This window comes from Ixodes scapularis, unplaced genomic scaffold (assembly GCF_016920785.2).
Source record: "Ixodes scapularis isolate PalLabHiFi unplaced genomic scaffold, ASM1692078v2 PGA_scaffold3__209_contigs__length_174095766, whole genome shotgun sequence".
NCBI classification, from domain to species: Eukaryota; Metazoa; Arthropoda; class Arachnida; order Ixodida; family Ixodidae; genus Ixodes; species Ixodes scapularis.
This window is the reverse complement of record NW_024609868.1, coordinates 40,673,163-40,785,140: the sequence shown is the minus strand read 5'-3', so window position 1 is coordinate 40,785,140 and position 111,978 is coordinate 40,673,163. Positions and strand designations below refer to the sequence as shown.

The window sequence follows — 111,978 nt, the reverse complement described above, 5'->3', positions numbered from 1 at the left end:
GGTTATTGGTATGCCATTTTTATTCTGACAGACTGCACGTCACTGTCGAGCTATAACAGTTCGTGGGAGGTATACGTACAACCCCGGTCCAACCTTTCTTTGCCGAGTGTCGCGTCAGTATCGAGTTGCAATCGTAAAAGAACGGTCCCGAAGCGCTTACAAAGAGCGCGAATACAGCACTTCCATCAAGCGCGCGCGTCCGCGCCGAGTGTAAACAGGTATTTACGTGGCTCTTGCTGACACTCGTAGTTCAAACGTATCTTTTTTAACGTCGGCTCGCTCCTGCATCTCCGAGGCCGCGAAAAACGCCATCTACGTCGCTTTGCAAGCGACTGACACGGGCCGGCCCTTCTGCCAACAATGGCAGGGTGGTTGACTTCTGGAGTCTTCACCGGAAGATTCGCTGCACTTCCCAACAGGCATACCGGCGTATGGGACTAGTCCCATGCTGTCGTTGTAGCGCAACATATCTCATTGAATTTCGCTCAGCTGCGATGCGGCGATGAGAGGATGAGAGGCACCGATTCAGGAAATACGTCGGTGACATCAGCGCAGTAAAACCTACCGGCGCACCCCAACTCGTTGCCGCTAACACTCTTATTCTCCTACTGCCGAGAGAACTTCCGGTTCCGGAAACGGCCTACGTCACGGCTTGTTTTGCGGTCAGTTAAAGAGAATGAAAAAGTCGATATTTCAATAATTTTTTGTGTAGAAGTTAATAAACCGAGACGAAAACGGATGCCTGTTCGGCATTCAGTGAACATTGACGGTTTAATGTAAAAGTTATCTGGAAAAAGTAAAAAGGTCATTTCGTGGTCCCTTTAAGGTACATGCGCTTGTAACAAATGAAAAAGACGATGCCTAGCGCAGTTGCTCTCCAAGGTGAGCAACTGCGCCATCCTCTCGCTCTCATCCGTGTCAGATGGAAAAGCAAGAGCACGCAGGACTTCGCGCGCGGCCTATTCGGATATTTGCAAGTTCCGATGCCCGTTTATAGAACCGAAAGTTACTGGAAGAAGAAAAGCGGTGGAGAAAAATATCCGTAGGCACAAAGCAAAACTTCGATCCAATGGTGGGTTGCGGAAAAGGGCGTAAACACTGTTTTTTTTTTTTCTTCATATAGGTTATTTTTAAACAAAAATACAGCTTGCAGCTTTTTATTGAAACCTTACCACCCTAATATTTCAATTGAAATTAAGCATGTTCATTACCCTCAATTATTCAAAAGGAAAAGTGATGCAGTGTTTTACTGGCTACTGCGACTTATACGCGAAAAAACTGTTTAGTCACACTCGTTTCATCGTCATTTATCCTTAAGGGATAAAGCTAGGACATTACACAATAAGGGGGCTGTAAACAATGTTAAATAAAAATAAATAACAAAAGCACGAAAACCAATAACACTCGCACTACCGGGAGCACGCTGCCCGCGAGTAAACCTAAATAAAAAAAAAAACTACATTGCAATGCAATAAATAAATAAATAAACACGACAATTGGTAACAGATAAATAAAACAGTGCACCAAGTTTAGTCGCATTACACAAAGTAAACCATAGTTGATATCGAATGTGCATCTTAATGCATTATATAGCTTCCCTCGAGCAGCCGCCACATGCAAGGCCTTGGAGGAGGTAGTACCACTAGACGAAATCTGTCGGCAGCAGCCGACTGGTCCTCACACGCGACATTCAATTGTTTTTTTATCGATGCCAGCAGACAGATACCTGGGGCCAGTTCGTAGCTCTTTTCATAAAAAAGCGGCTTCCAAATCTAATGTTCTTTGATTACATATTGGTTTATCTGCATGCAAAATTTCAGTACAGGCACAACATATGCAGAACTATTGTGTTATTCATTATCCAGAAGCTAAATATGCTAAAGATTAAAAATCGTATGTGGTCTGGTAAGTACAGTACGTAGCATACCCGGTGTTTGGAGGAGAAAACAACCGTGTTTTATCACCGTAAAAGTAAACCACGCGTAGGCAAATGCTCAGTCTCCTTCAAATTTTATTGCTAGCGGCTAAGACCACATGCCAATTAGCTTGAAAACCGATTTTATGCCATTTTCAACGGTAGGAAGGCTGTGTGCACCGCAAACAGGCCTCGTTTATTCTTTCAAATTTTCTTTAAGAGGTTCAGTGTTTTGACGTGTGGACTATCTATGCTATGTTCAGGTGCCTCTTGAGGATTCTGCCAAAAGACGCGACGCGCGGAAAGATACGCTTGCTCTGGACATGACCCAGCCCCTTTTTCAAAACAGTCGGAGTGCCGGCGGCCAGCTCGCGAAGGGTTGCATTCGATAACGTACAGACACCTCGATCACGTACACTGCCGAAAGCGTAGCCCTCAAGAGCAGCGCATATTGTTGAATCTTTTAAAAATCTAATTTGAGAAAGGACACTGGTCGATAACAAAACTTCCCGGCTTTGACAACGCTCCCCCAAAGGTACGGGCAAAGACACGAGCGAAACCATTCAAATCGAGTTCAGAAATCAGTGCAATCGGCGAACCCCCCCCCCCCCCCCCCAACCAAAAAAAAAAAAAAAGTATAATAAAAAAATTGCGATAGTTCAAGTTGGTGAGGCCAAATGGCTGCGCACTGCGGGGCCAAATGGCTGCGGAGAGGGCAAATAGTACGTGTGGTTGCCGTGCGGTGGAGCCACCTAGGAGGAGTACAAACCTGCCATGCAGCGAAGCCAACCACCTCTTCCGTAGGATGCTCAATGATGTCGCCCTAGTATGGTGCCTGGATCGCGTCTTCGACTGGTGTGTTTAGCGTCCTATCCCGCCCATACTTCAAAAGTGGTCCCAATGTGGCAACAAATGACGCGAGTGTCATGCTGTTGCCTGTCGCGATCCTGGCGGTTGGCCGTAGAAATGCTGGCGAAAAGCACGAGCGAACGCGAGTGTCGCTTTCGTCACGGCGTCCCTTTAGGCGTCCCAACTTCCGGCTGCTAGCTTCCGTGAACTGTCAGAGTGGAAAGCGACCTGCAGCAGAACAGGCGTCTGCCACTTACACCACAACCGTTGGGGCGCCGCCAGGGTCGCAACAGGCGACAGCATGACACTTCTATGACGTCATCAGGCGGAAATCGAGGGACCACTTTTTTGAACCCGGTAAACACACCAGTCGGAGACGCGTTCCAGGCACCATAGCCCTAGCAGCACCGACAGCAAGAAATCTAAATGTTTTTGACTGATAGCTCGGGACCAGCTCGCCGTTTTCAACGGAATATTACTTCTTATTTCTCTACCTTTTCACCCGCACACGACCCGGCGCCAGCTATTTCTATGCGCGCTATTCAAGGTGACTCCCGAAGCCCCAAACAGCCGCCAAAGCAGACGGTCAAGCGGCCAAGCGTTCTCCGCGTCCGCGCTGCAGAAGCGAAACCTGGCCGTGCTTGTTTCGTAGTTTCGTATTTTGTCTCAGCGAAACTCATTTGAATCAGGGTGGTCACATCCAGAACAGTGTTCGCCATGTTGTTAAAAAAACATATATATGATATATCTTCAATAATAAGGTAAATACAACATGCTAGAAAAATATACAAAACGAACGTTCGCCAGGCGGCGCTACCTAGCTGTACGTGCGTGTTGTGAGGTGAAGCATCGGGCCTGGACACGTCTTGGAGAGAAGCTTACAGGCATAGTGTAACTTATATAGGAGGCACAGATCTAACACAAGGCCGCGCGCCGCGCAGGCGCAGAGGTCGCGAGGAGGCGCAGCTGGCGGAGGCAGGAGCTAGCAGAGCGAGCTGTCGGCGAAACATCGCAACATCTGTCGATGAAACGAGCGGATGCTCATTTCCACGAAACGATCTGTCGATGAAACATCGCAGTATCGACGAAATGATTTGTCCATGAAACGTCGTTCGACGAACTGATTGCCACCGGAACTGAGCCCTTTCTATTCTCAATCCCTTCCGGGGTCGCGAAAATGCGGAATGATTCCAACATTCTAATTGAACGATACCGCTGAAGTTCCAGAGAAAGACCCCGAGCACTTACCCGCACAACACACTGCTTTTCACCGCAGAGCTCTTACACATCCATTTCTTCGCTTTCTTGGTCAACAAGAAGTTGACCAAGGCGCACTTTCTAAAATGGAAATAGCGAAGAAACACAGCATCACGAAGAGCACTCGAAGCGCTGGACACCACAGCGCGCTACTTCTCTTGCCAGGAGAATGCGGATGCCGCGTTAGAACTGGTCCCCAAGCTCCAAGCGATCTTTGTTGATTCACGACTCAGGAACCGCGCACAGGCACGCATCACGAATGTTTCCTTTGTGATCGGTGAAAATAAATGTCCTGGAACTCGTCGCTCATGCACTAGCTCAGTGCACAAGCGCCGCCCAACGCAGCGCTGCACCTAAGTACTCCATTCAATGAGCTTTCGTTAATTCGAACTTCGTTTAATTCGAACAAAGTTTCGGCCCCCCTCGAGTTCGAATTAACGAGATTCGACTATTACCCAAGCATCAAGGAGAATGCAGGGACTGGCGTTCCAGGCGCCGCACGTGCTGGCCTCAGCAGTAGTAAATTTTCTAAAGCAAAAACCTAAAACAAATAGTATCTTGCACGCACGTTCGTCAACACTTTGGTTTGGTTATTTACTTCGAATCTTTTATACGGGGAAGGCGTGCGCGTGTGGCGCGTGGAACACCAATCCCTGCATCCTCCTTGGTGCTTGGGTAATAAAGCAAATGGTCTATACGCGACAATAATGGGGTCGTTGGAGCGCTGGATCATGCTCGAGCCACGTTCGAATTCTAGTGTCTTTCATCATGTGTTCGTGTGCTTAAAATAAAACAAAATAAAGCCAACAAAATAAATGTACAGCTTGTGGCCTAAAGGTACGTTTATACTCCAACGTAACGTCGACGGGCACGGCGTAGCGCAGCGTGCACAGATACTGATTGGTCGCAGATATCGAGTTCCAGGTTGCCGGCCAATGAAAGGCATGCGATCTGCGCTACGCTTTGTTCACTGCACTCAACGTCGGAGTATAAACAGCCCTTAAACGTCCTATCAAAACGCCAATAAAGCATTCATTTCACCTGTTTTTTCTGCGTTTTCTTGGATAGTGCCGTTTAGTTACATGAGGAAACGTAAAAAGCGCATTCGAAACGTTACTCGAAACTTGAGAACTGCAGGCTTGTATCGTAGCAACTGAGACTAAAAAGAGTTGCTACTCTTCAAAAGCTCTGAAAACAAACCTCTAACACTGCCAGACATGAGCTTCGAGAACCACATAACATTGCTTGAAGTGAGCATGATAGCATATGGATTTGCGATCTCGATGATGTTCTTTGCGTACGCCGTTGCGTTGTTTTTTCAAATCTTAAAACAGACAAGTTGAGAGGAAGGCGTAATGGCTCCTCCCACCCATTTCCACTTTAGTGGAGAGGGCAATGGAGAAGAGGTCGCCTTGTGGAAAGAAGTGGGAGGAGTTTCCCCTGAACTTTTAACCTGTCGCCAACTGTAGTTCTTTCGAAGTTTGTAACGTGGCGGGGACTTCGGCGATTCGTTTTAGAACGAAGCCACAGCTGACTCTGAACCACGTTCAGATATGTCTTGCACCGATCGCCCAAGCTCGTCCGAATTGACGGGCGGTTTTATCCTGTGTTATGATCACTATATTTCTTGTATAGTGTATGTCATGTACGTCATGGCTCCCTACGGGAGCCATGACGTACATACTAGCATGTCATCTGCATATCCTTTCACTATTGCCATACCGGGGGATAACCCCTGTAGATTATTGTGCACTGCACAATCCCAAGAGTTTAAGTAAACCGGTTAAAATGGGTACGACTGATGATCCTATACAAATACCTTCTATTTGTATATACTTCCTTCCTTCGTGCTCCCCTACCGTTGACTTCAGATTTCTATCGATATACCTGAGCCCGATTGTAACTCAACGATATTCAGCTCTAATGCCCCCCCCCCCCCCTCTCTCTGCATTAACCGAGTCTTTTCAAGGGTATAGTACAATTCCTTAATGTCCATCGATAACACCGAAAAACGCCTCCCATGATGAGCCTCCAAAATGTCAGTCAACTCATTTGAATTTCTAAGTGAGCCTGGTGATGAAAGAAGACGACAACGATCAGAACTGGTGGGGAGAAAAAAGAAGTAAGATAAAATAAATGGGTCTCATAAGCTTCCCAGTGTGGCAATAATTTGTAGACCACTACAAATTTGGCGCGGCCGACAGGATCAGCAAAATGTGGGTAACCTTCAACATAGATCCAAGTTCCACTAAAGTAATTGTATTTTTGACTTACAATGTTCAAGATGATGCCACGACAGATCTTCCTCGACACACTGCTTCGGCCCCTGCTTCTCGTAGACGGGTGTCCTGGGGGGCTATGTTGCGCTTTTTGCACTCCCAGGAGACTAGGGAGAGGGAAGTGACGTCAACGACACAGCAAACGCAGAATGGGTGTTGATTTCGTTTTCTTCTGTCAACATCCAATCTGCGTTTGCTGTGTCGTTGACGTCACTTCCCTCTTCCAAGTCTCCTGGGAGTGCAAAAAGCGCAACATAGCACCCGTGGCTTGGCCCGACCAGGATGATTCAGTCAGTCGCCTCTTCTACCCCCTTCTTCCTTCTTTCACTTTTCCTCCCACCTCTTTCTCTTTCCTTCTACACTCTCTTCCTTCCTTTTTCACCTCCTTCGGCGGCAAGGGCCAGCCTTGGGTGGAAACAGGTCCTGTCCCTGCAACAAAACTAGGGTATAGTGCCCGGGCAGCACTGGTAGGGTAATTGTGTCAGCCAAGCCCATCTTTCTATGGCAATTACCTACACCCTTGTTGGGCTCCGTGGTGGGCGGTGCACTCGGGCACTGAATCTTTCTCCCATTTATATGGGTTCTCAAGCAAAAAAAAACTTTTGATCGGGCTCCAAAAAGGGTCCGCACCGAAGCAGAAAAACCAACGTACACATTTTCAAAGTTCCCCAAGTTTCTTGTCATGCACTCGGAAGAGGAAAACCGCTTGGCAAGTTAATGTCCCCTTTCCTCATCTCAAAAGTTCTCGAAGGAGTAATTGGGAAGAACTACAGTGCAAAAAAGATGGCATCTGGTGATCTCCTGGTGGAGATACACAGTAAGCTACAAAGTGATTCACTATTAGCACTAAACTGCGTGACTGATTAAAAAGTCACCGTCACGCCTCATAGAACACTTAATGCAATTCAAGGGGTGATCTCAGAAGACGACCGGCTCGAGAGTACAGAAACCGAAGTAGTTGAGGGCCTTTCTACACAGGGAGTAATTGCTGCTCGGCGTATGGTAGCGATGGTCTTGAACGCAAGACCAAACATATCATCCTAACATTTAGTCAACCACACTTCCTGAAGATGTGAAGGCAGAATATCTCCAGTGCCGCGTCCGCCCCTATATGCCAAACCCTCAGCGAGCAAGGAGCACGTCGCTGATGTGTGCGAGAATGAGTCCCACTGTGCTAACTGTAGTGGTAAGCACCCAGCGTACGCCCGATATTGCCCATTATGGAAACAAGAAAAAGAAATCCTCACCTTGAGGATTACCGAAAACATTTCACACGCTGACGCAAAGAAGCGCTTCGCCTTTGTTTCTAAAGGCTCTTACGCCGAGGCCGTACGCAGGGGACCGGCACGGCCAATGGTTTCGACTGGAACGCAGACGTCTACGGACGATCTGCGCCTCCCGTCGAGGTCTTCTTCGTCCTCGGGAGCGTTGCCAGTGGCACCGCTTTCGAATCGCAAGGTCGATGCTGCGTCCTCAGCATCCACCTTAGGGCAGGAGCTGACCCCCCCTGCTCCCAGGCACGTAACCAGGGAAAAGGCCCATGAAGCCCGGACCCCCCCCCCCGATATCTTTCATTTTACTAATGTGGCGATGCAGGCGAGTTGGTTATGCATGTTGAAAGTAGTGAAAGCGCACAATAAAGACGAATACGAAGACGGAGAGGCTCCGTCTTCGTATTCGTCTTTATTGTGCGCTTTCACTATCTTTCATTTTGCTGGGACCTCTTCTCTCCCCTCCCCCTCATACAGCATTTTGTCATGGCGGGCTCCCTCCCCCCCCCCCCCCCCCCCCCCCCCCCAAACAAAATCCTGGCTACTTGCATGCCTGCTCCCCCTGCCACTTCGACCCCTAAGGGCCGAGGCCTACCCCCTCGCACCTCTGCTCCCCAGAGGAAGCCCGGGGAGCCGCCGAAGCAGTCGACCTCCAAGGGTCAACTGCCGGCGGCAACCGACGAGCCCATGAACGAAAGTGGGCCCAGGTCCGAGGAGGATGCTCCCCTCTCGGGATCAGAGTCCTCTCTTTCTGTCACCAGTGAGCCCACTTGGAGGCAGAAAGACCCTCCTCACGTGTTAAGATAGATTTTAAACCTTAAAATCTCTCTTTTAAATCGCTTTTCGTATATACACATTTTTCTTCTCTAAATGGCAAAGTATAGTATCATGCAGCGGAATTGTCGCGGCCTTTTTTTCTAATATTGATGACATAAATTTTTTTCTTGATGAGCTTTGACCTGTGGCCATATGCCTGCAAGAGACTCATCTTAGGGACACGCATGCAAAGGTCTTACGCCGCCATCCAGTTTTCAGAAAGGTCCGCGCATCATCTAGCAACTCGTCTGTTGGAGTGGCTGTTGTTGTCCAGAGCGGTCTAGCCTGTGCTCCAGTTCCTCTCACGACCTCGCTGGAGGTAGTGGCAGTCCGTGTTCTTCTTGACCGCCTTATTACACTGGTTTCAACCTACCTATACCATTAAATATTCCACTGCATCTACAGGACCTTCGAGGACTCGTTAACCAGCTTCCACCTTTTTTTTAATATTAGGAGATTTTAATGCGCACCACCCCATGTAGGGCAGTGCCCGCCAGGATTCCCGTGGTGGGGTCATTGGACGATTTTTGTCACCTTTTAAATGGAAGTGATCCAACTTTTTTTAGTGTATCTCATAATACTTTCACCTCCATAGATTTGTCTCTTTCATCACCATCCTTACTTCCATGCTTTTCATGGAAGGTTTAAGACAACCCCTTTGGAAGTGACCGTTTTCCTGTGATTTTAGAAAGTATGGCATCACTCCCTTCTCTTCGAACCAGCATCCCCAGGTGGAAGTTGGATGAGGCGGACTGGGCTCTTTTTGCGTTGGAAGCGGTACTTTACCGAATTTTTATCCATGTCGCCTGAGAATGCAACCTTGTACATTACTGACCGAATCATAAATGCAGCATCTATTTCTATTCCACAAACATCGGGGAATCTTCCGAAGCGGTGCAAGCCTTGGTGGACCAAGGAGTGTACTGCCACACGTAGGTCTCAGAACAAGGCCTGGGGCACTTTTTGTCGCTACCCAAGTACCAGGAACAAGAACGAATTTAAAAAAGAGTAAAGCAAAGGCTCGTTGGACAAGGAGGCAAGCCAAGAGGAGTTCGTGGATGAAGTTTGTTTCCAAAGTGAACAGTTTTGTTACTTCAAAAGAGGTGTGGGACCGGGTGAGAAAAATTTGGAACAATTATCTTTCTATTAGGATATCTCCTTTACCCTCAGCTGTGCCAAGATTAAAGGGCCAGGCAAATTGTCTTGCAAATTATTTTCAGGAAGTTTTTAGTTCATCCAGTTACACTGCCAAATTTCAGAAATTCGGGGCTATAGCGGAAAAGCAGCCAATTGCTATGTCTGGATCAGATGCTCTAGAATATATCCAGCCTTTCACATTGTGTGAACGTGTGGTGGCCCTTACAACAAAAAGGGAATCTGCACCTGGACCTGACAGAATTAAATATGAAATGTTGCGGCACTTGTCCCGTGAATCCCTAGGACGTCTGTTGACTTTTTTTAACCATTTGTGGGGAGCTTTTGTTTTTCCTCAGTACTGGAAACGTGCGCATATAATTCCCTTGCTGAAACCCGGTAATGTTTCTTGATTGCCTATGACTTATCGTCCCATTGCGCTGACCAGTTGTCTCGGGAAAACGTGCGAGAGGCTGATAAATAGGCAACTAGTGCACTTTTTGGAGGCTACAAAATTTTTAGATACGAATGAATGTGGATTTAGAATAGGTCGTTCAACCTTAGATCATCTTGTTCGCCTGGAAACTTCCGTACGTAAAGCTTTTGTACATCGACAGCACTGTGTCGGTATTCTTCGACCTAGAGAAGGCTTACGACACTACTTGGCGTTATGGGATTCTCAAGGACTTGCACATGTATGGCATCCTTGGCCGAATGCTGCGTTGCATACAAGATTTTCTTACTAACCGAACTTTTCAGGTTAGGTTTGGTTCCACGCTCTCTGGTGTTTTTCTTCAAGAAAATGGGGCCCCCCAAGGGCTGTATTGAGCGTTACTCTGCAGTGAAGATAAACAGCCTGACTGCAGCGATACCACCATCTGTCTCCTATTCGTTATATGTAGACGATTTCCTTTTCTTCCTGCAACCTCTCGAGTTGCGAGCGCCAACTGTAAGTCTCTATAAATAAAATGAGTAAATGGGCCGATGAAAATGGGTTTAGATTTTCTCCTGAAAAGACAGTATGCGTGCCCTTTTCACTGCGGCGTGGCCTCTCACTTGAGCCCAGTTTACAACTCAATAGTATATCTGTACCTGTAAAGCAAGAGCACAAATTTTTAGGAGTTGTTATTGACAAGGAACTTACGTTTTTGGCCCATATCAAGGAACTGAAGAAGTGCCTGCAAGCGTCTAATAACCTCGAAGTACTCTCCCACATGTCTTGGGGGTCTGCCAGGCGATGTCTCATCCGATTATACAATGCCCTGGTTCGTTCCCGCCTGGACTACGGTGCAATTGTGTATGGATCAGCACGGAAATCTGTTTTAGAAATGCTAGATCCTGTCCATCATCTTGGCCTTCGACTTGCTACAGGAGCTTTCCGGACTTCGCCTATAATGAACTTGTATGCAGATGCTTATCAAATTTCTTTAGGAAAAAGGAGACAATATCTTACCCTTTGTTATGGATACAAGTTAAAACTGACCCTGCACATCCCGCCTTTAGCTGTGTACAGACTTCTCTCTTACGACTTTTTGAAAGCAAGCCAAGCATATTGTGCGACCATTAAGCTTTCGGCTTCAAAGTATTTCAACCTCCCTGCAGCTTACAATCCCTGAGAATAGCATGATTACAAGGGTCGAGAGAATTCCTCCCTGGAGTGGAGCAAAAGGTTCATGCGACTGGTCACTGGCCAAATTTGATAAGAAATCAGTCGAACCTCTTGTAATTCGGCAGTTTGTAGGGGACGAGGAAGAAGAGAGGCATAGGGCGAGGCGCGAGGGACCAGAAGAAAAAGGAAAAAGGAAGAGGTGGGACGGGACAGCACGGGCGGCGCAGTCGAATCCGGCGGAGCTCGAGGACAGAAGCTTTTCCATCGCGGGGTCGCGGACCCAGACCTTCACGTCATACCGGGGCCTGCACCATCGAGGCAGACTTGCAAGGCAGCGGCGGTCACCATAACCGGGGAGGCCAAGCCACCGGCACAGCAGAGAATTGTATTCATAAAACCTCTTCTTTTGTCGGCTGGTGTCGTCTGGTTTCTCGGTGAGCGAGCGGAGCGCGGTCCGAGCGGGCAGGGGCAATAGGACACCCACAAGTTTTAGCATTGCTGGAGAAATATCAAGTTTACCTACAATTTTATACCGATGTTGCCAAAAACCTCATCCTACGTAGGTTCTGCAGTGTTTTCATCACAGTACAAGAAAGCAAGACGTATCGATAGCATTGCAAGTAATTTTACTGCTGAGCTTTATGGTATAATGATATGCCCTTGAACATATCTTAGAGAATCATGTGATGAGAGCTATTTTGTTTGTTGACACTCAAAGTGCCCTGGGGGGCTATGTTGCGCTTTTTGCACTCCCAGGAGACTAGGGAGAGGGAAGTGACGTCAACGACACAGCAAACTCAGATTGGGTGTTGATTTCGTTTTCTTCTGTCAACATCCAATCTGCATTTGCTGTGTCGTTGACGTCACTTCCCTCTTCCAAGTCTCCTGGGAGTGCAAAAAGCGCAACATAGCACCCCTGGATAGCTAGGTTCGACATTGTACATGTACCTTTTTTTAGTACACGGAAGTGACGTCATCACGTCTGATTGGTTGGAAACAAAAGTGACGTAATTTCCCTAGAAAAATGTGGGCGGAGTCGGCAAAACTGGGCGGAGTTGGCTACCGGACGTGACAACAAAATGACGTTTCATTTTGTAGCGAGTACGTTTCAAAAGGTACTTGCTCGGAACTATGTGTCATTGGCAGCATGTGTTCGGCGGCGAGGCGTCGCCGTCTCGTCAATTCGTCTTTTTCTTTAATGGAGCTTTTTTTTTCGCCAGAAAGGCTGTATCGGGAACACCGCGATGCATTCGAGCTCCCGGAGGAGATCTTTTGGAAGCAATACCGCCTGCCCAAGATCGTGGTGCGGTGGTTGTGCAACGAACTTCGCGAGGAACCGGAGGTGGGAAAGTGCGTACCTCGTGGACGGTCATAACTGTGGAGCTTGAAGTGTTGTGTGCACTGCGCTTCTACGGCACGGGAAGCTTCCAAGGCATGGTGGCGAGCGACGAACACGTAGCGCGGGACCAAAAGACAGTCAGCGTTGCGGTCCGCGCCGTGTCCGTCGCTATCGTGCGTCGTCTTGGGGTCCAGCGTGGCTGGATCCACTTTCCGAGACGCCGAGCGAGAGGTTCGACGCGGAGAAGGGCTTCAGGCTGTTCGGCAGGATACCCGGCGTCATCAGTTGCGTGGACGGGACCATGGTCTCCATCGTCGGCCCGTCCAAGAACGACCCCACCGTCACGAAGGCGGCGTACTGGTACCGCAAGTACTTCTACGCCCTCAACGTGATGGTGGTAACTTGTAAGTACACTCATGTTACGTTGTCAAAACGCACCCCAAATCTCTAGAAAAAAAAAAAAAAGAAACATATTGCCGATACGGTTTAAGTACGCCGTTTTATGACTGCGGGCTGTGGGGTCTCACGACTGCGCGAGCGTGTGCTCTACGTAGCATGTGAGCCGTGAGACGCTTCTCCCAAAAATAATACTTGTCTGTTAAAACGTGCAAGCTTCCGTAAAAAAAACAAAAAAAAAAAAACATTATTTTTGTTTCAAGGTAGTTAGTTGTACCTTGCATCCAGGAGGGTGTGTTGACATGCATGTGTCAGACAAAATAACTTAAAAGGTTCTGAAATTGCGACTGCTTTGTGAACCATAAAAACAATCTACTACTTGTGGATTCAGGTAATTACATGTCAATATCTCTCTCACTTTCAGGTGTGTGACGCCGACTGCCGGATAATGTGCATCGACCCACGGTATCGCGGGTCGGTGCACGACTCCTTCGTGTGGCAATTTTCCTGGCTCCGAAACCAACTCGAGCAAGGGCAGGTGCCACGCGACGGCCGGTTCCTGCTTGGTGAGCATACTAAATTCATTCCTTACGCACACGGTGGCTCCCACTGCTTGAAAGCCACAGTACCACACGTACTGTGCTTGTTGTGAGGCACACAGACACAGTTGCTGGAACTCCTTGAAGTGAGACAACACCCAAAGTTTGGCCATTAATCTCTGTTTATGTCCACATAACTCTCACACTCTGCAGGCTACGAAAGCCACACTACACCAATCTCACGACAGTGATAGACTATGCAAGGCATGCGACCGCAGTGCGAGTCGCTGTCCGGTTCGGCTCACTCACTGTTACTGTCTGCCTGTACCCTCTTGCTGGTTGGTTTTTGCATGAAGTTGGAGCTCCTTCACTGATACCTGGGGGCTCGCCTGGTCGCTTTGACGGTCGTCAGTTTGTACGGAATGGGATCAATTCCTCCTTGGCCACTTGAGGCTCGCCAAATCTGTCCTCGGGTCGTCTCTGTCCCACACACTGGATTCTTTTCCCTGACCCTTCTTCTTCGGTCTGCCTATATAGCTCCTCCTATTAGACCCTCCGTGTCCCAACAGGACCTGACTCCTTTCCAGTCTAACCACCCCCTCTCTTTTCCCCATCTCCAACTCCACCGAGGATTAGGAAAGAGGTTCGTCGAACTGGCGTCTTATCCCCTTGCTTGCCCAAGACAAGGCCAGCGTGTTCTGCTCTGCCCGTGCCTAAGGTCACGGCCACACTCCCAAAAGCAACATAGCTTTTATCTGTCGAATGCAAGGGCCTAATAATGCACTTGCATACAACACAGCACCCCTAAGGAATCGTGCACACATCCCATACAACCCACCAGGAAAACACATAGTTACATGAAATAACGGAGTTTGCAGGCAAGCTGGTGCTAATTAATCATAATGTAAACTGATACTGTAGTGCAGAAATATTAACACACTTTTAAGTCACACTTAAGTTACATTACATTTGACATAGTTGCACACAACTGTTTTCTTGCCTTTTATTTTAAAAAGTAAAGAATGTAATATGTTCCATCCTCTACATGTGCAGGTGACAGCGGCTACCCCTTGGAGCCTTGGCTCATCACCCCTGTCCCCGGGAACCACGCGACCTCCACCGCTTGCGGCCGGTTTAATAAGGCGCATTCCTCGATCAGGTCTGTTGTGGAGCGCTGCATCGGGCTGTTGAAAAACAGATTCCGGTGTCTGCAAAGGCACCGGGCTCTGTATTACCACCCTTCAACAGCCACCGCCATTATTTCGGCATGCGCAGTGCTCCACAACATCTGCCTTGCATCGAGCGAGCCAGAACCGGAGTCAGACTCCGACCCTGAAGAGTCAGAGTTGGAGTCTGAGCCGAGCTCGGACGGTTCTGAGCCGAGCTCGGAGAGGTCAGCGTCGGCTCCCGAGAGGCTGGCTCCTGCCAGCCCTCCGGTCGGCCTTCCGGTCGGCCTCTCGGACAGGGGGAAGGCTCTGAGGCAGCGCCTTGTCACCCGGTTCGGGACCCGCCGCAGACGTGCCCGTGCGGAGCGCCACACGCAAGGGGTCCGCCGCCACGACGGTAGTCCCGACCACCAGGGACACCGTCGGGAAGCCCCTCAGCGCCCTCGCTGCGGTGGTGCCCAGCACGGACGCCGCCAGCGACAGGGAACCTCTCGCCACCACGACTGAGGTCCTGACCACCAAGGACCCCGTCACATCCTTGCCCTCAGTGAAGCCCTCCCCGTGGAAGCCTTAAAGTGCACACTTCGTTTCCTGCTCCACAGTCATGGCCGTCCACAAGCTACATACTCTCTTCAGCTCCTACACCTTGTGAAGTTCGTCGCACAGCCAGCGTGCTGCCTCCGGATATGTGTCGAGTGCATCGCGGTGAAATCAATACAGCCTTTTTTTTTTATTTTTATGAGCAGAAGGCACGAGACGCAGTCGACAGTGACAGAAAAGGTTCCGAGGTTTAGTTGCCAGACCAACAGGTCATCTGGATTGCCCCTGCAAAGAACTCAGAAATAATTTAGGCTACCTGTAGAAAGAAATGCTTGCTTTTGCAGAGATTGCTTTCTTAGTTGCTGATTGAACCAGGGATATTGTTGTCATGGACATTGTTTCATTTTACAAATGCTTCAAAGCGTCTTGCCTTCTGCTCTATTTTATTATCTCTTTTATGGTACTTCATCAAAGTTAGGTGATTGTGTTATCTCAAGACAGTGCACATGTAGTTTGTTTTAAAAGTTGCTTTATTTCTTAAAGAAAAACCTGTGACTTCATGAATAAAAGTGTGATAACATGGAATGTAATATTTCATTCTTGGAAGTAAAACTGAGCATCGACTGGAACCATGTAAGCAATTGGGCAATCTTAAGTATATATCACAGATATCTTGTTGAACACTCTGGTCTTATTTGAGCACAATAGTTAAATTTCGAAAGGAAAAAAAAAATATATATATTCTCTGATTAGCATACCACCATATAAACACTGGACCACTTTGAAAGAATTATCACAGATGTTGCGCCAAACATTCTTATTTGAGCACAGCAATAGCAAGTTCTCGAAAGATAAAAAAATTGTTTCTGACTAAAGCAGCCGTCACTCGCGCGCTCCCCGTTGGTTCCGCCGACCCCTCCGCTGCCCCCGGCACACCATAGAGTTATTATAATGTACGCTAAAGGTTCAACTGGCGCTAGTGTCTATGCGACTTCCGTGACGCAAATTGAAGCAGACAGCAACCAGTCTAGTTTTCCAGTCTTCCTGTGTATTCCTATGGGAAAGCGCGCGTGCATTTTGTCTCTTCGCCGGAAAATAACACGGAACACTTTGGTTATTTGGGTCGTACCGAATAGTATGTACCTTCATTAACACTGTAAAAGTGTAATTTCTTTAGTTATCGCATTTTTCTTCATCAGTGACCGATGTTTAACTTCGCTACATTTCAGTCCCAAACATGTGTTCCGCAGCAGGTGTGTAGAAACAAGCGACGATTCGAAGCAAAATTACAATCGAAAGGAATGTAGAGTGTGTTCAAGGCTCGCCAGCAATCCGGTGACGCTTATATATTGATAATATGCCAGTCCTGTCACTATATAAAAATGACCCCGTCGTGCATGAGCGGATAAAAACATTCAAAACGTAGAGAATAAAGTCCGTGGGCTATAAAAGTTGTCTCTTCGTATTGTTTTCCCTGCCGGGCAGCTTTTATCGGGCGCTTGTTCTCAAAGATTTCGAGCGTGCGAGTGATATTTTGAACGTAGAAAAAGCAGCTTCGCTCAGAGCAGAAAGAATAAAACGGTACTTACTTATTTAAAATAGGAATTGATTACGTGGCCTTCAATTAATTTTGATCGCATATGCACGTGTAGTTACTGATCCGGTGTTACTGCGTAGTTCTTGCCGTCTTTCTTAATTTCCAGATGTTCTTCGTTCGTTTGGCACGTATATCCCCCACGCTGAAAAGCGCCGACGTCGTGTTCGCGCTAACACTGTCCGACAGTGCACATAAATAGACGTACGAAGCTGTTTTAGCACCGTTTTTAATGCGATGAATTTGAAAGAAAAACACCGTAACTGACCAATTATTTCGTCGGTCTGACTGAGAAATGTTCCAAGCTACCTAGTACGTATGAATTATTCGGGATATTTGCTCTTATGATCGAGCGCAGAGAGAAAATGCACTCACTTTTTCCCATAGAAATGCATTACCGGAAGTCAATTTTCGACTGGTTGCTGTCTGCTTCAATTTGCGTCAGCACACTAGCGCCACTTGAACCTCTAGCGTACATTATAATAACTCTATGCGGTACACCCGGCTCCTCGTGGTTCGACATTTTGGTTTGAAGAAGGCGCGTAGCGCACATCCCGCATAATATTGGAACAACTTTCTCTCCAATTAATTCTTAAATGTATTGCAAAAGGGTACAAAAAAGCGGTTTGTTTTAACGACGCCCGAAAGGTTTTGATTTTTTTTCAATACTTTTACCTGTACTAGAACAGATGCGACGGCCAGCGACGCACATGATTGGTTGTTGTTCCTTCGCTAAACGCAGGAACTGCTCCCCGCGTCGTAGTAAATCCTACCCCGTATCCCGCGCGTAGGGACGCCTCAGGGAATGCGTAGCTACTTCCGCTCGTCGGTGGTTGGCTCCGGACGTCGCTGAAACGGGTGACGGGTGTCAAGTTTGCGATGACGTAGCGGCGTCAAAGTGGGCAGAGCCGCCACGTGAGTGTTGCTAGGATACGCTCCTCCTTTGCATTACGTCACTTCCATGTACCTTTTCTCAAATGTCCAACCTAGCGATCCTGCTCTCGGTTTGCTCTCTTACCGACACAAAAAAACTGGCTTACACAACAAGTGCGTGTAAAGATGCACCGTGCTTTCCTACTTGGACTCGATATTTAACTCTGCTGGGTACCGAGACATGTAAGACTTGTCGGTAATGAAGGGGCAGATAAGCTAGCCGCCTCTATCAAGGATAACATAAAAATATCGCTTAAACTGCCATATGAAGATTTTAAGCCAGCTTTCAGAAGAGCCATTAATAAGGTATGGTAGCAAGAATGGGATATGGAAATTGACAATAAACTACACGTTATCAAACCTTGTTTGGAGGTATGGGAGAGTTCCCATCACAAGGATCGTTTCCATGAAGTTTTGATGTCCCAATTTTTTTTTCTTTATTTGTTTTGCGGAGTTGTTTCCGCAGAGGGGGCAGAGATAAAGGCACAATGCCTGACATAGCCTCTGCCTCCCCCCCCCCCCTCCCCGCCATCGTACAGTTCAACATGGAGCAACAAACATTACAGTCAAACAAAAAAAAAAAAAAAAAAAATAACCGCTGTAACGAGACAAAACAACGCTTTGCACAGATAACATAATGGATGATATCATTAATAAACACGAAATGAAGCGTTCACAAAAACAGGTCAAACAATTCTTTAAAGATAAAAACAAAAACATCAGCACACTCTGTTGATGGGCAAATAACACAATATTCAAAAGGGGTCAAACAGATACTGCAATGCAAATTTGAACTGCAGAAAAAAAAAGTGCACAACGTTACACCCAGAAAAACAAATTATACCAAAGAAAATGCTACGTCACTTGCCACTAGAATTTTTCTGCAAAAATGTTTGAAACTACCAAACGGTTGGTCAAAGTTTATGTTGATATCTGTTCTATTAAGCATTTTAGTGATCTGAAAATGTGATGCTTGTCGACCATAGTTTGTTCTCACGTATGGTGTTTTTCAAATTGGGTTTCGTAATAAGTATGGATTAGAACTGGTAATGGGCGTCGAGTGGAGTTTATTTCTATGTACCAATTGCAACAGTTTGAAATAATAAATTTGATTTGCCTTAAGAATATTATACTTGATAAAGAGTGGCCACTCGCGCTGGACACATCTGCATTTGCTTTGTGGTGAAGATGCTCCACAGAGTGAGCACTGCGGCAAAGTAGTGACTGTATTACACATCTTGTGGAATTACAGGCACCTACATGAACAGCGACGGGCATGTTTCCCAGGACTTTTTAAATATCATCTCCCGTTTCACCCTGCCTTCCTTTTCGTTAATCAACCTCTAGTCCCTTTTCGGCGCGTTTTAGAATTTCTTAAAGTAACTGGCTAGATACACCGGTTGTAGCTTTTATTCATAAAATATATCACTCCCATTGTAGATATTTTAAAATGTTGTAGATTATGGTCAGTGAGTAATCTTAAAATTCATAGACATCGTAATTTTTTATACCCAGAACTCATGTTTATGTGATACACGACTCATGTCCATGGTCTTATTAGATCATCAGCTACTATACACCAACTCATGTTTACAAACAAACCGGAGCGCCCCTAGCGGACGCCACCGGCGCCGCGCATGCGCGGTGGATGGTGGGCAAGGAGCCCGCCGTCGCCCATAAACAAACCATTCAATCGCGTTGTTGTCGGCGTCGGTGGGAGTCCCCGTGCTCTTTTCCGGGTTGGAATTGTTGATTCTACGTCCTCCTAACAATGTCTGACTACTTGAGCGGCTTCAGCAAAAACTAACGAGGCGAAACTTTGCGGAAATAATGTGACGTGCGGCGATTCATTTCACGTGGACGCCACAGAATGGGCGCTAAAGCCTGACTCCCACGATGAGATTCTGCTCGCTATTTTCAGTCGCGATGTCGCTCGGACTGCAAAAGCGTGGACCGTAGCTGAGATGGCGGACATCGATACTGAAAACTGGAAGTAGAATCGGGCATTACAAGTCGGTGATGGCCACTGGTAACAATGATCAACAACTTCTTGTATCTGTTTACACTTAGCCGACTTACCCCAACCAACCTTCAAATGTGTTTTGAGGCCTGCACTTAGTTCTTATCGCAATTACCGGGTCAACGTTTGGTTTACGGGCCGCTGTCGTTTGAACGAGCTGACGACAAAAAGCAGCCAAGTTTGAAAGAGCAGACGACAGTTCGAACGCACGCGCAATGGAGTACGGGCAAGAAGCACCGCGTCCCGCGTCAACAAACCATTCGAATGTCACGTTGTAGGCGTCTGTGTAAGTCTGCATACTCTTTTTCGCGTTGGCGTTGTCAATTCTACGTCCTCATCGCAATGTCTTACCACTTGAATCGCCTGAGCGAAATTATCAAGGCTCGTTACGCCGCTAAACTTTCCGTAAATAATTTGACGTGCGGCGATTCATTCGCATGAACGCTGTAGAAATGGACGCCAAAACCATGAAGAGATTCTTGTAGCTATTTTCGGTCGCGACGTCGCTCGTGCTGCAAAAGTGTAAAAGGTAGCGGCGGTGATCGACGTCGATACTGAAAATCGGAAGCGGGAACAGACCAAGCGTAACAAGTAGGTGATGGCCACCGGTACCAATAATTAACATCTTGTATCTACTGTTTACACCGAGCCTACTTAAGCCTTTTGAGGCCTGCAATTACTTCTTATTGCAATCACCGGGTCAAAGTTTGGTCTACGGGCCGCTTTTGTTTGAACGAGCAGACGACAAAAAGCAGACAACTTTGAAAGAGCAGACGAAAGTTCGAACGATCAGGCGGCCGTGTGAATTTGAGGACGCACTGAACCCGAGGGTGGTCCGGACAACTTGGGGGTTTTCTCTCGTTCATGTTAGAACAAAGCAAATACATCTGGCGACCACAAATTGTGGCCCGCACACGCAATCGTAGTTCGACAGCGTCTGGTTTGCCCTTTTCACGGCTACTCTCCACGTTCTCGGACGAACGGAGGGTGCAAAAACACATGAAAACTGATCTTCAAACCTTTCCAGACTGTCTTGGTAAAGCCCCCATCGCAGCATTTTGACGAGAAGGCAGGTTTTTTGTCTCGTTTCTTCCAAAGGAACACAGGAATGCATGTCTGGCACGGCGACTTCTGCCCACCGCCCCAGACCGGAAGTGCGTCCGGCGCGCCACCACCGCGGCGTGACGTAGGAGAGTTGAGTTGGTGTATAGCTCTGTTTCTTCAACCCTTGTTTCTGCAATTGTTTATGCACTTGGCGCATTTCGGCCCCGGTAGCTCTCGCGCCATAAAACTGAAACCAATCAATCAATCTTCCTCGACATATCAGTACACCAGAATTGGTTGAGCTGGTCACACAGAGGACAAAGAAGTCAACCACGGAACTTCTCAGCTCCAGATCCGTCAAGGTAAACCTGCAAGTGTCAGTTTTCGAAGAAATGGTACTACAGCCATGTCGGAGATTATCGGAAAAGACTTCGGTATCTACCTCGATCACGGCAATGATGCTACAAGCCCTGCAGCTACAGCAACAGCAAATAACCCAGCAAAATGAGCTGACGCAGGGCATCGTATCCTCTATGAAACAAAAGGAGAAACCTAGATTTGAAAGAGTGAAGCCAGACATGTTTGACGGATATTTATCGATTCCGGAAGGATGGATGGACTTTTATGAGTATGCTTTAGAAAAGAACTTCTTCAACTCAGAGCAGGACCGCATCAAGAACATACGCCTTTTATTGACGGGCGTCGCAAAGAAGTGGTTTGACCTTCGCCTAGTGGACTACCTGGAAGCAAACTGGAATGATTGGAAGACAAGTTTGCTCACCAGTTTCAAGAGGAATCCCGTATAGATGGGATCAAGCTATCTTCTACAAGTATAAGACAGGTCTGATCCTCGAATATTTTTTTGAGAAGAGACAGCTCTTTCAACTTGCCGAATCTCACCTGCCAGAGTCGGCAATAATATCATTGACACTTCATGGACTTCCACGTGAAATTCAAAAACAAGTACAAGCTCGAAATTTCAAATCCGTCGAAGACTTGCTTCAGAGCTTGCAAGACATCAACATCTCCAGCAACCCCATCGACAGAGGTTTTCCACCTCGAGCTGTCGCGCCCATGACACCAAACTCCAGCCATGCCTTAGATAGAAATCTTCTACATAACGCTGTAATGCAGCGTACAACACCAAATGATGTGCGTCAGCAAAGGCGTCCGTGGGAACAGTCAAGTTACAACTCTAACCAAAACCAGGTGGTCCGCTTCACGGATGCCGAGGAGCAGTCGGGAGGTTCAGGACAAGAAACAAAAAAAACGGATAAATAAGGGTAGTCAGTCTCACCCAAAGATGCCAAATGAGATATACGCTTCTCACGCGCTCAAAGTCTTTCTGAAAATTACTGATTTAGTGGTTTTCGATGACGCTGAGCAAGTTTCTAATTAGAACCATATGTCTATTTTCATTAATTAAAAAGTTAATTAACGAATTTTAGTTAATTAGTCGACTGATCGTTATGATCAGCCCCGCATAATATGTCCTCCTGGCCGTATAACTCACCTCCACAAGCGGCATAAGTGTAACTTTCACGGCTTTTTTTAAACAAATCTGTTAAGCTTAAAAAAACATTCTGTATATATATATATATATATATATATCTTTTTTTTTTGTGTGCGTGTGTGTGCTTCTGCGCGTTATAATGCGTAACCATGCCCTCCGCAACCTTAGGCCTTGTGGATACAGTCACATTTTAAAGGGGCGGTGCAACGACTTTATGATTAAAAGCATTTGCATCTCGTAATTTTTACATTGTTTATCGTGTCCCAAAGGATAGAGAAAACACCTCCTTCGTTAAAAAATGTCGCAATTCCGCTGCATAATCGCAAAGCAAAAGTCAAGCTTTTTCCCCCACCTGCAGCCCCCAGTGGCAGCCGAAGGAACTACGGCGAAAAGATTACGTGACCTCGCTCGGCTCTAAGCTGCGGCATAACGCCCGCTAATGTCAGTGGAGAGAGAGAGGGAGCGTCCTCCGAGATAGCACAGGGGAACCTACACGGCACTCCGAATGACGTCACTAGGAGGGGGACCAGGTGTGACCCTGAAGGCTGGGAGTGAGTTGAGGGGTGCCCGAAATGCCAATATCTTTTTTTTACTCAACTAGAACACGAAGGCGAAATCCGTTTTCTGTTCTTTACTTCAGAAGTGTCAGAGGGCAACTTCCAGAAATCTTTAAACGAAGTCCGGAAATCGTTGCACCCCCCTTTCATGGAATCCTGACATGGCGGTATACAACATTTGTTCGACACTGTACAAAAGAACGCGCACAAAGGAACAAACACACGAAGTGAAGGAAAGGACGATCCTTGGAAACATGCCGCCAGAGCTTGCTTAGGAGAGGGAGAAAACTGTTGAGTCAAAGCGCAAATCAAAACAAAGAGAAAACGAGGTAGAGACAGTAATCAGAAAGAAAAAGAGCAGGAGGAGGGGAACAAGGCATGCCCCCTTTTCTCTTCTATTCTTTCGGGCATGGTTTGTCAAACTAGACCGATGAGCTTTGATAAGCTCAGGTGGGGAAAAGGGCAAAGACATTTAATTCAGAAGCCATTTATTGTTTCCCTGCTTTCATACACTCAATGATGGCAGGACGCCCTGATTTTCGTAAGAAAAGCCTGTTGCTAAGTTTTCTTGACTGCTCTCTTCCGCTGTTGGCCCAACAATGAAGTAGCTGGAAAAAAGAGTCAACTTCTAGATAAGTGCCCTACTAATAAAGAGTCAATCATGTCGTATTACACCTGAGACTGCGGTGGAAGAAATCGGAAAATGCTTGAGACGTTCTCTGTGTCTGTTCCTTCTACTGAAAGTTCTTCCAATTTCTTCCACCGCAGTCTCAGGTGTAATACGACATGATTAGCTACCACCAGCTCGCCTGCACTCTCACCGTCTTTTCACTAATAAAGAGTGCCTCAGTGTTTAGGCACTAGCAAACTTATTTCAGAGGAGTAAGAGACACCATGCATTATGTGATAGGCACATATGAGAACTGTCAGTACAAATCGTTCAGGAAAAGAGTAGAGGGTCTTGGAAACAACAAAACTCAAAACAAAAAATACTATTAAAAAAAAAAAAAATTATTGTTTTTAAAATTTGTTATAGGTTTTTTTTTTTTAAGAAACTAGCTTCTACAAGATTCAAGGGGGACCCGGGTACCTAGGCCAAGCGTCAACAAATGAACTTAGAAGCAAAGATGCTTAGCTCTTTCCCGACCGATTTGAAGAGGAGAAATTCCGGTATGCAAAACACAAAAAGAATAGCGGCTAAGCATAGACACTTCTCTAACATCCACCTTTTCAGATGAGTAGGAGTTAGGGAAGATACTGGGAAGCTGCGAAGTCTAATACGCGTCTCTACCACACCAACTACAGGACCAGGGCTGGGAACTACATCTGTCCAAGGAGTGCCTCATTAACACTGTTCTGTAGCCCCCTCCACTGGAACGGAAACCTCGCTTTAACACGAGTGTAGAGGCTGAAACCATCTGATAGCACACACAGCTGCCTAAAACTTCCTGCCAGGTCAGCTGCTATTGTCACATCTAGCTATACATGTACCTAAAACAATATCAAGAAGAGTTTCTTTATTTTATTGCTAGGGTTTACAGCAGCACGCTCTGAGAGCAGATGGTAATGTGACATTGATTTTTGACAGCAAGTTTTTCCAGCTCTCATTACATGCACAAAATATACAAAAACCTGCAGGAAGGAGAAACAGAGAACGTACTGCACATTACAAACGTCCATGAGTAATTTCTCAACCTTATCTTTATCTTATTAAGCCATAAACACTGTAGTTTTTCTCTTTCATTCCACTACATTCATACTGCATGAGTGGCATAGGCCTACTGAATAATATAGGATAGTGTACAGTACTGCTATATACCAGTACTTATATTTGATTTTATTTGTACTACGACTTATGCACCATGAAAAATTAATTTTCTTCATTTTCCTTTCAATATGTCATCATCATCATTTGGTCATAGCAGGCACTAACAAGCCTCTCACGGCACACTTACTCAAAGTGGTACAGATATGAATATTTCAATACCACAAAAACCTGTGGTCTTTAATTCTTTGGTATTGTCACGAACGAGCCCCCTAAAGATGCAAGTTTTCTAAAAAATAAAGCATGCTACTTTACATTGTATAAGCTTCTATATGTTTTTGGCATTTTTGCAGCAAAGAAGTTGCAGTCAAAGTCACACACATATTGTTTGGTGGCATCACTATTGTCACTAGTGAGGATTAGTGAAAGTAGCATTAGCAAGTATCTGCTTCCTGCCACCAACTTCAGCAGAGAACAGTTGCATGTTGATATTACATTGTCCGGCAACAAAGTTTCCAGAAGCCACAATTCCACCACAAAAGTCCCAGTGCTGCAACAACCAGTAACATTTTTGGCGGCTTAAGGTCCGTTCACACACTTGCGACCTCTTAGATCCTGGTGCCTTGGAACCTCTTAATATCTCTTACAACGAGAGGACACACTGGTGCCATCTATTGGGTAGTATGGCGCACCGTGCATTCGCGAGGGTGCCCATCAAACCACTGTGCCATCTTGGCCGCGAGGCAGCTATGCAGCTGCCTCGCCTCAGACACGATCACATGGTCGTGTCGCCGTGGGGTCGATCGGGATTGCAAATTCGGCTCCCGACATGCCGGTTTCTCTCCTAGCCACTGGATGGCGCTGCAGACGCCCCGTGGCGGGCGAGGAGAAACCTCCTTGCCCATCGATTGATATATACTCAGTACAGGGGGCGAAGAGCCTCTTAGAACTTCGGACGCTACCGAGCCCAGGCAAGTGTAGGGCAACCTGATCTAGGGTAGTTGCGGGACACGAGGCCTGGGGGCCCTCTTTGTGTTTAGCTTTGGGCTTAGCGTGTGTTTGTAAATATTTGTGTAATGTCGCGTGTATTTGTAGTTTAGATTGAGTGTTTTGTAGCATTGTTTTATTGTACCAATGAACGGGGAGCGGAGTCCCGCTCCCGTGAAAGAACCAGGCTAGACTCAAGTTGTTGACGGACCATGTGGGATCTGGCGTATTGGCGGCGGTACATGAATTTCTACAGTAGCAGTGTAAACTTGGCGGTCCGGCATATTTTCTATTTCTCTTGCGCCTTATTCTTTCCTTCTTGGCTCGAAACACTTTTGTCAACGTTATGAAAGAGCTTTTCTCACAGGTATTACGCACATTTGACCTTGGAAATCCCACAAAACCTTCGCTCTTGTGAAATGCAGTTCCAGGGTCACCGCATAGATGGCGCCAGAGTGCCAGTGTGTTCTCTCGTCCTAAGAAATTTTAAGAGGTTTCAACAGCCCTCGTTTCTCTCGGTCGTACTCGGTTGCAAGAGTGTAAACATGCCTTTACAAGCTGGTGGCTGCCAAGAAACAGACAGCATGCTCTGCTGCCAAAAGGACAGGTTGTTTTCTTGTGTCAAGCTTGCATTTGAAGTAGGTGTGTGCAAATACTGTCTCAAATCGAATGGCACAACGTCATCCCTAGCTTCCACGCTACAAAGAGAACCGGTATGTCATGGGTTTTTGTAGCACTGTGAAGGATATGAATGACATAGTGCTATTCTATTTGAACCACCTTTCACACACCCCAAGTTTTATGGGCTTTAAGGCCAATCAGGCATGTGCAAAGTAAAAAGAGATGATGAGCCTGATTCACTGAGCCAAATTACCTTATCAGGCAGCAGCAACAACAAAGAGCATTGGAATCATTACATCATACCTCCTAATTTGTCTTAATAATGAATTGGACAAGTTCCATACTCTTTCATCGTTTTTATCCACAGATTGGATGAATTTCAGATTTTCGAACCAGCCAAGCTAAAGAACTTAAATGATACAAAGAAAATAAATATTATTCGACTGCTCGGTGCAACATTCTCACCAATTAATCAGCCTAACTGTGCCTGTTGTAAAAATGACTAGCTTCTCTGTATTTAACATACAGCAGATAAAATAATGCCCTGAATGCAGACAGTTGTTTCGGCAGCTTCCCTCGTTCGGCAAGCCCGCCTTGCAGGAGCCTTTTTGAGGACCCAAGTGTAGTTTGGTTGCCCGAGTTCCTTGAGATGTGTCAGCTATCTCCTATGCATGCCTGTGAACATTATATCCTCTTGGCGATTTGATCCACCATAAAAAAAGCCTCAATAGCCTCTTGACTGTTTCAGGTCTTAAATAAATTAATGCTGCACCCCGCCAATAGCAGACGTGCCAGTATCTTGTTGCACATCTCACTGAAGAGTTTGATCCCATTCCCTCCAAATGGAGAGCACATGATGCCACATCCTCCTCTCTTTGCCCCTTATTTCTCTCCCATGCTACTCTAGCAGGTTGAAGGAGAGGAGGAAACTAATAGGACTGTTTGCCTTGCCGAAAGTTCAGGTTCTATACCGATGTTCAACAAAGAAGCGAAGTAGCCTAATAGGCACCAAAAAGAGGTAATGTAGGCTGTATTCTATGACTTGAACAGAAACTGCCTGGCTAACAATCTTTCCAAGTACCGAGGAGTCGCATGATCCCTAATAGTTTCCAGGAAAAGGTACACAGCGCGAGTATGGACAAACTTTTGCCCCGAGGGGCACGATTTACCTGTGGTCCTCCGGGTGTGTGACCCAAAGAGGGCATCGTGCTTGAATGCCTTCGCTTTGTCTGGCACAGGAGCCCGTCTGCTCAGCTCTACTGCTTGTAACTGGATGCGACTGCAAAGCCACACAAACAAGTTGGCAAAAAAAAAGGTCCAGTCAGCACCGGCATCACTGGCTAACCAACACATCTTATACAACAATCACAATCACAGGCATCAATACTGACACTATGGCACCTCTGTTGGGTTTTCTGACACAAACCTCGACTGGTTAGTAGATTCATTAACTTAGGCACCGTGCATTAATTAAAAGATAAAACCTGTTTGCTCTACTGACGTCCAACCCCTGGTTAGCTCAGTTAGTAGAGCGCTCCACTGGAAATGGAGAGGTCCCGGGTTCGATACCCGGACCAGGCAGATTTTTTTGGTCGCGCACCAGTCACCTAGCCATGTTCGGACATTTGTGTTTGTCCTTTGTCCCTCTTGCTCCCCTTCTCCAGGGATTATTTTCGTCATTCTTGCCCAGCTCGATTGAACTTTGCATTTAATTGCATTAAAAATAAAAAAATAAAAATACTAGTAGCATGGAAAGTAATGGAGACATCTAAATCACGAAACCAAAACAAAATTAAACTATAGTACCAAGCCAACAAAGGGCACTTGGCAAACCTCAGCAAAAAGACCGAGGTCTAATTTAGTCCACCTGGGGATCTTTTGACGTGCAGCTACAATTAGATGCCATCAGATCGCAAGTGTTTTTGCCAGGATTCGAACCTGCCACCTGGGGATTCATAGACCAGTACTTCGACACAAAACCACCAAGGTGGAAAGCCAGAGAAACATGGCAGCAAAACATTTCCACTGCAGTTACCTCGGGTGATCATTGGAACATTTTGCCTGCTACTCAGATGACTCCAATATTACAGGGTACAAAGTCAAAGCCGTCAAAACACTTGAAATTCCACCAATTTCAAGTCGGAGAGACTTGGTGCAATCTTTCATAGCAATATGGTATTCTACAGCATCGCTGTCTCCTACTCCTTCCACAGAGAAACCTTTCAGAGAGGTGCTTACCCACGGAGGACACTTCCTCGCTGTTTCCCAGTTGAACTCTGTGCGGCGGGAGCTTTGCTAATGGGTTGTTTTTTCTGTCGGCCGGAGTGTATGTCTAAGGATGGTTCTGGGAGTGTTGCGATTTGACTAACAATGTCGTCAGGAAGCTTGCCGGTATCAGCCAGCATGTCCCCCTTCGATTCCTGAGCAGGGCTCTGGCTTTGTTCCGGCTTGGGACTGTCTCGTACCTTGAGACTGTCTCGTATCTTGGGACTGTCTCGTACCTTGGGACTGTCTCGTACCTTGCGACTGTCTCGTACCTTGGGACTGTCTCGTACCATGGGACTCTGCCGTACCTTGGGACTGTCTCGTACCATGGGACTCTGCCGTACCTTGGGACTGTCTCGTACCTTGGGACTGTCTCGTACCTTGGGACTGTCTCGTACCATGGGACTCTGCCGTACCTTGGGACTGTCTCGCACCTTACGGATTTTTGTGGCACTCAAGGGTTTCTCAGGGCTTTGACGTTTGATGGGTGGATCGGTTGGACTCACCCTCCCAGACTTCCGCTGAGATCTTGTTGCAACCTGTGACCGCCATTGTAAAGCAGTTCAGTGTCACAAGCATTTGAATCTTGGTGGACAAGCACACGAAAGATGACATCCACCATTGTCTTAACTGACTTACTGATCACTCAATTTTTACTAGACTTACTGACTATTAGTGCAATATTTGTAATGTTTGCATAAGATTCTTTGATTACGAGTCTGACGTTTGCAATGCTCCAAAATCAAGTTACACTAGCTGAAGTTACGCAAACGTCCCGATAACCTTTCACAAATCGACCGTTTTGAGGAATTACAAGGAACTACACATAGCAAAGTAAAGCAGATTGCTATGGAAGCTGGAACAATAAGATTCGGCTAGTAATGTCAGACGCTCCTCTGGTCACCGGGAACTGGAAGACGTTTGAATCTTACAAAACTGAAATCTGTTCTGGCACTGTGGTTTGGGGGTCCATATCACAAGAGCGAATGACATTTTAGCGAACGGCGACATTTGAGCGAATGGTCGTTTTAGCGAATAACGGGGGCGCGCGTTAACCCATCCGTCGCGCTGCGCTTTACGCCGCTTCGCGGCGACAGTCTACGGCAACTCATTACAAAAATATGAACTCACTTGGCCCACCCGAAAACGCCGCTTCGCGGCGTCCGACTATTCGCTAAAGTGTCGTTCGATGAAACGTGGGCGTTCGCTAAAACGTCATTCGATCAAGTGAGTGCCTCCCGTGGTTTGGATTCCTTGCGGTTGTGCGTCTCGGTTTGCACGCCGGTTCGGTCAACACCACCGCGTTGAAAATGGCAAACGAAACACCGGATGACCAAATAACTTCACGATTTTTGCTAAATCTATCCCATCCCGTTATGCGCAGACATGCACACATAATACACACGCGATTTCCATTATCCGTACCATGCTTTGTTGCGGTTAACACGCGAGGAATAACTCAAACCACCGCCGGCGTGGCGGGAAGAATGCTTGTCTTGGCTACTGATTGGCTTGATGTGACTAAAATTAATATTTCTAAAAGATAATAAATAGTTATTTGTTTAAAATTATATTTAAAGTCTATTCAATATTCTTCACATTCTATTTTATTTTTTAACTCAAGAACATTGCAGAAAAAAATAACTTTAGATCGTTTAGATTAAAAGATAGCCAACACAATCCATTAGCGCAGTCACAGCCGATGGCCACAGCGTATCCACAGCTGAAAGCGAAAATTAGCGAAAACATGGTGTGCGCCTGGGTGTGACGGCTCGGCGGCGGCAACAGCCAAAAGAAGAACCACGAAACCATCGTGAAAGCAAAGTGGTAACGGTTATAACTCCAAGATTATAACATATCATATCATTAACGCGTGGCGCGATGTTATGCGTTCGTTGACCGGTGGTGTTAGAAGCTGTCGTTTCCTACCATGGACGAGCCTGCGGACGAGTCTTTACCAACTCCTAAGCAAACCTGGCGAAAGGTGCTGTACGAGGACCAGAATGTGCCAGACAATTACGTCGATCAATCGTTCTTGTGTCAGCTTCGCAAAAACGGTAAGTGTTTTGTCAGGGAACAAAACTTTGTGCAGCAAATCGTCTCGCATCTTTACAGTTAGCTGATGAACCGAACCGCTGTCATTTGGAAAAACGAAGGACGCGCTACAATGATTATCCGTCTTTCTTTTAATTTTGATATCTTAAATAGACGCCCAATTTGCCCTTGATGATTATTCTGTTTATATGCTGGATTTGAATATTTATTTACAGTAAACCCAGTGCAGTTCACCGTGCCCCAAGCGCTCTATGCTGCCACAGGAGTGACTCAACAAATCTGCAGGTACGAACGGCGCGCGCATTTCACTGGACGAAGTCTTACTGCGCCTCTGACCTAATTGAGCACAAGGGTTGACAACACAGTGAGGTTGAGAAAAATAAGCATCAATTTGATGAGAATACATATATATTAGACTGTCCTCAACATATTTTCATGTGTCACTGGTGGTTTATCTGTCATAAGCATTATCTTCATTTTATAAATTTTACACCATAATGATAATGATTCTTGCGTGTTTGGACAGCCAGAAGTTAGTCAGCCTTAGTGGACGTCTGGTGTCTTGGCCGTAGACGAGAAATTTATCAAGCTAGCCTGGGGTCTTTAGTGTGCATCACGCAAAACATTGACAAGACCACACACCGGTACGATGCTCATTCAGGTCGAAATGGGCAGGGGTAAGGATCGAACCCAGGATACCTCGGCTTTGCAGAGCAATCTTTTGCTTCACACGCTTTGAGCTGCGGTGTGCCAACACGCTCAGCTGTTAACCCCCAATTTTGTACCATGCAAGTCATATTGCGAAGCGGGCAACAAGTAGCAATTTTGTACCAGCGCCGTAGAAGGACGTTACGTGCGAGCCGTGTATACTAATAGGGCCTGAACCAAGTGTAGCCCTCAAACATGGCCACTTATATGCAAGTGCTTACTGCAGAACGACGTTTCAAGCAGTCTACATGCAGGGCGGTTCTGTTCGTGGTGCTGTACGCATGGCTCAAGGAGGGCAGTCTCTCTCCCATTACCCTGCTGGCCAGCATAGTACTGCTGTGCTGCCCGGCGTACCTGCTCTATGTGGTTGTGGAACAGAGACATCTAGGCAAGAGTAAGTGTTCCATGCTTCGTGTGCTCCCTTCGGTTCCCTGCAGATTTTTTGAGAAGACTGCTTTCATTAGACTCTTTTTCCGAGCCTAGAAAACTTTTCTCCAAACCCACGCCTAACAATGAAGAATGTTCCTTCATAAGGAGTTAGCTTCTGAGAGCATTTTCCATGGGGAAGCAGAATAGCGTGGTGCTGGAGCTGCACTTGCGAAATAATGTAACGCAGCATTGGTTACACGAATCCACACCAGTACAACCCTTGTTCGTCTTTAATTCAGAACTCTCAACGTGTTTCAGAGCTGCAGTGCATTAGGTCGCTCAGCTGCCCACCGAATTCCTCGGGGTCATGCCCTACAACCCGTTTTTGTGTTGGGTCAGTGCTTGCGGACTTGCGGAGAGCTGCTATCTTCGTTGCCTTTGGGTTTTCCCTGGCCCCGATCTTGAAGACGCTGACAGAAACCATCAGCACGGACACCGTGTATGCCATGGCGGCCGGCATGCTTCTGCTTCACCTGGTCACCCACGACTACTCTGAAGATGCCAAGTACGCCATGCCTTCTTATGACCACAATTGAGGAATGTGTAGCAATGGATGTTTTCAGTGTTTTATCATTTTCTCAAATCGTGGCATCGAAATGTAGTTCTATTTATTTCTCTCTAAAAAATGGCCACAAGGGCTTGATTGCAGCTCGTTGGGAAGTTTTCTAGAAGAAAATGTAAGCAGCAAAGGCCATTCGTCCCCAACACATCTGCAGGCGTCGCTGGACTAACTACTTTTTGATGAAAACTTTCCCAAAGTCGCTCCATACTTTTCACAGTCTAAAACATTCATACCCTAATCTAAACCTAAATGCTCCAACTCCGTGCAATTTAAAGTTTATGCATAGCGAAAAACGTGGTTCACTTTTCTCGCCAACATCCCGTGGCTCGTTTTTATGTTTGGATTAATTCCTCTTCTCATTTTCTAAAGGGAGGGTTTAATTGACTCTATTTATTGTCCCTGCACCCCACAACACAATCGATGCATTCTACTAGTGTCTCTGGCTCTCCAGCAGGTCATCAGATACTTGTATGTTTTGCTAATTACAGCCCTCTCTCATGGCCCACAGGTCAGAGCAGAATAACACTGAGGATCTCTCGCCTGACGAGTGAGTAATCGACCGGTTGGTCAAGCAGCAAGGAGTGCCACTAAACGGATATGTCCATCTCGACCAATACAGTGGCAGCAATGCCTGGAGCACAGTGTCCCTCAATGGTGCCCTCTTTGCTGCTGTGTGCCTGGCATCGCGCCTGCCTGGGATTGGCCCGGTGTTTGCACTGTCCACACTGGCTGTGGCGCTGTTCCTTCTGGCCCCGCTGCTCTGCTCGTGGATCCAGGTGGGACGTCCGCCACGTTTCTTGCTTCTAAAATCGCATACAGCAAAAACCTTTTTTATGCCGGAGGCCTCTGCAAGTTAGAGGAGGTGTGAGACCAGTTGAGACGTGCGTGTTGACTTGTTCCATTTTAAATGAAATGCCAGCAACCGTGATCAGTTACTGTGGATATTGTGCATTGCATGGTAATCAAGCGAGAAGCAGGTAGTTTGGTAACGTCGCTTGAGACAAACTAATTGCAGGTCGAGAAGAGGATATGTGCATGTCTTCTCGACTCACAACTGCTTTTTGCAATCAGCACTTGTCCCCGTGTATGTTAATGTGCATTATATGGTGCATAGTCGACTCGAAGTCTCTGGTGTTGCCATTGCAATGAATGTACACCCCCCCCCCCCCCCCCCCCATACAGCCCCAGAACATTACTGCTAGGCTAACCTAGGGGACATTAAACAATTACCAGTTACTACTACTGTCGAGACTGGTTATAACGAAGTTAATGGGAATTGGAAATCACTTCGCTATATCCGCTTTTTTCGTTATATCTAGACTCGTAAAAGTAACATGCAAAAAAAAATAAAAAAAGATAACACGGGCCGTCACAAGCACATGTTTATCGTGCCTGCAGAAAGCGGTATAGGCTTGCCTGCACGCGCTCTCTGCTAGATCAGAGTCGCTTCTCGCCAACTGCGAGAAGCTCCGATTGAGAAAAGATCCTGTGAGCTACGTACAAACCGTGTCGTCAGCTGCGACTGCTGCGCGGAGGACACCAGCGGTGGATGGCGTTCTTCCCGTTTATGCGCACTTCGTTGAGGATGGCATGCTTTTGGTTCAAGGAGATGACTTCGTCTTCCCCGTTGTGGGAGCCACTGGTTTCCCTCCCCCGAGAAGGCGTAAGCCGAGGCCGTTCCGGGCGAAGTTGTCCGACTTTGAGCCCGGTCGCTCCGTATCGTGTCGGAGAGACTACGTCACCATGCTGACCTACTCTCTCGCACTCCTCCGCATGTCTCCCCGATTTCGGGGGAACAGCGACTTTGCGCGAGGAAGAGTCGGGCCTGCCCTCCAAGTGGACGGCCGTGTGGTCGAGGAGTCCTGGATTGGACTCCGGGCAACGGGTTGAGTCGCGGCGCGAGCTTGTCCGACCGGCAATGACTCCAGACTAGTGATTCCCCGGGCTCTGACAGTCGGCGTCCCCACAACCTGTGGACGTCCGTCTGCCGAGGGCCCTGGCCCCGAACTCCTGCGACGACGGGTAGCGGCGTGAGCTCGCCCGACCGGCGATGACTCCCCTTTGGCTCTCAGGTCGACGGGCGCTGCGGGCATACCGTGTCCGCGGCTCGCTTGACTGCAGTGTCTTGTTGGGGACCCCTGGTGCTCAATAAACGCTGCTGGATACCGGGATCATTGTTGTTGGCATGGCGTTGGCCGAACCCGGCGCGGCGACCGCCCTCGCTGGTAGCCGTCGGCCGCGCGGTGGGACTGGCATCGGATTACCCCTTTTAGCACCGGACCGGTCCCCGGACGTAAAGGTGCGTGATCGGCCCTCCTTTTATTCCCACAAAATGGTGCCCAACACGGGGCCACGGCACCTATCGTTGTCATGGCACTGCTCCGCCACGCCATGCCGAGATGGCGGAGCCTCCCTTGGGGAGGCCGGCTCCCTTTGTGAGCCGTCATGATGCGAATCCCATCGTGGCCCAGATTTGGGAGCCACATCCAAGAGCCAGCCCGGAATCCTGAGTGAGTCACGATTTCTTCATTCTCTTTTTGTGTCTTCCCGCAGGAGACGCTTTATCATACCTGTCCCCTCTGGTGATGGGCGTCGCTAGCAACAGACCCCACTGCCTGACAGTTGCTGACTCCGCTGCCAACCCCCACCTAGTTAGAGGGTCGTCGCCTCTGGCGGCGTCCTCGGAGCCTTGTCATGGAAATCGCGTTGCATTGACCCCCGTGGGCCTAGCGACGAATGTTGTTTGCAGCAAAGAGCTTACAAGTCAGCGGGACAATCTGGGTTCGTAAATATGCGCGTTTCTTTGACACTGAGTTGTCGGACTTTCTGGGAGAGTCGGTTGGTGCGTCCGCAATTAACGTCGCCAAGTAGCTCTTAATGCTACCGACGGGCTCCGGGAGCCGTAGGCCACACATCCGCCGGCGTCCGGAAGCAGTTTTCATACTGTGGGCGGCGGGCGCGCACTGTACGCTACTTTTATTGTGGTTGGCGTGAGGGTTTTCTTCGGGATAGATTGGTTTTGCCGACACCTTTTAAGCTTCTGCTGATTTCCGCGAGTAACGGCTTTGCGTTATAATGGCACAACATACTATAGACGGGGCGGCGTTTTAGCTACCTCGTTTTGTGCGCTTCGCTAGGGATGCGTGCATCTCTAAGACTCTACGGAGTTAGTTGTTTTAGCAGTCCCCGGCCCAGCCCCTGGTGCAGCCACCGCTGGCAGCGGAGAGTCGCCGGCTCAGTGCCCGGCGACTTCGGTTTGCGTACGCGGGGTGCCCTCTAATTCTGTTAGTAGCCTCGCGTGGCCTGCCTTTCAACTTGAGCCTCCCACCCTGCGGTAGGCCAGTTAATGTACGCAGGCAGCCGAGTCCAGATACAATGAGGACCCGGCCAAAACCTGTTTTTGGAGACCATTGCCTCCCCTCGGTGGCAGTGTGTCGACCGAGAACAATGATCTCTCCCTTGGACCTTGCCATACTGCAGGTCTGGAGAGGGCGAAGAGATGTTTCTGGGGTGCTGGCGTGGGCTCTCCTTTCCGTCATTCAGGAAGATGCTCGCGCCCCCTTTTTCCCTGCCATCCCCCACAACGTGCGACGGCGAGGAACACGCCGAGCGGCTGGGCGGGACCTGCTGGATGTGCGTCATCGCTGACGCTGCCGGGAGTTTACGCAGCCGACGGCGGCCAGGAGCAGCAGACGGGAGGCCGACTTCCGGCCGGTGCAAGATGGCCGCTGTCGTCTTTCTGTCGTCGGACCCCACCGGGGCGCCCAGCTGAACAAGGCTTCCTGATGCGGGCATGGTTGCGGACGTCACCTGATGCCGGCTCCGAGGAGTATCTTCAACTTCAGTGGCCGGCGTTTCCCTCGCCACCGGTCCCCTGCGCCCATGTCTGGAGTGGCCTTGGCGGGCTCTGTGCGCGTCACGGTGTCCGTTTCAACGGAGGTCGGCCCACAACGACTCGACGACAAGCAGCGTGAGCCGAGCAACGTCCCCAGTGAGTGGCACTCTGGGTTGCGGAAGGACTTCCTGTCCGACCCTTCGTTCGTCCGACATCGAGGAGCTCTTCTTGGCTTTATTCGACGGCACCGGAGTGCATCGCCCCACCAGTGCGGCGTGAACTCAGGTGCGTTGAACATTTACTGGCCGCAAACGGAGTACCCGCCTCGAAGAGCACAAAAGAGACGTGGAGATGGCAACATATGCCACAACATCAAAAACTGAACTGGTGGACCATTGTTGGACGACTGGTCACACTTTTGACCTTGCAAATGCTGTGACCCTGGCACGCGAACAACGGTGGGGCCCTAGAAGATTTCTGGAATCATGGTGTATTCGCAGTGACCCATCTGCCGACTGCAAATATAACCGCGGCCCCCTCCCTGACGTGTACACCGACATCATGAAAAAACCTTTAATTTAACTTCCCATCCAGGACGGACGTAAAAAGAAGTTGAAGCGAGTGCAGACGATGATAATGTCTCCCGTATGCCATCGACGAAGAAGTCGGCAGAACCAGCGCTACGGATGAAGAGAAGGAAAAGAAGCGTTGGATTTCTGGTAGCTAGTCGGATGCTCCCAGGCCGCACTGATGATGTCTCCCGTATAGGAGACGAAACGTCTGATAACTGCTGGTATTGTTATGCAAGTCTGAGGGATTTGTTCTTTTAATCATGAATCCCGGCTTTTGGAACATTTTTGCATTTACGGTGGCGGTTCTGGGGGCTGCCGGGGCCCCCGAATCAAGATCTTGTATTTGTAAGCGCGACTGGCACCCGTGTTGTCAGCGTGCAGGTTTTGTATTTTGGGGGTTTGAGAGCCGGCGCCCCTTTCTTTGAAAGGGGTGCCAAATGTTTTAAGGAGGGGGGGATTGTGGGAGCCACTGGTTTCCCTCCCCCGAGAAGGCGTAAGCTGAGGCCGTTCCAGGCGAAGCCGTCTGACTTCGAGCCCGGTCGCTCCGTATCGTGTCGGAGAGACTGCCTCACCATACTGACCTACTCGCAATCCTCCGCGCGTCTCCCCGATTTCGGGGAAACAGTGACATCGCGCGAGGGAGAGTTGGGCCTGCCCTCCGAGTAAACGGCCGTGTGGTCGAGGAGTCCTGGATAGGACTCCGGGCAACGGGTCGAGTCACGGCGCGAGCTCGTCTGACCGGCGATGACTCCACGCTAGCGATTCCCCTGGTTCTGACGGTCGGCATCCCCACAACCTGTGGACGTCCGTCTGCCGAGAGCCCTGGCCCTGAACTCTTGCGACGACGGGTAGCGGCGTGAGCTCGCCCGACCGGCAATGACTCCGCTCGCAATCACCCCTTTGGCTCTCAGGTCGACGGGCAATGCGGGCACACTGTGCCCGCGGCGGCTCACTTGACCGCAGTGTCTTGTTGGGGACCCCTGGTACTCAATAAACGCTGTTGGATACCTGGATCATCGTTGTTGGCATGGCGTTGGCCGAACCCGGCGTGGCGACCGCCCTCGCTGGTAGCCGTCGGCCGCACGGTGGGACGGGCATCAGATTTCCCCTTTGAGCACTGGACCAGTCCCCAGACATAAAGGTGCGTAATCCTCCCTATTTTAATTCCCACACCGTCGAGATGCCGGCGGTGCGGGGACTCTCCATCGTTGAGTGGTGATGATTCGCCGATTCGGTGCTTGAGCGAAGTTAGACTTTCGCGCAAGTGTGACCAGACCAGCCAGCGGTGCCAACATGGAACACAAAGCAAACAAAGCACGCACAGCACGGAGACCAAGTTTGCTCACAAGCTCGTCTTTCTTCAGTATAGAGAGCCTAGATTTAAGAGAAGGGGCAATTGCTCTACAGTGGTAGTGGATTGTGGGCCGCGTTTGCAAAACGAGCTGAAGCATGTAAGGAGTCAAAACTCTAAAGCGTTCACCTTCTGCAAACATGTCCACCTCTCCACCCAGTTTCCTTGCCACACCGGCCACGCAACAACCAAATTCGTGCATACTTGCATCAATCTGCCCAGGAGGCGTCTGCTATTAAATTGCAAATGCTCTAGATGGTTTGAGTTGCTCCCTCTCTTAAACCTAGGCTCTCTCCATTATCTTTGCCGGTACGTTGTCGCTAGCGCTCTGAACGCCCCTATTGGCATGCCACAACGGCTTCTTCGCTGCGATGCAGAAAGGTTGCGTCCCAGATAAGGAGCGAGGAGCAGACAACGATGCAGAGGCTGCCGCCGGTGGCCTTAGCAGCATCGCCTGTGACCCGTTCTGAATGGTTGCTCGGCCGTGGCAGCATAAGTGCGGCGGTCTGAGACTTGGTGAACTTTTTATTATTTTTTAAATTATCACAAAACTTTTCTTTGCTATATCCACGGGAGCCTATCAATTTCCGTTGCTAAAAACAGACACAAATGCATTGAAAAAGTGCAAACGGGAATGGGAAACCATGATCGCTTCGCTGTAGCCACTATTTTGTTAAAACCGACTTCGTTATAACCGGTGTCGACTGTACTAACCCTAAAATTTGTAACAGCCCCTCCCCTCCCTCCCTCCCCTCCCCTCCCCTCCCCTCCTCCCCTCCTCCTCCTCCTCCTCCTCCTCCTCCTCCTCCTCCTCCTCCTCCTCCTCCTCCTCCTCCTCCTCCTCCTCCTCCCCCCCCCCCCCCCCCCCGCCCGCCAAGAGTGAGAGCCCCGGATGAACCTCCGGATACGAGTAGCCCTGCAATACAGGTGTCTAAGTCTGCCATCAGTCGAGAATACCGTAAAATACTGGGCAAATGCCCACCGCACTTCCACTGAAAACTGGGTTAACCTAGGCAAAGGCGCTTGTCTGGTCAAATTGAGCGCTTAACGTATAGTTTGCTAAATTTTCAGGCTTGGGAAATGTCAATAGTGGGCGCTTCTGCGGTATTTTACGGTAAGCTGGAAGAAGTGGAACCCTCTTTCCGACATATCAAAGACTGCACAATTTTTCTCTCTGCGTGGCAACAGGGCCGCTGGCACAGGGTGCAGGTCGCGCTGACTGTCGGTCACGTGGGTGTGGCTCTAGCAGGGTGTGGACATCCTGTCCTGCTGGTCGTCTTGGCTTGCGTGGGGCTGCTGCTACCCTGCCACTTTGTGCACTGCCACCGGCTGAGGCAGTGTGTATTCCCTCTTTTCTCTTCCGATTTCTCTCTACGGCTCTCTGGTACTTGGTCGCCGTCGGTCTTTACCCTATTCTTGCATTACCTACGGTAAATCGTGACATACTTTGTCACACGGTACATGTACCTGCGGCTTCTTACCTTTTTCCGTGTGATAAGAGTTGCTGTTCGCAAGAAGTAACGTTGCAAATAGAAATCTCAAGAGTTAAGGCTGGTTCACACATTTGCAACTACTCATGATTGAGTGTGTTAAAACCTCTTAAAAGCTCATGCGACAAGAGGACACGGTGGCGCCACCTCAGGGGCAGCCGTGGAACACCAGGGATTTCCATACATTTTTTTTCGTGCATCATCCTTTTTTTTGGCTTGAACAATTTTTGACGATGTTATACACCAACTCATGTTTACAAACAAACCAGAGCTCCCCTAGCGGATGCCACCGGCGCCGCGCATGTGCAATGGGGGTGTGGGCAGGAAGCTCGCCGTCGCCCATAAACAAACCATTGAAATGCGATGTTGTCGGCGTCGGTGTGAGTCCGCCTGCTCTTTTTCGCGTTCGAATTGTCGATTCTACGTCCTCTTAACGATGTCTGACTACTTGAGCGGCGTCAGCGAAATTAACGAGGCCTCGATACACCGCAAAACTTCGCGTGAATAATCTGACTTGCGGCGATTCATTCTGCGTGGAAGCCGCAGTATGTACGCTAATGCTTGATTCGCTTGATGAGATTTCGCTCGCAAGTTTCAGTTGCAACGCTGCTCGGGCTGCAAAAGCGTGAACCGGAGCTGAGATGGTCGACGTCGATACTGAAAATCGCAAGCAGAATCGGACCAAGTGAATTGGGCATAACAAGTCGGTGATGGTCACTGTTAACAATGATCAACATCTTCATATATCTACTGTTTACATCGAACCTGCTTACCAACCTTCAAATTGAAGTCTTTTGAGGCCTGCACTTACTTCTTATTGCAAGTACCGGGACATCATTTGGTCTGCGGGCCGGCGTCGTCTAAGAGAGCAGACGACAAGCAGAAATGTTTGAAAGAGCAGACGACAGTTCGAACGATCAGGCAGCCGTTTGAACTTAAAGACACACTGAACGTAGTCCGCAGGTGGACCACACAACTTGACGGTTTTCTCGCGTTCATGTTGGAACAAAACAAATAAATGTGAGGACCACAGGTATCCCTGAAGTATCGTAAGGGAGTATTCACTGGCGGCCATAGCTGTGTGCACGACTGCTGAGCACGTGCCAACGGTGAGCCTCCACAGTCTTTATGCCACATACACTCGGCATCAAATCTGACTAGAGCGCGGGAGCGGTGCACTCCGGACTGCGCATACAACATCTGGTGGCGGACGCTGGGCCTGAGATAACGTGCATGCTCAGAGGCGCTAGGCAGATGCCAACGTTTGTGCTGACCTTTCTGCAAACTCCGCCATTTGCCAGAGCACCGCTCGGCACCTGCAGGTTGCAAAATCAAGGCGCTCGGTGTGGCGGCCCACGCGCCGCCGACTCCACATTATCGCGCATTCTTCAAAGAGGAATTAAGGTGCTGAACTCGAGTGCTTGCTTTCATACTCACGTGAAAAACTGCTGATGGTGTGCGCACAAAGCTGCACATTTTCTTGCTTGTGTGTAATGCTTCCTCACTGCTACCAATTCAAGTGCTTGTTATCTCCGCTCTTTCGATAAATTGCTTTTACAATGAGAACACAACGCGGCTTGTGATTCAACGGTAATGAACGTGGTTCTGGCACTAAAATTATTTCGTTCCTTAAAGCTTCCTGCCGCAAGTGCAAGCAACACCGACGCTACCAATTGAAATATTTTATGTCTGAATGAATCTTCTAATATAGAGCATGTCGCAAGACACTTGGGTTTTCATGAAAATATTTTAATTCATGGCTTTGGTTTAGAGCAAGAATTAAAAAAAAAAAAAAACGAGATGAACGAAAAAAAAAAAAGGTCTTGTGAGAAAATTATTTTAAGTGCTCATGCTGAAGCATGTGATGTGCCACATAGATTCAGTAGCGGATAGGACCACATTGAGCCACTTTCAGGCTCACTTTGTTTTTATCCGACAAAAGCAAGCTCGCAGGTTCAGCGGCTTAATCCCTCTCGTAAGAAGGCGCTATAATGCGGCAGCGCTTGGGCCGCCACACCGAGCGACTTGATTTTGCAGCCTGGAGGCACCAAGCGCTCCTCTGGTGGCCTGGAGAGTGTGGAGATGGGTTAGCACAAACGTTGGTATCTGCCCGGCGCCGCACAATGGCGGTGCATGCTCAGAGGCACGGTATCTTAGGCCCAGCGTCCGCCGGCAGATGTCGCACGCAGAGTCCGAAGCGCACCGCTCCCGCACTCTCTAGATAGGTTCTACGCCGAGTGTACATTCCAAACCATCAAGATTGCCGGCTTTAGCAGCCTATTAATGTGAGCTTGTTTCGAGTACCCGCTAAAAATAGCGTACTCAAATATGGTGTCGGACCGTTTCAATAAAGAGCTTCAAGCAAGTGGCCCCCTTCAGAGTTTGTGTATGGCACGTGTTTTCCTCGCTTTCCAAAGAGACAAGCATGTGCGTGCTGGGCTGTGAAGATCACACGCTGGGCTGTGGATCTGTATACATCGAACAGGTGTATACAATCCAAAGTTTTATGCAGAAATTGTGCCACGTCTCGCTCTGGAGGAGAGCTTTCCCCTTAGCATGGCGTGCACTGCGGCGAAGCAAGACACGCAAAATCGCGATGCCTACTTCGCGGTTGCCGTTTCTGCAGTACACCAGTGCACGATGAGAATCGCACTCAACGAAACTATAACCAACCAGAAAAGACCACGAACATGAAAATTATTGCAAAACTTTTAAGTACTGTCAGTCTTTGCTACGAAAACCATATCAAATAGTAGGTTATTTGAGGCGATAACCAAAAGTTCTGAAATGTCGCATGAGCCTATCGTAATAATCCAAACAGGTAGCGGGGCCTGAGCTATTATATTTTTGGTATCATTTAAAGTGAAATTAAGCTTTGGTGCAATGTTGGTGCAAATTCCTCACATTATGGCAGGATGGATAGGGATAAGTACTTTAGTGGAGTTTGGTGCAGATGGCACAGCAATCACATCACTGCCTTAAATATTGAAAAACCTTTGCCCTAGTGAAATTCAGTTCCAAGGTCACCTGATAGATGGTGCCAGTGTGTTATTTCATCGTAAGAGATCACAAGAACTCCTTTGTAAGCCAATGCAAGTGCGTGAATGGGTCTTCAAGTTCTTTATCCGTCTGTTTAGTGAGCCGGAGCAAGCTTTCTCTGGAGCTACCTATTTAGTTCTATGTAAGTGAGCTGTCTGCCAAGAGTGGAAGGTGGCAGAATCTTGAAGACCCTGTGACAGCTGAAGTACCGCAGCACAGCGATGGACCTTGTTCCTTTTTTTGCTCAGGAACATTCATGGACCCTGGGATGAGGCGGTCATTGAAGACCGGTGACGGAGACACAAGAAGGACCGCCGAGGTTCGACCGGAATCGCGGGCCATGTCCTCGTACCTGCAGTTGTGAAACAACTAAGAGCTCCTGTCATCTCGTAATGCAACAATTGTGTGACAAGCTGTGGACGGAGGAATGTTTGCAATGCTCGGGGGGCTGATTCTGGCAAGTGGTTGCAGTCATGTGTGGACTTGAGCTAGTCAGTAACGCATTAAAAAAGAAAATGTCGATAAAAGAAGGCACCAAAGAAAAGACGTGAGAGCCATGGGATTACATTTGTCTGTCTTTGACTGAAAAATGTCTTTCATCTACCTTCTGTGTTTTGCTGATAAAGGTTCCAGAATTCTTTTAAAATAAATAAATTGATGCCTAACTGTTGTTCCAACCTCCATGACTGCCTCAAGCTCTTTTTCCCACAAAGAGCCATGATTAATACCAAACCTCAAAATTTCCAATTTGAAACTTTACCAGGCACTCGCTTCATCACACATCCTGACGACATTTGGACTAAACCGTTTAAGTCCAGTAGCTGGGGTGCATGCCTGCAGCATGGTTCCATTTAGAGAGGGACCATCAAACTCGGCAAACGGGACCTCCTGGTATAGACATTTGCAACCATGGCGCCCTATTTCGCAAGCTTGAAATTGCACGGGCTTTCCCGCACAAGCAGAGACATGACGGCAGCCAGTTGCCTTGCTTGCAATCTATAGGGTGTGGCAATGTATGGTCGTGTGTTACTTCTTATTATGTTAACTCATTTGTTCATGTTAGCGTATATTAAATATCATGACCTCCTTTTCTGAAACCCTGCCTCCGAGTTCCTTTGGAAAGCAATTCTACCACAACCTCTGCCTCGGGGCAACATACACATTAGCTTCTTTCCATTTGACAGGGCATCATATTGTTCATAAAGTTTGACACCACCTGTACTCCCCGCACCGATGGAACAAAGTGTAGCGTGGTGTACTTCCGGTCGTATCTCTATGCACATACCGGAAGTACTGCCCTACACTTTTCTACACCAGTGCAGAAGGTGTGGGTAAATTGATTGCAGCTATTGTCTCATACTCAACCAGCATGGATGATAAGCATGCCTATTCTCCTGTCCTTGGACGTTTAGAGGTTGACCTCCAAGAGGAGGGATTTCTGCCTGGCAGAAGTTCCCTCATTTCCTTCTGCTTCTTCCTCTCCTTTCTACTTCGTTCCCACACAAGCACTAAGCAAGGGGCAGGCGGAAAATGGCTTGATGTGGGCTGAGATAAATACCTATTCTTATATGTATGCTGAGCAAACAGCTCTTATTTACAGTGCAAGAAACTTTGTGTATGTTATAGACAGGATTCTGTGTTTTCGGAGTTTATTTCTCGTGAACTTTGGAGGTTGGTGTTTTGTTTAGTTTACTTTTTGCTGAAATTTTGGAATTTATTGAAGTTTATTTTTGTAAGGTACACAATTTTCTAAAATTTAGCTTATTTTTCTGTGTTCTCTATGCTTAAAAATTCATAAACAAAAATCAAGTATGGGTATCGTGACCCATTGTCCTGAAGGAACCTTGACAAGCTAAAAGGCAAAAACGTTTCGTCAATGGTTTGAGATTTTGAAAGAAACTGAAGTGGCATCTCCTCAGGACCTCTGACCCTGTGCTCTTATAAAGTTTAAGTGTAAGACGCTGTCTTTTTGCTTTTTAGTTTGCCATTGTAGCCTCGAAATTTAGTTTTTTGGATAAATCTGAATTGACAGAACCCTAATTATAGACCAGTCTCCAAACCCAAGCTTCTGGCCACTGCCATTTTCAGGATTTTTTTTGTTGGGCAAGAAACTTTGTGTACACTCCAGAAATGGGCTTCTGGCCACTGCCATTTTCAGCATTTGTGCGCATGGCAAATGCTCTGCTTCCTTTTTAAATTGACGAGTACACGGGTGCTGGGCTGTGATTCTCTAAACATTAGAATGGTGGATGGTTGGATGGATAGATGCTAATGGCTGTACCCTGAATATTGGGCAGTAGCTTCTGCCACCTAGCCTAGAAACCAAAAGTATAATTTTCAGTGATGTGATTGGCCCGAGTAATTTTGAAGCAACCCTTGGAGCAGTCAAAAGAAAGTTTTGGAGCAAACGCGCACACTTCATCTTCATTCATTTCACTGTAAATATTATATTAAGATTCATGTGGTGGCTTGCCCAACTAAAAGGCACTGTCTACTTTGCCATCTCAGTTATGTGTAACCTTTTGTTAGCATCGATTGCACAGCAGGAATGCCCCCCCCCCCCCCCCCCTTTTCCAAAAAAAAACAACAGAATTATTGTTTAGTTGTGTGTAGTACCAGCAGACGAGGCAGCAAGATGATGACTGATAAAGAACAGCGCAAACTGCCGTAAATGTTAATTTTAGGTATGAAGTCCCACTGAAATAATCTTAGAATACAATAACGCAAAAAAAAGAAATTTATGTTTTCTTCAAATTTTAGAGGTTGTTATAACACAGCGATTCTTAATCAGATAGAAACAAATCATAAAGAATACACCTACAGAAGAGTCCCTGTAAATCTACTTGTAATACCGAGTTATCCTTGCGAAATCTCGAATTGAAAAAAAAGATGCCGCCAGGATATCGCAGTCTCTCGTGAAATATTCACTGGCAGCCATATTGGTGATGTGCATAATCAAAAGCGTCGCTATATTCGACTTTTCCCTATTGGCCAAAAACTAACATAATGTCAACAAATTTTTTTTTTTTGACAGAAATAAGAGTAACGTAAGAATTAGTACTAGTAGTACTGAATGGCCAGAAATCCGATTACGTTGATGTAACATCAGGAGTTCCACTGAGCTCTGTCCTGGGTCCACTTTTGTTTTTAATTTATATTAATAATATTTCTGTTGGAATTTCCTCTTGTATTCCACTGTTTGCTGATGATTGTGTAGTGTATAGAAAGATTAAGAGTTCAGATGATGTCGCCCAGTTGCAAGTAGACCTTGATCGTATTCACAGTTGGTGCTCTACGTGGAAAATGAATTTAAATCACAAAAAGTGTGTTAACCTTTGTTTTAAAAAGAAAAGGAAACAAATTGAATCTCAGTGTTTTATAAATCATAACCCTATAACCAAGGAACTTACGTACAAATACTTAGGTGTCATATTGTCATCTGACTGTTCATGCAATGCCCACATAGAAGAAGTAGTCTTAAAAGCTGGCAGGGCAATGAATTTTATCCAAAGTAACTTAAAATGCTCACAACCTAACTTAAAGACAACTGCTTATTTAACATGTGTTAGACCCATTTTAGAGTATGCATGTGCTGTCTGGGACCCAGCCCAAAAAACATTGATTGATAAGCTGGAGAAAATACAAAACAGGGCGGCTAGGTTTGTTCTTGGACGATACGGGAGGAAAGAAAGCTGTACAGAAATGAAAAAAATGTTACACTGGGAACCACTTTCCGTACGTCGGGAAAAACTGCGACTAAAATTTCTTTTTTGTACGAACAATTGCACAGTGGAATCGGCTGTCTGACGAGCAAGTGTGCTGTTTCAATGAAGACGCATTCTTTTCATCCTTGTAAACCCGCCTGCTGTAACGCCCTCGGGCACTGCGGGGTAATCAGTGAATAAAGAATTTTAATTTTGACGGTGTTGGCAGTGTTGTTTCAGATTGGAATGACTTCAAACTTCCACGGTGCCCATTTCCAAACACCCTCAAACTTCTTGTTCACCGGGTAATGACGTCACGAGAGGGAACAGTAGGAAGGCACCACCAAAACATCTCGCCGCTAATAGCTGTGTGCCCGACTGCTGAGCACGTACGCGAAGTGGGCATCCACAATTCTTTTACCCATGCACTGCAAACCATCACGATTGCCTGTCTCAGCAGCCTATTAATGTGAGCTCGTTCCGAGTATCCGCTAAAAATAGCAGACTCAAATATGTCGTCCAGCGTTTCAACAATACTGCAGTTTCAACTAAAAAGCTTCAGACAAGCGCCCTCTTCAGAGTTTGTGTGTATGGCGCGTGTCTTCCTCGCTTTCGGAAGACACGAGCCCCTACGTGCTGGGCTGTGACAATCTCACGCTGGGCTGTGGATTTGTATACATCGAAAAAGTCAAGCTGAAGTTTTATTCAGAAATTATGTCGCATCTCGCTTTGCACGAGTGTTTTCCCCTTAGTACGCGGGTGCGCTGCAGCGAAGCAAGACATGCAAAACCGCGATGCCTACTTTACGGTTGCCGCTTCTGTGCAGCACACCACTGCGCGGCGAGAAGCGCACTTCCTAACTGACCCACCAGAATAGACCACGAACACGAGACTTATTGCGAAACTTCCGAGTACTCTCAGTCTGATATGAAATGCAATTGAATAGTGCATTGTTTGAGGCGATAATCAAAAAGCCCTGAAAACTCGAATAAGCCTATTGTAATGCTCCAGCCGTGTAGCGAGGACTGAGCTATTATATTATTGGTATTAACTAAAGTGAAATGAAGTTTTGGAGCAATGTTGGTGCAAATTTCTCACATTATGGTAAAATGTAGCAGGACGTAGCAGGGTAAAGACTTAGGCACAGTTTGGTGCAAATGGCGCAGCAATCACATCACTGAATTTTTCCTCCCCGCTAATTTCCCTCCCTGATGTCTTTTTGGAACCATCACGAGGAGGTGTGGAATAATGCCAAAATAACCCTTAAAAAAACGAAAAAAGAAAAAAACAACAATTTTTGCCTTCTCTTTCTAGTGAGGGAGTCGTCGATTTCCCTTGTCGGCGCCACCGTAACATTGCGCCCTTTGAGACTGGACCAGAGCCACGCAGGAGGGAGTCCCAATTTTCCTCTGTCGTGCCTGTCCCCAGCTGTGCTAGTTATTCATACGTCCTCCAATTCTTTCTAGATAATTTCCACTAGTCTTCTAATCTCCTCTTCGTTATAGGACAAGGGTCAAGGCTTGAAGGAGAAACTGCATTCAATCCCAACAGGAAACGACTCTGCACAGGATATTTCAAGCCAGTGGACGATGCCATTCTGGTATGCCTTCGTTACAGCAACAAGCTGTGCCAGAGGAAGTGCAAAAAAACACACTGGACAGCTTTGTTACTTCATGCGCTTTAAGAGCACCAGTGCAAATGAAAATTACACATTTTTTTTTCAAAATGAGAAAGGCAGCAATGTAACTCTTATGCACTTTCAATATATCAATGTACATAACTCCATAAAATGAATTTCATATTTTTCACTTGGATGTGTGCTGTGCCCTATGCTGTTCCATATTCTAGTGAATATATTCAGTTCAGTGAACTTTCAGCTAAGTGAAATATTTCCTTGAGTCCCTCGAACTTCGTTCAATTGAGAGTTTAATGTATCTGAGGGATCATCTGAATCCTTCGAATGCTCGCCTTCAGCACACACCAGACAGCTTGTACAATAAAATGGTAACGGAATTATGTCGACGAAAACACCTCATTGTGATGACCTTTCCACCCATCCCTCCATTCTCATATACAAACCCCAGCGCTCCGGCCAAATCCGTCATCCCGTCGGGGGGGGGGGGGGGGCAGAAGTAAGCCCTGTGCACTCCCACTTGGCAAACGGTACACCGCCTCTCCAATTCTTCGTACTTTTCCATTAATGTCCTAGTTTTCGATACTCCCGTTCTGGCCTCAAACAACAACAGACTCTTCTTTGAATTATTGAACCAATGTTCTTTCCTCATTTCCTGTCTTTATCCACTATACATAGTTAAAGCTGATTTTCTTTGCATTCCTTCCTCCCATACTTTTCCATTAATGCCCTAGTTTTCGATACTCCCGTTCTGGCCTCAAACAACAACAGACTCTTCTTTGAATTATTGAACCAATGTTCTTTCCTCATTTCCTGTCTTTATCCGCTATACATAGTTAAAGCTGATTTTCTTTGCATTCCTTCCTCCCAGTCTCCTCTTGGCCTCCTTCACTTTCTTTTCGACAGCTGCTCAAGGCTGACAACTGCCACCTCGAAGCTGACGTCTTGTTAAGATGAGCTTGTTGCAGCCTTTTGCTCCTACTATACTACTAAGATTTCTGTTGAAAGAAAAAATTAATTTTGTTCACCCATCTCCCCGACAACGTTGGGTTTTTCCTATTGGTAGGCGTCTTGGACGACAACTTGCCTGGATGCTAGCAGTGTTGTGGCAGCTGGTTTTTCATGCTGGGTATCAGACGGATAAGAGGCGCTGCAGGCCGGGGTCAAGTGCCACCTGTGCCGGTGTCAGGCCCTCACTGTCTCTCGTCTCCAGCAGGGCGCCCCTCTCCAGGAGGAGCCGGGCAATGTCCAGGTGGCCGCAGGAAGACGCTGAATACCGGTCGCAAATGGCAGTGGCAAAACTGATGAACGTGCACTTTTCGCAAAACTCTTACAAAGACTGTGTTTAGGGTTAAAAAGGAACTGTTGCCGACACGGTGAGTTCTAATATAATAGAATGGAATGTGAATGTGTTGGTTGGATAGACGAATGGATGCATGATGGATGTTCCCTTTGGAGTGGGCAGTGGCTTGCTCCACTTGTTTGGATAGTATTTTTAGCTCCAGGTTAAATTATGTCACAGCCAATTTAATCAAATTAAATCTCTCTTCGTCCCTTGATTTTAGTCACCATTCCTCTAATCGTTCACCATGTTCTACTTCTTAAAAAGTGTGGCACCATCTATAAAAAGTCGGAGGACAAAGATACACAATTCAATCCTATTGCCCCAGTAGCTGTTTTCGGCTATTTTCCCATGTACCGATTGAATGCCCAGGTCCATGCTTACCGTAGTGCAGTGGCGTCTGTCCCTCCTGGTCCTGCAATGAGTTCAATGCAAACAGTTTGTGGGGTGGGTTAGTTAAAACAAAGCAAAAAACTTACCAACATAAAAAAAAATAGACCAAGCATTGTGCGTGCTCTTGGTTAAAAATTTCTAATTGGTAATGGCCAAAGCAGACTTGTACGTAATCCATTACAAGTAACGAAATTACTTGTAGCCCCTTACATTTATCAGTAATTTAGTAACATTATAATAATATACTTTTAAGAGTAGTTTTAAAGTAATTCCCTCACAATTTTTACGTAACGGATTCCTTGTAATCTGTTACATTTTTCTTCAGGACGAACCCCCCCCCCCCCCTTTTTTTTAAAGAAAGGGTTTTTATTTTGGTAAAGTTGAGCGCAGTGACACTGTCATGCGAATTGACCAGCGCAAAGGGAGGCTTGGCTCTCTTCAGTTCTGCAAAGCCTTTTTTTTTTTTGCAACACCAAACCACTGAATCTATTATTTTTTAGACCCTAACAACAATGTCGAAAAACCCTTTGTTCTTTCTTTGGGATCGAAGACAGGGAGAGGAGCACACCAAGTGATTGTGTGCCCCTTCGAGAAGATTGAGGCGGTAAGTGCACAGAAAAGAATTAACAATGTCCTCGGTTATTAGCGGCAAGATGTTTTGGTGGTGCCCACCTATGGTTCACCCTTGTGACGTCATTACCTCACAAACAACAAGTTTGATGGTGTTTGTAAATAGCACGGTGGAAGATTGAAATCATTGCGCTCTCAAAGGAACACTGCCTACACCGTCAAAATTAAAGTTCTTTCATTCCTCTTATTTCCGGCGATGATGAATCCTTTTCTGAAGTCATAGTCAGCGTTCGGCCAATAGTGGAAGCCCGACCACAGCGACGCTTTTGGTCGCGCACGTCGCCAATAGTGACTACGACCATTTTCATAATGCCACAACACGAGACAACGCTCAGTCTACCCTAAAATCCACTAAAAGAGATGTGATAATATGTAAAGGTGTATTGCCACAAGCATCCTCGTTCGTTGCTACACACTTCTCGTCTTCTTTTAGAAAACGGGATGTATTTTTTTCTGCATTTTTCACATTATATGACCTTGTTTTAAAAGTTACTTACTCCTTTGTAGTCAAACTTCTAGGGTTGGCCCACTTTATTTGTGAATTCCAGCCACGTTAACCGCATCTCAGTCACCTTTTTTGTGAGTCAGCCTTTTGCGAGCATTTGAAAAACGGTAATAGTCTTCCTTTCTTCTTCCTGTTTTGCCCCAGCGGAACATCTTATCTCAAGCATATTTTTACAAATAAAACATAATGGTGGCTGACGTAGACTTAATATTCTGAGCTTGGGGAGAGAGTGAAACTCATGAGTAGGGCCATAGCGTGGCTTACTTAGTACTCTGCCCTTCACTGCCCGTGGCATCAGCGGACGTATCTGGAAAACACCGGAGTAAACTGCAGTCGGTTCGTTCTCTGTGCGTTTTTGAACGGCACCAAGGAAGGTACACACGGCAAACGTGCATTTACATTTCCTTGTTTTAACCGACGTTCTAATTAATTGTTGTTGTGAGTGTCCTTTTTTCTCTTATTTATATACTGGAAACTTTTTTTTATTCACCAATGTCTCAACCGAGGCTCGACCTGTTCAGAACCAAAGGAAGAGGAATATCGAGCCAAACCTTATTTATTATTTAATTATCACCTTACTGTTACAACAATGTTTTGTTATTGTCTGGCAATATATGTCAGTATAGTAAGATGGACATAAATCAATTCTTATTCTAGTTTTGGCTAGATGTATGATGCCTTCCACAGCTTCGCGATTTAGACAATGGAGAATTTTAGTAGATCGGTCCGATGACTATGATAACGATACCCGACACCCCGCCGTTTGCTGCAACGGCTGCAACGACGAAGCTTTGCTCTATCTTCGAGGTAAATAGTACTTTCTTTGCTTTGCTGAAGAGCATAAAGCATTAATGAGAAAAAATATGGCACTCCCATCCAATGCTTCAGTTCGGAGTGTGTTCAGCGTAGCAGTCGACATAAACGGAAAATGTCCGACGAGACTTTCAAGAGTCAGCTGTTGCTCAAAATACTCAAGGTCATTAAATGGAACAGGTTGCAACAATAAGAACTTGAGTAACCCTCTTCTTTTTGTTTCTTACTTGAGGGCAATAATGTTGAAAGTAACGGATAACTTTTTGGGGTAACAGTCAGTTACTTTCATGGGAGGGTAATTGTAATAAATTGCAATTTAGCCTTAAGTAATTATAAATGAAATTCCTTACTATTTTTCAGTAACATGTACAAGTCTGGGTTAAAGTCATGTCATAGTAGTAGAAGAAAATATTCGACATAATGTCTTCATGCAAAGCGCATTTATGAACATACATTACTTTGTTCCGAAAAGATGCAATATAAGGAAAATTTGTGAGGCGTCTACAAAAGTCACCTTAACCAAACCTTTTATTAAAAAAAAAAAAGAAGGTGACTGTGCTAGTTTGTTACCAACCTGTAACAAAAGCTATAAAAACACTAGGTGCTTACCTGGGCGTGAATGTCTGCTCCGAAGTCCAACAACAGTTTGGCAACATCCCAGTGTCCCCGGTCACAAGCCCAGTGCAGCAGCGTCAACCCCTGCATACACCGTTAGTTTTTATCGCACAAAATGCATGCAACGCTTGCGCGCTCGCATGTCGTGGCGGTTTTCAAGCATGAAAAGGAGTGTACCTCGTTGTCTGGTGCATCCAGCGGCCTGCTTTCAGACTCCAGGCACTCTCGCAACCGCGCCAGATTGTTCTCTTTGACCCAGTCGAATGCATCTTTGCATTCGTTCGCGACGGCCGGTTCCTGGTGGTTGGAAATTGTAGCGAGAAATTCCGCCCTTTCTTTTTTCCCTGTGCCTCCTCGGTGTTACCTCATCACTGTGCTGCAATGTGCTCATGACAGGTCCCATCGATGTCCTTGCTTTCGCTTCTCCTCCTTGCTCCTGCAAGCGGTAAGTTATAGGTTCGTAGAACTAGAAACAACTGTCGGTATGCACTTGGAACACACTCGTAGCTGGTAACAAACATTCATAGTTTGGGATAGTATGCACAACTGCTCACTAAGACTATCACTTGGACAACATAAAGTGGCGAATACATCCTGCAATGCAAAGGCATATTAGCAAAGGGAGACTGAACCGAAATATGGATTCTGCAAAATAAGGTGGCAGAAGCGTTGAACAGGACGCTACAAACTCCAAAACATCACTCATACATCGATATCTCGAACAGGTGGCCGTCTTTTTGGAAAAGAAGGGTGCGATCAGGCGAGGACTGTGACGTCACTATCCTTCTGGAACAGTTGAGAATGACGGGCAGCGGAATTGCTTCAATCCTCCTCACTTCGGTTCACCTGTTCAAGGGGATGAAGAGGGAATGAGAATCGAGATGTCACATGTCTCGTCGGCTGTGTTCAGTTATGCACTTCTTTTCCAGAAATACAGCCATCCGTTAGAGATATTGCTGTATGAGTGATGTTTTGGGTTTTGCAGCGTCCCGCCTATCACTCCAGCCTTGTTTTATAAGCTTGGAATTTCGGTTCAGTATCCCTTTAAAAATGCTGCTATCTCTGAACATTATTTTGCAGCCCCCCGTAGGAGGTTTTAACCTCCAGTTCACACGCCTCTGCGCTAAGGGACTATTTGTGCATGACGGGATTCAGTCAATCAACCAATCCTTTATTTCATATCAAAAACTGATGTAGGCTGTGGGGGAAAAAGTTAAAAGTTTGACTTGACAAGGCCTCTGCAGCATTACCAAGCGAATTATGGGCAATAAACTCGAAAACGAGGTCACTGATGTGAACACCTTTTTGTGTGAACAATTGGTTGTGTATGCCCAGTTGTATTGAGAGGTGCTCCTGGTTTCTGGTATCCATGTTCCAGTCATGAATGCAGTCTGACAGCAACGTCCTAGTGTTTCAGACGTGTAAAGTTCTACAGAGCTGGTATGATGCTAATGCTGACTACGAAATGTGAATCTTAGCTGTTCCTGAATGTGGGGGCTTTCACTTTTTTTTTTTTTTTTTAAGAATGGCAGCAGAGAAACCTTGCAACGGAAGTCACACCACTGCTTTGCTTAGTGTATCACTGTAGTAGTTTACAACAGTTACCTTGCTCCAGTTGGGAAAAAGTTGCTCCACCCGCTCCACGTACTCGCGCATGGCTGACGTTTCGCACAGATCGCCCAGCTTATTCCATGCGTCCCTAAGACGGAGGTATAGCAAAACGTTAAAACAAAAAAGTGTCCCGTGCTTCTCATTTATCACAGATGGCTTTACGAACAGCATACGCTCACGTACCACTTCTGTTTTCCCTTGATGTCGTAGAACGCGGGCTTGGGCGCCTTGCAAGATCCTTCGTGCGCCTAGAAACGTAAAATAAATGAAGTAAAATAGGTTGCACTCTTGTCAGTTGAACGCAAGGAAGAGATGAACTTGTTGAGAAATTTACTGTCTTCATACCTGCTTGTATCTGGCGTAAAGGTAGAGAAGATGATCGGTGCTCAAGAGCCCGGTATTACTTTGGACGTGCTGGGTCGCGGCGGCAAACAGTTCTTTTAGACTGTCGCTCTCTTCGTCTAGGTATAGACCGATGTCATCTCCTTCAGCCATGGCTATGTCTGAATTTTGCTTTACTATTGCGGCTCTGATAATTTTGATGTAAACATTACCAGCGTTTACGACATGAGAGGGTGCAGGCAGGCAGGCAGGCAACTGGCAACTTCTAGACAGCCCAGATCTGGATTTGGATTTATAAGCTACAACTAGAACCAATGTCATCGTCATCAACATAACTATTTTGGGGCTTTTTAAAAATATTTTATAAGTGTATTACGTAAGTTCGTGATTCTAAATAAAAATAACATTATTATTCCAATCTTAATTTAAATTTTTTTAGCAGGATCTTTTTACTAACGATGATTTGTACTCACGCAAAGGTTGGTCGTTTTTTTTTTTAGTTTCGTTTTCACCATTTTAGTCGAACTTGAGCCAAGCCGGATCGAGTCAGCTGGTCTACGTCCTCCCTCATCTTGAGGTCCGTGTCTGCGCTATGGCAGCGAAGGACCCTGGGTTTGTCGCCGTCGGGGTCCGGACTCTGCCGTTTCGGCGACTTCTAACATAAGTCTGATGCCGCCTAGACATTGTTCTGAGCGCCGCGTGTAGCAGCAGAAACTCCGCGATGTCTTCTGAGCGTCCCCGCGTAGCCGAGTCTCGTCGATAATCTCCCGAACGAACGAAGAACAGTCATGAGTGTCGTCCACCCATCCACCGAGCGGCTCATAATGCGCGCCGGTGACCCCGAAGCCGGGCTTATCAACTTGGCCGGCGCCCCTCCGTCGTGGGCCCGAAGCTTCACATGGAGGATCAGCCAAAGGAAAAGCCTGTGGAGGGTCAGTATCTGCCGCTATCTTTGACTGCTGTTTCTTCGTCGCGGCTTAATTTGACGCGATCTCGATCCGGGCCGTTTGAGGCCATTCCCGCACTGATGATTCATGTAACGCCGACACGTACTCGGCCTCGGTTCACGTGCCGCGCTGAGCCGAGCCTCGCTTGTGCTCGTCACAGCTGCGAGCTAAATACGCCACGAGTGAACATCGCAACACGCGAGCTGCTAGGCTCTGGCTGTGGCTCCGGACCCGGAATAATTTGTCAAGACGTTATGTCAGAGCCATTTTCTCGCGTTGTAAAAATGCAGGGTTACGTGTCGGGTCATGGCGATGGATCTGACGTCGCTCACGGCAAGCGGCATGAATCTTGTTTTGTAAATGGCAAACGCACGGAACGTACTTACACGTAGCGCAGAGCACACACGTAGCCACGGGCCCACGGCGGTTGTATCCTAGCACGATGAAAACTTCTCTCTGCTATACTTGAAATGGGCTGCATACCTTTAAAGCTTTAGGTATGTCTTTGTTACAGTTAAGTCTGCCAGGATCCTACAAGCATGACCATGATCTGCCTTAATTTTGGTGTACCATAAATATATATGCTTCTTTGATCACTTGTGCGGCTATGCAAGCCTTTTTATCTTGTCCCGAAGAAGCCAGGTGTTGTTCTGGGATGTGTCACAGGTTCGCTTGAATCAGTCAATGTAACTTCAAGTAGCCACAAACTTTTGTTCCGTTTATACCTGACATGGATATGTTAAGCATAACTTTTCCTGGCACCTAGAAATGCTGAATAATTTTTTGTGATAAGTCGGTAGTAACTCTATTCTGGATCACAAACATGACGAAACTCCGCAGACATCTCTTGAATTTGACCCTAGCGCAAATCTGCAGAGGTGCCATGCGTGATGCGGATGGATGGTCTGTGGCTTCGGCGTCTAGTCAGTGAGAAGGACACCACCATATTGATCACTGTGCGTCTGTGTATTTGGTATTTTTTACCTATATCTCCCTCTTTGCTATGCAGGAATGGAACCGCCTGTCTCGGCTCCAGCGCTCCTTGCTACTGGTACTAGCTCTAGCCGTGCTGGTCCTGGTACTGGTGCGTGTCCAGCCATGGGGCCTTCCTCCCATCGAAGAACCAGCCGAGATGCAGGAGGGAACGTCGGCTCCCGTGCAGCTTTTGCAATCGCAGCAGGCTCCCGTCGAGCAGACTGCTTTGGTAAATCACTAATTTCGGGCCATCTTTGAGGTATATGTTTGCCTTTAAACGTCTTAAGGCCCGTTCGAACAATTGCGACTTCTTAAGACCGAGTGCCTTGGAACCTCTTAAAATCTCTTTTGTTGAAAGGACACACTGGCACCATCTATCGGGTAGCCGTGGAAACTTGGCTGTCCTGCATATTTTCTATTTCTCTCGCGCATCATGTTTTCTTTCGTAGCTCGAAAAACGTTCGTCAACGTTATAAACGAGCCTTTCACATCGCTTTTGTGAAATGCAGTTCCAGATTCACCGCATAGATGGCGCCAGCGTGCCAGTGTGTTTTCTCGTCCTAAGAAATTTTAAGAGGTTTCAAGGCACCCAGTTCTAAAGAGTCGCAAGTGTGTGAACGGTCCTTCAATTTGCACTAAGACCTAATTTTTATGAATCTTGCGACTTAAAAGTATAACAAAAAATTAATCCTACGAATATGTATTCGGTACCCACAACTACAAATTCCTATTATACCATTTCCAATTGTAAAATTTTGCGCTCCCGAAATATTTTCAAAACATGCACATTGCAAATGTTGAGCCCATAAAAATTAAGTTGTTTATAGTATTTATTTATTTGGAACACACTGCAGGCCATTGGTTGATCTTGGCATGAGTAGAGAAAAGCAGTGAAATAGAAATATAAATAACCCCTTTTAATACCTTAAAAAAAAAAAAAAAAAACATGTACACATGCAATTGACCAAAACACAGATTTTTTTGTGCCTTTTTTTGTGTTTACCTCATCTCGGGTTCATGCAATATTGTCACCCGTGCATCAGTGTCCTTTGTTCGGATCTACAAGGTGAAACAAGGAGACGCCAGGCTCTTTAAATCGACCGGAAAATTCGGTTTCTTAACCTATCGCGCTACGACTTTGTGCAGCGTTGCCCACAGATGGTGCATTTTTTTTGTAAAATTTGCAAAGAGCGAACTTACCTGAGAAAGAAGTAAAGAAAGAAAAAGGCTTAGCTCCTTTGGAAACGCAGCGACGCCACCGGTCTGCAAACAACACGGCGCCGTTTCGTACAAGAGACGAGATGGCGCAAGCGGTCGCGACGCCAACTGCCGCCAACGAACAAGCAGACAACACCGAGAGCCGGCCCTTTTGCAGACAAGGAACTGCAGTTTCTTGTTGTTACCGCGCCTGTCTTTTTTGTTTCTGCGACTGTCGCCGCCTGTGGAACGCATGCCGCTTTTGAGTCTAAAAGATTGTCTGCTAAAAAGGCTTGCTCTCGGCGCCGTGTGCTCGTTCGTTGGCAGCATTTGTTGCGCCATCTCTTGTGTCTTGTGCGAAACGGCGCCGTGTTGTTTGAAGACCGGCGGCTTCGCTGCGTTTCCATAGGAGCTAAGCCTTTTTCTTTCTTTACTTTTTCCTCAGGTAAGTTCGCTCTTCGTAAATTTTACAAAAAAGAATGCACCATCTGTGGGCAACGCTGCACAAAGTCGTAGCGTGATAGGTTAAGAAACCGAATTTTCCGGTCGATTTAAAGAGCCTGGCGTCTCCTTGTTTCACCCTGTATAACGCGTGCTTGTGTTTCTGCAGTGGGGCACACAGTAGAAGATTCCTGCCCACCAGTATCCATCTTTACTTCTTAAAGGGGAGCGTATTCAGAGAAAGGCATAAACATCGCCGACTGCACCCGGAGATACCTCACCGAAACATTATCTTTCACACCCGTTTTGTCGAGAGCCTCTTTCCAGCTATACTGATAAGAGCCCCTACCCTCGTTCATGCTACTATACTATGTTTCGTACAGAGTCCACAACGCCGTGGAAGTTGTCGGCACTGGGGCGGGGCTTCACCTAGCATTTCGTTTGCTCATAGGAAACATTACGGCCGCATGCTCGTGCCACTTGTTCTCACGGTGCTGTACATAAGCAGGGTTTCGTGTTTGCGGCATACATACTGATCAACCCCAAAGTGTAAACCTCAGCTGGTTTCATAGAATTGGAGAAAAAAAAAAAAAACGAGTTGGAGCTCTTCTTGAACAAGAGGAAATCCAAGTTTCACACAAAGAAATATTTATCTATCATTTTATTATGTGTTGACCATAAGCACAGACCACACTGAACTGTCTGCAAGGTTGCTTCCTCCTTTTTTTTCTTTTTTTGTTTTTTGTCTTATCAGCACCAGGACATTTTACGAGTATCGGGCCATGCGCACATTTCCTGAAGTTTTGGAATTTAATGCCCATCTGCTGTTTCCTTCAACATAAGCCCCCCCTAACTACGAATGTTTACACCAAAAACGAAGACAAAAACGCCAAATCTTTGGGGCAAACTAAAACACAGAAAGACGAAATGCTATGCATGGTGCATGAAACAGGGTACAGGGTTTCCGAGTGGGTGTTTCTGTTCTAACTGACGGCGGGTCGTGCGGTGGACGCAGAGTACGCGGGAGCGCAGGGATGCCGTGGTGGCGGCGTTCCGGCACGCCTGGCAGGGCTACCGCACCCATGCCTGGGGCCACGACCATCTGAAGCCGGTGTCAAGGAGCTACCACGACTGGTTTGGGCTCGGGCTCACCCTGGTGGACGCGCTGGACACCATGTTTCTCATGGGACTGGACTCTGGTGAGCGCCCCCGGCTTTTGACCGACTTCTTGCTGCTGCCTCCTTACCGTGTTCTGTGCGCATTTATTGTAGAATCATTTGTTTTACAGAGTGATTCAAGGAAAGGCCAGGCTCTTTAAATCGACCGCAAAATTCGGTTTCTTAACCTATAGCGCTACAACTTTGTGTAGCATTGCCCACAGATGGTGCATTTTTTTTTTGTAAAATTTGCAAAGAGCGGACTTACCTGAGGAAAAAGTAAAGAAAGGAAAAGGTTTAGCTCCTATGGAAACGCAGCGAAGCCACCAGTCTTCAAACAACACGGCGCCGTTTCGCACGGGAGACAAGAGAGGCGCAAGCGGTTGCGACGCCAACTGCCGCCAAAGAACGAGCATACGATGCCGAGAGTCAGCATCTTTAGCAGACAAGGAACTGCAGTTCCTTGTTGTTACTGCGCCTGTTTTTGTTTCTGCGACTGTCGCCGCCTGCGGAATGCGCGCCGCTTTTGAGTCGAAAAGATTGTCTGCTGAAGACGCCGGCTCTCGGCGCTGTATGCTATTCGTTGGCGGCGTTTGTTGCGTAGCAGGTTCTCCTCCTTGATCTGCACTCTTGTTTTCCTGTTAATATGACCCTGAGCTTCGAGAATGCCCTCTCAACACTAACACTGGACACTGGCAGGCTGAGGAGATGAAGCGCTGCCTTCGAAAAAATCGGACAATCAACCAATTGTGACCGCCAAAAGAGACACAGTGCGACGTTTTGAAACACAACACAACATGCAGAGCTTGCATCAAGTCAGTCTTCCGTAAAACATGTTTGAAAACACGCTCGTACATGGCGAAGTCATGGGGCATTTCAGTCTTCACGTTCCGATCGATGATACGCACATTAAACCAAAACGTTGTGATGTTGTCCGTGTATCCCATACATTTGGACACGTTTTGATAGACACTGTCGTTCCACTGTTTCGCCACGGCTCTGCAGTACGACTGGAAGGTCAAAGTGGCCTTTTTCGGTTAAAACTAAATTTTAGAAAATGGATTCAATGAATTTTTATCGGTCTTTATCAGTTTAGATTGAAAATGCCGAACCTAAAAACTGACCTTTTCCGGTTAAAACCGAATTTCAGAAAATATATCCGGCATACTTTTATCGGTTTTTATCGGATTAAACCGAAAACTCTGAAGCCTGGACACATATGTCATAAATGACTTTTCTGCAAAAAGATATATATATACTATATATATATTGTACACTCATTTGGGTCTTGCGACGGGCATCTATTTCATAGTTGACAATAAAAATAAAAGCACGTATAGGAATGGTGATGTAAATATCACACTAAAATTCTGTTTTAAGGGTGAAAAGGTAATTTTCTTCTTTTTTTTGTATGTATATGTCCAGTGATGTGATTGCTGCGCCAAAGTGCTTATCCTGCTGCATCCTGCTACATTTCAACAAAATTTGACGCATTTGCACCAACGTTGCACCAACCCATAATTTCACCTTATTACTAATACTAAAGATATAAGAGCTGAGGACCTGCTACACGGCAGGATCGTTATGGTAGGCTTGTCCGAATTTTCAGAACTGTTTGATATCTGTGTCAAACACTGACAGTACTCGGAAGTCGCACAATACTCTCATGTTTATGGTCTGTTCTGGTGGGAGAAATAGCTTCATTCATTTTGCTTCTCACCGAGCACTGGTGCATTGCACTGAAGCGAAAACCACGGAGTAGGCATCGCGATTTTCGTATCTTGCTTCGCCGCAGCGCAGCCACATATTTAGGGGAAAGCTCTCTTCCAGAGCAAAGCATTGCACACACAAACATTGGGTGTATTAAAAATAAAAGAGCTTGGTGAGTGCTGATTTAACAACTCTATTCTGCAGTAAAATATTTGGAATTAAACATCCGCTAGTATATATGAGAGACTGCAATATTCTGATGATTTTTTTGTTCAAATTGGAGATTTAGCGAGGATACTTGTGTATTGCGTGAAGTTTTATATAGACTTCTCTACAAGATTATTTTTTATGTTAACTTTCTGGTTTAGTTACTACCTTTACATAGGTTCTACCTGTGCGATGGCACAGTGCAGAGTGAATTAAAACTCAATTAACTGGAGGAGTAATTATAATGCAATTAAATGCAAAGGTGCAAGCGAGCTGGACAAGAATGACGAAAATAATCCCTGGAGAAGGGGAACAAGGGGGACAAAGGACAAACATAAATCTCTAAACACAGCTAGGTGACTGGTGAGCGTCTGAAAAAATCCGCTTGGTCCGGGTATCGAACCCGGGACCTCTCCATTACAGGTGGAGCGCTCTACCAACTGAGCTAACCAGGGGTTAGACGTCAGTAGAGCAAACGGGTTTTATCAGCTGGAGGAGTGAAGGGAAACTCAACTGGAGGAGTGAAGGGAAACTTTGGTATTACCTTAGCGAGTTCAATTGAATTAATTCTAAGGCTTATGTATTGTTCACATGCCACTTTTTGTTATCATGAATTCCTACATATAAATTGTTAGTGATGTTAACAATCAAATGACAAAAGCTTTGTTTTTATCTGAATCATTAATTGCAGTTTTATTACCACCTTTTGTACTTAAGTAAGGCATCCATTTGGGTGCTCAATATTATTCTCTTCTAACATAATTTCCATGGAATATACTATTTGGTTTACCTTTAGCTTTGTGCCTAAAATAATCATTTGCAGCAGTCCATTTTGTCCTTTGTCGTTCAGTGCATTGTTGTTGTGCCTGATACTTCTACAAGCAACAGCTTGCTCTGTGTTTGAGAGAATCAAACCTGCCATGCAATTGACACTAACAAAAAGGTGCACATAAGTGGGAAGGCAAAGTGGACAATATCTTTTGATGGACCAGGCCAACGCATTCATCTTAATGTTTAATATTTGCAGTGGTAGGATGAAGATGAAGTGTAAACATATGCTCCAAAATGGACTTGTAGCTGCTCCGAAAGGTGTTCCAAAAGGATTCAGATCGATTGCATCACTGATGTCCCATCCAGGAGATCAAAGACATTTTTTGGGAGTTCAGTCTTTTTTAAGGTCTGGAGTCTGATGACAGCAGCTTAAAGGGAAGATGGGGCGCTTCTGCATTTGAGAAAAACACTTGAGTTGCGTTCATTTGGCCTTTAGAATAACAGATATCACAATTATGTTTCAATGCGACACGCCAGAAAGCCATAAGAGCAATTTTAAAATAGGGCCAAAGCCCCGCCTCCTAGCCTTGGCCAGCTAAAAGATCTGTCGATGACGTCACATACAGCGACTGTCTTTCGCGTTTTCTCGCGTTTAACAATACTTGTGCAGGAAATGGTTTGGGTATTCAGGTTCACGGGGTAAAAATACACTAGAATTCACTTCTAACTCTTTTTTTTTTTAAGAAGCTTCGTAGCTTCCCTTTAAAGTAGGTTTAGTACTTTCCGGTACTTCGTGGTACTTTCCGGCATCAGCATACATTCCCCAAATTTGATCATGTTAATTTTGTATCACAAAATGATTCTTTGTCAACAAATAAGTGCCTTATAGGTTGATTGTGTTTTTATCAGCTAGAGTAAAACTACTATTTGACCACTTGACTTTACCAATCTTCGCCGCCATTTCCGAAATAACTGGTGCACCCCCATTACCCCTAAAGCAATGCATACCAGATTTAAAAAACAAAAAGAAAAAAACAGTATAAGGGAATGAAAGGACATCATGGAAGATTGTGAGATTGTGTTAAAAAGTACTTGTACTTTGTGTACTTTGCTTTGATAGTACATTGTATTTATAGTACTTTAGTTCATGTACATTGCACCTGGCATACTCAGTATTTTACTTCAAGTACATAACCTCTCATTTACTTTTCACTTTACTTCAAGTACTTGAGATTTCATACTCAAGAGGAACAGACTTGGTCCCTTCCCCTTATGCTCCTCGACAGTGTAGAAAGAGCCCTTCTCATAGCCTGTAAAAGCAGAATTTGCTAGCCCTTTTTAGAAGTGTGCTTTCTAATTTAAAGTGTGTTGTAACTTTGCCTCAATAAGAGAGCATCTTTTCAAGCAGGCAGCTATGCTTCATGAATTACATTGTTAATGCCATGCATGCTTTGTTCTGCAGAACTGGCAGCAGCTCGTGAGTGGGTTGCGCACAGTCTGAACCTGAACCAGCAGCGCGACGTGAACCTGTTTGAGACGACCATCCGAGTGCTGGGGGCACTGCTCAGCATGCACACACTCACCCAGGATCAGCTTTACCTGGACAAAGCGGTCAGTCACCAATTGTTCCTGGATAGCCATGTAGGCGTCACTACTGGTTAGGCTTGTACAAACAGTAGATATTGGGTTCGAAGCTAATAGGAGTTTTGGCGGATAATGTTCAGCCAAAACTCCTTTTCGGGATTTATAAATCTCCTTGCCATATGCAGATATGCTTTCTTATATCTCAAACTTAAGAAAAGTAAAAAAAACAAAAAAAACAAAAAACAATCGTGGATAATGAAAGAAGCGGATCAGGACATCTTTGCCTAACATACTTTTGCGTAATAGGCCCAGTTTAATTTTGGAAATTTTACTGTAGTTTAGAAATCAACATTCCCAAAGTTTTCACTTCTTTTTAGACACACCAGCAGGGGCGGATTTAGGGGGGCGGTTCGGATGTCTTGACCTCCCTCTTGATTTTTACATGTGTAAAATTTAGGGCGTAAAACAAGGGAGAGGGGGAGGGGGTTCCTAAACATATGGTATGCTGACCAACACCTGACCCCCCCCCTCCGCAAATTCCTGCATCCATCCCTGCACACCAGGCACGTGCGTGCATCATCCCGCACTAACGTGTGCTTTCCTCCTAATCATGCGACTGCAATATTTGTACTTCTAAAAATGTTGATCGAGGCAGGTTAGCCCCATTGCGCGCACTTCTTACCGAGCATTGGCACACTGCGGAGAAGCAACACCCGCAGAAGTGAGCTGTGCGGCTGTTGATGATATCCGGTTTAGGAGGTTGGGATGGCCCTTGTGCATGGTGTACTCATGAATCTCGCCTTGTGTCGATTCAGAAGGACCTCGGAACCCGGCTCCTGCCTGGGTTCGGTTCCCGGTCAGGGGTGCCTTATTCGGACGTCAACCTTGGAACGGGACGGGCTCACTCGCCATCATGGGCCCCGGACAGCACCGTTTCAGAAGTGTCCAGCCTCCAGCTGGAATTCCGGACACTCAGCAGGCTCACTGGGGAAGACCAGTTTGAAGTAAGGGCTCCTTTTTTTTTTTTCTATTTTATGCTAAAACTTGGTCAGATTGTAAGCCAGTACCTGGCTTTGTTTTCATGTTATTGTACCCCTAGAGAAGAAAGCACTTTTCTGAAAAAAATCTCTCCTTTATCATGTGGCTGCAGTTGCTCCAAGCAAACTCGAGTGCGTGCCAGTTGTATAAGCGCCGAAGGGATTGGCTTTTCCCCAGTACACTTACACCGCGTGTCGAAGCCACATTTGACTACAACGTACATCGAAAGAAAAAAATTGTCATCCTAGCTTTGTCTCACTTTCGACAATTTTCCTCATTTGCACATGGAACCTCAGGTTCCAACATATGCATGTGTCAAAGACATCTTTGTGCTTTTTTTTATCCTCACACTCTCTCGCATTCATCGATTGTATGCTTGACTGACCCTCTTTTAATATGCTTTACTTATTTACCTCTTGCGCAAGTTTCTACTGTTCAACGGCTTGTTTTCTTATTACCTGTCTTACTGACATTTGTGCAACTGCCTGTCAGACATCTTCAGTGTTGTTATATTTCTCAGTATACTTGTCTGTTCCATTTTGTATTTGTTCCTAGTGCATTTTCGCATATTTTAAACCCGCAAACCAAAACCAAATTTGACGTTTGTGTTTGGACAGTGTAAAGTTGGTCTGCCTTTGAAGTACACTGACAGCAGTGTTCAAAACACTGACAGCCAGTGCTTCTACTATGAAATCTAATTTCTCTCTCCCTGACTTATCAACTCGTAAAAAAATAGCCCGACTAAGTTTATTCCATAAAATTTATGACACCAACATCCCACTTTTCAGTGGGCTTTGGTGTTTTATGTAAACTCAACCGCCAACACAAAGTTGGCATTCTGTAAGCTCGCACCAATATCTTTCGCCCCTCCTTCATACCTTCTTCAGCCCATGACTAGAACCACCTTCTTGTCCCCATAGTCTCAATCACAGAATATGCTCTTTTTAAAAGCACCTTAGATCATTTCATTATCTAACCACTGCTTCTTATGTTTTCCCATGTGTTATAATCTGTTCCAGTTTATGTGTGCCCACTTCCCTTTCTGTAATGCTTATGTTCTAAAAGTAAATTAAGTAAATAAATAAAAAAATTGACAGTGACCATTATCTTCAAAGTTCTATAATGCATGTAATGCGTTACTTGAGGTGCGATCGTTTAAATTTGTTTAGAAGACACTGAACAGTCGTACTGGGGAATGAAGAATAACCTATACTTTTTATTAAGTTTCCCTGCTAAATTTAGCAGGGGAGCTGACTTGTTACGAAGGCCAGATGTCATCATTTCTCCGCTAAATTTAGTGGGGAAACCGAAGTGGTCTAGGTCTCGTAACGTCAGCTGACGTTACATCAATTTTTCCGCTAATATTAGCGGGGAAACTGAATTGGTGTACAGGTCCCGCGACGTCCATTTCCCGCTAAATTTAGCGGGAAATGCGTGGACGGATGCACGGACAAAGTTTTGAATTGGAAGTTTCTTTAAAAAGCCTTTCATGCTTTAATATAAACCCGCAAGAGTGCCGGAGGTGACCCCTGAGGCGTGCGGTGCGAACTTTTGCAGAAAAAGGCATTTGCAGTGTCGGAGCTGCTGCACCGGCTGCCGAAGCGGAGCGGCCTGGTGCCCATGTTTGTGAACGCCGACAATGGCCGCTTTAGCTCTGGCAGCACCCTGACCCTGGGGGCGAGGGCAGACAGCTATTACGAGTACCTGCTTAAGCAGTGGCTGCAGACGGGCATGACCATCTCCTGGTGAGCCTTCCCTTCAAACCGGTCACACTCGCCTTTAAGAGGCATGAAAACACTCTCCGCAATAGTCTTTTAATGGTCATAACTCAATTTATGGGCTCTAAGCATCCAAAAAAGAAACATTACATTCATACTTGGCCGATGTCTTCGATAAAATCGGAACTACGGTATCACCAACGCCAGCGGGCGCTGTAGGACGATAAGAAGTCCTTCTTCTCGTCCGACGACGCCCCCTGGTGTCGGCAATAATTCCAAGGTAATCAATCTTTGATACCGATTTCAATAGAGAAATTGCCCATGCACGAATGTAATGTTTGGTTTTTTTAGGATGCTTAGAGCCCACAGATTGAGTTAGGATCAAGCATAGACTATAGCAGAAAGTGGTTTAGTGCTTTTTAAGGCTGGTGCACACACTTATGACTGCTTACGACCGTGTGCCTTAAAACCTCTTTATATCTCTTGTGGGGAGAGTACGCTGGCGCCATCTATTGGGTGACTGTGAAACACTTGACAGTTTTGTAAATTTTCTATTTTTTTCATGCTCAATGTTGTTTTTTTTTGCTTGAAAAACTTCTGACAATGTTATAATTGGTCGTTTTTTAGATAACGCATGCATCTGATCTCACAAATGCTGCAAAACCTGCGCTCCGGTGAAACGCAGGGTCACCTCATAGCTGGTGCCAGCATGCCGGCATGTTCTCCGGTCCTAAGCAATAGCTAGAACTCGGTCCTAAGCAGACGCAAGTGTCTGAACGAACCTTTACAGTAAAGCATAGGTTCCCAAGCTGGGTTTCATGAAACCCAGGCGTTCTCCAGAGTACCCTCATGGGTTCTCTGGGCTTTCAATTTTTCTCGACCAACCCTGCCCCTAAGGCCCACGTCGGACAGGGTAGTTTCTCCTGGCAACTTGATGTCACAACACTGGCAACACGGGCTCCCGCGTTCACATGCAGCGGCCAAATTGCTACAACTTGCCATGATCGTCGTTAAATTTCAATGTTTCTGCACTATTTAGCTACACAGTTGCACGTTATAAACATGTTTTTATATCTTTAAATGACATAGAATATACTAACTCAGTTTTCTGAAACGATTTATTCCCAAAAAGGATCCATTTAAAACCAGAACCAGGTTAAACCCCGTCTTTATCGTCGCTACGGGGGTGTCGCATGAAAATATTGCATCCCCGATTGGCTTCTGCCGTTTCGAACGTCTCCGAGTTGTCCGAATTGCTCGCCCGTTTCGAGCCGGACTCAATCCCAGCAATTTGGGTTGTAGCATGGGGATCTAGGGCAGGCTGGGGAACAACTCGCCAGCAACGCCGAAATTGCTGCGAAGATTGCCCCACCTAAAGGGGGCCTAAGTAAAGTGGCCACTTTCTGATATATAGCTATGAACCAAGCGCTCCCTAGCATGCATATTATTGTTTACAAGGTCCGTAGACTTCTGCACTACTTTATTGCATCAATGCCGAGACAGAGAGGGGTTCCTCGGACTTCGTTCAAGGGGGATACGGGTTCCTCAAGCTCAAAAGGTTTCCGAACCCTGGCTGTGAAATAATGAGCATGGGTTCATTCTGCAATAAGTGCCCACGCCCTACTTTTGAAATGTTTCGAAATATAAGCAAACGACATGCCAAGCACCCACCCCAGCAGACTCCTGATCCCACCAAGCTAACTGCATCAGCTGCTTTTTCGAACACGCCATTGCAAAGTGGTGAAGCTTTACGCACGTGCGTTGGTATGAGACAGCGAAGCTTAATGCGAGAGGGCCGGCACTAAGCGTACTTGACGAGAGCGGCACGGCTGTTTTAAATATTGAAGTCTCTGCTACACCCCTATCCTGGTCCTATACTGTTCCGTCGGATTAAGCAATGGGTTGCCCTACCATATGTCCCTTCTTTTCAGCTCTTGAACCTAGCAAATGCCCAACCCCATTTTTTTTTTAAATTATGCTTAGCTTTTGGGTGGGCACTAGCTTGGTATTTTATGGCGAGTCACTGAGCTGGGGATTGCAGCATGGTGGAGTGGAGTTGATAGTTCTCTATTCCAACGAAGCCTTTTTCGGGTAGTGTAATCAGTGCCTGCCATCTGCAAAAGACATTGGTGGAGTTCTCCAAAGTTTTGAGGGTGGGGAAAACATGTATGAATAATTATGAACCCAATGATGATCCCTTCCGACCTTGGTGCTACTTTCCCTGATGTAGTGGCTGTCAAATCTCGTGGTGCCTTACTTCACCCTATTTTCTGCCTACGGCAAAAATGGCAAAAATCTCGGGGGGTTAAGATGAACCTGGCCAGCTCATCTCAGATTGTCAAGGATTTTGGTCCAGGACTAGGTAAAGTTGGGGAAATCTGTGAAGACTGTTTACATCTTTGATAAGCGTAAAATAGCGGAGACCTATGATTTCTCGTTTTAAAGAAACAGTGGCTTCTAATCAGTTGCACAAAGGTCACACAGGCATCATCAAAGTGGGATCACCAATTTTTGACACTTCAGAAGATTCAAAAAGACATTCAATGTGAGCTGATTGATCATCATTTGGCCTTTGTGTATGGCTCTTGAGAATTCCATTCCTGAACTGTGCGTAACAAAAAGTTATGCGAGTTCTTTCTAAATGCTAACGATAAATGTTCTTTTGCAGGCTCAAGGATGACTACCTGGAAGCTGTTGAAGGCATCCGGAAGCACCTTGTGAGGTACTCCGAGCCCAACAAGCTTCTCTTTGTTGGCGAGCTTCTGCGTGGTCTCACTTTCTCCCCCAAGATGGTGAGAGACTCCTGATTTCGCTACTGTTCCGTTACTTGCTTTACATTTTACTATCATGTCTTTCCAGAGCCAGTCTTAATTTTTACCATCACAGGCCACTGGAAACCTACAATCAGCTCTGTAGCCAATGTTTCATTGAAAAGTGTGATCCAAACATCAGACATCACTAGCACTTTACCAGAGGGATATTCCATCCCCTTCATTCTTATGACCAAAAAGTTCAATCGCAGGGAGTGGATACGGTGAAGGCAGAATGGGAGTGTTTCAGCCCAACATGCTGGCTTGATCAAAAGTGAGAAGGGATCTTTCGGAAATTTCGAGCCTTGGGACGGCGTCCTTTGTCAATAGCAGACATTGTTCGGCTACTCGTCACTGCGACTCAAAGATGAAACACATGCGTAAAAAGCCTGCCAAACGTCGCATAAAATTTGGAGCATGTCAAAATACCTTCAGGCTGTTTTCGCAAAGCAAGGGCGTTTACCACATATTCAAAATATAATTTTTTAAATGCATGTTTGAAATTTAGATGCGATATGTACCGACGTATGGTTTGTTCTTAGAAAATAGAGTGGAACTAGTTTTTTTGTTTTGCAAATTTCGTGCAATTTTCAGTTGGCTTCGCACATGTGTTCTAGCTTCCACAATTCATTGATGACACTAGTTGTCGGTGTTAGGCAATATCGTCTTTACATGATAACAGCAGCTAGCTCTATGGTGTTTAGCAGTTAGGACGGAGGGGCAAGTAGCTGGAACTGCTACCGATGGAGGATGGCAGTACTATCGAGATCGGTTACAACAAAGTCAACAGGAATCGGAAATCTCTTCGCTATATCCACTTTTTCATCATATGTGGACTTATAAAAGTGACGCACAAAGAAAGATAACACAAGCCGTCACGGGCCCATGTTATTGTGCCTGCAGAAAGTGGTTGAGGCTTCCCTGCACGCACTATCTGCTAGATCGGAGCTGCTTCTCGCCAACTGCGAGAAGCTCCGATCAAGAAAAGATCCTACGAGCTATATACGGACCGTGTCGACAGCTGCGACAGCCGCCACAAAGGATGCCGACGGTGGACGGCATTCTTTATGTTTATGCATACTTCGTTGAGGATGGCATGCTTTTGTTTTGAAAATACTGCTTTCGTCTTCCCCGTCGAGGTGCTGGTGGTGCCGGGACTCTCCATTGTTAAGTGGCGATGATTCACCGAATCTGTGCTTGAGCGAAGCTAGACTCTCCCAGAGGAGCGACCACATCTACCAGCAACGCTGACACGAAACGCGAAGCAAACAAAGAGGCGTGCACGGCACCGTGTTTACGCTCAAGCTCGTCTTTTTTTGGTATGGAGAGCCTAAATTTAAGAGCGGGGGCAACTGCTCGATAAGGGTCATGTGATTTGTGGGCCGCGTTTGGAAAGCGAGCTGCAGCCTGCAAGGAGCCGTCATGGCATGCCTCTTGGCATACACAACGGCTTCTCCGCGTGCGATGCGGAAAAGCTGCTTCCCAGATAAGGAGCGGGGAACAGATCACGATGCAGAGGCTGCATCCACCGGCTTTTGCAGCATCGTCTGTGGCCCATTCTGGGCGGCTGCTCGGCCGCGGCAGCAAGGTGGAGCAGTCTGAGGCTTGGTGAACTTTCCTAATTCTACTGTTGTTTAAATGATTACAAAATATTTCTTTGCTATAATCGTGGGAACCGCTCAATTTCTTCCACTGAAAACTGACACAAATGCATTGAAAAATTGCGAAGGTGAATGGGAAATTGTGATTGCTTCGCTGTAGCCGCAATTTCGTAATAACTGGGGCTCCATGTTTTTGGAGTTTATTTTTCGTGAAATTCGGAGGGTTTTTTTCTGAGTTTATTTTTTAGAAAAACTTCGGTGTTTATCGGAGTTTATTTTTCGTAAATCCCCAATTCTCCGAAATTCGGAGATTAATTTCGCAGTGTTTTCTATTAAAAATAATAAATAATAACCGGATGCAAACGTATGCCATATAAAAAATAAAATGCACTTGTATCAATTAAGATTTCTTCAGTTGAATTTGGCGTTGGTGTCATTGGCAATACTAATTTGTCCCACAACAAAAGTTGCACACAAGTGTGTGGCTTCGATAAATGTCGATACCTTAAAATCAATAAACTGCCGGAGGTAGCCGCAAGAAGCTCTTAGTCATATCCCATCGATCTATCCCGCGGCTGGGCGAGCTGGAGTGGTTTTAAGGGTGTAATAGAGAAGTTTCAACTGCCCCTCTTTCCTATTTTATACAATCTCTATGGTCGATAGCTTTCACTTTTACCCCCAGAAACATACCCTCTCCTTTCTCTAAATCCCAAATCCCGTGGCCCAAACTGGAAACCAAAAGAGTGGCTTTTGTCGTGACACGAATGTTACGATGACCTGTTTCCCTGGACCAACCTTGACGAGACAAGCCGTAAGACCCCCTTTTGACAACGATCCGAGGCTTGAAAGACAATTAGAGTGTCATTTTCCCAGGGTCATTGATCTTGCGCTGCTCAAATTGTAAAAAAAAAAAAAAAATCAACTTTTTTTTGTTTTGTTTGGGGGGGGGGGGTGGCATAGGCACATAACGATTCGGAGTTTACCGGAGAAATCCGAATTGACAAAAATTTTACCAGTGGGTGTTTTTCGGAGTTTTACGAATTTATCCGAAAACACGGAGCCCTAGTTATAACCGACTTCATTATGGCCTGTCTCAGCAGTAGCACTTATCTAAATCTTCAAGAAGTTGTTTGAAACTTTTGATTTAGATAGTATAATATATTGTGCTGCAACTTTCCTTTCGTGCCGTCACGACTGGAGCTGCTTTCTATCTGTGGCTCGAGCTTTCTGTTCAATGCACTTTGTTTGCTGCGAAAGACTTCTGAATGTTTTGACAGGCAGATCCAGCAGATGTAGGTCTCCACAACTCAGTATATATGTTCTGAAATTCAAGGAAGCTAGAGAAAAAGGAACCATATTTCTACTGAAAGGTGATTAAATAAAATAAATTAAATTTACACTCTTTTATTTACAAGTAAAATCATGTATACTAGACCACCGTCTTCATTTGGTTGCCTCAGCTCGACCGGCCAAAGGCTGCTTGCAGACATTTGTGTTCATAATGTTCACAACAGTTAAAACAAGAGCGACAGAAAAGTCGCTTGTACAAATGTGCCTCATACACCACATGGTAAACAAGTGAACAAGTAGATTGGTTGGCCCTTTTGCTTGCGACTAACGAATTACAGAATGAGAATACAGATGTTCACCTTCGTTAATTGTGATCGCTTCCGCAGCCACTCCTTAACAGTAACTCATCACCATTGTCGTTTCACTTGCTGTGAACACAACCGATGCCCGTGTGCAGCGTTGCTGGTAACGCATTACAAGTAATGCATTGCTTTTTTAGTAACTTAGTTACATACTCGTTACTTTTTTAAAACAAAAACGGGTAATATACTTGCATTACTTATTTCTAGTAACGGGTAATATAGTTACGTGTTATTGAACCATGGTTGAAAGTGCTAAAAAGACGTACACAAGATAGAAGACAAACACAAGCACAAGATAGAAGACAAACACGGGCACAAAATAGAAGACAAACACGCCCGTGTTTGTCTTTTATCTTGTGTACGTCTTTTTAGCGCTTTTAACCATGGTTCAATACAGTCAACACCAACTAGCCCAACAACAAGTTCTCTTATAGTTACATTACTTTGTACAGATGCAGCCAACGCTGTAAAGCTGTTGGGACCAATCAGACAGGGTCAAAAGGGCACCATCATGGTGTTCGTCATGTTTCTGTACGTGTTCTATCGTCGCTGAACCCAACACAAACAAAGAAAGGCCCAGTTACTTGTGCTTTTGACGCTGCTTGATTGGTCTCATTATTGTCAGCTACGTGCAAACTTAAGCTGACACGAAGTATAGGCGCCAAGTCATTAATTATCGCACTCATTCCCACACACCTTCAAAATGTTGCTTGTATTTTTCCCAAGCAAAAAATTTCCAAAGAACGCTGCTACCATCAATTTATAAATAAAAATCAAAGCAAAAGTAACGTGCGTTACTTTTTAGCGGTAACGGTAACGCATGCCTTTTATTTTGCGGTAACATAGACCGGTAACACGTTCCTTTTATTTGCAAGTAATGAGTAACATATTTCGTTACTTTTTCAATAACACCTACAACAGTCTCTGTGTGTGAACAAGCCCAGCTGAAAACAAACAGTTGGTGAATGGCATTTGTGTGTCCAGCTGATGTTGTTAATTATGTAGATTCAGTACCGGGCAACATTCTTAAAGATTTTTGCTAGGCGATATAATATGGTGTCACAAGACATCACAATCAATATTTTGCTACAGCGCCACATATATGTTTAATAAGGTAAAAAAAGCGCAACACCCCGAATTCGAAACTAGACTGGGGAGGGAAAAGAAATGTAGAAGAGGAGAAAGTTGCCAGAAGTCACGTAACTACACCCAACCGCGTTTTTATTTTTTTTTTTTGTGAATTTTTTTTGGATGCGCGAAGTAGATGAAAAGTTTGCTCGTCGCACAAAAGACGCCCAAGTCAGGCACTGCGTGCTTGATGTTGGCACATTTTTCAAGCTCTTACCAATTCGTGTTTTTAAGACGAGCAATGTCTTCAGCTAGGAGAAAAGGCGACGACTCGGCGACGTCTTTTTGTGAATCGGCTGGGTGGGCGGGTGTGTAGTATGAAATAAACCCTAATTGTTTTGATGAGTAAAATATTTCTCTTTCTAAGCTAGACAAACTCGCTGGTACTGCGAACGACAGTTCTGAAGTAGAGGTCACATGCCTGTCGTCCGCTGCCATCACTTAGTCGGCTTCGTTCAGCCGTCCAGTCCGCAACTCCTGCAATATGACATCATGTTGACAATTACAAAGAGAATGCAAAGAGTGCTTCAATTTCCCTCTGCAACCTTTTTTTTTTAGTGCGAAAGCATTAACAGGTCTCATTGTATGAGCCGACGTCATCAGCTTTGAAGCAGCTCCAAACGGCACCTTAAATCCTTTACCCAAGTGAAGCCAGCTTCCAGCTATGAAACCACACGAAAAGCCTAGCCAAACAGCACCTAGTTTTCCTGATTTCAAAGGAATGGAGTAAAGCTAATGGATTTTGGCCTCGGTCCCATTGGGCTGGTGTGCGTCGACGAGGCTCTCATTGGCTGCTGCGCGTCACTTTCATCAACCGCCACCCGTGGCGCTCCGTGTGCGTGTTGCGAGCGCGCCGGTAACATCCAAACGTCCAAGGCAAGAAGGGCAAGAAGAGTCATCGCAATCGGCCGACGCAAATACGGCCGACGCGGAAGAACGACAAGCATGCTTTCGCATTCACAACTCATAAGAAGTGCTTAGGTGTACCTCGAGCCTTTTCAATCAACGTATTTGGAGTTTTTTTTAGAAACCACAAAAAATGGGTATCATATTTATTTTTTTTAATATTGAATGCGTGCCCTTGATAGCCCACGACTTCGACTATATTTGGTATGTGTCTAAACTGTAGAGAAGTGCAGGTGACCACGGAGAAGAGAGTGAGGGTGACTCAAACCGACCAGTTCTTGATCGGCGGTTTTCAGGTGGGAAGAAAAAGAATTTCAAGCTGCAAATTGTGGTCTGGGTAGTTGGGGTTTCGTATGGCATGTACAAGTGCAGACCTTGGCGAGCATATATACCCCGTCAGTGTCCCTTTAAAGCTATCACTTGGCAAGCTCCTCGGAGGAGCATTGTTTGAAAACAGTCTCTCTCAGTTGCCCACACGCTAACAGGTACAGGCGGATGGTGAGCCTATCGCCACCGCTCTCACGGGCATTGGAGAGGGACCGGTTTTGAATGACTTGCTTTTTGTGCAAACATCATGTTCACCATAAAAACTGCAATAGAAATACTTTTCACTGCGGGCAATGTGCATCCATCGTTCCATCGGTTTCGTCGCTTCTGTCCAAATGGGCTGGGCTGATATATGGCGTAGCGAGTGCCACCGAGCAGACTCGCCAGATAAAGGCTCCAGGCATTTTACGAAGCTTGTCAACGGAATTTGATCTAGTAACATTGGTACTGGGTCTCTTTGGGAATCTCCTTTAGGACCACCTGGTATGCTACCTGCCGGGCACGCTGGCCCTGGGCCACAAGGAGGGCGGCATGCCCAAAGAGCACTGGGACCTGGCCCTGGAGCTCATGGACACCTGCCTGCGCATGTACGCCATCAACCCCACCTTCCTCAGCCCGGAGATTGCTCACTTCAACCTGCAGCCCACAGGAGCCAAGGACATACTCATCAAGGTGGGTGCCTGGCCATGACAATACTTTGAATCAGGTGTCGCTAGATGTTTTGTGACTTGGTATTCTTAAGGAAAAGACTGAGGAAGAATGACAGATATATATCTTCCTTTTTGCTTGCTCATGTTAGAATTTAGTCTTGAGTCGTTTTTGGTAGTGGAAGGGTTGCCCAGCCAGGCATTGCAGAGAGCAGAGTGTCGAACCGAAATTTTTATCGGTTCGGTTCCGGTTCGTGTTCACGGCTTTCGGTTCGGTTCCGGTTTAGTTCCGGGGAGCAAAAAATAGCGGTTCAAACCGGTTCAAACTGGTTCAATCCGGTTCAAACCGGTTTGAACCGCTAAATTGAGAATATATTTTTAGCGTTGTTCTGGCAATATGCACTATTTACGCCGTGAAATGATTAACTATATAGTTTCTTCGATCGTCCGTGCAATTTACTTTTGTTTTTAGGTACCAAAAATATTAAATTCAGTTATTTAATTTCGACTCAAGAGTAGAAAAAAATCTACATTACCATACATAACGTCGTTTTCATACGACTCCACATCCCTTTGTTTACCGGTAACATATATCTTACCTGAATGAAAATGTTTAAGTACAAGAGTAAAAAGTTGAGCTGGTTGGTACATACTTGTAAATAAATCAGCTTCAAATTTAGAACTATACAGTGTTTTATTGTGCTTTCTTCGTGTTTAAGTAAAATTCTAAAGTTCAAGCTGATCTATTTACACGGTATAAAATGTTGTCGCAAAGTGTGGTAGGTCGTCTAAAATACCTGTGATTGGTACAACTTTGTGTCGCAGTGTTAAAAGGAAATCGTGATTGTGTCCTTGAACTAAGGAATTCATTACATCGCATAAAATTATGAAATGAGCTCCTCGTGCTCATGCTAATAATGAAATAAGGTTTACGAAACACACTTCACAATATATATGTATATGATTACGACACAACTGAGCTAAAAGCAATGAAATTCCCAGAATGTAACAAAAGGTTTAGGATAATTCCTTTCAGTCTATTTTTTTTAGAAACACCGAGCGGCAATCCAAATGCGCTTGTTGTTCTAACCAAACATTGTTTACACTCAGCACCGCATGCATGCCACTAATCATGCAACAAGAAGTAATCGCAATTGTTCACTCTAATCTATTCGCACTTTCGCACTCAAATCGAATCTGGCCCAAAATAGCGCTTGCCCAAGTGAACATTTTCTTATGCAGAATAAGCTGGCAGAGCCTGGCTGTTGAGGTTTGTTCTTGACAAGATGCCGGTCAATTTAATTTGCAAATGGCATCCCCTTTGCTAACTGATGATTTTAACTCGATAGCGTTAATGAGCTCATGTCACAGAAAAGCCGATGTCGGTGGCGTTACTGGAAAATCCTGATTGGTCGATAGGTTCATGACGTCAGAGCTACATACCCTCACGCAAGAATTTCAAGCAACCCACAATGCTCACGTGAAACGTGACATCACGCGTGGAATGAGAGTGATTAAAACATGACTTGTAATGCGAATTAAAGGTCGCCTATGTCTCAAATGATTTCACTTTTGAAAGTAATTGTTTTGCCTTAAAGAAAAAAAAATAAGAATTTTAGGCAGGATTTGAACCCACGACCCTTTAGTTGCGAGTCAGACGTTTTTCACTAGGAACGGTGCGAGCGTCTGGCACGACAAAACATGCTTTTTGGTAAGAACGTTTTTGCAAGCAAAGTAGTTTCCGGAGTCACGCTTTTGGTCTGCGCCAAAGATGCAGGGAAGAGGAACCTTTATAACACAGTATGTTTTTAAAACTCCCTTCCCCCCCCCCCCACACACACACACACACACACGCACTTGTTTATACAGCGGAGCTGTTAAGGGCTAGTTTCCCCAGTGTCGTGTCCGTCAGCAAACAAATGATGACACTATACTCTGGACAGCTACCGCCATCTATAAATGACAACAGCAACCAGGCAACCGGCTTGCCGGTTGTCTGGTTGCCGCCGTCACGCATAGATGGCGGTAACCTCTCCAGCCTTTCCACTCTGGCTTGCCGACTTGCGGCAGGCCATTCCTTCATTCCCACCATAGTACAGCTTTACCAGAGTGGAAAGACTGAAAGTATTCCTGAGGAATTGCCTCCTCCGTTGGTGTGTGTTCATTTGCCAATTTTATTTGACACTTGTTAACCGCAACCCTTCATTGCTTTTATTTTGCACCCCGTGAAGTTTAGATGGATCATAAAACGACATCAGGTTGGAATGCTCATGACTTTTCAGAGGCGTACTGGTACTCTGGCCCAAGTATACTCGCGCAGGCCGCCACTAATTCAGAAGCTTCTTTGTCGCGGTGAAATTGCGAGGATTAAATGAGACTATTTCTTTTAGTCATGCCTTCCCAAAGATTGATGTCGCAATTGTAGGATCAAAACCACCTGCCTGACGACAGTCGAGCGCGGCTCATGGATTGGACAGGAGGACTGCGTGAGCACCGTACATCGGCTCGTAACAATCAATGTCTTGGCAGACACTTGGGTAGTGGCTCATGTCCAACAACTGCGGTGATGAGAATAGCCGAACTCTAACAATGCCTGAAGCTGAGCACGCTTTTTCTTCCTTTAAAACCTCATCGCGGGGTACGATTAACGTTGGCGGCATAAGATAGGCACCAGGCCACATGGCCGCTTCCGGCTCGGAGCTGAGGGGCTGAACGATGCCCATATTTCTCGAATTTTTCAGTAACTGCCATTGCCTAGAAAAAATAGCAAAGCCAAGTTCAAGCAGTTATTAACGTTAGGGAGTGATCCTGAGTAGTATTTAGTGATATATAGAAATATTTTTATAGCTTCTTTAAGCAAAGTAGAGGGAGTCGAAACTTGGGCAATAACTTCAGAACGACACTCGTGTGAGACTTACAGCGACTGCTAACGTTCGGCTGTCTCTCTGAGGTCACTAAAATATTTTTTTAGTATTCCTTCCGTACACACGTGTAGTTTTGTGTAACGTTATATTAATGAGTCGCATTTAGTAATTTCAGTACTTCTATTCTCAGGGACATCTTTCGGATGCAGTTCAGAAACAACGAAAAAATATTTGGGTGTCTCAAAATGTAAAATGGGTCTTGCAACATTTTTTCTAGTACTTTCAATAAATAGTGTTAAGAAATAACCCCTAGCGTTGACAGCTTGCGGAAACATCCCTTAGTTTTCCCCTAATACCAGATGCAGAAAAAATAAAGGAAAGAGACGGCGGTTGATATCTCCTCAGCTCGCAATTTAAACAAGCGGCCACATGATCTGATACCGCCAGTGTTCATCACAGCCATGCTCTAGGCGGCTAGGGTTTGGAAAGCAAAAGCTTGGGCTGAGCTTCAGATATTGTTAGAGTTGGGCTATTATCATATGTAATTGGCATGAGCCATTACCCGAATGTTTGGCGGTGCTGATTGTCATAAACCTGAGCACTCGACTAGGGGTTATGAAAATTGCTAACATCACGGTGTCACGTGACTCTCGGTGGGAAATCGTGATGTCATGTTACGTCATGCTGTGAACAATGTTAATACATCTAATGACTTCCTCAAATTAAATCGAGTTGACGCAGTGAGTTACGTGACGTCATGAGGTCACGTGGCATTACTTGACAACATGTATTGACACCATGACGTCACGTGACAACGTGACACATGGTTAATCATAGTGCCATGAAAACCCACAACTTACCATACTTTTCAATTCTGTATATATGACGATTTGATCCTAGATAGAAATACAGCCGCCAATTTTTATTCCAATATGTTCATTTTGCGACACTAACAAAAATAAAATATTACCTTGAACCGTCTTGAACCGGTTACCGTTATATTTTTTTTCGGTTCGGTTCCGGTTCAGTTCCAAGATGGCGGCAAAGATTTCGGTTCGGTTCAGTTTCGGTTCGGCTAAAAATAACGGTTCTGTTCCGGTTTTCGGTTCGGTTCGGTTCCGGTTCGACACCCTGGCAGAGAGTGACCAGCTCCACTTTCCCACCCATAGCTTTAATGTTGCTTGTAGGCAATAATTTGAAGGTGCCTGGTTTGCTTTGCAGGGCAACGATGCACACAACCTGCTCCGGCCGGAGACTCTGGAGAGCTTGTGGTACCTGTACTATTTCACGCGCAACGAGACGTATCGGGACTGGGGCTGGCGCATCTTCCAGGGCTTTGAGCGGCATTGTAAGGTACGTCCGTGCTGGCTCTTGTCCGTTTGACTGTTTATCACAAAGGACTTATAAACGGAATATTTGTCGTTCAGTTCCAGGAGGTCTGAGCCTCTCCACAGGAACTATGCTGTTGGTGTTCACTAAAGGGATGAGTGGGTGGTCCTACAAAGGATCTGACTTGCGACTTTGTTCCTCCAGAAAGCACTCTTGGAATAAGGACACATGTACTCATCGAACCATCTGCAACAGTTGTGTAGACTGCAGGACATTGGTGGTGCCATCACGACATCGGCACATTCTTGCATTTTCCTTCAAAAGCTTGCGGCATCCCCAATTTTACTTGTTATGTTAGCACTAGGAGCGTGCAAATGTTAGAAACCTTGAATAATTCGCGATTTCGCTGTTCGATTCGATTCGCGGCACGCTTTTACTGTTTGAAGTACCTATGCAAACTTTTTTATTGTTGTCACGTTGGCGAAGGAGACGTTGACGGCGATAGAACGTAAGAAGGGTTTAATGAGGAGCAGAGCAGTTCTTCAAAATTGAGCAGGGAACGAGTCAGCGCCAGGCACAAGCCACGTGCAGAACCGAAATTACCGAGACACGCTGTTATGCGCGAACAATCAAAGCATTTGTTAACTGCGGCAATATTAAGTATTAATTACTAATGTCTTAGGGTTCCCTTTTCTCCCCGTCAAGCTCCACTGCATCGCATTAGCGTTCTCGCATCACGAGTCACTGTTTCGCACCGGTGCGCGGGCGTCAAGCTTCGCTGCTTGGCACCGGCGTGATAGGAGAAACAGCTTATGTGGTGGATCATCTCGGTTGGTTCGATGGGCTCAGAAATTTTGCCCAATTTTGTAGCGGGTTCCCGGTTTCTTTTTTTTTTTTTTTTTGCGATTTGGGTGCGCGAAATCGGTTCCTGTGACACGCGAGTTGTTCCCGTGACACGCGACTTGTTTCCGTGTGTTCATTGTATACTGAAATGCGAATGTGCTGCGTCCGCGACGTGCGGTGTCCGTTCCCGTCACATGCGAGTTCACAGCGGATTCCCGCGCTTTTGTGCGCGATCTGCGCGCGCGATATCAGTTCCCGTGACACACGACTTGTTCCCCCGACACGCGAGTTTTTCTGCGTGTTTATTGTACCGTGGGATGCGAATCTGCCGCGCCCGTGACCTGCGGTATTTGTTTCCGTCAAATGCGAGTTCAGAGCGGGTTCCCGCGTTTTAGTGCGCGATCTGCGCGCGCGATATCGATTTCCGAGACTCGCGAGTTGTTGCCGTGTGTTTATGTATCATGAAATGTGAATCTTCTGTGTATGTGACCTCGGTATCCGTTTCCGTTACGCGCGAGTTCATGGCGAGTTCCCACGTTTTTGTCCGATATCTGCTTGCGCGATTTCGGTTCTCGTGACACGCAAAATAGTAGCGGCTTCCCTCGTGTTAGTTAGCGCCGTAATACGCAAATCTGCTGTGTCTGCGATCTGCGGCATTCGTTCGCGTCAAATGTAAGTACATAGCGGGTTCCCGCGTTTTTGTCTTCGATCTGCGGGCGCGATATCGGTTCCCGTGACACGCGAGTTAGCAGCGGGTTCCCGCGTGTTTATTCCACCGTAAACGCGAGTCTGCTGCGTCCGCGATGTGCGGTATCATTTCCCGTGTCACGTGAATTTTAGCGGGTGTCCCGGTCTTTATCACTAAATTTTGATAAAATTTTGCTTTCTGCCCGAAATGGGGGGTCGCCCACCCTATGGTTTTCACAATTTCTCTTCATTTTAAGTGGGCGTTCTTACAGAATTTAAAGGGACACTGACGGCATTTATGCTCGCCAAGGTTTTTATTTGTACATGACACATGAAAGCCCAACTATACAGAACACAATTCGCGGCTTGAAATTCGATCTCTTTCCACCCGAAAACCGCCGATCGAGAACTGGCCGGTTTGGGTCGCATTCACTCTCTTCTCCGCGTGGTCATGTGGTTTAGACACAACAACGAAACATAATCATAGCCATGGGTCATCGAAGGCACACACTCAATATTAAAAATGGAAAAAACAATATTATACCCTTTTTTGAGCCTTCGACCACTGTCGGAGTTACGGGGCTGTCACCTCGGGTCCGTTGGGAAGGGGGGGGGGGAAAGGAGGAGGAGGGGGAGGAGGAGGAGGAGGAGAGGTTGGAAGCATTGTGAGTGAGGCTGGGGTGAGGGGAGGGGAGGGCCAATAGTGTATGCGCACTGGAGGGGTCCGTTGGGAACTTGACGAATGTGCCTGTATGCGCCCTGTCGGCCATTGGACGGGGGGCAGCACGTGACTCCGAGGGGTTTCAAACCTATTGGCCGATCCCTTCCCGAGGGTGAGAAGGACCGAGGTTTCAAAAGCTTGTGACGGGGCGGGAAGGGGCGATTTTTGCTTTCCTTGAATGACCGTAAACTAGTTCGACGGAGATGCTAACTTCCCCTACTTGTACATAAAATTGTACAAAGTTTGTAATGTAAATAAATGTCTTGAACTCAGAACCCCCAAAAGCCTCCATTGTCCACCAAACTATGAAGCCGCCAGCCGAGAAGAACAACGACGAAATCTTACTATTTCTTTTTATTTACGGGAAATACTTGCTGAACATTAGTGTGAAGTCTCTTGCTTTTGCAGCGCATAGATGAATCGGGGTTGGTAGTGTGGGTGAGTAGGTTCATAACCAAAATGACAAAACAGCGTGCTAAGAATTCAGAGAAGGGGGAACTAAACAGGATAAGTGCTAAAACACTTATCTTGTTTGTTGCTTGTCTGATTTAGTATTGTACTTCAAGTTTGTTCTTCATGCATTGTTTTGCATTTCTGGCATAGGTAACCTATATACCTAATCACAAGTCGCTGAAACAGCCTAAGTATGCAGTGTTCTTTATGCATTTCTTTTTTAAATTTTTATTTTTTTTATAAATCCTGGAAAATAGCATTGTTTCTTAGTATTCATAACGATCTCTTCATGAGTACTTCTTACAGATGCTACACATGTCCACATACTGCCAGCACTTCAAACGCAGCGTGATGGCCAATGAACGTTAAAAGGAAATTTTTGTATGTTTTGAAATATGGGCAATCTGGTAATTGTCAGTGTCAGTGTCCTTGACATCTTAAATGGCAGACACCGATGAAAAAAAGAAATCGGCAGAGACACTTAAGATCGCTTACGTGTAGGATTGCGAAAGCATTCCTACAAGCAGCGACGGCGCTGCGGCGGTGACATCACGCTCCTCCACTGCGCAGGCGCGGCGCACCCTGCCAGCTTTATAACGGCTTCCGTGACGAAGCATTGCGTTGCTTTGCTTTTCTTTGTGTTTTATTTCTGAAGCGCGTCCGCATTAGCCTTGAGCGCACCCGCCTGTCTCCGTGATGAGGCATCTGCGTTGCTGTGCTTTTCTTTGTGTTTTATTTCCGAGGCGCGTCCGCTTTGAACTCGAGCGGCCGCATCGGTTTCCGTGACAGAGCATCTGATATGAAGCTTCGTAGTCAATATATGTGCCGTTTTTCGTGGTTTCGGGTTTTAAGGTGCCGTTTCTCTCGGTTACAGACGCCGCCGGCTCCACTCCATACCGCTCCGCGTAAAAAAAAAAAACACAAAAAACAAGCAAACAAAACCTAGTGTTGAGAGTTGTGCTTGTGGCGCCATCTCCTGCTAAACGCACCAAGTACTCAAGCGAAAGCCGACGACACCGTTGTCTGTTTGCCCCACCTCTCGGGAGATGACGCCACAACCACAGCTCTTGATTAGAGAGACTTAAGTAAGAAAGTAAAAGTGTGTTCAACTGCTCGCCTGGGTTATGTGTTTATAAACGCCATTAAATTTGAAAAAAAAAAAAAATTACTGTGATGCTATGGGGCTACGGGTGGCTTTTCAACGTAACTCCAACAATAAACAGCCCTGGAGATGCTTGAATATTTTACGCGAAGAATAAAATAACACTTTACTTTAAACAGCATTTTTGTTTCAATAGGAGAAGTATTTTATAAGCAGGAAAAAGGGTATAATCTGCCATCTCTAACGCCGCCATTAAATTGCCCCCCCCCCCCCCCCCCCCCCTTCCCGCTACGGCGCCAGCAGTTCGGCTGGCCCTATAGCAACGATGACACCGTTGCTATGGAGCCCCATAATGCGTCGCAGCCAATGGGAATTAAAGGGACACTGACACCCCCCAAAATTTTTTTTTCATATTTTGCCAGGCGCTTCATTATGGTGTCGGAGGACTACCCAATTAATATTTTGCAACAGCGTAGCGTATTTTTTTAATAAAGCCAAAAGACGCAACTGCTCGAAACCGAAACCGAAACCCGACGGAGGTCGGAGAAGTGGAGAGAAGAGAGTGGAGTGGCGGAAGTCACGTGGCTACACCCGACCGTGCGTTTTTTTTTTTTTTTTTTTTTTTTTCTTTCTCCTCTCCGGTAGCAGACGACAGGACATGCGGCGTGCGATGCGGCGTGCGGGAACTGTTCGCCGTGAGTTATGTTTGTTCCGCTCGTTGTTCTGTACTCCAAGATGAGTTGTTTTGTACATTGAGAAGCTGGAGATGAGTAGTGAGTGCCCGTGGTGAATTTCCATGATCGGCTCCGAAAAGAATACACCCAAGATGTTGCGTGAAGAGCTGGCTCACATGTCCTGCGTCCGAAAAAAAAGGGGCATTGTGCGAGTTTCCGAAAGATCAACGGGATCGGGACCAATGGCTGGCTGCAATTCCTGTAGAACATATACGGACACCTCGGAAAGCGGACGTTACCTGATTTATATGCTCCTTGCATTTTGTGGAAAGTGATTACATTGAGTTCGCAGGTGTCAACAAGGAAATCCCATACCATTTAATTCAGCGAAGTGTCGTCCACAACATGTGTTTGTTACTTTTTTGTTTGTTTCTTCAGTGATAATTGTAAAAAAGAAGATATGTAAACATCAAAAAAAAAAAAAAAAAAAAGTTTTCTTGGGGGATCGAACCCGGTTCTACCGCGTGTGAAGCAGACGTCTTACCCACTGAGCTACTGGGGCAACTCTTCATTCCGGGATCTCTTTTCTTAGTAATAATTCAGCCGGTAAACTGTAAGTTGGAAAGTTAGCTGCCGATTTTCCTCTAGCAAAAGCACTCCCGGGTCGAAGTCGGGAAGCACCACGCATTGGCGACATTTGCACCTTGTAAAGAAATCGTACGCGTGCATATTCAACTCGAAGTAGACACGTCGTGCTTGACGTTTGCGCGAGCGATGTCTTCAGCCACGAGAAGGGAGCGACGGCTCGGCGACGTCTTCGTGCAAATCGGCTTGGTGGTCGGGCGTGTCGTACGGGATGAATACCAACTCTTTTGATCAGTCCCAAATTTCTCTTTTAAAGGTAGACAGAATTCGCCGGTACCGCGAACGACAGTTCTGAAATAGAGGTCCCACGCCCGTCGTCCGCTGCCACCGCCGTCCCCGCGAGCCCGACGATACGCGAAAAGACGAACGCACAGAATGCTTCCGGTTGTCTGTGGAACTTTTTTTTCAATCAACGTATTTACAGCTTTTTAGAAGCCACAAAAAATTGGTTTCATATTTTTTTCTATTTTTAATATTGAGTGTGTGCCTTCAGTGACCTGCGACTTTGATTAAATTTGGTGGTCGCATCGATACCTTAGAAAATGGCCCGTGACCGCGGAAAAGAGAGTGAGCGAGACTCGAACCGGCCAGTTCTTGATCGACGGTTTTCGGGTGGAAAGAAACCGAATTTCGAGCCGCAAATTCTGTTCTGGGTAGTTGAGCTCTCATATGTCACGTACAAATCAAAACCTCGGCGAGCATAAATACCCTGTCAGTGTCCCTTTAAGGTGCCGTTTCGCTGCTACAGACGACGCCGGCTTCGCTCCATGGGACAGTTAATGCTTTCGCATTAAAAAAATAAATAAAAAACGCTGCGTGACGCATGGTGGCGCTTGCCGCGGTGTACCGACGCGGCGCAGTTTCTCCTGCATCGCCCGAGAAGCGCTGTGCACTGTCCTGGTTTCAGGTCAATTCCGGTGCGAGTTGATCGAAGATGCTATTACTTGAGGCTCCCTGCTCTCCATCGAATGACTGTTCGGAGCTTGCTTTTAAAACTGTCAAAACTCTCTCTCTCTCTCTCTCTTTTTTTTTTTTTTTTTTCCCCGGCTGGAACGGTGGTACGCTTTGGAATTTCACAAAGTAAAATTAACGACTAAAAGACGTCTTTGGGGGAAATTTGAGGTCGTTACGTGCAAGCGCCGATTTTTCTGGCTCGTTTTGCAGCGAGAGGGAGAGAGATAGAAGAACGGGGGAGGAAGAGTGTCACCCGTTCCCGTCGATGTTGTAGAGTTGGGTCTCTCTCGTTACTCTGTTTGTTCGTCTGGAAGCTACGACGGTGCTTGTAAAGTGTACGTAAGACGTTGTCATGTGGAGTGCCTAGCAGAGATACGCGAAAAGCGTTCGTGGAATCATCCCGGAAGCAAGAGACACACAGAGTAAACAGCTCTTGACTAAAAATAGCTTCTAGAATGATATCAGCAAGTACTACCTCTGCCGGCTTTATTTACTTTACTTTCTCGTGCCTCGTCGTTTTGCGTCAGTGAGAACTGTCTGATTGCAAGCATTAATAACGGTATATGAAAATTCAAACTTTTACTTTTTTTTTCTTTTTTTTTTTTGGGGGGGGGGGGGGGGTGGAAGCCGAAGGCACGATTTTTACCCACCAATCTCGACGTCACTGAACGCAACGTTTCCGCTTTTATTTATTTGCTGAATCAGTCTTGCCTCGCAACGTTCTCCTTACAAAGTATAGAATAAAAAAAAAAAAATGAGGAATTAAAAAGAGAATAATAATTGTTTTTATGGTTTTTTATCCATCGGTAAGGGGCATCTTTAGAACGTTTGCCGTTTTATTTTACGGTAAAGTTTAACGGTACCGTACCCCACGCGCACAGAGAACAGCAGCGATGAGCTTCACTTGCCCCGCCTCCACGCCGAGCTCTCGCATGCCTTCGACAGTGCTTCAGCGTTTCGTGCCCCTCAGGCGCGCGCGCGCAGCCAGAGCACGGCGGAAGGCACGGAGCGCGTACCGGAGGCCGCGTGTTCGAAACACACGCCATACCGTTCTCTCTCGGTGACTATAGTGCCGCACATCGATTAACTATGTTAGTTGACTACTCGGTGACCTTTAATGGACTCATTAGCTGCTCTAATGTGACGACCAATCGAGTTGTTCAAGTACCGCCAAATTATAACCATAATGTTCTACGTTTGAAGAACACATGTTCCATTGTTTCGTAGGGCCCTAACCTCTAGCGATGCGGGAACAGAATGCGTTAATGAGGGCATTCTATTTATTTGTTCGCTCGCTGCACCTTTAAATTTCCACGGGCTGATGTGGGTACAAAAGAAAACAAAACTATGTACTTTTTTTTTTTTTTACTGGCATTGGGTTGCCAGGTAATACGCCGATTAATGGGCGAGTTATCTGGTTAATTTCACAGCCCTTCACTATGCGCCTTCCGTGGGGCTTTGGCTGCGCATGCGTCGAAGTGTTATCAAAGGCAGAAAGTTCGAGCTCGAGGCGAAGCATTGTTTCTTCTCAGACTGCCGCGCAAACTGCAGTCAATGTAAGGAGAGCGTTCCTTTGTGGGGATCTGTTCGTGGGCGACGACGTGACCACGCGGCCATCTTGACGCTTGACATTACAGTGACTTGCGCAACCATTAGTTGCGTGCTGTCTTCTTGGAATTGCCCCATAAAGACCGCGTAACTTCTCAACTCTTTTATTCGTTTTTTTTTCCTTTTTTTTTTTTCTTTTTTCACGTATTTTATTTTTTGACACAGAAGTCACAATCCTTTCTTCAGAAATGTCCGCCAATGCATCTACTGCAACGGGACTTTTTTTTTTCTACTAGTAGTAATTTGATTTGCGCAATGCAATGGAAGCATACTTGTTGTTTGATTCGATCCCATTTGCGCATATATCGCGACCACACTACACGTATGTGACGACGAAGGTGAGACTGATCTAAGTATCCATTTGTGTGTGTGTGCGTTGGAAAGCGTACGGTTGTTTATAGAGAGGTGCGACTTGGAGATCGAGAATTATGGTAGTCACTCTATATCGTGCGCATTAATTGACGATTCATCTAAGCTAGATTTCTTGCGACGCGATATATGCACCTAAGCTAGATTTCTTGCGACGTGGTGAACAATATATATATACATTGTTCGTCACCTGTCTTTAAAAGACAGGTGATGAACTAGCTAGTCGCGGTACATGTATGCGCGCTGCAGACATGTGCACGCCGGTGTTTATGTGTAAAAAAATTCAACGCTTACGCTTGAAGATGAAGCGATGACTTGAAGCACGTGTTGTAATGCCTCGAAGTCCAGAAGTTAGAAGCGACAAAAAGAAAAACGGAAACAGCTGAGACTACAAAAAAAAAAAAGGGGGGGGGGGGGGGGGAATGCCTGGCAGATTTTTCAAAATTTTACAATGAATTAATTTTTTTTTTCAGTGTTAAGTGTTTGTTAAATTTTGTGCTCATATCACATGTGCTCATTTCTTTTTATATTTCGGTGCACAGTGTTTACAATAAATTGTGTTTTTTTTTTTTCCCCCATATTATTAAGTTATAGTCGAAAGTTCGCGCTTATGTTCACTTGAAAACGAAAGTGCTTTCGTGAAATGGCGCTCGCCATTTTATGAGAATAAACAAAGAAAAACGCACTGCACGGACTACTTTGTGCGCGAAATAATCCGCGTTTGCGAATCGCTTGCCACTGAATAGACTGACGCGATGGTGGAGGATTTGCATAGGTAATTCTTTAGTTTTGCTCGGTCTGTGTACCACATTTGGTGTGAAGGAATCAAAGATACACCGCGCCGTTTTTTTGTAGGTAAGAGCCATCTCATAAGGTACAAAATACTCATTTGTTTTAAATACCTGCAGGGATGTGATTGCTGCGCCAATTGCGCCAAGGGGCTAACCCTGCTACATCCTGCTACACTGTGCCAAAATATGATTAATTTGCGCCAAACCTGCTTCAAAAAAACAAATTCGGTCGTTTTTCCAAACCGTAACTAAGGTAACTACCGTAACTGAGCATGCGTGTGTTATGCGGTGCAAGCGGCCGCCCGACACGAAACACATACCCTGCATCAATTGTCCATCCGGTCTTGTATTGTTTTCCCGCCGTCTCGCGTTTCGCGCTCTCGTCGTCTCGTCGGTCTCGTCTCGCATCGTTTTTTTTTTTAGACGCCGGTTTTTGCGGACGCTCCGACGCTAGCGTGCCGGGTACCAGCCATGCAGTCATGCTGTGAAACGGAACCGCGTTTTTGCGCGGCGGGAGTTACTTTCTGAGCTGAAGCACTCGCTCCTGAAACAAACAACCGTGGGAAAACTATATTTGTTCCCTTTCTTTTATTCACCGTGGTCGCGCGACGTCAGGTGTTGCCTTCCCCACGTCGCTGCAGATATGGCGCTTTCTAAAATGAAACTAAGTACTGCCGCATGTTCACCAACATCCCTGTTCTTCTTTAAATCATACATTACTACAAAAATCCCTCTTTAACCGAAACACTGGTGTGTCGAAGAATTGATTACGTAGGTTTCTCTCGGTAGGCTCTCTTTCGAGAGGGACCGGTCGGTACGTGAAAAATTTCCCTCGAAAGACAGTTGTTGACGAGAATTGTGAGCTAAAGCAAACAAGGCAATGCCTGCACGCTGAACCCGCACAGTGCGCTTGTTTGTCTCGAGTTCAGTCGTTGCACAAAGTGCTCCAAGAACTTTTTGATCCTGACCTGCGATGTCTTGCATCGGTGTGCTCAGGTTCTTTGTTTTGTTTGTGTGTGTGTTTAGCTTGTACTTGTTTGCCGGCCTGGCAAGTACGCGCCGCTGGACCGTTTTTCGTCGTATGCTCGACAGTTACATTTTGCATACAATTTTGGGAATCAGTTGGCGAAGGAGCGGAGGGGCTTGGTTTCGGTTTCGATCGAACATCCGTTGTCTCCGCTCGCGCGACGGTGCACGCGCAACTGCGAGCCTGCCCAAGTTTCCCTCACGTGCATGCGAACACGATTGCACGACAGAGGCAACAGCCGGGACGCTTGCAATCCATTGTTTTACGTTTGCTTACCTTTGACGAAAATCTGGCACGTCGGGAACCAGTAAAAGGGTGGCAAGCGTTTTTTTCGGAAATGCCTACAGCACTGTATTGCGCTTGTGGGATGTCTCAGCGCTAAAAACACAAACAGCGAGTTCCGTCACAACAGGACACAACACAGCACAAAGATCCCTTTGTTCGTGCAGCACTTGAAATGAATATTTTTATAAGAATATCTGCTCCAAAGGCCACTTTTGCTAACTTTGTTTGGCTGCTCCGAAAGATGCTCCATAATGGCTTAGGCCTATCACATCACTGTATGTACCTGTATCCAAAAGAAAAGAAAAATGTAGTATCCTCACGTATTTTGATGATTATGATGATGATTATGCTCTTTGGGTTCGTGCCGCAACGCATCTAGGGAGATGATTCTGGAAATAGGTGTTTTTTTTTTTCCCTTTGTCGACTCGCTTGCGTTTTCGGCGGTAAACACCGCCCGGTTTCCTCTAACAAAAAACCAAGACGAGCCGCGAACATGGAAAAAGAAGAACAAAAGTCGTATGGCTTGTCCACGGCTTGACGTAATCAACAATGGTCTTGCGTAATTTACGTAGAATGACTCTCTGTCGCCTTGCTTTTCAGTTTTGTGTTATCATGTTATAAATTACTTTTTTTTTACGATATAAGAAGAAATTGTTGCGGCGTGAAACTTTAGTGTTGTGCTTGAGAGTGTAGATATAACATAAATTTTGGTGGTTATTATTGCTTTGTTGTAGAGTGAGCACAGTACATGTGCACATTTTACGGGGCAATGATGCATTTGGGGAGGGGGGCGGGAGCACATAGCCTCCTCTATAGAGGAAGCTATGGGGAGCATTTACATTGCAGTGTGGATCTGCAAGATCTGGAAACAACATTTGAACGTGAGGGCTTCCGAAAGAAAATGGCAACTACACACTTTTGTTTCTCAAATGTTAATTTTTTTTTTTTTTTTCACGTCTTTTTAACGTAGTTTAACTTGGAAGTCTCGATGATTCAATTCGTGTAACAAAATTTAGTAAAACTCGGTAGTTTTTTTTCTTTAATTTTTTAGTGGAAGCGACCAGCTGATTAGACGTTCCTCAACTACATATATGTTGTTATGCGCCTATTTGAGACGCCGAGACCCTTACCGATGAATGGTATTATTCACAAACTTAACCTTAATCCGACTATTAGCAACTTAGCTTTAGTACATTGGCTAGGTCGCTCAAACCACCGCCCCGTTGGAAGTGTGTAGCTACATCCAGTCATCCATCCATCCAGGCGTTGTGAGTTCATAAAGAGGAACGTGTTTTCGGACTTCACCTCGGTACGTAAAAACGGACGAACTAACTAAATTGACGTTACTGATACTTGCATTGAAGCTTTATGGCGTTTTTTCTTTATTTATTTATTTTTAATTCGTACAAACATATTGCATAAGCTATGCTTTACGAGTTTCCGTTTTGATTTTCGTGTTCCGTGTTGTGGCTTTTGTGGAATGCTCTATCTCGTGACTCTGAGATCTTTATTCTAGGCCGAAGTTTCCATTTGCAACATCTATTAAGACTGAAAAAGCTGTCACGGGCCCCCCCCCCCCCTTTCCACGAGGTCACGTGACCCCCCTCCTTGAGGTCACGTGACCCCCTCCCCGAAGTCACGTGACCCCCCCCCCCGCCTCAGTACCCTTCCTTCCTCCTCAAGAGCTGCGCTCTAATTCGGCGTTACAGGGAGTTGTAAACGACTTTCACTTTTTTTGTGTGGTTTTTAAGCTTAACAGATTTGTTAAGGTTCCTGGTTACACGGGCAGTGCCCGTGTAACCAGGATTTGAAAAGAACAATTATCGGGAGTTAAGCTGATAAAATAGCCAGAGAAATTTACGAGTTATTTTGCATCAAACAGCAAAAGAAGAGCACGTGTATCAGCTGCCGTCACCTGACAAACAAGTGTTTTTTTTTTTTTTTTTTTTTTTTTTTTTTTTTTTTTTTTTTTAAAGCGAGCAGCCAGATAGACGGTACAATAGTGTGTTTTCAATAAACCTTCAGTTGTCCGCGCTTCGTCTCTGTCTGCTTGGTCTCTGTTTTTCGGCGCTTTTCTTCCAAGCAAAAGAAAAAAAAGAAAACGAAACATGCAAAACACTTTTACTTGTTTTTCACTTTTTCTTTTTCTTGCGTATTGAGGTGACGTCTGAAAGCGCTCCGTCTCACTTCGACATGAACTGCAGCGAAGAGTGGGACCTTGACACAAAACAAATGTCATGTTCATTGACCTTGCGAACGTTGCGTTTTCAAACCGTCGTATTTGGAGCCTCGCCATTCGCTTGGTGTCCTCCATAGACGACAGTGATTGGCCCGCACGCGTGCTCTCAGGGAAGTACAGGGTGCGGCCGTAACGACTAACACATGTCACGCCTTGCAAAATTCGAATTACAAACGTACATACCTGAAATTGGGCACGCGAAGGCAGTTTTGCCAGAAGTTTTATGTCTATTTTATTTTAGAGTTCCATTACGAGGCAGAGAAATATTTAAAATAAAGCAAGATCGGAGACCCCTGTTCTTACCAGCCTGTTTGCCGTCTGCACCCTGGTTTACGAGCTCGCTCCCGGGTGGCTTGCTGAATGCAAAAACTCTATACAAACCAATTGTAGAGGATGGAAATGATCGCAATATACTTCATACTTTTAACGAAATGCATGAACAAGGATCACGTGGGAGCAAGCTCACAAACCGGCGTGCAGATGACGAACATCTGATATAGGGCATAGGAAATGCACAACCGCCATTTTTGCTCTACTTTTTTTATATATATATTTTTACCATCTCTGGTTTGAGCTCTGAGAAAGATGGACATAAAACTTCTTTCGAAAGTACGTTGGCGTGCCTAATTTCAAATATGTACGTTTGTAATTCGAATTTTGCAAGGAGCGCCAGTTGTGTTAGTCCTTAATGCCGCACCTTGTAAACGCGTATACATTTATTATTATTATTATTTTAGAGTAAGAACCATGTCTGGGCAAAATAATAATAATAAAACATTGGGAGTTGTAATCTTTTGTTTACAGTCTCGCAGTGGCGTGTGCGAAATTTTGTTTGCGTAGACTTTATTCCGAAAACACGTTCGACCGCGGAGAGTTCCCACGTAACCGAAGAATTAGAAATCACCGCACACTCGCGCATCGCGATTATACGGTATACCAGAAAACCATTAGCGCCAGCTCCCACAACAGCGCGCACGCCAACAGGCGCTGATATATATTTCCTTGATTGGAGGAAAGCGCGCGTTTGGGAGCGATATATTTTATGGAGCCATCCTATATTTTTCTTGCCTCGCTTTATTTCTTCCTCCCGTTGTCTCGCGCGCACGTGGAGGCAAGTTTCCTCAACTTCGACTTTCCTTATTTTGTTTTACTTTTATTATTTTTGTGTCGCGGTTTATGTTTCTTTGGGGGCACCTATCGAGTGTGTCGACACGCCACCTAGAAGACAAGGCCTGCGTGCGCATTAGTGGATTACGTAAACATTAGTTGATCCATGCAGCCTCGGAGATTTGCCGTAGCGCACCGCCAACGGGTGGAAAGGGGGATCGTAATGGGACGCTGTAATTAAGACGTGTGCGTGCATGTTGGTTAGCTGAGCGTAGTTCACAATTAAGGCATTTTTCCTCCTACGCACAATCGTATCCTATACGCAGGTGGGTCGACAGGAAAAGAAAGATTGCTCGATAAGGGCTCAGCTTGTTTTTATTTTTTACTTTTGTGTGTGTGTGTGTCTCTCTCTTCAGTACATGTTACAGTATTGTATGACGCTGCCACAGCTGTGCTATGCTTGACGATTGGCGTCCAAGAGGCCCAGTCTTCATAGACGTCAGAGCCTGGATAGACATAATTTCAAAATAGATCCATGAGGATCCAGAGTTCTGTCTTTCTGCTGACGCAATATACGCAGCAATCGAAGATTAGTACTGCGGTTGGATGCCATTCCTATTGAAGTACATCGAACGAAGATACGCTTGCTGGTCATTTAGTTGAAATCAAACAACAGAGCACTATAGATTGATCCCGGGGTAGTCATAAATGCTCTAGAAACGCAAAACACTTCACACCGGTAGCAGCCAGCGAGCGTTATGGTACTGTCCAAACGTCGAGAACGGCCGGTGCCCTCTCCCTCTTTTACCCCGCCGAATCCGTTGAAATTCCCGGATGTACGGAGGCGGCGCTGCATTCGAACAAAATTGCGGCTCCCTGAGAATGGCGAGCCGGCCAACCAGCCGGGCAGACGACAGCAAGACGGAGCAAGCGTGTCGAAGGTTCGCTCCCATACCTGACAAACGCCGTGAGGTGCTGCAGCATGACAGGAACTCGACGAACCGTCCTTATTCGCGCATATAAGCCAGCTTTTTTCTAAGAAGAAATTATTAGTTTTTCGTGATATAAGAAAAAATTATTTCAACAATACAAGGCAACGTTGCACCCAGGAAATTGCGTGTTTTTTTTTTGTGTTTTTTTTTTTTTTTTTTTTTTTGTTATTGCGTTGCTTTTTAGTGTCCACTGTGCGTTGACAGCATAGGCATTCTTCCTCCCTCCTCGGCTCCCATGCACACTCTTTCATCTTTATTTTTTGGTCTTTCGCACTCACACGTCGACGGTAGCGCCGCCTGGTTAGCTTCCGAGATAGCAGACGACATTTTTCAAAGGATGTCATTAGTCATTCGTATGGAGGGGCTCTATGCGGTTTGCCTCCGCCATCCCACGCCACCTTCCAGTGTAATGGAGTCATGGGCAGAGACAGAGGTAAATATTCTAGGGAACTGCTGGAGGCCTATATGGATTAAACAAACTATACTCGTTTTCACTTCAAAAACCGCTGTAAAAAAAAAAAAAAAAGTTCTTCTTGTGGAGCGTTATGCCCGTGTCCCACTAGAGCGACAGACAGAAACAAATGAGAGCGACAAGCCTCAAGCACATGCAGCATGCTCGCGATGGTACCTTTTGCAGGCGTTTAGTCGTTCGATGCTTGTGAAGTAAGCACGAGCGATTGCAAGCCTGCCAAAGATATATCCTCACGTGCATGATGCTTGTGGTTGAGCATAGCCTCCTTTATTCTACAAAGCCTCTCAAATCGCAGAAGACTCTGGTTTGAGGTTTGTCGCTGTCGTTTGTTTCTGTCTCTCGCTCTAATGGGACACGGGCACAATGCCCGATTCCTCGTTTTACGTAGAGAATGAGGTATATGTGACCTTATCCAAGAGGTACACGTTTCCAACGCCAAAAGCGTCGCTTCTCCTTCTTCCTCCGACAATCAAATGTTGTAAGAACGACTTTGCGCGGCGTATGAATAATGCCTAAAACTTATATTTATTGATATTTTCCTCGAGGTGAAAACGATTATAGGAGCACGAGTGCTGCGGATCAGACGTAAATCAACATAGAAAAGAGATTGATTTTATTGACAAGTAGTCATAATTATGAAGTTATTTTGTATTTAAACGGTTGTAAGTTCGTATTTGGTTTTGTATTTTTCCGCTGCGGTTGCTGTGTTGTTTCTTTCCTTCGATAAAAAGAAATAAATAAAAAATCGTAAGTTATCAGCGCTTGTCTTGTCTACTACTTCTATTCTGGTCTTTGTGTTTTTGTGCGCTGTATCTTATTTTCTGTTCCGACAGCTTTCTCGTCTTCCACCGTGGTCTGTACTTTCCGCACTTACGGGAGCCGTCCACGGTGCACTCTCCGTGCTTCGTAGTTGCGGACAGTCCACGATAGACGCTCATATTGTCCGTGTTACTCGTCACCAAGGTGCCAGAGGAACGCGTATTTTTTTCTTTCTCGTTACTAAAATTGTTTTAAGATTGTTGTTTCTTAAGCCGTATCTTTTTTTTCTTTTAATATTTGGCGTTAAAGTGGCCGCTTCTCGCAAGCGGGACTCGATCCAAACTGTCTGCGAGCTCTATTTCCCTATCTGGCGGATCACGTGCTGGCCCTCGCAACGAACACGTGGCCGTCAGTGAGGCAACACGGCGCCCGACGTATATACCGTGATTACGATATTTCATTTATGCGACCGCTTCGGCAATGCTAGCAATTGGCTCGTTTCCAAACGATGACTCGAGTCGTGTGTTAGTTTCTTTTTCATTTATTTTACTTGTGTGTTGTTTTGTTTTTCGCCTTGATTGTTTTAGTGTCCTTATTTGTCGCCGTGTCGGGACGCGTATTTTGTAAACGGTGGGCGACGAAAAATGCCGCCGTTGACCTGTCAATGCCAAGAGCTCGTGTTGGTAAACGCGCTTGCTCACGCTCAGAAAAAAAAAAAAAAAAAAAAAAGAAAGCCGTTTACAACTCCCTGTAACACCGGATTCGAGCGTAGCTCTTGAGGAGGAGGATGGAAGGGTAGTGAGGGATAGGATGGAAGAGTACTCAGGGATAGGTGACTTCCTGAGGTCACATGACATAAGGGGGGGGGGGGGGTGTCACGGGGGATCACGTGACCTCGGGGGGTCACGTGACATCAGGGGTCATGTGGCCTCAGGGGGGTCACGTGGCCTCGCGGTTACGCCGACGGCGACACCGCTCAAGCCGGAAACGGGCCCCTAAGAGCTGCGCTCTAAGACGCGTTAGGAACAAAATGGTCAGATGTCATCACCCTAAGCAAAGCGCATATCAAGGTATTCTAGTGCCGACACTTCTGTCTGTCACGGAGTAAAGACATCTTTTGTTGCACTCAGGGAGCCAATGCGTGACACGTTGGCGCACTCAGTGCGTGATTTGAGCGGTAAAATGGCGCCTATGCATTAGCATAGCATTAGCTAACGTTGACATTTGCTAAGGCTACGCGCTCGAGCTGAGTCACACCGGTTAAGAAAAAAACGATTGGGCGGAAATTTGGCTATGATGTCACCACTCAAGCAAAATCGCGTGTGTGTATGAAGGCACTCTGGTGATTTTCATGGTCCTCCCCGTGACGCCTGCATGGGTAAACACAGTGGTTGAACCTTAGCTAGCTACAGCCAACGTTACTCGATTACCTCTGTTGTGGAACTCCCGAGGAGGGGGGTCGGTACCCCCACTCACTCCCTGCCAGCCCGGCAAGCAACGTTGAGCACCCCCCCCCCCCCCCCCCCCCTTTTTCCCCGTCGTTTAAAGGTTAAGAAACATTTTTGGGGGAAAGGAAGACAGGGGAGGAGGAAGCGGACGGAATGTTGAGAGGAGAGGAGGAAACATCTTCCTCTCTTCAGCATCTCGTCTGCTTCGTCCTCCCCAGCCAGAAAACTTTTCTTAATCTGTCACTGACTTATAGACCTTTCTAATGTTTACAAATCCACAGCTCAGCGTGCGATCTCCACAGCTCAGCACGCGCGTGTGCGTCGCTTCGGAAAGCGAGCAAATCACGCACGATACGCGCGAACACTGAAAATGAAACCGGCCAGCAGCCCTTTTCTGGAAAGGTCTATAGTAGGTATTCACTAGACGCCATATTTGAGGGCAATGTTTAGAGTGGATGCTCAGTACGAGCTCACGATAATAGCCTGCTAAGACCGGCGCCTTGATGGCGCTAAATGCACGCTCCAAAAGGACTGCGGAAGCTCGCCGTCAGCACGCGCTCAGCAGCAGCGCGCACGGATATGACCGCCAGTGAATACCCATATAGTATTCACCAGCCGCCATAGCTACGTGCGCGACTGCTGAGCGCATGCTGACGGCGAGCTTCCACAGTTATTTTGCAGCGTGCATTCTTCACAATCAAGATAACCTGTCTTAGCAGCCTATTAATGTAAGCTCGTTCTGAGCATGCGCTGTAAACAGCGCCCTCAATTATGGCGTCCAGTGAATACCCCCTTTATTTTCGCTTCAAAACTGTGTGTTTGATAGAGTACGGTGAAACGCCCTGTAGACGCTGTGCTTCGAAACACACGTACTCTACAGAGTACACTGCAGGTTACCATAGCCGCCGTCCCCCAAAAACGGTGGCGCGTCAAACGACGAGAGACAAGCCGTGTAGGGGGAGACGGGAGGGTACTGCTCGTGCAAGCAGCGTCTATGAGCACCTCCGTAACTGAGCTAATCTAGTAACGTTGGCTGCAGCAATACCCCCTAGGAGACAAAAGGCCCGCGCATGACGTCATCGTTAGTGGATCCCCGACCGTTCCCACAAGCGGCAAACACGTCGAAGCTCGACGAGACTCACTGCAAAGCGGCAGACGCGTCCGTCTTGGCGACGTCGACGCATGCTAGCGTCGTGGTAGCCGTGAGACGCCGCGAGACGTGCTGGTGACGATGCTGACGCAAGCTAGGCGCTGCTGCCTGGATGCACTAGTGATGACGTTTAGGGGGAAAGGGCTCACGCCGGTTGTCTTCTAGGTGGCATGCGGAACGCATGTTCGTCTGTTTCTTGCGCAGGGGTGGCGGTGACGTCAGAACGCCGACCTCTGATTGGCTCTGGTTGGAACAATAGTGGGTCCACTTCAAGGCAGCTAGCATTGAGGTCTACCCACTGTTCTTCCGTCCAGAGCCAATCATAGCTCGGCTTTCTGACGTCCCTGCGAACCCCGCGCAAAAAGCAGACGAACTTGACGTAGACATATTGCTAAATTACCCAGACATCAACGAGAATATGGGCGCCTCGCGCCTTCGCCTTTCCCGTATAAAATGTTCGAGTTAAATAACCGAAACAAGGCGTTGACAAACGCGCGTGCATGATGCCTTTTGTTTTATTTAGGCTTTTGGTTTAGAACAGTTCCCGCTGCAGACGCGTGCGGCGCGTAGACCTACATTCCCAGCATTCTCGTGGATGCTGGGATATAATGTAGCAGTAGGTATATATTGTCTGCAACCGTTGCTTCGATCGCGTCATCAGGATGGGCGCTTGTGTACGCGTCGCAACAGCCTCCGTGGGACTAGTACTTACGAGTACGAATAACTGTCGATATCGATAGCTGGGACATTTGCCTAATCTGATGGACGTTCGCCGCCTCGGGCCACGACAACCACCAGAGCTTGACGTGCCTTCGTTGTCCCGTTGTCTGGTAGTCGGTTTTGCGATTATCGCACGATCTTGGCCGACGGAACGGCGAGCATTCGACTCTGATAACAAAAACTAAATTATGAAACAAAACTAAAAAAAGCCCTTTCGAGCAATTGGCAAGTGCCGTGGCTATTTGCCAATTGAGGATTGAAGGAGAAGAAAAACAGACATGAAAGCAGTGGTGTTATGGCTGCGCTATTTGCGCCAGCGTTATGTCGAAAGTTCATACAACTTTCTCAATACCGAAAATAATTGCTCACGTTGCGCTACCCTGTCGGATCCTTAAAGCAGGTTTGAGCAAAGTTTCTTAGCTTTCGCTTATCGCTTCGAATAACGAACTTATCCCGGAGGTTCTGCGCTATTTCCCATTGCTCGTCTGTTAGGGCGGATTAGTGAGCTCCGTTGAGTGCGCTTCTCAAAGCGCAATCTTCTACTGCGGACCAGCGACATCCTCGGGATGGACTCGCGGTTTTGCAGATCTCGCTTGGCCGCAGCGAAGCCGTGTGCTGTGGGGAAAAGCACTCCTTCAGAACAGGATGAGATTGAATTCGAATAATGCTGTTGTGACACTGTATTTTGTCGTAAATATTTTTAAAATAAGACTGCGGAAAGTATATCTGATGTACTGTGATGTCCAGACCAGTTGTATGTTGACAGTGATGTGATTGGTGCGCCATTTGTGCCAAACTGCGCAAACCTGATTACTCTGGTACATTCTGCTACATTTTACAAAATGTGAGGAAGTTTCGCTAACAGTGCGGCAAAACTTAATTTCACTTTAAGTATAGTGGACATATAATAGCATGGGCCTCTTTACCCGGCCGTATCGTTACGATATACTTATGCGAGTTTTCAGAACTCTCGATTATCGCCTCAAATAACGTATTCTTCGATCGCATTTCATATCAAAGACTGGCAGTACTCGGAAGTTTCGCAATAATTTTCATGTTCGTGGTCTGTTCTGCAGGGTTAGTTACGTTGAGTGCGCTTTTCACCGCGCACTGGTGTACTGCGGAGAAGCGACAGCCGCGGAGTAGGCATCGCGATTTTGAATGTCTTGCTTCGCCCTAGCGCACCCCCGTGCTGAGGGGAAAGCACTTCTCCAGAGCGAGACGCGACACATTTTTTGAATACAACTTTGGCTTGTATGATATACTGCGATATCCTGGCGGTACCTCTTTCCAATTCGAAATTTAGCGAGGATACTTGGGTATATTTATACGCACTCTTTTGTAGATTTATTTTATGCCAACTTCTTTCTTTAGTTATCACTTCTATATTGTTGTTAATAAATTCGAACTAAATTGACAGGAGCAGTGGATTGAAGCTCGAGAACAACATTAACGAATTTGGCGGGATTGTTTATAAGAGGGCATATTGATCGGTCACATTCCCATTTTTGTTGTGAAGTCCTAGATATAAAATGTAATTATTGGCGTTCATAATCAAATGACAAGTGCTTTGTTTTTTATATGAATTATAAATTGTTGTTTATTACAACCTTTACAACTTAAAGGAATCATTAATTTAGGTGCTCGAAATTATTTTATTCTAATATTATCTCAATAGGATTCATGACCTAAAATCACCATTCACGGCAATTCGTGCTGTTTTTCATCAGTCATCTTCTTGTTACCGTGTCTGGTGCTTCTCCACGCAACTAAACCTTAGTTCTGTGTTCGAGGGAATCGCTCCTGCTTTGCAATTGATGCTAACAAAGGGTTACACGTAAGTGAGACGGCAAAGCAGACATTGCCTTTTAGTTAGTTGTACAGGCCGACACATTAATATTAACATAATATTTTAAATGGTACGAATAAAACTAAAATGTGCGCTCGTACTTCATTTTTTTTTTCTGCTTCAGATATTAATTTTGGCTGCTCCAAGAGCTGCTGCAAAATTTATTCAGACCGGTAACATCACGGTATGCATCATTTTCCAAAGCACCAGCTGTTCGTGCAATTTTTAATGCACCCGAAAATGCTCGAAGTAATATCGGAATGAAGGATCGATCTTGATTTTTTTTTTTTTTTTTATTAGATATTTAAGGAGGGATGCTTAGGTATGGCGAGCTTTTTTTGAATAACCTTGATAAAGTGTGGCTGGGCTGTCGGTTTAAGTTTTGTCGTGTTTCTTGTTTTTGTTACAGTTACCGCCTATACGCCCAAACTTATCAGGGACCTTAATACGGGCCTCCAACCTTCTTAACTTGAAACTAAATTGGCTTTAGCAGCAGACGAACGCAGGCTTGGAAATAACCAAAACAGATTCTGTTGGAACTTTTTTTTTTAGTAGGGCATGTATTTATCGCCTGTACGCTTAGTCTGTATTACAATAATACTCTACATGCAAAATGTCATTAAGGTGCGTGTCGCAGCTTTATTTTTAACTGAATAGAGAATTTCCCAATTTCATTCGACCTTACGAACTTGCGCAAAAAAAAAAAAATCCAATTCGACAGTGAATTTATTTTTATTTTAACGATATTGTAGTGGAATACTTTCGTTTTGTTCGATACCCGGAATAAGCGTGTTACAGCTAGAGGGTCACTCTTCATCAATCAGCAAGTGACTGCTGCAGCGTTCATTTATAAACAGAAAGAATGGCACTTGTCATCGATGCTAATACCGTAGTTACGTGAGCACCCTTAACCGCAGTTAAGTGTGACTGAAGTCAGACTTAGCCGCGGTTAAGGGTGCCCCTGTAACAGGTGTATAGCTAACAGCAACCGCTGACCACATCTTAAGCGTAACTGCGGTTTAGGATGGCCGCACCTTACCCGCGATTAGAGGTGCCCGTGTCACACTTCACTGCGACGTCACACCCAACTGCGGCTAAGGCTGCCCGTGTAGCTATAGATACAAGCGGTATGCTCTGTAGCGGAATTCGTCCCTTCCGAGAGCGACCGGACTAGCGCGCGTGGCTCGCTCTCAGCGATCGGGAAACTAACGCAAGCCACCGTGCTTGTAGCTCGACGGCTTGCGTGAACAGGCGACAAGAATGAAGATAACTGAGGTATAGGGACGTGACGTGAACGGTCGAAGACTACGCGCGATACGTACGAGGGAGAATTTTTCTTGCTGCATCCGAGCAAGTCTCGCGATTTTCGTATGCGTTGCCGCACCGCATACCTGTCCGGGTGAACTGTCTTGGCGCGCAGGGAACAGCGCACGTGGCCGACCAAATTAAATTACACGTGTCTTCCCGCTCCGTGCCAGCTGGCAATTTCCCTGGCATTGCGTGACTGTCATTTAAAACTGCAGCATTCACGTAACGCAGTTTCGACTGCGCGTGTCGTGGGACGTTAGTCGGACGTCTCTGGCACAGGGATGACGTGGATGAGTTGTCGAAGCGGCGTGTCACGTGATTGGATGAGGAGAGCATGGGGTGAATTTGCTTATTTCTCCGAGCAGGTTCCCCGGAACCTGCAACTTTCTCGCGACCAATACCCGGCCTTGGAAAACGGTACTGGTCTGTAGAGATATAAATATAAAAACATAATACTGACTGTAAAAAAATATGAAGAAAACATGTTCAAGGGGGGAAGGGGGGGGGGCACTACCCAGAGAACAATTTCTGCAAAAAAAATCGATTTTGAAAAACGCCATATTTTGCATCCACCAACACCTAGAAAGTATTCTCAGAAAGTTTCATTAGTTTACACCGCATAGTTAATTTTTTTAGAAATTATTTTCGGTCCATTGATGCGAAAGCAGAGGTAGGGGTTGGAACACTTTGAACGCATTTTTCTCCGTTCCATTTTTTTGGCATAAGAGGAAAGACTCACTCATTGTTTTTCCTAACTGGAATTTTATGGGCCATACAACTGTGGAATTGTTTTTTGACATTGTGGATTACTTTTACAAAGGATATTAAGATTTTGTGGACGATATAAAAGGCAAAAAAATATTTGATTTTTTACTGCTATATTAGCATAAAATAAATTACTTTTTGGAAATTTTGTTTTCACAGTTGCGCTCCCAGGCATTCTGCTGCCGATATAGAGTAGAAAAATGTTGGGTATTATACATTAGTTTCCTAACTATAATCTTGCTAACAAAGTACGTGTGTTCCTGATACAAACGACTATAATTTATTTTACAATTCATATATACAGATGGAACTTTGCATTGCATTCTGCCTTGCAACTTCCAGTATATACTGTAAATTTCATTCATATTAAGCCATAGGTTCAATAGTTAACCTTCTTGGGTAGTGTCCCCCTTAACGAAGGGTTTATTTCCTGTATGCAATCAGTTTTTATGTATTTATTTGCAAATACTGCACACCCTGTTAGGGCGCAGGAGTGGTTTACGTAAACTCAGTATTCTGTACAAGCAAGCAACAAATCACACGGCCGGAGTTATAGTTTCTATTTTAGCACGAATTATTTTGGTTTATGTATCCATGCCATCGGTCTAAATGCGCAATACCGTGTCCCTTCTTTTTTTTTTTTTTTTTTCTTTTTGTAAGCGCTTTAGGGATTAAACGGTGCTGTGACCAGAGGGGCGGATGCCTTTCTCTGCGCAGGTGGAGGGCGGCGGCTACACGAGCATCAGCAGCGTGCAGAACGCCAAGGCCACCAAGCCCCGGGACATGATGGAGAGCTTCTTCCTGGGCGAAACGCTCAAGTACCTCTTCCTGCTCTTCAGCGACGGCGACGACCTGGAACGCTACTCGCCGCACAAGTTTGTCTTCAACACCGAGGCGCATTTGCTGCCCATCTACAGCTCCTGAGAGCGCCTTGTGTGCGGACGCCGTGGACAGTGTGCAATGGCCCTACCTCGGGCATCCAGGAGGGACAGGCGCAACGAGACTTCAGTCACTTCGATACAGTTTGTCGTTGACCCTCGGAACATCCGAGACTTTGCGAAATGATCGCGTAATGTCGCTGGTATGCGATGGCCTTTATGGAAAGGATGCGCTCTCAAGGACTCGAGCGTTCATGTTAGTCATTTTTTGTTCACAATCGCTGTAATACGCCGAAGAACTGTGGCAGTCTGGAGACATTGCCGCATCTTTGAGGAGTGCAACCTCAGGTGTTCCGAAAGTCTGCGACAGATGGCGCTCGGAAGCCACGCCCAGGCTGCCTCCTCATCGGGCTCAAGTTGTTGATTTTTTTTTTCTTCCCGCTGTGGCGGTCCTCCAGGAAGTGCTTCTGGACCAACACCGCCGGTCGATGCCGTCAAACTGCGTATGGTGATGCGAAAAAGAGCTTCGCGACAAGTTGCTCCGGTAGAAGCTCTCTCGATGCTCATTGTTGTTGTCGATTCCCGGGATAGCTGCTGAAAGACTGACTACTCGCGTTGTGCCGGCAACAAACGGAGGTTAGTCATAGTGGGGGTTTGCCGTAAACACAAAGCAGATTTTTAAGCCAACGTGTGTCTACAAACAGGACAACCTCCTCCCATGAAGACCTCTGCACTCTTTCCACTTTAACTGAGCGAACGCCGATGAGGAGACAAGCGGGAAGCGGGAATCACAAATAATGGCGACCATAGAGCTTTGTGGGAGGAGTTTGCCCTGCTTTTCTTAATGTACAACAGGCTGTAGTCAGGCTTAACCGGGCTAACCATGTGCGTGGACTGATCTGCGTCATTCCCTGGGACATATTTATGAGCTCCATATAGTTGCCTTCCAGAGGTTGTGAAAATGCGAAGCCTGACACGCACTCACAGGTCTATTAACAGAAGTGAAGGTCGGAGGCTGCCTAAAGGGTATCCTAGCTTGCGGTCCGGTTAAGTCTGTTTCTGACTTTATTCTTCGTGGACATTGAGCAATATCAGAAGCAAAATCCCAGTTAGGGAATGCGGTATTTGTAAATAAATATAAATAACTAAATAATGAAGGCAGTCTCGGGAACTCGTTGGCGCACTTCGCCCGACCGACACTGTGCATGTGGCATAACGGCCCGAAATGAAGCGTGTGCTTCGATACTTGGGGACAGGGCAGAAGATGGGAGTCCCAGCTTATAGGATTAAATAAACAAACTGACGCAATGGCAACTAAGCATCCGTCTTTCTTCTAAACGCAAGTTCCGTGACGGGCCTCGCCCTCTTCAATCGAGTCTTGCGATGGTGGCATCGCTTTTGTGATATTGTTGTCATGGTGTCGTGATATCGTTCCTGTCGTCTTTTCTTCGAGCCAAAATCGGTGTGTCGTAATAAACTGCTGACATTCCACGAACGTTAATATGTTCCGAAAGTGTGACGTTGGAAAGGGGACGTCGCAAGGTGGGCAATTATCAAGACGAGACTCATCTCGGTGTGTGTGCCTCAAACCAGGCAGGTGTGTCGTCTGAAGCGTGGTCCCGCACGTCCTTGTCAATATCGATTCTTCGCAAGCGCATACGTCGCCGATGACAGACATACCCGCATGCCGTGGACATATGACCGCAGACTTGTGGCCATTTGTCAAAACTATTTCTACACTCACGACTGGTGTGTGTGACGGGAGGAGGGTTTGAAGCAAAGTCTAGCGCGAAGCGTAAGTTCGTCTGCTTCTTTTTCAAGGGTTGTGGTGACGCCAGAACGCCGATCTCTGATTGACTCTGATTGAAGGATGTAGTGGGTAATCCTCAAGGCAGCTTGCTTTGAGGTCTACCCACCCTCTGTAATTCAATCAGCTCGGCGTTCTGGCGTCACCACAAGCCCCGCAACAGAAGCGGACGAACTTGCGCTTCGCATAGTCCGTTTCACTTAGACCATAACCGACGATCCGAAGGAGCCAATCAGCATCGCCGAAAGCATGTCGTCACGGCGCTCGTTGTCTTTAGGGAGTTTTAGGGAAGCGTTTTCGCACATCCGATACGGTACGATGGGCCCTCCGGTACGAACTGCGCATGCGCTGGTGCTAGAAGATTCGCACATGCGCAGTTCGTACCGGACGGCCCATCGTAACCGTATCGCCCGAAGGAAAAATCCATCAATGTAACCCTGTTTGGCAGTCAATGTTTTCTAGTGGACCGCTGACTGTGCCTGACTGTACGTCAAGCATGTCTGATTGGCCAACAAGTTACTCTGACCGACAGTCAAACTCCAGTCAGACCCCGCTTGTCGGCTTTCTGATGGTTTCCTGGTGGCAGTCGGCCGCCGCGAAATTCCATCAGGATGTCTTGGTGGCGATTCTGACTGTACATCGATTGTCTCTGACTGTACGTCAAAAAGCTTTGACTTGCAGACAGACGTACGGTCAAAGGACGTAAAGTTCGTTCGGACACCACTATTTGTCAAATCTATGAATACGAAAAGTAATCTATGCACGAGAAAACGATTTCGGGACGTGAGCCCATAAAACCGCTGACGTTAGAGATATGACACGCAACCGACCGACAACCTTGATCAGAAGCCCGCCGAAGCGCCGAAAACGACACTTCGCTTCGCCCATAGAGGCTTCGCCGCTTCGCCGAGCTTTCATGAAGGATCGCTCTCGACTCGTTTTGTTTGCCCGCTTGCTCCAACCTGTCGATCCTGCCCGGGCTCTACAATGTCTTATGTTTTAGTAGAATTTCTACCCGACAAGACCCAGCCTGTTGTGAGTTCCGACGATGTAAGGGACTTTAGCGGTGTAGTTGAAGACGACAAGGTGTACCAGGTCTACTGGGCCGGTGACGCGCGAACAAAAGGATCGCTCTACGACCCGAAAGTACTCTACATGGCAGGTGAGTAGAACTGAAGTACGGCGAGTGATGTACGAGTGCTTTGTATAACATGCTGACGGCTTAACTGCATTTGCCGCCGAAGCATCTCGTATAAAACGATTAGTGAAATCGAGTTTCAAAAACGGTGCGATGGCATAGTGGTTAAGGTGTACTATTTGTACGCAAGTGGTCGCGGGTTCGATGCGCGGCGGTCCTGCTTTTTTTTTTTTTTTTTTTTTTTTTCCTCGAACATTTTGTTTTATTGAGGCATTTGGCGATATTTATGATTGCGTATAGCTTTAATCTTATATAAATGCTGCCCTTGTTGATGAAATTCCCTTGGCAGTGGCAGTCAGACGTCATCTGATGGACCATCAGATGACGTCTGATGGTCCATCACGTTCCACCAAGGCTGCTGACTGGCAGTCAGTGTCCCAAATTACGTACCTTGATGGAATTTTCAATAGGGCGGGTGTGCAAAAATGGTTCCCTCAAACTCTTCTGTGGGTATGCCTTCACCGGCTGAACTAATCACGCGCAGAAGAAAGTGCAGGGTCACGGCGCATTCGCCGTGCGTGATTGGTTTATCCGGTGCTAGTACACGCACAAAGGCGACCAGCACCGTGATGATGCACTTTTGGCGATGCTTGTTTAGCACCGTCAAATCGTGGCGTTGACTGCTGTGGGACTTAAAAGAGAGGTTTAGTGGATCGTTCCGATACCTCCGATAACGATACGATGCACGCGCAAAGGCGTCGGTGGGGTATTGACCCTGTAAGTGTGACGACATCGCTTCAAACAAACCGTTGCTAGGGGCGTTGTTACGGACAAATACATGGAACTGGAATCCGCTCAAAAAAAAAAAAAAAAAACGATCCGTCCAAAAAAAAAAAAAAAAAAGGGGGGGGGGGGGGGGGACGTTGAATTTTCACGTTTAAAAATAATGAAGGAAGCCTAGATTTCACACTTACCACGACCGAAGTTTTCGGCTGTTTCTGAAATATTTGCGACGGCAACTTCGTTCCTCGAGACGTCTCGAGATTTCCTGCTGCAGACGACGAAGGCATGCCGAACGCACACGGAATGACTGAAGTATGCCGTCTGCAACAATTCGAGTCGTTTGTACAATGGTACGATTTTGATTTTGCTTTTATTTCGAGCATGCAAGTCTAAGAAAACTAATCAGATTTATAAGAACGAATTGTATTTGCGTACGTACGATATGGGACACTGTCTGACAAAGATATTCACACGAATTAAGATCTGCTAAAAAAAAAATATGCGAGAAAAGCATTTGTTTAGAACATGATATCAAAGCAGCGTAGGCGCTCTTTCTGATTTCGCAGTTAACATGCATTGTTAAACAATTACAATGCATTGCCATAAAAGAGCAATTAATTTGACTCTAACATGAGCTGTTTGAGACCCCAAACTTCGTTTTCCAGGCTCGCAACATGGGTGTGTGTTTCGTACCTGCCTTTGATATGAAACTTAGAAAAAAATCCGGATTCTTCTGCTTTAAGTCTGCAGACTGAGAATAAACGCTTCTACGTGTCTCTAGAAGATGCGAGTTTACTCTCACATCGAGGCTAAGAGATGAGGAGGTTAGAACGACCTTGCTACTGTCAGCCTCGCCCTAGCTCACTAACGAACATTCCAGGTAGAATGCTCGAGATGGTGTAGATAAGAAGCCGAGCGCGGCTTTGTCGACTAATCAGGCGTTCACAGCTCACACGCCGACGCATCCTCGCTTGCTGCTGCCGCCGTCAACGCTCATCCTTTTTTTTTTTTTTTTTTGGCACAAGTTTTTTGATTAAATCTTTATTTTCTATTTTACGCTTGTCGATCTGTTTCCATCTGTGATCATACATAAGGTGTCCCAAGTCACCAGGCTCGATCTAAATTGACCGTAAAAATCGACGCCCGCACGTAGCAATCTCAACTTTCCGTCAGAGGTGTATTTCGCAGGTCGGTTTTTTCTTGTAAAATTACAAAGCGTAGCTCGCTTTCTGTAAAGAATAGGGACAGAAAACTTGCCAGGGTCAACGGCGGGCGGCGACGTAGACAACGAAGTCGAGTTGCGGGGCGCGTTTGGCGCGCGTATTGATAGATGGCGGCGGGAGTAGCGTTGGGAGGTGTAGCCGACCAGCGAAAGAAAGCAGGCGACACGCAGACGAAATCCGTTGGCAGCAAAAACGCCGTCGTTATGGAAACGCGTTTTTTCCCCCTTTAAGTTCTGCTTTTGTGTCCGAATTTATTTTTTAACCAAAGGTACATTACAAAAAGATGAGGCTCATGTTATAAATCCCGGTGTTCTGATTCTATAATTGGACGTTATACATCATTCATACTATGCATTACTTGATTTGAAGCTGCCGGTCCCAGAAATGGGACCAAACTCTTCAACTCACCAAATAAACATTGAATTGAATTGAACCCGGGTGGTCGCGAGTATGCAGTCTCGATTAGGGGGAGCAGAGTTGCGCATTTGTTTTCCCCGCACCGCCACGCCGCTATTCGCCGAGACCCATCACGTGAGGAGCAAAGCATCCGGTGGCGTGTAAGAAAGCCACCTTTACGGTCGCTCCGCCGACGTTTTTCGCGCCCCGGCGTATATGTTCTGTAGAAGAGTATGCACTTGGGCTAGTTGGTGATCCATGTTTGTGAGGGTAAAAGAAACGTACAACACAGAGCGCTACTTGCAACTGAAGTTTATTCTCAGGAAACACACATATATATACACCGTGAAATCGCGACATGTACTTCAGAAATGCGACATCACCCAATCAGTGTTCGTCTGTTCACTATCTACTTTAAGAAAGATTTCAAAAACGCCATCTCAGCGCCAAACAGGGCTATAGACGGAGCGCTGACACACGTTCCTTCAACGCACTCGGATATGAAAAAATCTCGGATATCTCCCTTGGGCCTTGTCATTTTGTTTCGGTTTCGAGCCAAGGTAATGGTGTTGTCAAACTTCGGGACACACCCACACCTGTCACAATGCACAGCCAGATTTCCCGAGGGTGACGATCGAACTGACAGTGCATGCTCCCTGAGCCTATCGTTTATACAACGTCCCGATTGGCCTATGTATACTTTGCCACATGATAAATGAATCTTGTACACCACGCCCTCGCTACACTCCACATACCTGGTCTTATGTTTCTTCTGACAGACACCGACGCGTGTCTCCCCTCGTCCCACTTTTCCACACAATCTGCCCAGTTTTTCGAGGAGCTGGGAGTAATACGGGAACCCTATGTTTTTGCCCCACTTTCTTTATACTGTGGCTCACCTTATGAACATAAGGTATTACAACTGGTCTACACCTCGGCTTCTCTCCTACAACACGATATCCTCCCCGTAGTTTCTTTATCAGGCCCTCTGCCACCCCCACAAGAAGCGTAGGTGGAAAGCCTCCTTCCTCTAGCTTTAATATCTGCAAACTAAAGCTGTCTTTTATCTTATGTGGGCAAGACTTCGTCAAGGCGGCTCTCAGGCATGTAGAAGCAATTCCCCTCTTAATTACTTTTGAGTGATTAGAATCAAATGCTAACACCCTCTTCTTAGCCCTAGGGCAATAAAACCAACAGACATGTGAATTCATAAAATTTTAAGATCTAAAAACTGTAAGCTATCATCCGCGGGACTTTCACTGGTGAAACTGAGTCCTGATGCACTGTCCTTAAACACCCCTAACATATTCGCCGCTATTCGCCAAATTTAGTCACGTGAGGAACAAAGCATCCAGGACGTGCGGGAAAGCCGGCGCTACGGCCACTCGCCAAGACTGAATGCGCAACCTCGATAAGCAGGTAGTGCCATCTATCAATACGAGAGCCAAACGTGCCCCGCAACTCCACTTGGACGTCTGCGTCGCCGCCCGCCGTTGACCCTGGCAAATTTCTCTGCCCTATGTTTTTTTTTTTTTTTTTTTTTTTTTTACAGAAAGGGAGCTACGCTTTTTAATTTTACAAGAAAAAAACCGACTTGTGAAATGCAGCTTTGACGAAAAGTTTAGATCGCTAGGTGCAGGCGTCGATTTTTACGGTCCATTTTATATCGAGCCTGGTGACTTGGGACACCCTATATCTGTTACAGACAGTTCGTTTGATCACGCATATATGTACTCAAGCGACTGTGCTGTCAGAAATCCTTGAAACGTGTGCTGGCGTGCACCTCAGCCTTGTTACAATTCACATCGTCGTCGTCGTACTTTATTCGGCATGACAGTGTTTTCGCCGTCTCAAATATTGCGGAAGCGAGCTCTGCAGGAAGGCTTTCGCGCGCTCGCGCAACTCGAGCGTCGATCAAAGCTGTGCATGGCCACTCTTCGCTTCCTTTAGTGCCACAGCTACGCTTCAGAGTAGCGTCACTTGCCCATTTTGTGACTTAAAATCATGGTTGCCAGTTATCTGAAGCTTCATCCGAAATCACAGGAAACGCTTTTCCGTCCTCCACAAATGTACAAACAGTTCGTGACAGCGCAAAGCAATATTACACGAGCTTCCTAACACAGAATCTGATTCTGAGAAAGTTGCACTTCTGAATCATGACGATCGGTAGTTGTGTCTGCTCTGCACAAGCACCAAAATGGCGGCGCCCATAACAATGTCGCGTAACAGAGTGCCGATACTCTAAGCGAAGCTTATTTACCGCTCATTCACATTGGAAGCGGATCCGAGTTCGCAAAGCGGTTGCGAACGCGGTTGTATAAAGATCCAGTACAATTGCACGCGCACTTGATTTTATCGAGTGCGCGTGCAATTGTACTGGATCTTTATACAACCGCGTTCGCACCCGCTTTGCGAATGCGGATCCGCTTCCAGTGTGAAAGAGCGGTTAGTGGATCTAGCTTCCGTCATTCACAAAGAGTTGACCTCGAGAATAGGAGTGTCGTCGATCGTCCCCTACCTCATTTAACGTGGTCACGTACTCCCTTAAAGGGGCGATGCAACGATTTTTGTATTTTGCGCAAATACCGCTTAGAACGGATCCCTGACGTTAATGACCTGTGAAATACCCGTCTGTTTTTCACCACACACAATCGAAGTCACAGAAAAAAAATAAAGAAAAACGAGCAGAGGTCATCCCCTCAACTCGCAGCCAGAACAAGCGGCCACGTGATCTGGAGCCGATTATATGCCGCCAATGTTGATCGTAGCCATGCTTTGGGGTCGGCAAGGCATAGGACACGCGCTGCGTTCCAGACATTGTTATGGTTCGGCTGTTGTCGTCATTGCAGCGATTGGACACAGGACACTACCCGAATGCTTCTCGAGCTGTCGATTATCACGAGCCCAAATTGAGTGCCCACGCAATGCTCGGGTCCAATCTATAAGCCGCATTCAAATATCGTCACTGGGCGGTACTGCTACCGCCGAACTACGTCATCAGGTTTTCCAAAGGAGAGATTGAATGAAAACACTCGGTTTTGTCCTCGAAATTACAGCGCAACAAAGGAGTTGCTTGGTCAGTGCCGTTGCGTGCGAGTATCCTTGAGTCCCATTAGTGCCAGTAAGCTCGTGTAAAGTGAAAAACATTCCAATTGAATATCGTTGCACTGCCCCTTTAAAAGAACCACTGAGCCCGCGAAGACATTATGTCATATAATAGCAATGCAAAACCGGTGGTGAAACTTTATTACGGGCTTTTGTCATCCCTTTATGATACTGAGGTGATAGAAAAAGTCATCATGATTAGCTAATGAGAAGTCACAATGCTTGCAAAAAATGGTTTACTTTTTTTATCAGACAATTTCGGATCACGGTCGAGCCCCTATGCATTTGTCCATAACAATAGCAACGGTTTGTTTGGAACGGAGCGCCATGTTGCGACGTCATCACTTACCGGGTCAATTTGGTATCGTTATCAGAGTCATCGGAATATAGAGGTGAAACAGGCCACGTGTAAAAGCAGCGCTATTTTAGTGCGCAGCTCTTAGGGGCCCGTTTCCGGCTTGAGCGGCGTCGCCGTCGGCGTTGCCGTCGGCGTCGGCGTCGGCGTTGGCGTCGGCGTAACCGCGCGGTGCATCATGGGAAATGTCCCATAATGCACCGCGCGAGCCCCCACACCGGGGTCACGTGACTCCCCTGAGGTCACGTGACCCCCTCCTCGAGGTCACGTGACCCCCC

At 46.2% G+C, this 111,978-nt stretch overlaps 4 protein-coding genes and 1 non-coding gene across 7 annotated transcripts; 3 read left to right on the top strand and 2 right to left on the bottom strand.

Annotated features, from left to right (window-relative positions):
* Nucleotides 1-23,242: 23,242 nt before the first annotated feature.
* LOC8027986 (cell surface glycoprotein 1) lies at nucleotides 23,243-29,911 on the bottom strand. Its single transcript, XM_040222964.2, has 4 exons — nucleotides 29,835-29,911; nucleotides 28,383-28,948; nucleotides 27,314-27,423; nucleotides 23,243-23,379 (listed from the first exon to the last, which is right to left on the bottom strand). Exons 1-4 carry the CDS (start codon nucleotides 29,835-29,837, stop codon nucleotides 23,330-23,332), a joined length of 729 nt encoding a protein of 242 aa, XP_040078898.2. The 5' UTR covers nucleotides 29,838-29,911; the 3' UTR covers nucleotides 23,243-23,329.
* Trnas-gga lies at nucleotides 27,653-27,725 on the top strand. Its single transcript has one exon. It is a non-coding gene; the product is annotated as a tRNA-Ser (tRNA).
* Nucleotides 29,912-30,120: 209 nt separating the features above from the next.
* Nucleotides 30,121-43,547, top strand: LOC115319264 (phosphatidylinositol N-acetylglucosaminyltransferase subunit C). 3 transcript variants are annotated; one of them, XR_006078082.1, is made up of 8 exons: nucleotides 30,121-30,466; nucleotides 30,680-30,749; nucleotides 31,427-31,566; nucleotides 31,941-32,106; nucleotides 32,652-32,710; nucleotides 32,783-32,939; nucleotides 39,110-39,258; nucleotides 42,699-43,547. XR_006078082.1 is itself a non-coding variant. In XM_029979140.3 (8 exons), exons 1-8 carry the CDS (start codon nucleotides 30,340-30,342, stop codon nucleotides 42,742-42,744), a joined length of 894 nt encoding a protein of 297 aa, XP_029835000.3. In that variant the 5' UTR covers nucleotides 30,121-30,339; the 3' UTR covers nucleotides 42,745-43,547. The 3 variants fall into 3 exon arrangements, 2 of the variants coding, with proteins under 2 accessions (XP_029835000.3, XP_029834999.3); XM_029979140.3 differs by having other exon boundaries at nucleotides 32,672-32,710; XM_029979139.3 differs by lacking the exon at nucleotides 42,699-43,547 and having other exon boundaries at nucleotides 32,672-32,710; nucleotides 39,110-39,606.
* LOC8029037 (acyl-CoA-binding domain-containing protein 6) lies at nucleotides 42,568-54,306 on the bottom strand. Its single transcript, XM_029971686.4, has 9 exons — nucleotides 54,042-54,306; nucleotides 53,880-53,944; nucleotides 53,691-53,784; nucleotides 52,450-52,521; nucleotides 52,263-52,382; nucleotides 52,080-52,169; nucleotides 49,514-49,544; nucleotides 48,875-49,056; nucleotides 42,568-42,802 (listed from the first exon to the last, which is right to left on the bottom strand). Exons 1-8 carry the CDS (start codon nucleotides 54,189-54,191, stop codon nucleotides 48,920-48,922), a joined length of 759 nt encoding a protein of 252 aa, XP_029827546.3. The 5' UTR covers nucleotides 54,192-54,306; the 3' UTR covers nucleotides 42,568-42,802; nucleotides 48,875-48,919.
* Nucleotides 54,307-54,561: 255 nt separating this feature from the next.
* On the top strand, nucleotides 54,562-104,394 carry LOC8042265 (endoplasmic reticulum mannosyl-oligosaccharide 1,2-alpha-mannosidase). Its single transcript, XM_029971670.4, has 10 exons — nucleotides 54,562-54,970; nucleotides 55,995-56,189; nucleotides 58,614-58,797; nucleotides 62,906-63,054; nucleotides 63,843-64,031; nucleotides 65,623-65,810; nucleotides 68,452-68,575; nucleotides 74,682-74,879; nucleotides 78,940-79,071; nucleotides 102,733-104,394. The coding sequence occupies exons 1-10, from the start codon at nucleotides 54,827-54,829 to the stop codon at nucleotides 102,937-102,939; spliced, it is 1,710 nt and encodes a 569-aa protein (XP_029827530.2). The 5' UTR covers nucleotides 54,562-54,826; the 3' UTR covers nucleotides 102,940-104,394.
* The last annotated feature ends 7,584 nt before the right edge of the window (nucleotides 104,395-111,978 follow it).

Bases quoted from the DNA above. Each gene is read 5' to 3' on its own strand.
- LOC8042265 (XM_029971670.4), top strand. From the start codon at position 54,827: ATGAGTGTCGTCCACCCATCCACCGAGCGGCTCATAATGCGCGCCGGT. The intron at 56,190-58,613 runs GTAAATCACTAA...CGGTGGACGCAG, and splicing joins CCGTCGAGCAGACTGCTTTG to AGTACGCGGGAGCGCAGGGA. The intron at 74,880-78,939 runs GTGGGTGCCTGG...TTTGCTTTGCAG, and splicing joins CCAAGGACATACTCATCAAG to GGCAACGATGCACACAACCT.
- LOC8029037 (XM_029971686.4), bottom strand. From the start codon at position 54,191: ATGGCTGAAGGAGATGACATCGGTCTATACCTAGACGAAGAGAGCGAC. The intron at 52,383-52,449 runs GTAACACCGAGG...TCCAACCACCAG, and splicing joins CATTGCAGCACAGTGATGAG to GAACCGGCCGTCGCGAACGA. The intron at 49,545-52,079 runs GTAAGCACCTAG...AACTCATTGCAG, and splicing joins GAGCAGACATTCACGCCCAG to GACCAGGAGGGACAGACGCC.
- LOC115319264 (XM_029979139.3), top strand. From the start codon at position 30,340: ATGGACGAGCCTGCGGACGAGTCTTTACCAACTCCTAAGCAAACCTGG. The intron at 30,467-30,679 runs GTAAGTGTTTTG...ATTTATTTACAG, and splicing joins GTGTCAGCTTCGCAAAAACG to TAAACCCAGTGCAGTTCACC. The intron at 30,750-31,426 runs GTACGAACGGCG...GTCTACATGCAG, and splicing joins GTGACTCAACAAATCTGCAG to GGCGGTTCTGTTCGTGGTGC.
- LOC8027986 (XM_040222964.2), bottom strand. The intron at 27,424-28,382 runs GTAAGCACCTCT...GTGGCTTTGCAG, and splicing joins CGAGGAAGTGTCCTCCGTGG to TCGCATCCAGTTACAAGCAG. The intron at 23,380-27,313 runs GTAAATCGTGCC...TCTTTTTTCCAG, and splicing joins ACACACCCGGAGGACCACAG to CTACTTCATTGTTGGGCCAA.